The following is a 131,180-nucleotide window of genomic DNA, read 5'->3' on the forward strand; positions in this document are numbered from 1 at the left end:
AGGTTTGCCCTAAATGCAATTTTCTCACGGTACTGGGCAGTAGCCTCTTAAAATTCATTCCCAGTTGCAGCATCTCAGATTCAAAGTCCCACAAGTCAGTGGTGACGTTAAAAAAAATCTTGGCCATTTTGCATTACAACATTGTGTTTTAATGTCCGTTTACACGATGAAGTAATTTGCATTATACCTGCATGTCTTAAATTCAGATACAATAGTTAAGGCAACAAAATGCATCAGAACAAAATGGTTTCATTTCTTTTCTTCAAAGGCTGTTTGTGGTTTTCAAGAGAACAAACACCAAACTATTTTGCCATGCTCCAAGAAAAAAAACAAAAACAAAAACCACCCAGGCATGATGCTTTTTCCCCAGTTTAAGCAGGGCTGATATTCAGTACTTTCTCTTCACAGGGTCAATAACCATCACTGATGAGATGGAGTTCTGTGGCATATCTCCTTGCCCACTCCAAAGCCCAGTACCCACAGCACCCCCTCCACCTCTCCCAGCTGGGTACAGACCCTCCCTTGGTGGGCATGGGTCCAGCCTGGTGGCAGAGCTGCTGGCTCAACATCCCCCTGCCTCACCCCACTCCAGCTGCAGCTGTGGGAGGAAGCAGCTACAGAGTGGAAGAAGCAGAAGTACCTCCCCGTGCCGCTCCTCCCCTCTGTTGTGGAGCCCACGGCTCTCCCAGGCACAGCATGCACCAGGCTGCAAGTGTTGCTGTCTCGAAAGATTTTCACTAGTCTTTACGTGCCAAACCCACATGCTGCCTTGCTGCGGACCATGGCATCTACCCTGGAGAAGTTCATTCATTCTCTGGATCCCAGAGCCCTTCCCAGGGTGCTCCAAATCCAGTCAGGCATCTATTTCCAAGGTGAGCATTGAGTGCTTTTTGGCAGGGCTTTGCAAGTCTGTCTTTGACATTGGGTCCCCCTTGGGTCAGAGGTGGCGGGGAGGCAGAGGGAGGATGCTGACAGAGTTGTCTCCCAGCAGTTTCCCACCAGCTGTAATTTTCCCTTTGAAGAATCAGGGTAATGATCAATGGCTTTGGAGATGTCTTTGGTATGGGGTGCATCTGGTCTTCTCACAGTCAGTGAGGAAGGACCTGTAGTCCTCATCGTATCCTGGAAAGAGTACTGGAATGAGTCATGAATTTGCTTTGCACTCACACAGAGCCATCAATCCAGCAACTGCAAATCGCCTCACAGAGGTTAATTGATTAAATCTAGCTCTGCTCTTCTGGGGTTGGCACAGAGGGGTGCTCTCTGTCTCAGAAGTAAAGAACAAGAGCATCTGGAAAGTGACTGTGAGGGGCCGTAAGGTTTTTCTGAAGTTCTGCCCTACATCTGGGGGCGCTTCAGGTGTGTAACAATGCAAAGGGATGGGTATGAGCCAGACAGGAGCATCACAGGGCAATATTTTCCTGGGTTTTCTTGCAGCAGACCTTTTTATGGTGTTTTTATTGCTGGGCTCTGCTTGTGCACAAAGCACAGAACACTTGCACTTGAGGGAAAAATTCTGCGCTTGGTCAAGGCATGGACTTTAATGACAGCGAAAACACCATGTCAGGCCCATGTGTTAGTCTAGGAAAAGAAAGTAACCTCCCTGTAACTGCAAGGGAAAATGAAGTCATGCTAGGTAAAACAGAAGGGGCTTTATGAAATGAGCTGAAGCCTGCTTCACAACAGCTATCTTTATGATAATCTAAAATTCCCCATGCTGTTCCATAGTAGGAGGAGAGAGGAGGTGGCTGCCGTTAGCTGTGGCCATGGAAAGTCTGAGCTGCGATCTCGGCTCTGTGGCCAGAGAGGGCGATTCTTCCCTCCACAGGAACAGCCTCTTGGAGTGGAAAGAAAATGGAAAAGGGCATACTTAAGCTGTGACGGTGGCGTACTGTCCATGTTCTCCTTATTGCCCATTCTAGCTGCCCTGGGAACTGCCCAGGACACATGAATAGTACTGATACACAAAAAGGCATTCTGGGAAACAAACTTGGCCAAAATTACCAGGAACTTTAAAAAATATGCTTTTTCTGACCTTTGACAAGTGGCCTGTTCAAGTTTTATATTTTAAAATATCCTAAGAGCTTGAACTGAATTCTTGCTAAGGAGGCTACTACCTAAGTGAAGAGTGGATTTCAAACTAAAAACAGGAAGATCACCTCCTTAAGTTGAAGTATCCACCATATTTGCCTCTTTCTACACACCTAGGAAGCAGAGGTAATATAAACACAAGTTGTATGTATATTTACATGTAGGTACATGTACACATATGTATGTATATGTGTACACAAAATACCATGAGTTATATATGTGTATACAAAATGCTGTGATAAAATTATGATAACCCAGCTGTCAGCAGGTTTCTGAGTTCCTACAGTCTGCATCCTGCTCCTAGTGGATGTACTCATACTTGTACATCTTTGGAGCCAGGATATTTCAGCTTGTGCTTCCATTTACTGTGTAAACCCCTCCACATGAGGAGAAAAAAAACATTGGTGACTTAACCCACAGAGCATTCAGCAGCAGTGTCCTCGCATGTGAGAGAAAAAAGCTATTAGCTGACGACTGTCTATAATAAAAGAGCCTGCACAGCCTTGGGAGGGGTGGTATGTGCTATAGAGACCCAGGAATGTTTGCACTAAAAGCGAGAGCCCCTGTACTGCTCTGATGCTTCTTCAGTCTTCAGCAGCACCACCTCTTCCTGTCGTCTGCTCCCGGTAGCTTCCTCTCAGCCGCACTCATACGTGGTTCCAACAGCAGCCTATATGCAGCACTAACATACACGCAGGTGTTGCTTGCTTATACAATGAGCAAGGCTGATACAGACATGCCACTTGGCTCCTTCTCCTCACAGCTGGTGCCACCCCCAGACTACTTGCAGGTACCTAGAAACACTGATGTCAACTAGCAGGCTTGCATTCATTCCTCTGTCTTCTTCCTTGCTTCAGAGGAAGGTAGAGACACTTGAGACACTGATCGTGAGAGGTTTGCAGGATCTAGGGCTACAAAAGGTCTTTTTGGGCCAGACTCTCCCCTCCTCTCCATCCCTCCCTCCCTCCCTGGGCTCTCTGTCTGTGTCAGATCTCTCCTGAACATTTTACTCCCCTCCATACCTGGCAGCAGGGGCGAACACACTGTTCTGTGATTGCATTATGATTTATGTTGCATTTTCTGAAGTGAGAGTAGTGCTTCAGAGAAAGTCTGAAGTAACTCCTGTTATATTGCTAAACAGGAGAGTGGACCACTTTGTGCACTTTGACTTTCCATTAGGACAACCATTCTCTAGTCTTTCCTCAGAGAGATCCCCTCACCCCCTCAACAGCCCTTTTGATTTCTCTTACCCCATGCAGTACACCAGCAATCACATTGTGGGTAATGGCAGGTCTATTGACAGGGAACATGGGTTTATTGCTATGGTTGCAGGGACCAAATCAGAGCATTCATGCACTGATTATATAGTAGTCCCCAACCAGCTACAAAGTCAGCCTGGTCAGCTGAGTCCTTCTTGGATTAGCAGTTTTATGAAGTTGGATTCCATAGGAATCTTTAACCATTCTCAGGACAATATGTAGATAGAGAGGGAGAAGATCTGTTTATAAAGCTTTACATGGAATTGTTTGGTCAGTCACAAGGGACGATTCATTTTCTGGTGTAAGAATTTAAAATAGCAAGATTTTGTACTTACGTACATTCTATGTATATTCCCCTCTCCACAATTCCAGAAAAAGTGCAAGGTTTCTTAGTGTCATCTTAACCAGGTACATAGAATGGCTACTGGAGTAAATGACAAGCTACCGAATCCATTACAGCCGTCACATCAAAGCTGCAGCAGCCAACCAATGAAGGCGATAGCTATTTAGGTGGTAAGGAGACAATGGAGCTTAATTAATTCACCGGTTTTCTGTGGTGCACTGTGTGCTGTCAAGATGAAACTCTTCATTTACTCTACCTGGAAGCAACATTTTGCATATATTGCACTCAGGTCTAGATGATTTTGCAAGTAAATATGTGACTTGCGAATTAACCTCACTGCTCTTGACAGAGTTTCAGTACCTCTGAAAGCATAGGAAAGCATGTTGCTATAAGTCTTTGTAAGGATGAATGTATTTTTTCCATGTGGTAAGGTATTTTTATTTGAAGCTGCAAAGAGTGGGAATTTCCTTGCCCTTGGGCAAGGTAAAAGCTCTGAAAGATGCCATTCTGCCTTCATCACCAGGCAACACCAAATGCAATCTAGGTCTCTGTTTTCAGACCCAAGCCTGCCTGCTGCAGTTCCTGGTGGAGACCAAGTTGAAAACATATGCTGCACGCACCCGTTCCACCATTAGTCTCTCTACTGGCCTATAAAAAATTATGTTCCTGCTGCTATTAATGGAGTTGTGAGATATCTATCTCCCCAAACTGCAACTGCACAGGACTTTATAGGCCCTGTTTGAACTTCTGCTGTTGGTAGTGAATACTATGTATGAGCCAGACACCTTTCTGAGGACGCTTTGTTCCTGTTCACCTCTCTGTTCCCGGCTTGAAGCAGAGGGAAGGGTTTCCCTGGGATGATATCGGTGTTCTGCATGCTACGCTTGGACTTTGGGGTTGGTTGAAGCCTTACCCAGTTTGCTTCAGGCAGGATAGCCAAGGTTTGAAGAGCTTGTTCATACTCTTGTGTTCCCAGTCGTCTTCCCCTCCAGCAGTGTGTGGCTGCATAGTCAGAGCCCCAACCTGCAGTCACTGTCTGTGACTGTCCGACACTACGCAGAGTCAGGAACATGGGGTTTTAGCAATAGCCCCGAGTTCTTCTAAAGTGCTTTTCATTAATCACACTCAAAGGAACATAGAGAAGTAGAGAAATTCTTGTTATTCCTGGTTTGAATACAGAAACACAGGTGATAGGAAAGGGTGGTTCTGCAAACCCCAGGGGTGCCTCATAGGGCAGTTGTTTTGGACTCTGCAGCCATAATAGCATTGCTACAGAAATTGGACTGTTGAATCTCTGAAGGGAATAGGAAGGCTGATTATAAAATGAAAGCAAGTTTGCCAGATACAAATATCTTGGTAATCAGGACTGATCAGAAAGGAACTACGGTCCAGACTGAAGTACGTGACAATTTAATGGCTCATTAAAATATGTTGTTAAAAAATTTAACTACTGAAACTCCATTGAAATGGATTTGATTGATTACTTTTCTTTGACCGTTTTAGTAAATATTGATGCTTAGTGAGCTAAGTACTGTATGACTGCTGATTTTTACAGATAGCATGTAAGTACGAGCTTTCATCTTTATGTTGCAAAAATTATGTCTGTTTTAATCCTGATATAATTATTTTATGGGTAATTGAATTTAATATTTTGCAGGCTTAATTTAACTGGTGGCAGGACAGTAAAAAGTGTCAAACTTTAATTGCAAAAAATATAGAACATCTCAAGGCACATATTCTGTTGGTGTTTCCTGTCGCTAGCCATGTTCCCTACCTGCAGCCTTCCCGTTTTTGCTCCTCCTAAATGGAAGTCCCACGTTGCCTTTTTTTAATTCCCCTAAAGCTAAATGCATACAGCAGTGATGGGATTTGGAGCCCAAGGACTGGGACTTGCCAGATTACAGGGAGAGTTTGTAGCTCCTTTCTGCAGTTCAGCTGGGCGAAAGCAGCATGTGTGTTGTGTGAATCGTAGCACCAGGGTATCTCCTCTTTATGACAGACCTATGAAACTCGTCAGAAAAGTTTATGCTGTGCGCTCTTTCTCTGGGGAGAAGGGATCTGTAAGGCAGCAGCATCCACCTCAGCAGGTTGGGAGTACAGTGAAGCAGCACACTCTAAGTGCTTCACTCTGCTCCCTCTCCTGGGGCTCTGGAAAGTGCGAGGTCTCTCCATGCAAGGAGAAAATGGTGGGAAGAGGCAACAGTGGGGTCACACATACCAATCTGGTTAATGCCCTTCCAGACTTAAGGGAGTTAAAGATACCTAGTATTGCCAGGTGGGGATGCACTCTCTGGGTGGCTGTTCGGTGCTCTCTGACAGATGCCTGAGGGGTGATGGCAAACAAAGCCCTTTGGGATTTGGTCCTTCTTTGGTGAATGTGAATAGCTCCATTGCAAAGCTCTCTTTGGTGAACCATAAAGAACATGAACATGCTTAGGCTCACGTTCCTCTTGGCTCTCCTTTGCTGACTGCATAGCCGTGCCTGCTTGCCGTCTCTGCAGTTTCAATTTCACCCTTTCTGCTTCTGTTACTGGGAAACAGCATCTTTCCAACCTGAGCTTCTGTGAGCCTTTCAGGGGAGCGATGGGTTCGGCAGGCCAGCAGCAGAGCACTGGAACCGCTTGCAAAAAGTCCTGTTAACCCTGTAACTGCAGCTAAGCAGACTGAGTCGAAGAGGAATCCTTGTATATCAAGTCTCAGACGCCCCAAGTCCTAGTTTAGACAAGATATTGCTCTCAACACTAATTTTTGGGAAATGATCATGTAGGATGAAATTATTTTTTACTGGTTTAAGCCAACCAAGAGGGAACAAATCCTGCTCCCTTATCAGTGTGAAAAGCCAATGGGTTGATGAAAGCTAGGATATGTGGTCTGTAATATGTATGAATTAAACAAGCAAGCTGTCTCTTCAGGATTAATAAAGGCACTTTTTCTTATAAAAAGCAACATGACAATTTAAACAGAGGCTAAAGCATGGAGAGCTTTGAACAGCTTTGATGAAGACAATTAGGGTTGTATTTTTTAGAGATGAAAGATCAATAAAAATGACTTGTGCATTTATTGGTTGGAGTCTCATTTGAGTGCATGCCAAAGGGGGCATTGCACATGAAATTGGTGAAATTTGTAGTACAATGTTTGCGTTTGCTAGCTTGTCTTATTTTTTACAGACGTAGAAGCCAAAGTCTGTAAAATGCAGAAGTTTTTCCCCTTGAACACAGCTGTTTCCATTCCTTTTGATTGCACAGTTAAGAGCCTTAGGTAGAGCAGAGGTAACAGATAGTTTGGATTCTCTTTTGTTGTCATTAATCAGAGCATGTTAGTAAACTTTCTCTATTAATATGTACCACTGAAACTCTCCTGTATTCATTCAGGCTGCTTCAAAAACCTGTTTTATTCTGAAGAAGAAGGAAAGTGCCCTTCAGTGAATGCAATATGAGAACAAAACCTGACTTTTATGGGTCAGATATTGCTCATTTTATTCATGCCGCGGCCCTCAATGGGATGACTCATCCAAACACAGTGAGAAAAATCTGACCCTGGGTAGCTGGCGCTGAGGGCGAAGCTGTTTCAAGAATCTCCTTGTGGGGATTTTCTTTCAGTGACATTCAGCTCCAAGCCTCTCTGTGGATGGCATAGGAGGTGGGCAGAATACCCAAACTGCCTGGCTTGTCTTGATGCAGGGGTCAACCCACTGCCTTGGCTTGCTGAAGCTGCCCTCAGCATGCTGGTTTCCTGAAAGGGCTCCCTGGCTGTTGTTGCATTTGGGCCTTCAGGCATGTGAGGAGGAGGTCTGTAGCAGGAGGAGCCCTGTTTCCCTACACATGAACCTCCTATCTTATAAAAATACCAAGACAATTTTCACAAACTCAGGCTCCAGGGAGATAAGGGGATAACTATAGCAAATGAGAGGGGACGAAGGAGCCTGGGATAAACTTCTCATGATACACAAGCCCATGCCTGTGCTCTGTTGCTGAGTTACAGGGCTTTTGTCAAGTATTTTTTCTTCCAGAAACTGGTGATCTAAGCATGAGGAAACATGGCATTGGTCCAGGTTCACTGGTTCTGGTTAGCTTCGCTGGACACAGAGTAATGGCACAGGGGGCAGCTTGCTGTGATCTCAGTAGGAGAAGATGTTTAAACATGCTTCCAGTTCTGGGCTTTACCTGTGAAGTGCTCAACACTCTAGCCTGATCCTGCAAGTTAATTTAAGCAGCCTTCTTAAACCCAGCCCAACAAAGCACAGATTTGCTGTTAAATATACACTTCAATAAACATACCTTAAGTGAAAGTAATTAACACTGCAAAGAAAATTAATAAAACCAAATAAATCACAACAGCTAAAACAGTGACTAATGCTGTTCAAAAGCAGCTTTTGGTGTTCTCTTCATTGCTGCAGTAATTTCATCTCATGTGGGTAAACCTAAACAAAAGGTTAAAGATGTTGCATTTGGAGCTATGGTTTCACTTGCTCTTTCCATTATAGTGGGTGCTGCACACACAAAACTCTGCTGCCACATGCAGACCGCGAGCCCTCCGGATAGATGAGAATCAGAAGAAAGTATTAAAAAAAAAAGCCATAAACCTATCAGGAAAGAAATAAATCAGAAACTGCAGAAGTAATTTTTTTTAAAATTCCATTATGATTGAAATGGCTTAAAGCACTTGACATTTAAAGTTTGACTTTATATGGCAAAAGATAAATCTTAGAGTGTTTTTTGATAGTTTTGTGCTGGCAAAAATCAGGCTCTCTGCAGCATAATTAGGTACGGTCAAGATAAGATTCTCTTTTTTGCACAGAGCCTTTTGATGGGAGTTTACCTCCGTGGCAAGTCAGCAGGTGAACTCCTTGGAGGCTTTGTGTCCCAGACTGACCAAACCTGAAGATTTTTGTTGCTTAGGGCATGTTAAAGAGAGACTAGCTGTTACAAAGCCCAGTAACTTGCTCTTTCATGTGATAGCGGATCTTCTACACACACTCACGCTGCCTTCATGACCATTGCTACCCCTGGGCCTCTGGAGCACCGTGTGTGCATGAGGGAGCTGGGCTCACCTGCTCTCAGTGGGAAGGAAGGGGTGGATAAAAGCCAAACAGGTGCTTTATACTATCTGCAACTACCCTCACACCCTGGGGTTGGAGAGAGAAGCTGTGGCATTCTTCCTTCTTTGCCTGCCGTAGTGCATATGATTTTTAGCCTCTTTGTATCTTCTCCAAAAGATTTTAGTTTGAGTTTAGTGGCAAAAATCCAGCCTGCTGATTAGCATCTTCAGTGCTCAGGAGGTATTTGACTGAAAAAAAGAAAAAGACACCTAACTTCTCATCATCAGAAATGGGTTCCTTTTCCCTACTGCTTAATCAGAGTATAATATGATTAAAGTTATTAAGCAAAACTCTCCTCCCCGCAACTTTAAAATAGATCTCTCTTCTTGCCAAAGAGCATAAACTCTGAACAATTGGCCAACCCCCAAATAATGCCCATAAAGAAAGATATCTTTTTTATTGACACTAATTATAGATACATTATGCCCTTCATATTACTTCGTGAGCCTGCCGCAGCCTTAATGAACCTGTGATTTCAGCTGAGCTATGTTGTAGGGGAAAGCAGGCTATTGTAATTCTGGCTGAATGGCTGCACCAGGGGGTCATGCCTTTATGTGAAAGTAGAATCATTTCACCCGCCCCTGAAACAGAGTCACTTCTGATGTGGGAAGACAGCACCCTTATGGGCAACCGATGACAACACGATAGTGGAGAAAGGAGCACTGGGAAAAGGACGCTGGGGCAAAGTTCTACTTTCAGGACATGTCGGGAGATCTTTCATCTCCCTGCAAAGCAGCCAGGTTCCCGGTTCTTCGGATCTTCTTTCAAAGACCGCTCAGCCTGCCAGCTGCAATGAATTCAGTGGGTGCTACTGAGAGATGAAAGGGAGAATTTTTTTCCTTCAAGGATTCAAACTCATGGGGCTGGGGAGTCAATGCCTAGTGTTTGGCCTGCAAAGTCATTTGTTTTTGTTAGGAGAAAAGCTTGGTCTTTGTTAAAAAAAAAAAAAAAAAAGGAAAAGAATGGGGGTTATTTGGAAGTGCTTAGCAGCGCCCTGTAGCAGACAGACGGTTAGACTGGGAGTCAGCCAGCCTGGGCTTGAGTTCCAGCCCTGCTGAATGGTCCTCTGTGCCATCTAAGTCAAGCCTTTTGTCTTGTTTGCATTGCTCTCCCTAGCCCTCCTTGCTAAACTGCCTGGGGGAGTGCGACAAAAGAGAGTTCCATAGGAGTGATGTGTTATTGCTGTTCAGTCGTGAACCTGATTTTGAGACGTACTTCCTATCAGCATCAGTGAAGCGTTCACTGCAAGAGCAGTCACTGAATGGGGCTCTAAGCTGCTGGGAAGAAAAAGGCAATATTACTGAGATATTTGCTGTTCTACCTTGTATTATAAAGCATTTCTCTCAGTGGTGCTGTCATATGGCCTGACATGAAGAATGACATTCTTCATCGCAGACATTCACTATATTACATTTTATATTGTGGTTTTTAATACAAAAAGACTCTTCTTGTACCTATAATGAGAAACAAATCAAATAAAGGGCTCATGTTAGGGAGGATGGTGGTGTAGCTGCTTAGCATGTTAGGAAAGATGGAAGAAAACGATACTGAAGAAATTGTTATGGTTGCTTTGATGTGATCACAGCAGTTGCTAATATGGATTGTCAACCTAGAGATGAGCTTATGAAAAGATATAAATGTGTTTTTTATTGAACAAAGTAACAATCCAGAAAAGGTAGATTCAAAGGCAACAAGCTCTTTAATTGCAGCCTTCAGGGGCATTGTTTGATCCCTGTAAATAAGCTGCTTTATTCTGGGTTCTGTTAAAATGTTTTTTGCATTATATTGCATACATCTTTCTCAAATAAAAAAGATTCAGTGCTTAAGGTTACTTGATTTACATTTTCAATGTCTTACGCTTTCTTTGTGGCTTGAGTGGGAAAAGCAGTTACTGTTGTGCAATGACAAATAAATGTACTAAAAGGTCTGTTTTAATTTTAATTTTATTTTTCAATATATTTTGGGGGGGGGTCCACATCACACACTGAAGTAAAATCTTTCAGGGTCACATTATCACACAGTGGGTATTACCACAATGTTTTAAGACTAATTATCGTAGCTTTTAAAGGAAAAAGAATTTTTATTGTCCTTTTTGAAACCCATGCAGTTTCCCTCCCTCCTTTTTACTAGCGCAAATATTTGCTGCAAATGCCTAGATGACAAATCACACAGGTAACATTTTTCTTGTCTGAATGTAATCTTCATTGTACTATTCCAGGCAAACCGCCAAGCAAGGGCTAAAATCAGGGCTAAAGCAATCTAGTTGCAGACAAATATGTAATTACAATCAATACTGTATGTGCAATTGCACCCCCAAAAATGAATCTGTTCTTGTATGGCTGGCAGAGTTTCATTTTTTAATGATTTTTTTATCCTGGTATGGTTAAAAATGAGACTTCTGCAATCACAGTCTCAGTCTGTTAGCCATCCTCCTCCCAGCCTCTCACCCTCATCATCTTTCAACCTCTTGGTCTCTTTCAAATGAATCTGATAAAGGAGAAGGTCATTAAAGACCTGCAAGTTGTTCATGAAAATGGCAATTTAGGTAGGTATCAATATGCATACATATATATACATCTACCTACCTATCTGTCTATCCGCTTATATATGTACGTTTTACTACTCATAAGGTTGAGCTCTGACTTCCTTAGTTGGATAAAAAAATGTGGCGGCATACCTCAGTTACTCAGTGGTTATACGAGCAATTTATCTAACTTCTCTTCCAGGATGAAAGGTACCATCCTATGGCCATGGGTCCTGGGATACTTAGGCACTCTCCACTTCTACGCTGCTAAGAGCTTTTCTCTCTTCTAGAAGACTTAAAGAATCCTTCCTAGCTGCTTAACACCCTTTCCCTTCTTGACAATGTAAAAACTTACATCTTTACTTTCTTCCTCTTTTTTTAAATCAAGAAGTAGTTCACTTTCCTTGGTATTATTACAAAGCATCATCTTCGCCAGAGGATTAGGTACCCATGTAATAGTTTGTTTCACTGATGGTAGGACAACGAGCTCCCCTGATTTTCTTTTTCTAAATTTTAATTAAAACCACTACTTTTTTTTTTTTTTCAAGTTTTAATTTTCATCTCACTTTTTCCTAGAACTGATGCTTTTAGATGAATGATCCATTTGTTTTCCACAACAATGTTATGTTTTGTTCTGATGAAAGACCCTGAGAGTTAAGGTGTTGTGGCAGCCCTGTGTGTCTATTCTGTGTATACTCTTTCGTGGCTTGCAGCCTGGCATCAATAATCCATCTTTTCTGAATGCATTATCTTGGCCCTTGATATTTCAAACAGAGCCTGCAGTTCCATGTAATGTTTTTTGTAGACTCCAGGTTGAACTCAGGTGCTTTCCCTCTTTTATGAGCATGGATTTTCTTTTCTTGTGTATTTTACTCTTTTCTTGTAGTGTTTTGGATTGTCTGCCGTCTCTACAGTGCCAGGACACTCTTTACCCTGTGTAGGTTGTTATCTGCATTTCTCATGTTTTGCAAATTTTGATTGCTTCATCAAAGGCTAATTTTTGTGTCATCCAATCATCTCTTTTTCAGTGTTTGGTGGAGCTAGTTTCTTCTCATGGATATTGGCTCTTCAGCCTTAGACCTGACACCAACCAATCAGTGTTTTCACTTTTTTGCAAGTTCCGTTTATACTTTTTATTTTGTGATGGAGGGAAGGACTTCTGAAACTCTCTGCTGTACAATCTGAAGTTAAGCTATGGTGCCTGAGGATAAGCAAACCTGATAAAAGTAGTAAGTCCTTCAGAACGAGCCATGATCAGAAAGAGGGCTCCCCTCTGACTCCCCTCTATATTTCTTGATGGCACCACTCTGCTGTGGATATAGACTGAAGTAGTGGTTAAATCTTCTTCAGTCACACCATTTTTTTGAGAGGTTCAGCCTCTTAACTGCTCCATCCTTCCCCTTGGGGCTGTTGCTTGGTTCGCTCTAGTCCAGCTACCATGTTATTTGGAAATCAGTCACAGCCAGTAAGGCCACTGAACCGGCATGGCATACGCCCCAAGATCATAATTAGTTGGTGTAGTTACTCTCATATGTTAAATGATTTCTAGGGGTCTATTTTCAAGTGAGGTAATCTGGAGAAGCTGCATCTAAATCTGCACTGAAGAAAAAAGCCTCTAGAAGCCATGAGCTCCCCTTTTGGGTAGGTTTTCACAAATATTTGTTTGTGAGTGAGAATATTGGAATTCTTTGTTCATCTTTCCATGTTTCTATACTGCAAAGCTCATCACACTGGGTCCTCTGGGATTCCCTGTTTCTAATAATATCATGGTTGCTTGTGATCTCTACAGTGTCTCATAGGAGGAGTGAGGTTGTTCAGCACAAAAGGAATATTACCTCTTCACAGCTGCTCAATCTTTCTCTCCCTCTCCCTCTAATATGAAATAGGTATTGCACATACACTTTTCTGACTGTCATAAAATATCCTATGGAGCTCAGCTAAAGCAATGAGAGCTATGATAATTCCTCATGTGTTTATTAGAGCAGCAGCCAGCCTACTGATGGGAGCTCCAGCAATATCCAGTGGAGACATCTGAGTTAGTCAATGTTGAATTGCTCAGGCACTAGAGGGAGAGGAAACAATGAAGCACTATCTTTACAATAAGAAAACTAGATTGTTCTTTTTTAGTTAAAGGGCAGCAGCTCTCTTGGTCTTCCACTTAGTACCAGATTAGTTGAAAGGATGCATAAACAGCATGTTCTTTCACCTGTCTGTGGTTGATGTTTTTGTGGCACTGTAATCCAGAATATCTCTGTGCTAATGATCATCCTGGTGTGTAACAGAAAGGCAGTAGCCTGCTGAGGGAGTTTAGAGCCTAAGCACAATAGTCCCACTGATCCTATGTAGGATTCTCAGCCACCAGGCGATGCTGTCACATCCAGCCTGCCAAAAGCATCTGCCACATGTTTTTTTTATTGTTGGCTGTTTTTTTTTTTTTTGTTTGGGGATTTTTTTTTTAACCTAGATTCTTCTACATAGGGTTAAAAATGTACATCAGTACCTGTCTTCATCAGGGGAGCAGCTGGGGATTTCCTGGTGTCCATCTCAATTGTGAGAGACATACCTTCACGACAGGGTAAACCGAACCAGTTGCTCAGTGTAACTCTCATTCATCCTCCTGTCCTGACACAAACCAGCTGTTCTGTGGCACTCTGCTGAGGCTTTGGGTTTAGGCTAAAACCAGAAACACTTTTGCTTAGGTTGGTCTCCCAGTGACCTTCAGTGAGACCAAGGTGGTAAGCCAGTGCTTGTCACCTGAAAGTGCTGCAGCAGAGTAGATAAATATATCCCAGACTCAGTAAGAGATGTTTATTAGCCCAGATCGTGGCTGGAATTGATCTTGAGTGAGCATTAGGAAAATCACATGGCATGTCTGATATGACACCTGGCCAAAAAAAAAAAAAAATCCAACTTCTTGTTTTCTCCCCACCAACTACAAGGACAGATGTGGGGTAAAAAGAATGTTACTTTCTGTGGCAAGTGAGTTCTGCAGGCAATGGTGATATTTCAGTACGGGCCATCTCAATTATTGAATGCTACTATATAGCCAGAGGTTGGGTTTTTAATATCTCTTATTGCCTGAGACCATTCTGGTTACCTGGGTTAAAAGGAAAAAAAAAATACTTTAAACTGAAAAAAATGTAAGAAAGGGCTAATAGAGGGATTGGGGGAAGTAAAATCTGTCTTCTCAGAGGAGATAAAGAGAATTTGTTTCTTCTAGATTTTTGTCAAAAATGTGACCGTAGAAGGGCAAGATTAATTGTAAACCCTTTGGGAAGGAAAAAATGGAAATGAGAAACAAAGTATTTTAAATAGTAGAGCAATGTTAGTAGCAGAGCAAATGAATACCCTCACCAATGCATTGGGAGTGGAAATGAGAATAAGTTTTTTCACTACAAGGGAAGTGAAATACTGAGATGGGATTCCAGGAAGGGTACTTCCACATCACAACAGAGCTTGGTAAGTCCTTGGAAGGAACTGCACAGCGTCGGAAGAATGGAAGCTAGCACTAAAGTCAACATTTATGATGTTCTGTTCTCAATGTAATTCTGTCTACAAATGGAACTGAGAGTTAAATCAGCATGTTTTTGCTGCATTGCCTTTATATATAGTTAATTAATCCCACACCTCAAATCTGCTTCTAATCTCCTTAGGCGACCAGGAAGAATTTTCCTTCTTCTGCATAACTTGGCTTCTGTTTTGACTTTGCTTTATTCTTCCCCACTGCCCCTACTTCTGAAACAGCCGAGATTAACCACAGCAAGAATGGAGGAGGGAGGATGTTTTTGGCAGGGCAAGCTGCAGTTCCAGGTTTTTCTGAGGAAGCTCTGAAATGCTTGGTTGGATTGCCTTGTTCCTACACTCAAACTTCTGAACATCACAGACAAAAAAGGAATGTTTTCCTGCCAGGTCAGAATCAGTAGGCTCGTTTCAGCATGGGGCAGGGATTACCACTGTTAATTTGCCAGTTTTCCAATTCCCTGTACATTCTTCAGGTTTTCTGTTACTACAGAAACCTCAAATGCTGGCTGCACTTTGATGTCTCCTGGCCTCTCCCTGGGCATCTTCTAGGGTCTATGGTTTTTTGCCTTCTGCTGTAGTCTGCTGTTTCCTATGGGGTATGCTGTGCCCTGTGCTGTGCAGAGGCACCTTTCCTGCCTGAGCTCCACTGCCTGCTGGTTTCGGGAGGCAGCTCCTGATGACCCAGGTGATCCTACACTCTGCCTTGTTCCATTTTGGTCTGATAACTTTTACATACAGGTTCTTTGGACCTTGTTCTCCTTACATGCATCTAAGACCAGTGTACATATAAAGCCGATCTAGAGATCACTGAAGTCACAAGATGGATTTTCTTGTGGCACTAGGGAAGAAAATTAAAATTAGGTTAGTTATTGCAGGATCAGTATTATTTCATGTAACTATAAGTGTTTTTTCTTTCATTCAAAGAGGTAAAGACACTTGACAAAGTGAGGAAAATGCTGAATAATGCTTTTCTTTCCTTTTGTATTTCTTTTCAGGCTCCATCTATGAAATGTTTGGAAATGAATGCTGCCTGTCAACAGGAGAAGTCATTAAAATCATTGGATTCAAAATTAATAAGCTCATAGCAAGTATCTGTGAGAATAATGAAGTCAGCCGGTTTTCAGCCAAAGTGGAATTACCACTAAACTTTCCTGGTATGGTATTTCATGAATACATGTTTTTGAGGAATTATAACCCTGAATAGTCACCTTTGTTCATTTTATTGATTTGCTGTTGCAATTGATATTTGTTTGAGTTTACAACTCAACTGTCAAGACTACAGTTTTGTCAGATGGCACAAGACACTATCAAGTAATTTTTAAATTTCAACTCACAATTCTTTTTCAAGCTTATATAGAAATTGTTAATGTTATAATGCTTGGTAGTAATGTTTTCTATACTTGAGGTCACTCAGGGTAAGAATTATTACAAAAATCTTCTTTTTAGTTACTTATGGCTTTGCCAAACTTTGTCTAAGCTGAAATCTTCCTTGCTGTGCGTGCAGACGATAATTTATTTACAATTACTATATTTTTATTTTATTATTTTGGATGTAAACTATTTTGAATACTTTGTTATGTTTTTTGTTTTATTTTAATGATTTATTTTAATCCCAATGGCCAAAGTGGCTGCTCCATGCCTGGAAATAGGATTAGAGAAAAATTGATGTGTTTTTCTGCTTAAGAACCCTTCAACTGTTCTATAGAGAAGTCCCAAAATATCCATATTTTGAAGGATGGACTTGAAATTTGGCATGTGGTACTGACTTTTTATTTGAAACATATCTTCCTCTGTTCATGTGGCCTTGTTAGGGGGAGCTGGCCAAGTACTGCACTCAAGGTACCTGGTTCATCACATGTCATATTTATTCATTTTTCAATTCTGCTCTCATCTCAGTTCCTCTACTGTGTTAAATAGGGAAGTGATATGGAGTGCAGAGAGAGAGGTGCTGGACTGTGAGTATCCATGTGTGGGAAGTGGAGGAGGCAAACTAGGTTAGGAAACCGACAGAAAAAGACTGGACCTCGGAGCAAGGCAGAAGGAGGAAGACTTGATATGCAAAGGTCAGGGGACTGGAGACAGCAGTGGAGGTGATTACCAGCACCAGCGGAGGACTGCACCCACACAGAAATACATATATAGAGCATTTCCTCCACTGGGAGTCTTGCAGGCAGTAGAGGTAATGGGAGCCCCTTGGGGAGAGGAGATGAGCAGACTGGAAAACAGCATGAGGAGGCCAGTGGAATGTGGGAGGGAGCCTGTGTAGGTCTGGGTGAGAAGCTACAGGACACCTGCAGGAAGGAAACACTGGGACAGAGCACACACAAGGACACAGCAGCCCTTGAAAGCCTGAGATCACATCCAGGATTTACTTTGGCCAGCAGTCTAGTTAATGCACTGAATGAGACTACAGTTTTGTAAGAAGAAAAAAAAGTGCAAGCATTTAACACTGTACTGGACTGCAAGCACATGGCAAGGTAAATTGATGCTGCATGGGGAAACATATTATGGGTGTTTTCTAGTGTTTGAGTGCTTGATTTAGTAATCTTATTGATGTTCTTCTAATGTATTGCTGAGCATGTGAGAATGTGTCCATATGTTGTCCATATATATTGTTTAGGTTATGCCAGTGCCCAAACTGGTATGTGCTTTTCTGCAGAGGGAGACAAGACACACTTTTTGAAGCAAGTAAAATATAAGATCACATGGGAATAAAGTGTTTCATCTGAATTCCACAGGAGAATATCTTCTGCCATGCCTTCATTTTCCATCTCCAAACTACAGAGTTCTCTCTGAAATAGTCCTATATATCGTTTTATTTTCCCCAATAGAACATCAATTTACTTTCATGCTTTTCTTACTCAGTGAATCAGAACCATTGGTATGACCACTTATTAAAAGACTTTTTTGGAATGTCATTTTCAAGCACTGGTAGGGCCCAAATGTTGTGATTAAAGACATTCTAATTATCTGTGCCTATCTAGAGATATTGAAATGCTGCTGTACTGCGAACTCTCAAGATACTTGGTATTTTTCTTGAACTCCAAGCTTCTTTGCTATTATTAAAGTTTATTCTATCTCTAAAATATATATACATACAGGAAGTCATATTCTAAATCTTGATTGGCAGATGGGTTTGAACATTTGAATCCTAAAATATCCAACACAACTGAGTGATAAATGTAATCCTACATTTATTAATATTGAATCTCCTGATTTTTAGAACAGAATGACTTGTGATTTCAAATGCTTGAACCTGGCAAATCTGGATTTGTTTGCATTCAGGTGACCAATTTTACAACTTGGCATTTGGATGTTATTGCCCTATTGAGGCCATTTTCAAATTTGGTCTAATCACTACAATTTGCATGCATTCTTATGAACTCTTCCAACCAGTGTTCTAGAAAACTGGATTATTTCACTAGAAAAATAAACTCAGAGTTCATTTTTCTTAAATTTGTCATTATTATCCTCCACATGGCAGGTATTACTGAACAGCAGCACTGAAGAGGGGCATAATGACACTCTCATTAACCCAACAGGGAGCATTGCTCTCTTGTTTCTCTGTGTATATGTACCCTTATACTTTCATGAACTTTTAGTAAGATGTAAATTTGTCATTTGTCTAATTTAGTTGTTAGCTGAAGAATGATTCATCTTTACAAAGTCAAGATGTCTCAGTCTCTGATTTTTTTCTTGACCTTTTTTCTTTTCACTTTATTACATACACTTGCTACGCTCCAGATGAAACATCATATTAAAGCACTGCTGGCTTGCCCCTGTTTCCAGAACAAAGCATAAAACCGAATTGCAGATGATCTTTTTCACGCTGCCATTGACTTCCTTTGGTAAAAATATCCGCAGGTCTCTAGGAGCCTGGCACTGTATTTACATTGTACCTACAGTGCTCTTTTGCCAGTCCTGATGCAAAGAAGTCTTTTGCTTTGATGTTATTTTCACATCCTCTGTTGTGAGTTATTTGCATGCGAAGGGCTCATGTATCCTTTCACCATGTGCATGCTGGCATAAATAAGCAACATTTCTATTTATGTTACTCTGGGGATAGCATCTCTGTGAGTGAAGAATTGGGCTCATCATTGGCTTTAAACGAGCCTTACTCTTTGTCTTTCTGAACTTATTTGCAGTCTACAGAATTCCTTTTTTCTGCTCTGGCAAATCAGGTCCTTGATAAAGGCCTAATCTGCCCTTTGCATTAGAGAAAACGCTGCAACCACAAGTTCACTATCTGTGCTATTTCATTTTATCCTCATTCTAATTTGTTCTTTGTCATGCCTCAGAGGGCCAGGCTATTCTTTCTATGCTCATACACTGGGTAAAAAAATAAGTCTGCTGTTACTCCAGACACTTCAATGGATACATCTAACAGCGTTTTGAACTACAGGTTTCACTACTAACAAATTAGCAGAGACGGGTAATTTGCACAACACCTGAACTGTATGCCAGCACAAACAATGTCATTTTGTTCTGTTATATTCCTTCTTCTGCAAAAATATTGCTGGGCTGTCCCTGTTCTCAGGATGTCCCTGACAGCTGCTGCTGCTCATTCCTACGTGGTCTTACAGACAAATAGCCGAGCACGACTGTCTCTTTGAGCTCTCAGCCTCTGTGAGACACAAGACAGACTTGTCTGTGGCCACACAGCACATGCACGGAAGAACAGGGGTTAGGCACTAGAAGGCTCATCTCCATAGGAGATGGTGGAGAGGTAGGAGAGATGGCCTTTGGGGCAGGTTGGGGAGAGGAGGACGCTGGAGCAGAGGGTGCAGAGGAAGTAGCAGAGTAGGTGGTGGAGGTGAGGGAAAAAAGGAATAACCATCGAGTCAGCTCCGGAGAAGCTGGGAGCTGAGCTCTTCCCAGTCTTCTGCATTACCTCTGGGAACAGAAACTGCTAGTCTGGGACAGAAAGTCTTTCTGATATTATTTTCCTTGAAGGCTACTTTCTGCTCTAATAGGTGAGCCTAACTACTGGTTTTCTCAGTTTTCTGTGAGGAAAAAGAGAGAATAAAAAGGATATTCCTTTCCTTCAGGACTCTAATTAAGTCCAAAAATGGGAAGTCTATAAAGCTACAGGGAGGTACACCTTATTACCCTCTGACCAGTAAAAGAATGTTGCATATAAAAAGGTGGTAAAAGCATCCTCGGTCAAAACATGCTTTCCCATGGGACTACGTGGGCGATCCCTGCATTATATTTTCTATCCCATTCCAGTTAAAATAATTTTTTCACATTACCAAACCCTCTTTCTCTACCAATTGCACCTCAATGCCTAAAACTTTTCTTGAAAATGATGGGCTGATTAGATTTGGGACTTATTAATGATCATATCATGGCTAGGCAGGCACCTCACCTAGCAGAATGCTACTAGGTGCAGAGAACTCATGGAGTGTGACAATGGTTATACATTCCTGTAGTTATTGTGTATATGCAGTTGTTCTTGCCTCTATCTGTAATTTCCCCAGAACTATTGGGAATCAGTGCACTTTGCTTGTAGACCAGATTGCATTTAGAAAGTAGATCTGTAGGAGCAATAACACCAGCCCTGGATAAACCAGCTGGACTTTTTTTCCAGGTTTGCTATTTCCATCTGTCTTTCTCCCTAATATTCCACCAAGCTCTCTTAGGAAAGTTGAAGTGAATTTGATTCAGTCATTTTATCATTTATGAAAAAGTACAAATATTTATGTTTGACCTCAAAATGTCCAAACTTTAGCATCTCAGACTTACCGTATGTCTCCTACTCTGGAGATTCCCTTGCTATATTAGGTATGGAAAACATTTGGATTCATAATTATTTTAATAAGGTTCTGAATGGTTCCAGATAATGTTCTTTGGGTTTGGTTGTTTTTTTGGTTTGGTTTTTTTTTAAATATATATATTGTAGCAAGGAGAACATTTACTAAATGATACCATGGCAGATTATAGCAGTTAGATAGGAACCACAGTGGTTTTCACCCATCATACCAAAATAACTTTTTATGTATTCACCTCTTTTCTCTAGAGAGAGAAACATATGGAACTTTACATACTCATAAGCATAAACAGGTGGCTATTAGGTGCCTCTACGTCATGGGTCTCATCAATACAGCAGCTAAGTATGCAAGGCCACATGGCTCTTTAGTTGCCTATGCAAGCATTCCATTACCAAAATTAAGAAAACCAGCAGAACGGAAGGTGAAGATTTTTCTGCTTCCAACTCTGACAAAGTCAGTCTGCCTGGGCCCGAGGGGATAATCAGTTGTCTAGTTTTGTATGAGATCTGGTAATTATGCTTCCATATGAAACCTGCTTTCCAGCCCAGGATGCTCGTCAGTTTGTTGCTGAAATAGCTGGCTTCCAAATAGCTCTGTAGTCCCAGCAAAATTAGTAGAGCCGGAGTCTGCTGTCAAACTCATAGAGAAGAAGAATGTTTCTCACACCTGTACATTGCCAAATATTTTCAACTGGGAATGTTTTTTTAACATAGTTTATGGAGGCTTCTTAATGCAAATCTGGAGGTTTTCTAGGGGCAATGCGCATGCTCTTGTATCACAGATGGGTAAACATAGTTATTGCCTTTGGGATATATCACATGTACTTTGAATACAGTTTTTAATGAAAGAGTATTCCTATTTGCTTTCTCCCAGCACTGCCAGGAGATGATGCCCATCTTGTGTTTGCAAAGCACAACACTGGAACACTGGAGGATGCTGTCTTTTCCACAATTTCAGTTTATCATTGGTGCCTTGTCACTGCGATATTTTCTAAATGCTGATGAGTTTGTCTTGATCTGCACTAACAGCTCCCGTAGTGATCAGGGCTGGGTAGCTAATTTGCTTGTTAATAATTGTGTTAAAATTGGCTGTGAGAAACATTAAAAATACTAGCGTGAAAGAAAATTGTATTGAAGTTGTACTTTGTACTTGTGCAGCTACTTTCATGGATGTGGCACCCTTGCAGCCTGGAAAAATGCCTGAAGGATTTTCCATAGTGCTGCAATGAGACATATATGTAGAGGATGTATCTGTACAAGGGTGCTAATTTCACACAGGAAAAACTAACTGTCATGCAGACAACTCTGAAGGCACAGAATTGCAGAAAGCAGTTACATAGGAACAACCAGTGACTATCTCTGTAGTAGATCAAATAGGCTATTACCGTTTAGGCTGTTGACAAGCCCTTAGAACTGTTAGTCACTACAGATCCTGGTGGTTTCATGGGATACCTAGAACCAAACATGTCCAAACATTTATCTGGTGATAAATTCAGTTAAAAGCTACTCAACATACAGAAGCTTAATAACATTTCCTTTAACAAGAAGGGTACTAAAGCTATGAAGTGAAAGTAGCATATTTTGTTATAGTGAAACAAGAATCACAGCAATTATATGTGTGTGGGGGGGGAAGGCTATTGAGGTGGAGGGAATGGTTTTATATATCCTTTTTAAAGAACACAATCTTAACAAGCCCCTGCTTCCATGCAGGGCCCTCAGTTGTGTTGATTGTGGGTCAGCGTGTGAAACTTGGTAAGGGAAAAAGTGTGGGAGAAAATACCCAATTTGGAGGTTATTTTTAACTGAAACAACCCCCCAGTCTAATTTGTTAAACAATCCCACTGTCAGAGGAGGTCTAGGGAAGGGGGTGAGTGTCTTCCCAACTTCCAGCAGAACTGTGTTCTGGCAACATTCCACCTTGCTGAGACCTAGGTATTTTCTGGAGCATCCTGCCCTTTTCTCACACTCTGGCTCCCATGAGAAGGGAGCCATAGCCAGTGTGGACCCACTTCCCACTCTAGACAAATGGGGGCAGCTGGATGGGACATTTGAACCTTTGTAGACATGGCAGAAACCACTCATAAGATGTGGAGCTGCATGAAAGAGTGTCTAGTAGTGCCAAGCAGCAACCCTTGGGTTTCCACCCCATGCTCCATAACCATCAAGGTGGGAGTATTCCTTTACCACAAAGTGCGGTCCAGAAGTGGCAAAAGTGTGGAACAGTGGGGGCCATAGGGTTTCTGATATCTGGCTTTGGAGGAAGGAAAGAGAAAAGGCACCGCATCTCTCAGGAAGCTTGGCTGCTTTGTCACTGTAGCTGTAGCTACCAGTTAATTTGTGTGAGTCCCCTGGCTTGCAGACTTGGCCTAGGAATAACCTCTGTGTTCAGTTATATTCACTTGGAAGATAGTCAATGCCTGTCCCAGGAAGCTGCAATGTAATTCCACGAGGCAGCATTCACACTGCTGAGCCTGGGGAAGAAGACAGCTGAATCACACAGTTCAGCTAAACCCTACAGTTCAGTCCTCTCAACCATCGCCTTCATCTTCCTCTATAAAAACACTCACACAAATATACAAATGTACATATTTTTCTTGCAAAGTTGACTCTTAATGAGACATCTCCAAGGGGCATGATTAACATGAAATAATAATGTCCCATGGGGATAGGGAAGCTCAGATGCAGACTCTGCCTTGCAGTACTTCAGCATTTTGATTGCCTTGTGATGGCCACAGTGCTACAACAGCCAAACTTTGAATTACTCCATATGGTGGTCTGGGCTATCAGATATGCCAGAATCGATTTCCATTGCTCATTCCTATCCGTAGGCACTTTTTCATTTGTGATTCGTCTTTCAACATACTTGGTCTAGGAATCCCCAGTCTGTGTGTGGAAGAACACATAGCACAATGTCTAGCCAGAAACTTTATCCTGAATTTCACTGATCACCTTAGTGTTGCTCTTCTTCAAACCATGTCTGCACTTTTTTCTTAAAGATTAGTTTCATGAGACGACAGATAGGAATTTAAGATAATTTTTCTTTTTTCTATGGCAAAGAAAATAACTTTTTTCTCTTTTTACCATGGATGTAAAAATGGTGGATGTCAGAATTTACCTGCAGAGTAGAAAGGGTTAATTCCAGCCACCTATTATTTGTATCATGTAGTTGACATTATCGTTATAAAGCCATATTTCTAGCAACCAAACTATCAGCTATGAGTGGTTTGATGTGCTTTGCTCCCCATTTTTATTGCATGCACAGTCTAAAATTTGGCATGTCTCCTTTATATATTTCCCTTTTTATAATGCAAGTTTTCTGTTCTTAGGTCTTTATAAGGTTGTGGCAGACAAAACTCCATATGCCAGCGTTGAAGAAATTACAAGAAAAGTCTCTATTGGGCCAACAAGATTTGGCCATCCATGTTTCTACAGCCCTGAGGATATAAAATTGGCAAACCTCACTATCAAACATGGTGAGCAGATCACTTTCAACTCAGTGGAAGAGGTCAATGGAAAGATGGCTGTGAACTGTGGCATGGTCAGAAATAACCAGTATCATTCCTTTACTTTGCCCCTTTCACAAGAAGGAAAATTTTATGAGTGTGAAGATGACCAGATATATACCCTAAAAGAGATTGCAGAATGGAAAATCCCTAAGTGCAGAAACCGGATTGTCAAACTTTCCAATACTTTACATATGTGGGACTGCTCTAATCCACTTCCTGAGAATTTTGATGGCTGCTTGGTTCTCACGCCTGTCTACGAAGTGCAGGCAGTAATGAAATGTAAGTAGGAATAAAAGTCAATGTTCTGTTCATCTCAGAATAGCAAAGTACCCTTAGATAGACAAAATTTGCTTAAAATAGGCAGGAAGGATTCAGTTTGGTCAAGAATTCCTGACCCATATTTGCCACTGATGCTTGTTTCAAGCTGAAGACAGATAAAAATAATATTGCCTTTTTTATTCCTTTATCAGCTGTTAACTCAGATAGTTACCTTGCATTTCTTCCTGTTGCCATTTTATGATCACTACAGTTAAATCATTGTTGCAAAGAAAACTTATTGCATAGTGAAAATGTGGAGCTTAAGAATTCTCTTCAATTCTCAGATTCTCTTTCTTTGTGTCAGACTTCGGCCATGGAGAAGCCACTTGATCAGTTAGGGCTATGGCTAGGAGGTAGAAAAGAATATAAACATACATGTTGTAACACTATCAACTACTGTTTATTTTTCAGAATGAGGTTGCTGCAGAAAGAAAAACCATATTATTTTACTGTACTGCAGAAACAAATATCAATGTACTATAAACAGAAAAGACTCACAGACAACTTCTGAAACCCCTAGGTTTGAGGAAAAAGGAAGATATTAGAAAATCAATATCTTTAAAAGCCGTAATTTGTGTTATGAGTTTTTATTTTTAAAAAATATATTTTGTCCATGGCACATTATTACTGTTTTTGTTGTTCCACCAAAACATTGAAACTGCTAGGTTCTGTTCTTACCAATGTCTATATCTATGCTTTACTTTAAACCTGTTAGTGCAATTAGTCATGGGAATAAAATTAGAAGGTGTGCAAGGGTATAAGCACACAGTGAAATTCTCCTGAGTTATGGTGACTTGAATAGCCGAGCTGCAGTAATGACCCGTGTGTGTGTGCATAGCGTGCCCTCTCTGAACTGAGTTACCTACCTAAGCAAAAAAAAGCAGCTTAAGCTAAAATGTTTAACCTTGCTTGAGAGCAGCCCAGGCAGTAGATGGAAACTCACTGCAATTTTACTTGTTGATGCACCCATCCTGTTAAAATTTGCAGGACAGGAGCTTAGATTTTGGGAAGGTTTTGCTGCCTGTTGCATTTACTAGAAGCAGTCCAGTGAGCTCCATAGAAAAGAAATCCTAACAGAAATATGTCCTTCATGAGGATATTAAGCAGGAAATCTTTTCACAGTTGAAATTTCTCTGATGAATGGTGTAAGTAAATGGATAAAAGAGAAAGAGATAAAAGTGGGCAGGGACAGTTCCAACAATGTACTATAGTTGTTAAATATTTATCATGACATATTTAACTGTGCTTGCCCTGTGATTTAAGGTGTGAGTTTGGAAAGTATGTCTTCATGAGATAAAATACTTCATTTTCTACAACTCTAGCTATATTCAGGAATCTAGCTCATCTCCTGAAGCTGTATTCACTTAGGTGTATCCCTATACCCACTCAGATATCTGCGCAGAATCAATAAGAATTTAATATTTCTAAAAAGCTTTCAGAAGATTCAGAAATGTGTGGTATTCACTTGTCTTCCAATCAGATATTCCAGTGAGAGTTGTATTTGTTGATTTTATTTCATGCCCCTTTTATGCTTCATAGTGTGCTCAATATTAAATTTATCCTAAATAACTATTTAATACAAACTTGAAAAGTAGGCTTCATGGTACATGGTTACTTTCTTGTAGACCATGCAAAATGGATTTTCACAATTTTTAGAAGAACTATAAGATTCTAGACACAAGATAAAGTATGAGAAATGCTATCCACAGCTCAGTAAAGAGGATTCCTGATAAGCGGGAGGGCAGATTACATTTTCACAGGCTGGGGGCAGGAATCCTCTATACTTCTCATTCTTAATAATGAACAAATTATGTGTGGAACCGCCCTAAATGATCATAGAAAACTTCCAATTTCACTAGTCATTCCTCCTTCATTGACTTTCCCTTGTGGTGCTTAGTATGTTTGTCACTTGAAGGCATCAATATGACAAAAGGAGAGATGGAATAAACAGATCCTGAATCACTGTCATAAAACTCTGTCATATAAAATACATCTGATACAGACTTCTAAGTATAAAATATTGGTATGTCCTGCTACAAGGAAGTGTGAATCTAGGATGTACTATCCTTGTGTGCAGGTTTATGCAAAATAAGTCTTTCTGAAGACAATCATTAAATATTATTTGCTTGTTAAATTTTACTGCCCTGGTCAGTGATCTGTGGTGTCACTGATCTGTAGCCAAATTCTTAAACAAGCCTTAATTGCATAGTCAGCTTTGTGCTTGGATGTTTTGCATCCAAAATTTTGCAAGTTCAGTTGTGATAAAAAAATTGTTTTTCCCTGTCAGACTGTTAAATGCAATGGCTCGCTTCTGATAGTGAATAAAACTAGATGCCACAGAAAAAGATGCAAGAGTTCCACAGAGGACCGCTGTAGTAGATACTTCTTCATTCATTAACAATAAACTTAGATACAAAGGTTTTGCCTCTTTTTAAAAGTTATATTATTTTCTAATCATTATAGATTATTTCATTGTTTTTATAAATATCAAAATATCTTCTTTCTCCCAGATTGGCCACAGCAACAACATGTGTTAATGGGTTCAAATGTTATTTATTCATTAAAAATATTCTCCCACCCATTTCTTTGGAAAAAACATAAATTACTATGAAATAAGATAATAGAAATACATCTTGTATTCAAGAAAAAGAGTTTGATAAGATAAATAGCTGATTAAACTTGGAGGTGCTGTGAGAAATGTGGTGAATTGTATTTTTTTTTCCCTTTTATTTTTCTTAAAAATTTTGTTCACTTGGACACCTTATTCTCATCTCCTCTCGTTTCTCTCTTACTTTGTGAGGTCACCTGCATATCTGATAGTCACATATCTCAAATTAAAACAGACTTTGACTGGCCCTATTAACTGTGCATGTTAACATATGGAGGTGCACACCTCAGGGAAGGTACTTTTAGTATCTCGTCAACAGGACACTTGTATTTTATTCCAATGTCAGTTTGAAAATTAAACCCGATGTACTTCTTTTTCTTTTCAGTTCGAAAGGACATAGTTCATATTCTCTCAGATCTAGATGTCGAGGTCAAGGATATAACAGACTGTTATGATATTAGCTCTTTCCTTCAGCCACTGTCCTTGGAAGATGTATTTGAGAGAACAAGCAAGGAATTTCCTATGGTTGCCGAGATAATAGAAGGGCCTTCAGGAAGCCAAAAACCGTATAACTTATTGCATACAGGGAAAGAGATCATCATCTACAAAAAGTACCAGGCAACAAGGGTCCTAGCCTCTGAGATTAGAAGTGATTCACCCAAAAGACATTTTTTAATCCCTATGAGCTACAAAGGAAAGTTCAAGAGAAGACCTCGGGAGTTTCCAACTGCCTATGACTTAGACATAGCAAGAAGTGAAAAAGAACAGCTTCATGTTGTAGCAACTAAAGCCTTTGATTCCCCTCATAAAGAGCTTTTTTCTGTTTCAGTTGGAGACCAGTTTCTAGTTCAGCAATGCCAGACTAGTGAAGTTCTGTATGAGGGAAGAAAGAAAGTCATTGATGTTTTATCTTGTGAACAAATACTAAGTGATACATATAAGAAAGTGCTCCTCCCTATGTACATGGAAGGTGGCTTTGTGGAAGTGATTCATGACAAGAAACAATACCAGCTTTCTGAGATTTGCAAAAAATTTCGTTTGCCTTTTAATGTCAAAGTGTCTGTGAGGGACCTTTCCATTGAGGAAGATGTCTTGGCTGCTGTGCCTGGTCTGCAGTTTGAAGAAGAAATCACAGACTCTTATTTGTTGATCAGCAGCACCAGCAGTCCAGTGGAGAGCTGGGAGATTCCTGTATACCGCTTAAACATGTCAGTCCATTTGCTCAGCAGAGATGTCCAAACAGTTGTACCTCCTGTGACTAAGACAACAGTGGAAGAGATCAGTGAAGAGCAATACTATATGGTGCGAAGATATGAAAACCAAACCCTTCATCCACCACCCAGGCCTCCCAAAAAGCCAACAACACTGGCACCAAAAGCTGGTTTTGCACTGCCTAAGCAAGGTGTGTCTGAGGTACGACAGGCTCCAAAGGTAAGGTATCGCACCTTGTCTTTGAATCTCTTACAATCATAGGTCATGTTCTGTCAGTTTACAGTCTCCGTTTCACTAGTGTATCCTTTTGGCATGTACGCAGATGGCTCTCAGTTCCCTGTAATAGGCAAATTAGCCATTATAGACAACAATAGCTAAAATCTCCAGTGTGTGTTAATTGTGCCATGAAAAACAACAGACCCATGCCGACTCACAGCAGAAAGCTTGGCCATATAATTTTGCATGGATAATCCTTTACTGCACAAATGCAAGAGTGAATGGAAAGATTTGCAGTGGCTGTATTTAAATCTTTATTAAGGGGAAGCATATGTTTTCATGCTGTAAACATAATTTTGCTCAGCTGGAAATGGCAGAATTAAATTCACAGAAAGTCAAGTTCTATAGATATTTTTTGACTGCGTGGTTTTGCACTTACCCAAGTGGCAAATAGATTTGGAATAAAAAGGGCAGCCGTTTTATAATAGCTCTTGATGTTACGAAAGAAGTGCCCCTTCTAGAACAATTTTCTTTGTAGTTAACCTAAGGCAATCCATTTGTTCATTAATTTTTGTGTTGGGTCTGGCTGGGTTGGAGTTGATTTTCTTCACGGCAGCCTGTAAGATACTGTGTTCTGGCTTTGTGACTAAAACAGTGTCGGCAACACACCAGTGTTTCGGCTATTGCTGAGCAGTGCACCCACAGTGTCAAGGCCTTCTCTTCCCACCCCGCCCCCCCCAAGCATGTAGTCTGGGGTGGACGAGGAGCTGGGAGGGGACACAGCTGGGACAGCTGACCCCAACTGACCAAAGAGATGTTCTGTGACATATAATGCCATGCTCAGAAATAAAAACTGAGGGGGTGGTTGGTCTGGGAAGGTAGCCATAGCTCGGAGACAGATTGGACATCAGTCGGCTTGTGGGAGGTGATGAGTGACCGCCTTTGCATTGCTGAGGTTTTTTTCCTCTTTTCTTCACGTATTAAACTGTCTTTATCTCAACCCATGAGTTTTCTTGATTTTGTTCTTACTATTCTCTTTCCTGATGAGGTCATCATCCTGATGTCAGGGGGGAGTGAGTGAGCAGATGTGTGGGTGCTTAGCTGCTAACTGGGGTCAACCCACCACAATTTTCTTGCATATACTGAAAGAATCAAAGAAAGGCACCTTGATGGACTTTAATGAGAAGGACTGTCAGGAGGTATTTAACTTAGGTTGCTCTCATGTACAAATACAAATTTCACACAGGTGAATGAGGAAAAAACATGGAAAATACTTTCAGGAATTTAAATGCAATGTAAATCATGGAATTATATTTTGAGAGGTTCAGGGAAAGTTATTTTTTGTGTTGCTATCAAATTAAGGTCAGTAGTAGCCACCCTGGAAGGGGAACCGTTGTGAGTACCTCTTCTTGCCTGCTGGAGGTGGTCCTCCTCTCGGTGACAATTCCAAGACCACACGCAGGTCCACAGCTCCACACAGGTCCTGGGAGATCATTACAACAGGCCATAGGAGAAGTGAATGGGTAAGGTGGGTCCCTCAGATAAGGGTAACGAAGGAAAAATCTGCATCATTTTCTTCTGGCTTTACTTGTACTATGGAAACTTCTTTTCTGCTAGCTTGTACAGTGACTGTTGCAGCAGCTTAAATAAGCCATCCTGTTAGGCTCAGGAGGATACATGAGAAACTGGTCCCTGGAGCTAACAGGCAAGCCATCAGCCTGGTACTGGCCTGGGGTACAGAACTGGGGAAGAATTCCCTAAAGCTGTGTTTCTGGTAGACCTGTACCCTTGTCAGGAGGACTTAGACCTCCTGCAGTTACTGATGGCTGTGTGTGGAGAGCAACAGGTAGATGCTGACTCTAGACTAGACTCGTGCAGAAGATAATATGATCTTGAAGTGAGGCGAGAGCAATTAGTACAGGAGAGGGATAAGCTGAGGTTCCTTTGCACATGCATGAATAAGAGCGACCTTAGACTGCAGCTGTCCAGACAAAGAAATGCATTTAAGCAGACTGTTCCAGAGGACATTTTTTGTCACGTGCTTGTCATAAATAAATAATAAACTGCAGTCAGAGTACTTAGAGTTGTGCAGATTTGTAAATCTCCTTCCCTGGAAGGCGAAACAAGTAGATATCCCTTATTCATAAGATTAAACATCCTGAGCTGTAACATAATAGGTTTAAAGTCACACAGAATACATTCTCTCTTCTATTCCAAGCACTATGAATCCTCTGAGAGGACGTGGGTCATAGCAGATAGGTCTTCCTTGGCCTCTCTGCCAGCGATGGCGAGAGGGGAGACTATATTTTCTTCTACATGTATCAGGGATTTAAAAAGTTGGAGATTGTGCCAAACTGATAAATGGCCTTCTTTGCATATTTTGTGACTATGCATAGACTTATTTGCATAAGTAACAGACGAACGTCCTAATGAGCCAAACTTAAGCCTGACAAGGTGGCAGTCTGGAATAAGCTTTATTGCTGCATGAATTGCCATGCTCCTGCTGCAGGCAGCTCCCTGCCTGGTGCTTAGGGAACTCTGGCTGCTTGCTGGAGGGTGGTGAATGGCTTCCTTGCCCACCAGTTGGGAAGCTCTGCTTGGCTTGGTGCTCCAGGATTAAATGCTGCTGCTGCATGAGTCCACAGAGGACTAAGATCCGGCTGTTTTATGCCAATAGCTGAGGATGCTCTGCGAGGGTGGGTCACCTCTAGCTACGGCTTGTGCTTTGATCGCCTCTCAGCTCACAGCAAGGCTGTGAGGGCACAGAGGCTCCAGCTGTCTCTGCCTGCTGTTCCCTGACCTTGGTAAGGGAACACTAGGGCCAGAAGCAGGACTATACAGTGTACGTTTCACTATACTTTTGGTCATGTTAGCCACTGAATTGTATGCCATTAGCAGCCAGTATGGACTGGAACCTCAGATGAGTGCAAGAACGTCTTCTGCTTGTGTGCAAGGTGCAATGCTGCAGAGACATAGATGTTTGCCCAGTTCAGCAAAGTCCAGAGACAACAGATGAATTCTCAAACATAATATAGCTGCATTAACCAAGCAGTCTGCCCAGTCTCTTCACAAGGCTAATTAAGTTGGCTTGGCTCCTGCTGACACAGTTTTCAATTCCAGAGCCTGGGGATCTCTCCTCTCCCCTGCACAGTACAGTGCAGACTTTCCCTTCTCCTCTCATCTGATAATTTTGTTTGGGTAAGAAACATCCAGACCACATATGTTTGCAATTTTGTATTATTTGTTAATTGAATAAACAAAGACAAACCCCAAGAAAATGCATGCAAACTGAACAAATGAGACAAAACAACATGTATCAAAGGATGAAAATAATCTGATATTTCAGATATCAGATACCTATCTGATATCAATATCAAATAGCAGATATCTATGTAATAGCCAGTATCACCTCTACCCACAAACACCCCCAACTGACGAGAGTGATGACAAAACAATGATTGTACCCTTGGTCTAATGATAAAATGTAGGATACAAGCAGTCATTCACAAGAAATCCCAATTTTTCTCACTGGAATCATTGGAATAAAGTCCTTGGGGAGGTCTAACTGCCATGTTGAATTAAATAGTTTAAATAATTCAGTTTCTGATTTGTGAGCTTAGCTAGAAAATGAGAATGACCTAATAAAACCCTAGAAGTTAATGCTACTGATTTGAGAACAGAATGCCTTACTCTCTTGCCAAGTTGTTCCTGGAGAGAAGTTCCTGAGGGAGAAACAAGTCAGGACCTTACTTCCTTGAAATCAAAATTCATTTTAAAAGAACAAGTAAAATATGCCTGTTCTTTCCACAGGTAGAACCACCATGGTGGATATAACAAACCGAGTTTTCACTTAGTAACTCCAGAGTAAGGTTTCAGGTGGGACCCTGAAAAAAAAGGCTTGACCATTCTTTCCTAAAATTTCCTTAGGCTTTTTACCTGCTACCTACTGTTTCTTCCCTTTCAAGGGTGTTCAAGCATCAAAAGTCTTCTAGCTTTCTTTTTGTCTATCTGTTCAAGCAGTACATATTTAAGAAGGTGTTAATATATGTCCCTCAATGGCTTTGTTTTAAATTGAAACAATCAAAGACCCCACGTGAAACATTGCTAAGTGCATCTTAATACTGGGGGAACCGTAATCAAGGCATGGAAGGCCACAGTTTAGTTCCCATACTCCCAATACCCTGAGGGCACCCAGTGCTTAAGGAATTAAAAAAGGCACTATTTGGCTCCTGATAAACAGTAAGAGAGGTTAGTTCCATCCAATGCTATTTTCAGTGGTCTGCTTAGGCATGTGTCTAGCCTGAGCAACAGTAGAATCAGTAAAATACACACCAGCTTTAAATTAGGATTTCTCCTAAATACCTTTATGAATGTGGAACTGGAAAAGTCAGTTACAGTCAGTCATCTGTTCACCTCTGGCAAGAAAGCTCAGAGAATTCCAGCCGGGGAAACTGGAATTTAATAAAATAGTAAGTATCAGGGCATGACAGTTAATCATCATTGCATGCTAAGGTCCATTATCCTTCAAAAAGTCATTACAGTGTTACGATATGAGGAACTTTCTTGCTTTCTTGCCTTTTATTTCAAAATTAAAATGAAAGAAAAATTATCGCTTCCATCTGGCTTTGCAGTTCTATGAACTGAACTATCGAAATCTGCCATTAACATGTTTATCGCATCTGTCTTCACAGCAAAATGAAGACTTATCTGGAATTAAATTGATAAGACATAAGCTAAATTTTTCAGCAAATGAGTTTTCCTGCAGCGCCTCCTTTCCTTCCTCCTAACTATTTCTTTTCTGCTTCCAGAGCATTTTTCATGTGTTAAGGGCCTTTATAGAGTAGATTTAACACAAATATTTCTGCTGAGTAGCAAGAAACTAACCTTCCTAAATAAATACATATTAGAAAATGCATTCAGGACATCCAGTAAGGAATGGGTAGGAACAGGCCTCTGGAATTAATAATCTTTTGGCACTGGAAGTGAAGGAGGAAAATGTGGTTCATTAGCAGATGCAAAAACGTGCATATGCAAATGTAAGGAAGATGATTTCTCTCTGACAGGTGCAGCATTGTGGCTGCTGAGGCTGCAACCGTGCTTCCCCTTCCTCTTTTTCTCTGTCCCCACTGAAGAGGGGGTTTCTCTCTCCCTGGAGTCTCTGCTTCCACTCTTTCTCTCCCCCTCCTCCTCCACATCCCATGTACTCTTTCTCCCTGTCACTTGCCAATAGCTTTGTAAGTCCCTAAAAAATAGCATGGGAAGGCTGGAAGCCATTTCCTGCTAATACCCATCCTGTACCACATGTGCCAGCTTTCACCCAGACCCACAGGTCTCAGGTCCCCCAGCGCTGCACTTGTCATGTGCCCTTCAGCACCCCCAACTTGTATGACCTTGGTTCGGCAGTCCTCTCTACAGTTTTCAGACAGGCTTGTCTTTTCTTCTTCCTTGTTTCTTCCCAACACATCTGCCCTGCTTGCTTTTCTGTCATGCAGTAAGCTGAAACCAAGGCCACTGCCATCATCAGGTAGGAGCTGCGGGGACATCCCAAGTTACACATGGATTTTCATGTCCTTTCCCAGCATCACCTGTTCCATACCTCAGCCGAGCATCAATCTTCAGTTAGGTTTTTAGGAGCAAAACTGGAGCAGGATGTAGGTACTGATAATTGCCAAGCCATTTAATTCTCTTTTAGATTGGACAGTCTGAGCTGAAGGACTTTGTATTGGTGCTCTGTTGCAGAGATCCTTATAGCCATGTCCATACCTGGGGGCCTGTGACCATTTTCAGGGAACCCTATATGCATCCTGATAACATGCTGGGCTGAAGCCTGCATGTGTGCCATCCCACCTCATGTCTTGGGTTTTCTTCAAAATAAATCATGCAATACTGGCTGTAGAAGCAGTCTAATCCGGATGATGGGGGACCAGGACTGCCAGGTACACTATGGACTCGGTACGAACCAACAGGAAGCAGTTAGAGCAGCAGCAAACCCTAAAACCCCAGCTGAAAAAAGACTGGAATTTCCCTGCTATTCTTGTTATGGAGAGCTGGCAGTAAGACCTCTTTCTCTTTTAAACAATACTAAAAGCTTAAAATTTCCACAGAGAAACATCAAGTCTGAAGTAGGTACTTACTCTGGATTGACGTTACTCTCAAAACCAAAATACAATGAGGAAGACAGCAATGCGCCTGCCGGAAGGATAGGCAGTAGATAATTGCCTGAAAAATTAGCAGGGCAATCTGAGGTGTAAGTCTCATTGCAGAAAGCCATTACTGCTACAGGAAATGTTGATGGAGTACATGAAATTAAGGAAGGTACAGATGAACATTTGGATATGCTGACTGATGAAAATGCCAACTGGTTAAAAGCGAATTGTGTGATTTAGAGCTAAAAATTAATTACTTGGAGAACCAAGAGAAAAGAAATATCAAAATAAAAAGGATGCCCAGAAGAAATAAAAAATTGGAGCACATGAAAATATGGAACCCTTAGTAAGGGGAAAAATCCTGCACAGAGTGCCTGAGCCAACAGACATTGATGTCAGTAAGTGGAGAGTTGGCTGGAACATTTTTTTCTCTCTTGCAGAAAGTACATAACAAAACACATAACAAATCACATAATTATGTCTAATTATGAAGTAGAACAAAAAAGTAAAAAACAGATTCAAAATTCTAGGAAGTACTGCAGCAGAATAACTCTCAAAAAATATAATTTGAGGGGGCAGCTGGGGTTCGAGGCAGCCTGGCTTCCCACAACACTGTTCTCCAAGCTGCACTCTATCATTTGGCCTTCTTGCAGCAAGAAGGTTGTGAATAGTTGGTTGTTGAAGTGCTACCTACTATGGCCTGTATTTTGGTCTGTTCAGAAGTCACCAAAGAATTTTCCAGTCTAAACTGGCCACAGATAATCTACATCACAATGAATTTCCACAATAACTGTACTCCTGCGATGCGCGCCTGCAGGACTGTCAGTGACCTGCCTGGAGCTCCTGAGGCTCCTGCAGAGCCAGCTGCCGGAACACCAGGCAGCTGCCAGGCTCTCCGACTCCATCCCTGCTTAAAGATCTTCAGGGACTTTTGTGGTCTCTGAAGGCCAACTGGCATGAGGTGGCTGATGTCGCCGCTAGTAACTCTTTCAGTCTTCAGATCTGTGGGGCTGATTGCAAACTGCATACTGGGAGTGGGCCTTGGGGTGCTCTAACCCCCAGATCACACCCAGGAACTGTTTGGGAAAGCACTAGTTGGCACAGGTTGAAAATAGGATATTTACAGGCCCTGTTTAATCAACTAGTGTTGATGTAGCCTCTGCTAAGAAAAAAGGAAAGAAGGATGCTCATCAGAATCGCCAAAATATTCTATGTGGTCAATGTAATAGAAAGCACTGACATTTCCCATTTATATTATGTCTTCCTTCATGAAATTCAAGCTTTTGCAGTACTGTCAGAGCTGGGCATCCCAGATCTTAAAGCATCCCAGAAGGTTGGTATTATGCTTTGAAATATATTGCCCCATGAAATGAAATGAGAAAGTTGCTGTCAGTGTGACAGCAGGGCCAAATCCCAAAGGACCTGTAGGCACATATCACATTTTCCAGAGAGTCCTCGCAGTGAGGAATTGAGTGATTACCAGAAAACCGTGCTGTGGAGCGACTCATCAAATTCATTAAAATCTGTGAAGACAGTCCAAGTCCTGGGCTTTCCTTCTCTGCTTTTTGAATGCATTAGTCCATAGACATGACGTAAAAAGCATGGTGATAACAAAAGGAATAGTGAGGTTTTCCAATTATTATATGAGGGAGTTTTTAAAGGCTGAAGAACAATGTATTTAATGTCTACATGGAGAAAATGAGTTTCTCTTCTTTATGGATAGAGGTGTACCATTTACACTGAACTTTGTCAAGGTATTTAACAGCATTACTTTCTTGTTCTACCTTAGGCCGTGAAAAAATTTTACTGGTAAATATTTTAAATTGCAATATGTCACGATGCTGTGGCTCAGATTTTCCTCCCATGGGTTTCTTTTTCTCTTTTCTCATCTTAATAGAAAGTAACAAGGGGTTTGAGGAGGCACAGGGCATTCTATTCTGTTGTGATTTCCGTGGTGCCACTGAAAAATCAGAGCAAAGATCTCAGGCTTGCAAAGACTGTAGGCAGTGGTCTACCAGAACTAGTGTGACGGAGTCTTTACAGAGTATCACTTGATAGGATTCACTGGAGAAAAAAGCCAAAAGAAAGAAGCCTCTTTGCTAGTTTGTGGCATGCCAAGCACCACCCTGATGGACAACACTGTGCCTAAAGACTGCTTAGACTTTGCAGTAAATTGGACTCTAGATTAGCTAGAGTTGAAAACTGACTAACGAAACGGGATAAATATATCCCCAAAGCATCAATTTATTTTTTTTTAGCTTTAAATTTAAGAGTCTTTGAAAAAGTAAATAATATTTTTTTGTGTGAAATGAAGAAACTGTATGTGGAAGCTACTTTTACCAATCCATCTGTTTTACATAAGTGGAATATGCATGTTCTGCAGTATTAATGAGGAAAAGAGCGGCTGAGTTTGCTTGCAAATTGCTCTCATTTGAAGGGAGATGTGCCAAGCAATTGAAAAACAGCTTTACAAGAAAATTCTGGCTGTGCGAGGAGTGGGGTTTGCAGGAGCTCAGTAGGTCTGCTTTACATTCTCTCTCCTGTCACATGTTGCTTCGGTGACACCAGACAAATCACATAAATATGATTGCCTCAAGAAACATGAAGAAACTTCTGTGTGTGAAGAGGGAGTGTGGATTTACAGCTCATTAATTACTTTATATGGATGCTTAAATCTCAGGTAAATGCAAGATACATTGCCTCGCTTTCAGTAAGGGTCAGAGCTACCTCACATTTACTCTGGAGCAATAACCACACAGACAGTTGCCATGGAGTAGTTAATGAGCTGTAAATCCACGCTCATTTACTTGGTGGCAACTTGTTCATGTAGCTGTCTCATCTGTCTATGAAATGGGACACAATGCTTCATTTCCCCATCTTGGATATTTATAGGGACAAGCATCATTTTAGCATGTATGCAGCATTTTGTGCATTGGCTACCACAATAGGAACAACAGTAACTACATAAAAATAATAACAACAGTGAAATTCCTGGACACTAGTAAATTTTAACCTTGCTTAAAAAGTTTCAACTGAATGTTAATTTGTAGAAGAGATGCAAAAACAGGTGACTTTTGTCTAGGACTGCTGGTTTCTGAAGTGTGGATACTTGAAAGAGGAAGAAACAAGAAAGAAGAGAGGTGTGAACTTGTCCCATTTAACATTGCAAGGTGTTAACCTTGAGGCTCACTAATACCTTTGTAAGCTTGGTCTTTTTTTAACCAATTCATAGTTTATTCTTGTAGTAGACAATGCCCTTTGTGCTTGCTTTCTGCATCTGCTGTGGTATAGCCAGTGTCTTAAGCCTTGTCTTCACCTTGTGGCTTACAGGAGGTAACAGTTAGTTTCAAGACATGAAAGGTTACGGATGGAAACTCAGACGCTTCTCAGAATGCCTCCATAAATTTCCCCAGTTTGTGGGACTTTGACAGATGATAACATTAAACCAAAAGCTGCATGTTAAAGGTTAGTTCGTGCAAGCACGCAAGGTGTCAGCAAGGGGAAAAATGAGAAAAGAAACTGCTACAGTACAGGTTATGTGTATTTTGCTATTGATAGGTCATATTTGGATAAAAAGTAGTGGGATGTAACTGATGATGTATAAATGAATGCTGGACTGAAAGGCCATTTTTTGAAGTCAGCCCTAGCACACAACTTTTACAGCCAAATCATTTATACTACTTGCAGTGATGGAGCAGCACCACCATTTGGATGGAAGTGCGGATTAAAGAGGTAGGCTAGGAAAGCAAAACTGAGAACTAGTGAAACAGCAAAATGGAATATCCAGTTATCTTCTATCAAACTGTGAAACAGCAAAGGAAAGCAGACTTTATGTAGGATGGAAGGAATTGTGTTTTTGTTTTAAAAAGGCTTTCCTGATGGGGAGGATTTTTCTTTCTAAATATGTTCTTTCCCCCCTTGTGAATATCCTAATTCATAGCTATCCTGCCCTCATTGTCTCTTGCATAAAAATGAAAAGCAGTGTACTGTAAAAAAAAAAAAATCTGCTCTGCTTGAACCACACGCAATGATTTTAAAATGCGTATATACGTGGTGGTTAACATGAAATATCTGCTCCTTACCTGCTGCTTTGCACTTCACTGAACAGAGACAGACTGTCGAGGTCTTGGTTTGCCTCTTACTTTTACTCCATACCATCAACATCTGACGATCTGGACACCCAGGCTACAAACCTCCTACACTACTGATATCCCTCTCTTTTCTCATGGTTCAAGCAATAAGAATGTGGATGCAAAAATTTAGAAGCTAGGAGGAAAACAGAAACTAAGTCCTTAAACAGAAGGCTTAGATTTTGCATAAGGCTTTTAGTTAGTTTGCACCTTCAGAAAACACAGAGATAAAACCCTCTCATGAAATATTGAAACCACTTCTGCCCCATATAAACACCTGAATGTGAGAGATCTCCCTCTACCCTCCAAAATGGAAAGTAAACCATCTTATGAATGTTATGAGTTATTGAATAATAATATGCCAGTGGTCTGATGCTGCTATTGTTGAACCTAAATGAAAAACCTTATTAATCATGGATTTGACAGCTCATTCAGTTATAATAATGTTTCCTGTCAATCCAAGCTCTCATTATAATTGGATCTTACTTAGAAAGGAAGATGCTCCATTGCCTGCTCAGATGAAGGAAAATACAGGTTTGAAAATTAAAATATCAGTCTGAATTCTGTTTCCAGGGAGCCTGCTTATGCGCGTACAAGTTGGATAACACTTTAATCCTTGCTGTGTGTCACATTTGGACGTTGCTATAATAAGATTCTCTCACTGACTAGACACCAGCTCTGGAGTCATGACAGTGAAAGTGAAAGCAGGAAGAGCAAATGAAACTTCTTCTCAGGGATGCTGGTATATCATCACTACGACCTAGTTGCAAAGAATTAACCGAAACAGGTGGCTTGTCTACATAAAGAATTGCGCTAGGCTGTGAATTTACAGTTAATTTGGTTTTTCCGCTTGGCCTCTTTTGTGGTCACTCAGTATGCAGAAAGTATTAGATGTTTCACGTGGCATCGAGAGAGGATTAAGTTGCTTCAAACCAAGGCAATTTAGTGTGCTGTAGGAGTGTTTACAAAGTTAGTGGCAAGGAACCGTAAAATTCATACCCTAACTTGCTGTGCACTATCTTTATAAACAAGGCCAGAGACAAGACAAGCTGAGAAGGTTATAAAGGCAGACCAATATTCAGGCTGAGACTGAAAGCACTTGGAAAAGCATCTCAAATAAATGTCATTTAGAAGAAACTCAGTGGGCAAAATCTGTAAATTGCATATTCGAGGCTCCAATTCCACGGGTGTAACAGAGGGAGATGGTGCATTTCCATGCAGGCCACAGTTTGTTAAGCACACAGAAGTCACAGGGTAAGTACAACTTAGACTCAACTTAAAAAATAAAGGTTTTAGAGAAAGCACTTTCCTAGGGCAGCTGAAATTATAATTCCCAGAAAGTGTTCTTGTTCACTGATAAACCAATGTGGTTACAATAAATGGGAACTTAAAGTAGCATCCTAATGAGTAGTATAATGCCAGCAAACATAGAGACAGCATATTGTATTCACTGCCTTGCAGGACAAGTAGCAAAAAAACTGGTAACATCAGGCCTATTTACAAATCAGAAAATGGTTGTGAACTAGGAAAGAAACTTGTCATTTATAGATATGAATAGTAAACGTTCCCTACATGAAATCACAGGGGGACCTGAAAAGGTGATTTTTGATGCAACTTGTTTTAAGGAAAACAGAAGTTGGAAAAAATCACCAATCTGCATTGGCAAAAAATAGAGGCAAAGTAGCAACTGGAAAGCTGTTGCAGATGGCGTAAAGAATATGGCACGTCCTTTTGCAGCTCTCATTTTGGGCATACATGTGCCTTATTGATTAACTGAAGAGCAAGCAAATTTTTGACAACTTAAAGCAGCCCCCCAGTCCTCCTTCAAAGCACATGGTTTAGGATTACCAGCGTGCTGGGGAATCAGAACTATTTGAGTATTTGTAGTAATCACAGAATCATAGAATCATTAAGGTTGGAAAAGGCCTCTAGGATCATCAAGTCCAACCATCAACCCAACACTACCATATCTCCTAAACCATGCCCTGAAGTGCCATGCCTAATGGAAGTGAATGCTTTCTTATTTTGTCCCAAGGGTTTTTTATTAATGAGATGTAGGTGTGTAGTGGGGCTAGAAGGCAAGTAGTTCTAACTGCAACAAAGCCAGTCTTCCTCAATACATTTGTTGAGAAAGGTCTTCCTCAGAAACCAAATGATAAGAAGAATCATAGAACCATAGACTGTCCAGAGTTGGAAGGGACCCTCAAGGATCATTGAGTCCAACTCCTGTCCCTGCGTAGGACAACCCCAAAATTCACACCATGTGTCTGATGGTGTTCAAACGCTTCCTGAATATCGTCAGTCTTGGTGCCATGACTGCCCCCCTGGGGAGCCTGTTCCAGTGCTCCACCACACCCTGGGTGAAGAACCTTTTCCTAATATCCAACGTAAACCTCCCCTGGCAAGAAGTAGTATTCTGATGCAGAATTATAATGACTTAGTGATAAACTAAACATTCAATAGTGCTGTTAATCTCTAGTAGGCTTTGCATGTGAAAAAGAAGCAATACAATTAATTTAATTATTTAATTATCTTTTTTCATCCAAAACCTAGCCAAAACTTAGGAACACCTAGTATTTTGTGAATTAATATGCCATTCTTGGAGCTTCATGTGCAGCGATAGTTAAGATATCTATTTTTCAGAGTACACATGAACTGTATCTAGTAAGGCTCGCGTAAGTTTAATTTAATGGAATTCTTTACATGAGCATAAGGGATTACTGTTTGTGTGCTTGTCCTACAGCAGATATACACCCTGGGAAGAAGAGAGTAAGCAATCTTTTCTCCCTCAGTGGCTCAACCAGATGAGGCACAGAAGGGAGAATAGGCTGTAACCCATACCAGAATTTAGTAGCTGTACTAAGACAATATGCTTTCTTCTATTATTTGTATTCAATCATTGCAGCTCAGCACTATCTTTTACTTTGCTTTGTGCCAAGCAGAGACAACTTAGTCTTCACTGAGATTGCAATGCCTGAGAGAAATAAGGACAAGGCTAAGAGTGAAAGTGCTGCAAATGTGAACAGGAATAGAATTCCAAAAGAAAGTGGAAAGCGCTTGTTTTGTTTTTGTTGTTGTGTGTTTATTTTTGAAGTTTTATGCATGAGTATCTGCCGGATTTCTCATCTCTGAATGAATAAATAAAAGTCAAGATTTGTAGCAGGTGACGAGTTGATATCAAAGGGGATTTCTTGTATCATTAAAGTGCAAACATCATCCATTTATAGACCAGAAGTCGTCATATGCCTCCACAACCACTCACATAGTGTAAACTTGTGGAGGTTATGAAATGGTTCGTGAAGTGCCTATTAGCATAAAAAACCCATAAAATTGCCCATGGAACTATGTAACTCATATAGTGGAATAATATTTCAAACAATACTTTTCACAGTGTAGAACTTGATCAGCAGCTGTTGAATGCATAAGATTAATATTTATGTTCATGAAATATTTGTGAAAAGGTCAAGTAGGAGACATTTTAATCCATGTTTTCAATTTGTGGCTATATGTTTAGAGTAATAAATCATAGCAGCTTTCAGAAATAACAGCAGCAACAATAATATATTTCTATGGCCTATACATTAAACTAACTTGTTTTTCCTAAGCACCTAAACGTATTTTCTTTATTTTTCGGTTGTGATCTCTTACATAATTACAAAAAGATATTTGATACCTAATGGCATAAAACATTATGCTAACAATTTCAATTTCCAGCTTATTTCAAAAGACGCATTGCCAAGCACTGCCATCATATTTTTCATAACTTTTCAAATGTACAAATGTAATTTGTATTTACAATTTTCAAATGTCAATGCAACTTTTCACCCTGATTGCAGGTACAGCACAGTTATAATAACATGACGGTCTGTGACACCAGTCTGTTGTTTTAAAAAATCCTTTACAAATGTTTTACGTGCTTACACATTGTATACACCCTTAACCAAAATGGCGTGCTTCGGTTTTTTCTCAACACGTAGTGTCGTTCAGAGGTAACCACAAAGAAACCTCTGTTCTGATATGAAAATGCCTGTCAGAGTGTTTGGTTTTTCTAGCTGATGATGTTCATTAGGCAGTGCTAAATTGTTTCCTTTCCGAAACCTATACTACGAGCTCTCTTTCAACTGCTCTACTGTTTGTCTAGGTGGTCAGCTGTGACTATATTTTGACAGCTATGTTCTGTCTTAGTCTGTCTGTGCTATGATAGGTAGACCTCAGTAGACATGTATAGGCTTGCTTTAAGGAAATACAGCTCCATTTGCTTTAATGGAATTGAAACTTCTTCCAAGAAGTAGAAATTTGGAACATTTGTTTTGCGAGAGGAAGATGGCACGTGTGTTTCTTCAGAACTGGGACAGCATGCTGTAGTGACTGATGGGCTGGTACAGCCCAGCTCCAGAGAAAGGCACCTTTGCTTAGGTAGCCACGTACGTGCAATGTCTCTAAGCTCCCGCTGTGGCCTGTACTGTCAGTGGTGCCTAGACAGCCAAGTAGACACTTTGTGGTTAGCTGAATCACTTTTTAACTGTATTGATGAGGTTTCCTGACTGTAGTCAGAGCAAGGAATTGTGAAGCATGTAGATAGCTACATGTAGTTATATACAGTTTTGTCCCTTGATTTGGAGCTGAACTCCACTGATGGCATAGTAAATAATCCAAACTGAATAACAGGTGTCTCTTTTTCATGATAGAGCTGTGATTATTGCAATTGCATAGGGAAAGGGTCACCACATTATGGCTGCTGGTATGCATGAGGCCCATCAGCTGATCAAGTGAAGCCCTGATGCTGTAGCCATGTTGACTTAAACTTTGCAGGGTTGTGCAGGTACACGGTCTGAGGGATGAGGTGCAATCCTGGTTCAGAAGGAAGTTCTTCAGCAGGGAACGATAAGGCTTAGGTGTCATCCAGGAACCTACAACACACCCATCTGCAGAGGAAAAATCACATTCTCAGGGGCCTGTTTTCATCCCCGGCCTATGAGCTGCTCTAGTGTCTCTCCTTTTTGGATCTCCCAAGGTATGTGGCATGTGTCTCAGTCTCTCAGCCTTGTTCAGGAGTCTCATGGGGTCTGGAAGTTTTGCTATATACATATCGAGGATGAAGTTCATTCCTGCACTGAAACAGGTATAAACGTAATTTAATTTACAAGTAGATCCTCAAAATAAACATTTGAGGATCCATGCTTTCCTGTTGTGCACATTTCATTCCTACTGAACTGAGGTGTTCAATGAAAATGTAGAAGCAAACATTTAACAGAATTGCTTAGTAGGGCTGGAAAAATTTTTTGTTTCTCATATTTGTTTTCCTTAAATAAGACTCAGTATTGTCATGCCAGTTCTTTCTGGACAAAGAGATAAAGTAAGAATTCAAATGTAAGCTAGTCTTTCTGTTTCCACAGCTCTTGCAATGCTGGTAATTGAAGGACACACTGGATTGTAGGATGTCTTACAGATCCTTGTTTTCGTGCACCACTTTGCTTTTGCAACATTTTTTATAACAGGAACTAGGGACACAGATGAGGAGATCCATGCATGTTTCAAAGGTATAAGAAACACTGACCACTCAGAAGTAACAGCTATGGATTTTTTTCTGCAAACTTTTATTTAAAACAGGTTGCATTTGCTTAGTGGTCAAATCTTTGTTTGAAGTCTTGAAATTCTTGAAAAGTGTCCTTTGCCTCTGCAAACATATTTACACAAAATAAGTCAGAAAAGATGAAAAGTGTTTATTTTGACAGTCTAAGCTTATAGCATGCCTCATGCTTTTCTTACAAGATGAATAGTGGGGATTTCCGAAGACTGCATCCTCACTGCTGGTGAAGATGTAAAGTACCAGCTTGAATTAGAAAAAAACAAATTCAGCAAGTTTTTAATACCTTTGTTGTGATGAAGAAAACATTAATTACGTTAATTTACATTTTAAAAATCCATTAACATTGGATGAAATGTGTATGGTTTGTAGTCCTGCCATAAATTTTGATTCCTATATCCTGAAACATTGCATGTGTCTGTTCAGCTTCCATTTCAGGTATAAGAGAGTATTCATGCATTGTGGCTTTCCATTCCTCATTGGTACATACTCTGTAACTATTTGCTAAAATTCTGCCCCACATATACAGGGTTGTATAGTTGAATAGGTCTTCTCCCTCTCCCTCTCCTTCCACACTGGATATTGCTAAATGTAGCATGACAGAAGTACAAAATTTTTGAGCTTTCCTTTTCTTTTTTAATATTATCAATCCATTTCATTCATGCTTATTACACAAGCACCTCACTGTATGTCACTTATGTTCTAAATAATTTTCTATGACAGATAAAAGAAATCATCCACAGAATAATTTTGTACTGAAATTCTTTTTTTCTTCAGTATTTAATAAATGTGTCCTCAGCTACAAATTGTACAGGGCCCATATTTTCATTAATAGGTGCGATAAAGAAAATTTTTTTCTCTTCTGTGTTACTTTCTGATTTTTCTTTCACTAACATTTCTTTTTCATCTGGAAGATGTATATGAATAGATTGTGTTTATAGAGAATTATGATTTACAAAACACCACACCATATTGGGAACCCTTGCCTAATGCCTAGTAAGTTAGATTTTTCTATTAATTTACCTGGAATGATCACAGCTTACAGACTGAAGAAACCTTGGGCAAGACTTTTTTATTTCCAATCTGAGAGGTTTATCTACTGATATACAACCACTAACAGCATTTTTGTCCACCTATCATTGCATTACATCTAAAAGCTTTTTCAGTTAAGGAAAGATGCCATCTCTACTGTTTCAAACAACACTTTCGTGGAGAAAGAAACCAAACTCAGAAAAATCACGCTTTGTCACGTTGGAACTTGATTCACTTCTGCTTGTCTTAAAAATAAATGTAATATTCATCTGTAAAAAAGTTTTTTAGCCACTTAGCCTGTGCTCTACACTTTACAATAAATGGGGTGATATAAAATCCACATTTAATAAATTGATCAGTCTGGGAAAACATCACCGTCATTCAATTAACAGAACATGACTGATGAGTCAAAAGTTCCTAGAGAAGAGTACTTGGTAGAAGTTCAGAGGATGAAGTACTTGTTAATGCCTCTGTTCAGAACACTACCTAGGCTCGTACTACTGCAAATTTTTTATCTTTAAATAATTAAATGTATATTTTTAACATCACATCTTACTTTTTTTATTTGCTTTTTGTGGGCCCATTTGGATATATTCTTTGTGAAGAGAGAAAGCATCAGCAGTATTTTGAAATAAATGGAATTAGTGGTGAGAAAACAGGGGCATAGTTGTTGGATTCCCAAAATTCCCAAGGAACATTTCACAACTGAACTGTCTTGATGCACACCAGCAGGTAAAAGTACCATTACCTAGTATCACCTGAGAAGGAAAAAAAAAAAACCCAAACCAGCAATATTGTATCACCTTTGAAGGACCATCGATGTATCACTGAAATATGAATAGCTCAGTTATAGGCCCTCTCTTTGAAGGGATCATAACTGGTTGCAATAAAGTACAAATGCTTTGGCTCCGAGGCAGTGCTGAATGCAGCCATGTCATTGCATCCAGTGATCTTGATGGATAATATCTCAAATTCTCTTCTAAGAGTTTAGAGGCATGATTCCTTCTGGGTGTAATTTCTACCACTTTAATTTTCTTTTTTTTTTTTTTTTGAGGGAAGCCTTTAAATTCCATTACAGCAGAAAATAATTTTTTACCACTCCTTTGTGACTGATACATATTCAGGCAGAGGATTACATCCCATGTGTGGATACTAACAGCACATACCAGTGGCGTGAAGACCATGCTCATGCCTACTCTACTGCTTGTTACTTCTCTTTAGAAAGGCTTAGGTTCTCTACCAAGGGACCTGAAAGCTCAGAGAATACACTGGCTCTGGCAGTAATTAATAGCCAAGGATTTTTTAGGGATTTCTTTTGCTTTAAATATGAGCATAACTAATTTTTATGACCATTTTCCCTGCTGGCATTTGTGGCCTTTAAAGCCAAAATTGCAGGAGTTCTACATAAGCAGCCTAGAAGCCTTGGTTATAGACTTCCTTTGTTCTGCATGGCTCATGCCTGTGTTTTCTCTTCTTGAGAGGTGAAAGGCCCATTCCTATTGCTTTATGAATCTATATATAGATTCTCCAGACCTACAAATTTTGTACAGTCATTGAGGCACTTGAGATGCCCAGAGGATTAATAATTTAAATAAAAACAATCAGGACTGAGTTGGTGTTTTACAATCAAAAAGCATCTTTTCCCCGTACCATTTACCCTTCTGGTGCATATAAAATTCCTCTAGCATTAGTGGAGCTATGCTAATTTATACCCACAGAGGACTTGGTCTCAAAAGTCTAATTTAGATGACAACACTGAAGTGCAAGGACTTGCCACTTTTATTTGTATGTAAAGTACCAGGCAGTCAAGTAGTGGCGTGTCATTAAATTATTTCTAGAAAATAAATTGCCATTCGGAAGGCTTGCTCTTGGGTGAAATTATATCTTTTTGTATGACTTAAGACAGATGCAATGAGTTAATTTGAACAGCTCCTCTTCACTTCCCTAATTTTGTTCTCTCTCTTATCTCCTGTCTCTTCTCTGCTAAGCATGCTTTCTTCACTACATCTCACTGAAATAAATACATCCTTGGATGGTAGCTCATGTACTTCATTGCAATGTTACCCCTGTTCTGAAGGGCCTTGGTAGAAAAATGAAGTAGTAGGACATAAAAGTGGTCGATGTCAGCTATAGCTCCTGGGGCAGCTAAAAGTTGGATGATAAGGAGACTGTTTTAAGCCATCAAATCTCCCTCTTTCTCAGCTGTAAGATTTTTGTTGCACAGCACAGAATTTCACCCTAGGGTTTTTGACTGAATAGTGATGGATTCGACAATAGTCTCACCTGCACACCGGACTTGTAACCATTAAGAGGGCACTTCATTTCAGAGGAACCATGTAATTAAAACAGCTGATGTGCTTCTACTTTTCAGGTCTCATGTTAGTAATTTTGTAAAGGCTGTGTTCTGTTTTCGGCAGTCAGTTTTCTCCTCATCATTAATTGCTGGAGTATTTGCCTTAGTGGTACCTGAGGCATGCTTCCGTGTAGCCTTAGTCCAGCTCTGATGCTGCCATTCTTGTACATTAGCTTTTCCTTCTGACAAAATTAATTTGGAGCCAGCAGGACAGCCATGTACATATGTAAATGCTGCCAAACATGAGAGAGGGCTGTCTTGTTTGCAAACAGTGAAGAAGAAGTGATCCTTGCTGAAAGAGTTTGCCATCTGGAAAAAAAAAAAAACCTGCGCAAAAAAAACTGTATCAAGGTTAAGGTTGGCATTATAGTTGATGTAACAGAAATGGAAACTTTATGTGGCCTGCAAACACATTTTGGGCAGTGGGGGAAGCCATGAACCAATCCTATTGCTTACTATTATTTGATGCTGTGCCTGGCATTTAATGTCGATATTCATCAATGCTTACCTGCCTTCAGCCCAGTGGAATACAATGTACTGCCTTCTGCTTTCTATTTTGTGTAAGTCAGGTCCCCATGGTGCCTTAGATAACACCATGAGCCAGTTGGTAATTATTGTCGTGGTGACCAGAATACAGGGTGAATCCTCACAAAAGGCAACTCTGTCTTGAGGAATCAGTTTTTATGGCTTCTCAGAGGTTTTAATATATTGGGGTTCAGATAAACACACTTTTGCCAGGATGCTGTTTTTTGATGATAGACAAGTCAGTTGCTGGAGACAGGATTCTTTCAATAGTATGTACAGAGATTAAAACAGTTTTCCTTATTGACAGACTGTATTTGAATTAACTCATCTTTGTCCCCTTAACCATAATATAGTAGAAGTTTTCTGACTTCAGGCCTCTGCTTCATTTAGGTGGTTTCCAGCATTCTGTATTCAAAATATGTCTATTTTATAAATATAGAAATATTTTTGTGTGCATGCATCTGCTTTGTCAAGACAAAGGAACTAATGCAAGCTTGGTTTGTTTTTTTCACACTTTTCATGTTAATATTGGCTATACCAGAGGACTGTACAAGGACAATATGAAAAGAGATGAGAACAAAAGACTACTGCTAGCTGTAAGGATCCTGGGGAGGTATTTCATACTATTGCAGCTGACTGTAGCTTCAGTTTCTTGGCAGTTGGAGGGATTCTCACACCTGGGGACTTGCCTTGGCCAGTCACTGGAAAATAAGAGTGGGATATTTGGATGAAACGGAATTCCACCAGGAAATGGTGTGGTGGCAAAGATCCCTTGTATGGATATTTGCAGTCATTTTATCACCTACAGGCCCATGTGGAGGAAGTGTCTTGGGGTCTCTGAGCCCTGCAGAAACATGTAGTCAGCGGCAGTCCCAGCAGACATCCTTATGCTCTAAATAGACGGAGAACGCATGGCAGAGGGAACAGGCAGCAGATTACTTGCCTGCAGTTACTCAGCAGGTTAGTGGCTAGGTTTCTTGGCTAGCAGACCTGTTTTGCCCTGAACTGAGATCCCAGATACAAAGTCTGTCAAACCATCAGCCTACAAATGGCGTTCACAACAACCATGGTGTTTTTTAAGTCAACAGTTTGTTGTTCAGGTTGAATTAACGCTGTCCTTAGAAGGATGCACGTCACAAGGGTTTAATGTGTCCTTATGCATCTACATCAAAGCTTAGCGAGAAGGTCTGCATTAGAATAGCCTTGTGAAATAATATTAGGCATTATTTTTGCAAAACGATACTGAGTAGTTGGAGAACATCACCAGACAGCTCTTTCCTGAAGGGGCTGGAAGCCCTTCTTCTTCCTTTCTTTATCGTGGAAAGATAAAATATAGACAGGTAACAAGAAATACTGGAACAAGTGACTACTGTACTCAGTTCTTCTCTGGTATAAAGTCCTCAAGAGACCCTTTTGTGACAATGTGTGTTACAACTGTTTCCCTGTCCCAGAACATTAAAATCCACAATCACCATGAGAAAGCTGAAGTCAGAGGACTACCTGAAGTGCAGGATTTTGGTCAGGAATGAAATAATTATTTTTGAAAGGGTAATTTTAAAAGAAAATATTTGAGATGGACGAAAAAGGTTATTTTAACAAAGGGTAAAGTTTAGTCTCCTGTACTACTGCTTTAAATATTTAAATGACTTTGCAGCCATTGATGATGAGCAGCAGTGACACAGTGTGTGACTCCATTCCTGCCTCTATGCTTTAGCTGTTAAAATCTGATCAGTTGTTGAGGAACAGTATTGGGCTTGACCAGCTTCTTGAATTTTCGCCTCTGTAATGTTACCATGCTCAGTAACACCTGACTGTGCTAGAAATCCACCATGGACCTTTGGGTTTACTTTGTCTTTCACTTAGGGCTGTGACCTAATAACTACCAAGCAAAAGCAGAAAGATACTAGTTGATTTTATTATATGCCTAAGCGATACATTTCTAACAAGTAATAAATAACTAAATAAACCTTTTTGTCTAGAAGAAGAAAAGGATCACTGATCCTGATGTATTTACTTGAACCTGGGTTGATTTCCCTACTTTTATCACTAGCAAGACAAAAGTAGCCATCGGGAGCAAGACATGTGCAAGGCTTTGGAAGAACACAGAGTATACTAATGAAATGTACCCAGCAGAGAGCCTATTACGGTATCTGTCCTCTCTCCTGTGCCAGTGCAGAGCTAAAAGTGATTGATAATAACCTTGCAGTTACTGTACAATTTGCCTACAGTTTTATAGTTTCAGTCATGGCATTGATCTACACTTAAATGAGATAATTCCTGTGTGCTATCTTGCCAATCTGCCAGGAGCAATGTACCTATTGTACCTGTAAAGTAACAAAAATGAATACCTGCTTGAATCCAGGGCTTAATATAGAAGTTTTAGATAGCTACATTATGAAATTGCTATAAAGAATATTCTTAAGTTTGTAAGAGGAATGTGATGAGGACTATTTAAACCTAGAAATTTCTATCAGTAACACTGCTTTTATCAGCAGAGTATTTTATAGCCTCTGCTTTCTTCCTCTCACTAAATGAATGTTGCAAACCATTTTTTTTGGGGGGGGGGCGGAAGGAAACTTTATAACTGCATTCTTACTAATATTAAGTTCTAAGACATTAGAAAAAATTTATAGAAAACATTTATGCAACATTTACTAAATTAATCTGCAAAACTGGTAGACCAGTAAAAATATTGAAATAAACTGGTTCAAAATACAAGATCTTTTCTTTCTGCTTTTATTTTTCATCTCAAACATACATATGATGGATCAAATTCAAGGTCCTAGAAATTTTACTGGAAAATTCCAGTGAAATCTTACTTTGGACTGGAAAACAGGCAGTTCAGTGAAGACTTTCTGAAGCTTTCAAAGATATGTGTAAATCTTTCACCCAGTTTCCTTCCAAATGTCTTCTTTCACCTTACTCCCCAACTTAAAATGAAACTTTTGGGTCACAAAACCACACAGACCACCTCCTGCAAAGTTTTGCTAAAACTAGAGCATGGTGAAACTCACTGGCTTCAAAGAGCTCTACACTGCAAGTGTGGCTTCTTACTCCTCCCTGGGTCTAGCTCTTGCTTGCATTGAGGCCTCTTTTTGCTATGCCAGTGTAAAATGGGGCCTCAAAAGGGAGCCAGTTACTGTCACAGAGGGGTATGTTTCCCTGTTGCTAACGTGTTGGTTACAGAGGTGGCTAAATGGGTTAGGAGGAGTCAGAAGTTGCTGACCTGATAAATTGTCACTCAGAAGGAGGCATCGGGGGTATCCTCAGGTTGCCTATGACACAGCTTTTTAATTCACAGCATTTTGTTTCCATTTTTTCTGTCAAGAATGCAGAAACTGGGACTGTATGACTTAGGAAATGAGTAGTGCTGCAGGGAAAGCTTCTGCTGGCAAGCGGGTTTGTGTCATCCACAAACTGTTGCTGCCTCACAGATGCTCTCTGATGATCCATGTGAAGTTAATGAGAGGTTTTAGTCCAACTCCAGGTAGATTAGAAAATTTTCTCCCAAGAGCCATTGTCACACGCAGTGTTGCCTGCTGTTGATCTTATTAGTTATCCGAGAAGCTGAAATAAGTGTTGGTGGATGAGGCTAACCTGAGATCTGCATTATTCATATAAGCTTTCAAATGTCACCAGGCACCCAGAAAACATAGGTGGATTTGTTAGTTTTGAAGATTTCTGCACCTTAGTAAATAAAAGACTATTAAACCACAGAATTAATGATAACAAGATCTACATTCTTCTTTTATTCTTGTTAGCCTTCTCATAAATCCACAAAGAAGCAAATAAATAAATCATCCAAGTTATTTTCTCTATTTATTATCTGAATTTTGGTAGCACCTACAATATGTTAAACACTGACCTAACCTGTGGAAAAACATAGTTCCTTCCCTGAACACTTTTCAGTTTAAGACATGCAGGATTTGTGTATCTGATAGATTATTTGGCTACATTCTATCATTTCCTTAGTGCCAAAAATATGCTTTGCTGTAGAAAACATTGAGTCCAAGGTCCTGATCTGCCAACTGTTAGGCTTGTACAATACCACGGTGAGATTTTCCATTTGCCAAATGGGATTGTTCACCATAGTAAACTTAAGTATGTGTGAACGTGTTGGCAGGGTCAAAGCCTCTAAGGCTTTGCTCCTGTAAACACTTACACATGTGCATAGCTGTACTCACATGAGGATGCACACCGATTTTAATAGACTCATTTACGCCAGCTGATTAGATATTTTTCTTGCATTAATCTGTTTCTCACTGAGTCAAGAAGACAACAATAGCCAAAAACAGCCAAATGCTTCTCAGAATTTGTGTTGCTTTCATTAAGCTCTCAGCGAGCTGTTTTTCAAGCAGTTTGAAACAAGCACCAGCCACCTCATCTTTCTGCGACTTGGCCAGCGTCATGTCAGGTTTGCCATTTTGTTTCAGCTCAGACAACTTTGCTTCTGCCACATGCCTCTTTGCATGATCTAGAGCAGTCCTGATCTGCTCAGGGTAGCTGGCCGAAGGCACGGCTAGGAGACAGTCTAGTGTTGATGGCGCTGGAATATTTTTGCATCTGCTCAATGCTGTGCCCCTCTACAGCACTCTACTTCTACAGTCTGCATTTTTGGTGAAAGACACAGAAGAGAACAGCTCTGGAGAGAGAAATGTCTTCTCACAGCTGGCTGTCATGAGTCTTTCTTCCCCAGGATCCCTGTTTCTTGCTGGCTGTGCTGGGCAGTTTCCTGAGGCAGCAATGACTAACTCCTGTCACTTCAGCCAAGAGCTCAGGCCCCTCCTCTCCTGCCTGTCACCATTTTGCAAACCAGACGAAGGAAATTAGGGGAGATTGGAGATCGGCAGTCATTTCAGCTGAGAAAAAAAGAGAGGCCAGCTTGTGACACTGCTTGCAAGCTCCTCTGCAACATGAGGCATGAAAGCTCCACTAGTAATCTGATGTGTTATTTATCTGAGCAATTATTTATTTGCTCAAAGAATCTTTTATCTGTTGTATATCTGTGGTCATTGTGGCAAAGCCCTCTACAGAAGTATGTGTTTGCCCTGATAGCTCAAATGTTAACAGCTGTGTTGGTGCCTAGATGTGGGACACAGCAGGACTAACCATGACAACAGCTGTTTAATGCATTGGCCAGCTGCAACAGTGCTAATAAACGCCTCAATGTGGACGTCTTCTTGGGTTTTGTAAATGTAGTATAGGAATTACTTACTTCATTATTTTGGTTAGGAAATGCAGATACTTATCATTTAGAGCATCTTCTGCACAAATGAATGTGAACTGGGGAGAAACAGCATCCACTTTCAGGGCTGCCTAATCATTAGTGTCATCTGCAGAATGGCGGAACTAACAACTGAGGTTTTATTGGGGTAACATTTGTTTTTAAGACAAATGCATACTTATTATGGCTGAAATTCCATGCTCTCCTTCTGAGCTACCACACTCAATGAACAGATGTGAGAAAAAACCTCCAGTGAGATTAACGACATTCCAATTCTATTTTTAACCCAAGCAAGTCAACCATTTTTATAGCTTAAATATCATTCTATAATGAAGAAATTGTCCCATATCAGAAAGACACAAGCAGTGAAAGGAGACCTATTTGTCAAACATGCTCTCTGACTGAGAACAAAATCTGCCTCAAAGGACTAAAAATTATCTAAATATTTCAATACCTTAAAAGATTTTATCACAGACCGTTCTGTGTCCAACAAAATAAACCACAGGTGTTGGCTCCTGTAAAAGCATGATTCCCTTAATTATACTTGCAAACAATCAATATTTACTTAATTTGCTTATTTTACTTACTGTTCACATCCAACGTACCATAAGTGTGGTAAGAACATTGTCACTGGTAGGTGGACTGCAAAGAAACTGTCCACTCAGCAGGTGACTGGGAACATAGCTGTGCATGTAACACAGACAGTGGCAACCAGTCTGCTGAAATCTGTCTGATTTGAACACAGTTTTGTCAGCTTCATCATCAGTGCCAGGGGAGCTTACCAGGAGACAAGATGGATCGTGATTATGCCATGCACTGAGAACTTAAGCAAGAGATTGCCCTATGGACTGAGAATGAAAGAGTTATTTTGGTCCTTCCTGTAAGCTTGAAGACTGATATTTCCCAAGGGTCCTGTGAGAACATTAACAAAATCATCAAATACAGACCTTACATTCACTAAGTGATTCACCCAGGCCTTTCGTCTCAACTGGAAGTACTTGCCTGCCCTGTATGATACAGCCAAAAGATCAGAACAATGAAGAAAAATTGCTTATACCTTAAAGTTTGTCTTAACTTCCCTAGTGGTCTGTGGGAGCCAATCTGTTTCAACTGACTGGTCAGGGGTACCCTCTCATGTCTCACCACTGGGCATGCTATCTTGAGCCAGGCAGTCTTGAAAAATCAAGTGATGCAGGCTGAAGACTGGCTATCGCTCAAAACTTCTCAGAGGGTTTGTTACCTGCTTGCCAAGGATTGTGCCGTTACTAATCCCCTCCAAACTCCTGCAGAGGGAGTTTGAACTGAGGTTCAGCAGTAGCAGTAGCCATGAAGGCCCAAGGTGGCACTGCCCAACCTTCGTGATCAGAAGCTCCCACACCCAGGTTCCGATAGCTCCCCTAAGAGCTTAAACCATAGGTCCCTGATCCTCTCCAGGAACAGTAATACAATGGCTTGGAGTAACAGGTTAAAAAATCACAAAACACCACACCACTTTAGCCAGTCCGCCTGAGGTGCTGGCCTGTGTCATCACAGACCTGCCAAAGAGACCTTGTTCACTCTGAGTTTCCATGTTGGCAGTCCCTCGCAGCGAGCACAGCCTTCACTTTTCACCATGAGCTGGGGGAGGGAGTGTGGTGTATCTGACAAGACTCCATGTTATTTCCTTGTTAGGCATGCTGTTTACTGATCATACAAGACAAATATGTAGCATTTGCAAGGGGTGGAGGGGGGAGGAGGAGGTGGTGGTGAACAGTTTGGAGGTCCATTTTTCACTCCCTTTGAACTGCTCATTTCCAAACATGGAATTGAGTGTGTGCGTTTGATTTACACCAGAGCATTCACATTCACAAAAATAATATGTGATTTATTTCCTGGTTGAGGTAACTTTGAAGAATTGTGTAAAAGAAAAAACTTCTTTTTCCTAACTGACTTCCTCTTTCTTCTCTCCCACATACAATTTTTCTATTGTTTTATGTGTTTTGTAGTTATGAAACAATTTTAGATTTAGATTGTGCTTAATCCTTTCCCGTCTGTTTTAGCTCCAGTTTCAGTGTGAAAGCCAGTATAATTTTAAGAGGCAATACTGGGAGGATTTTAGTTTACCTGTATTTTACTTTAGCTATAACTTAAGCCATACTTCTGCAGTACAGATGGTGGGTACGCTTTTATGCTCATCTTTTTAATAGTACCCTAAATAAACAGAATATGAGTAACTACTGCCTCCAGTATAGTTCCTTTAGGAGTAACAGAAATGAGTGTCAAGGATACCATCATAGTCACTGCAAGGGAAGAAAACACATAATTGCCACATAACCACCAGGAAGAAGATATAGGAGTCAAAGCACAGTGGTGCTGTGTTGGAAGAAGCCTTTGGTATGGCACATCCATCTGTGTCCTATGAACTAATCTATTATACACTAATATGAACATGTAGGTTACAGGCCTTGACTTCCACAATGCAATGTAAATGACTGAATATGAACCTCATTCTGTTATTCATCATTTCTTAGTGTATGAGTGAAGTACCACAATCACTGGTTTCCATGATGCTCACTAGGATGACTTTCCAGTTGTTTTTCTGCAAGTCAGTTTTTAACACCGATCCAAGGAATAACTGGAGGGGATTTGTACAGATCCTCTCTTCTCACCTGTCTCTTTTTGAGTGGGCTGAAAAGGCCTTATAAATTCCACACAGGCATAGTTCTGGAGACCTCTGGAGTGCCAAGTCTGTCCTACAAACCCAATACCCTGGAGAGAACCTAGAAATGGAATGGATATAACAAAAGTGCTGGAAAACAAATATGAACAGATGAAGACATTTAATTCTCATCCTCACTGCTTGGTATTGAGGCAGCTCAGGTTTTGAATCTACAGCCTGGCTCTGAAGTGGACTGGTGACCAGGGCCTGCCCTTTGCCATGGAGATAACCTGAGGAGAGCTCTCAGACCTCCCATAGCTCCAGCCAGCTCCAGTGCCAAGGAGGGAGGGTGGTTTAGGGAGGGGATCGGGAGGCACAAGTGTGCCCATTGGATTTCATAGTTTAATTTTGATACTGGGGAGCAAATGCCCTTGCAAGCCTTCCCTCCCCTTATTTTTTGTTCCCCACACAGAACTGAGGAAATTAGAAATCTAAAATGCCAACAGATGGAAAAGTCCCCTTTTAATAGTTTTGATAAGTACTTGTAATTAGAAGTTAATCTTTTCTGGGGGGTAGGCACTTCCCAATCTTCCAGAAGTTCCAGGATGCGAACATCCTTTCTGATGAAGAAGAATCCAGCTCCTCCCCAGGACATTTTTCAGTATTGACAACAAACCAAACCCCGCTGTGACTTGGCCAGGTTTGCTAACCACCTGTGTGCATTTTAGCACAGCTGCAAGTTAATTCTTTGTCAGAGCTTCGAAATTATGTCAGAGAATAAAGAACAAAAAGGGAAGAGGAAAATGGGGCAGAATAGTTTCTGCAAAAACAGATCAGCTTATAATGGGCAAGCTGAAAAATTTATATCCTCATACTGCTGTGTACATTTTTATGTGTACGTGTATGAGAAGGCAAAATTCTTGAAGGGATCCAGACATTGCAGAAATATCTGTTAGAATAGGAATGCATTTTACTAATAAAATAACCCATTTTTCCTTTCGCTCCTGCTGTTACATTCCCCACTGTGGCCTGGAAACCAGATGATTTTGAAAAACAGGAAGCCTGATGCTGAGTTCAGCCATGACTGAGCAAATCCAGAATAATGCTTCCTAACTGCAGAGAGTGACTTCAGGTTTACACCTGGTTTCTGAGATCTGAATCCAGTCTGAAGTGTCTAATTCCTACCAACACCGTGTCCTGCTGCTTTCCTGAGGCTGCTGTCTGCCACGCACAGCCTTTTCTGTCATGCAGTAAGAGGAAGCACAGTGTGAGCTCTGCAGCTGGACTTGCAGACTCATGCTAGGAAGAGTAAGAACAGCAGTAAGAACTTGAAAACAATTTATTTGAAAAATTTTGCCCTCACCCCCATCCCTCCTCCTCCCCACTCTCTGCAGGGCCACAATTAAAGGAAATGTGGCAGGATACATTCAGACCAAGGGGAGCCAGAACAAGGCTGGAAGTGGATCAGGAGTTCAAGGGGAGACTGGACAAATATTTGGAAGAGAGACTGTTCGGGGGTTACTAATAGACAAACCACATCAGACACAGGAAATTCCCTGAGCTGAAAATAGTAAGAGGCTGAGAGTGTATTTGAAGGTAGCATATTGCCTTGCTCTGTCCTTACTCTTCCATGGTGTCTGCTTAGGGCAACGGCAAAGAAACTGAGGGAGCTGCATTTTGCCCTGAATCAGTGTGGCTGTTATTTCATTTTTTAGGGGGAGAGAAGATCTGAGGACTGAGGGAGAGACAGCTGGGGGAATGGCGCAGCGAGGGGTGCCTCATTTGAGATTCTGTGTCAGGAGTTACAGGAAATTTCGTTCTTCTTTTCATTTGGTTTCAGTTCAAATTTTCCCCACGCTAAACTGAACTTATGTTCGTGTCGGCTTCAGCATTCAGATTTCATTCTGCTGAGTAGATTCCATCTGCAGTTTGGCAAACCTGCAGATAATTAGCTCTCCCTTGTAATTAAATTTCCAGTTAATGTCCCATTAAGATAAATGAGAAGAATTCGCATCTTCTGCTTAAGTGGTGATTTCACAAAATACAACATTTCATAGTCTTTGAACAAACAAGCACTTCCATTTGCTGAGGTGGGATATATTTGTAATACAGAAGCAGATTTTAATAATTTATACCTTTAGAACACTTTATTTTCTCCCAAGAACTCAGTGCTTAGTAGGTGAGTAGCTCAGGAGAAGAGCAAAGCCTGCCTTGGGGTTAAGGCATCAAACAACAGGGTCCTCTTGTCGCTTCAGTTCACGGTTGCCTTCTCACGCTGTGAGTGCCATGGAAACCAGCATTTTCACAGGTGGCTACTAACTGCGTTTCATTGCCCAGTCTGAGACAGCCGAGGCCTAATTTCTGTAGCTGAGTGCTCACAAGCGTGGCTGCAATCGCTGGGCAGGGTGGACAGGCAACACTGCTGGCAGCGAAGGCAGGGTGAAGAGTCAGGGTGCATGGAAAGGTGACAGCTGCGGGGGACCTTGCTGGTTCCTACCCACTTTTTGAAGCTATGTGGAAAAAAGCACGTTTCAGTTTGCCAGCATGTAAAATGCAGAAAATAATACTTACCTTTCACTGCACAGTGTGTTGAATAAAGAAAGTGCTGTTTAAAACTAAGTACTCAGAAAAAAACAGGCCTTAAGATAAAGACATACCTGTGAAAATAGATGTAAAGTTAACATCATATACATTACAGAAAAGGTGAAAAACCTGTTCTCTGATCTGAGGCTCTGGGGAACAAGCACTCCCCCCTTTACGCATTTAGCAGGGAGAGGAGAGGGAAGAGATGGAGCTGAGAGGGCATTACGCACTTCTGTATTTTGCACGTGAACTATTGCTAAAAAAAGATTTTAAAATACCCTTTTTGATTTGTAACACTAATAGCTGAAGGTGTAAGACTGGTGATTTTGTGCTGGCTAATCCAGCATTGTTTTGTCCCAGGCCACTGAAGGGTGCCCAGCATCATTTTCTGTTCTTTTTTGCTTATATACACAGAACAGGAGAAAAATGTCTGGGAAAAGAGGCTGACAGCTCTAGTTACCCATTGACATAAAAGACGCTTTGGTAGCAAAGCTTCATTTTAAGTCTCTTGAGACGTACTCTGTACTGTTCTGGGACACATTTTGGAAAAGAAAAAGATCTCATTCAACAATAAATGATTAAATGAGTACCGAGAGCAGTGAATGAGTACATGAAAGTCATAGAATTAAGAACAAAACGCTTGGGGTTCTGAATTTCTGGAGTAAGCAAAGAATTTTAATTGAATGTAATAACAGTACACTCTTACATGGTTTTTATTAATTACATAATGCAATTTATTTTGTCTCAATTAGCTGTAGAATATTTACCTGAACTGTGGGAACTGTCAGTGAAGAGTGGCAGTATTTAATCACCTCTGTAAAGTGCTCATGAAATTTCTTTGTAAAGCACATACAGCAGCCCTTCTTTAAAGGTCATCCTGTTGGCAGGATCCCTTTTTCCCCCTCGTTTGCTACTCCCCCCAAATTAGTAAACGTCAGCATGTTTAATTATCAGATTTTAACATTTCACCACATATCACTGCCCCAAGAAATCATCAAATCTGATCAAGAATATTTTCTTTCTGTCTAGTCCCAGGCACAACTGGGGAATTTCTTGGGCTTGTGGTTTCAAATGGGGTGAAAGGGGTGGACCAGAAGGAGAAATCTTTGTCAGATGAGAGTTTGCATGCTAAGTTTTTAATCTGTTGTTTTACTGTCGAATGGCAAGCCCTCGCAACCAAGTTTTCTGTGGGAAGGCTGGGCGGAGCCGGGGGGATAAGGCAGGGGACACAGCCATCTAGCGGTGCCTTCCGCCGCCACCGGCCCCCCGCTCACCGGAACCACCCCAGCCCCGACCCCCGAAAACACAACAGCTCCCTCCTGGCAGAACTGTCTCTTCCTTCGCCGTTTATTCTTTTTTTTTTTTTTTTTTTTTTTTAGCCAGTATGTCATGGGAATATCTGTACAAGCTCACCGGTAAACTGCGTGTCGGGCAAAACTCGGAACGGTCCGCGAGCCGTGGATTTCTCTAAGACCATTCGATTTGATACGTTGTTTGTTGTTATTTTTGTAGAAAGGGATATAGCTAGAACATGATTTTTTGCTCTGTTTTGATTTTAAATTCAAATATTCAAGCTCTGAAAAAAGATTAACTAATTCTGTCACTACTGCTAGGAAACCAACACTCTTCAAATACATTGTTTAAACCCTAAGAATGAGCCTACAGTGGCATCTGCCTACAGTCTGTCATGACTTTATTACATAACTCCCCCCCTTTTTAATCCTTGGGAAAACCCAGGCTACTAAGAATGAAAGTCAAATTAATTGTGATATTGTAGGCATGTACAGAAAGTACCTTGTGAGGGAGAAACCTGTTAAGAGCTTGAACCCTGATCAAAAAAACTTAATTTGATCAGCTGTTTCATGTCCCTTTTAGGCAGAGAACTCACAAACTAATGTAATTTTGTTCCTGTCTTTGAAATGATATAACCTTGACCTCTTCTTTGGCAAAAATAGTTCATCTTTAGTTTATAGTACCTTATGAGTTCTGCAGGCAAATAATAATTCTCCAAAGTGCTCCCGTCCTGTATGTTAATGAGGCTAAATGAGGATCCTCTTTATTGCCCACGGCCTTTCTGAAGCATCTTCTAACTAGCTCTTCTCCTTTTCCACACTCCAATGGACTGTGGAAAATTAAGGCTTGATATCATGTACTGGAATCAGTGCAATGGGGAAGACTGTTAAAATTCTTTACTACAAAATCATAGACCCTTGTCAGTACCCTGAACTATGGGTACACTGTGCCCTTGCAAAAATTATCTTGATGTGCAACGTAAGTTGGCTTGCCAATAGATCATTGCAAGAAGGCTACCTTGGGATACAAATGAGTAATAATCTAAAGGTAATTGTTTCCTTTCAAGTGGAATAAATCAGGCCTAACTGTCTGCCATAATAATGCAAATTTCCTGAGAGGTGTCAGCAGTTTCCGTGTGTGTATTCACATTATTTGAATTTGTGTTTCCCACCCGTTAGGTGGTAGTACGCATTCCTACCTCTAGTCATATGGTGGGTGAAATTTTATTTTGACTAACATTGGTGTAAACCTGACCGATGTAGATACTCCAGAATGTAGTTACTCCAGCTTACACACTTGCAAACTGGAAAATAATTCAGATCTGTGTTTCAGGATGGTCTAAGGCTCTGACTGTGATAGCACTTACCCTGGTTCTGTATTGATACAATATGGGAATCAAAACCTCTGATTCTTCTCTGATTCAGTGCAGTTCCAAACTGTCCTTGCAGAAAGTCACGCAGGTATAATGAAGGTTGGAGCAAAAAAATACAGGTATGTTGCCATTCTGTAGGTTGCTCTGAAACTCATGAAGCCTTATCTATAAATCAGCAACTATGAATACCCTGTCTCTCTTAGACTGATATGTGTCTCTCTACCCCTCTGTCATAATTTCCTTAAAATATTCTCCAAAATATCAAAAGCTAAAGCTTCGTTCATCCTGGTTTGGGCTTCCCCATGAACACAGTGCAGTGTGACTCTCTTACAGAATCTTCATTTGTAGCTTGCGGGGATAAATCGTCTTTTTTGTCTGGAAACAGTGAAATGTGTTTGGACTGCAATATCATTCATCACACTTTCATTCTATATATATATAGCTTTTTTTCTGGTGAAAAGGTACATGCAGCAATTAAGTATTTTATAGATAAATATACCGGTGCAGTATATGCCAAAGAAAAGATATATATCTTAGAGCTTTGGCTTGAGTTTTTGAAGGCAGCAAAGAGTGCCACTCCAAGCTGTCTTTAAAGATTGCAGTAAAAGGTTTATGATCTGTATCTACTAGCATGGGTGACTCGTAATAAATGTACTCCAAAGGTGTAGTGCCATGTCCAGCACTGATTGCTCCATCAAATGAGTTCTCCTCTTCACTAGAGTCATTTGTAATCATATAACAGCTTGACTTTCTGTCTGGAAAAGCATAGTTTTGTCAGATTGGTTTATGCCACTACATCTCTCACAGCACTTTCAGTGACTATGACACCTGTTGGTTTCATATTTACTCCCACATTTTTCTGTACTTCAAACAAATGTTGTTTATCCTTCTTTACTCTGAATGTTCTAGATGCTGTTGAGGCTTTCTTTCCTTTTAAAAAGAAAAAAGAAGAAAAGCAACCAAAACAATAATGTGTATTATGAACACATGTATTATTTTCTTTTCCTGTAAACAGATTTAACAGCCTTTTTGTGAGAACTCCTGTGCTATTTTCTTGGCTTACTGAGTAGTTATGACCAAATACTGCTGTCTGAAGTATGTGTGGTATAAGGACGGCCTTTGGGCTTGAATCTTGAAAAGAAGCAGGAATTTCAGGAGCTGGCGCATTATGGATTACAGTTTGGCTCCTGCAAGAGGAGAGATTAAATAGACTAGAAACTCTTCAGCCTGAAGAATAGGTGACTCAGGAAAGAAGAGTAAAAATCTGAATGCAGGGAGAAAATGCATAGAGAGGGATTTCAGCAGCAACATGAAATTATGAGATACGACAGTAAAAAGAAAACCAACCCAAAGTAAATTTTACGCAATGAAGAAGTAAACTCTGGAACTCATTGCCACATGATGTCGATATCAGAAATGTAAATAAGTTTTAAAGGAATTAGACACAGCTATGAAAGAAATATTCATGGGGAGATGGCTGTTAATAGCCCAAATTTTTTAAGTCAGTGGGTAATGCACCTGTGAGAGGGGGATGCTAGCATATGGTGAAATTGCAGGGAAAATTGTTGGGTTTTGAACATGTTTTGTGCGACTGGGGTGTAGATGGGCAGAGTGTTACTATTTGTGCAGTGCCGTTTGTAAGAATAAGAACTGCTGTCAGATTTCACTGCTGCTGGCATGGGCAAGGAGAGGGAAGACTTACTTGTCAAAGTGAGCTCACGCACACCAATGCAGTGCTTTAAGCTCGTCAGGTAATCAAGGGAAATTAAATCAAACCGTTCACTCTGAAACTCTGTTTGCTGCTGCAGTGTTTTCAGTTCGTGCATCTTAGATAAACTCTGCACTCACTTACAACTTCTGCAGAATGAGGAAACTTCTGTTCTTACTAAAGCGATGCAGCTCCAGCCCTTTAGTTCTCACCTTAGCTCTCACACTTTTTTGTATCCTGTTTGATGTAACACCTCCTATTTCCTGAAAGGGACCGCACAGTCTTAACACTACCTTCCCTTTATGGCTTTGTGCTTTGTCTTCTGAGTTATTTCTGGACAATGAGCAAACCCAGAGCTGTAATAGGCAATGCCTAGCGATTGAGGTAAAATTCTTAGTTCACACACCTGTAGCTGTTAGTTCGATTTTCCAAATGCTGAGATTCAGGGTTTCCTCACAAGTAGGCTATTATAACAAATGACTGTGATTCAGATCATGAGGTTTTAACTGAATTAGGGTTTCTTCTGGCAGTAACAGTACTGAAAACTATGGCTGATATCCAGACTTCTTTAAATTAGTGGAACAATGACTCCATGTAGACGGAAACCCTGTGCTGTTGAACCTGCCTAGTATTTGAGAGACAACCATAAGACTTCACTCTTGTATAGTTTAAAAAAACATCTTATCTTTGTTGGTCTCTAATGTAACTGTTATCTATAGTGCTGTTAAGAATGTTAAAGCTATACCAGATTTCAGCATATAGTGAAGTGGCAGTCCAGTCTGTGTAATCCTGTTTGTTTTTAAATGTTTGTGTTCTGCATATTTTAATTTGTTTGCAGGGGGCCCCAGGTAACAGTTGTATCACAGAGTGTGGTTTTGGTGGTGACTCATAAGATTAGCACAAACTTCAGTTACATTCTTCTTAATGATCTTTCTGCTTTGATAACAAGGTTTGTTTTTAGTTACTTAAGGCAACGCAAAATGAATAATCTGAACATATTAATTCCTGATATTGATTGCTAGGATCATTAAATTAATTAAGGAACTCACTAGAAAATAAGAGAATCAATTTTTAAATTTTTTTTAATAATATCTACTATTTAAATTAAGATTCCCTAGTTACTTGAAAGCTGACTTTTTATAGTGAAAATTTTCTGTGTGCTAAGTATGCCAAATAACTTGAACAAAGGAAGAATCTGCCTATGAATAATAATGTTTCCCTGCCCTTCCCAAGATCTTTCATTTGTGATTAACAGGTATGACTGATACTGAGGATAGGACAAGTTTAGTGACAGCTTTGAAAAATTGTTATCTAAGTGAGCAGAAGATGGACATTGCTCAATAACTACCTGCAAAGTGTGCGTTCATATTGCTGGGCCAGACTGGGAATGTATACTGGTGCATATAGGCATGTTTAGGTGCAGATGATCAAGAAAAGAACTGCAGGTCAAAGAAAGGCCATGCACTGTTGATAAAAGAAAGACAAAGGTCCTGTAACCTCAGTGATGCTATTCCACAATACAGCAGCCAAGCATCGTCCTAGTTTGACTGGTGTCTTTTCCATTGGGCTATTTTAATTCTCTGCTGTGAAGAACTTCTTCTGACATTTCTGTCCGCTTTGCAAAATATTTCTCAGCTGTATTTCTTTTTGTACAAATCCCAGAGGTTTTTGTGTATTATGTCACTGCTTAAAGCTTTGCTTGACCTCAGAGGCACTTTTGTAATCGAGGAGGGCACTAGCCAGCATTGTACTGCCCGTACTGCACAAACTTGCATTGAATACCGTAACTCAGTCAACCCCTGCAGATTGAGCTTGCAGTGTTTATTTAAAAAAATGGAGAAAACTGCTGTAGATTCCTCTAACTGAAAAATGAGGGTTTTCCACTTATATCATACTGTGACCCACCCACTGAGGAAAATCATCCGTACATTTTACAGATTTCATCCTTTTCTGTTCTTCTTAATAGACTCTCTCAAATTTTCTGTTTCAATTACCAGTTACTTTCTTGTTGCTAGCTGATATCTTTTTTCAAAAGGGGCAGATTGTCATAAAATGTAGGCTTGTGTTGTGTTTTCACAAACTGTGGTTTGATTCTGAAAAGATCAGGCACTGTTACTGGGTAGCTACTGTCAGTTTTACCAACACAACCTTCTCTCTCTGAATAGGATGGGCTTTTTCATTGCTGAGGAAAATGTACATTTGATTCTGAATGGAAAATCTATACTAATTATATTTTAAAATATATAGTCTCTGGTGTAATGACTGCATTTGGACTGTACATACATTGAAGCTACTGTATAGGTTCACTGAAGATATACTTCTTGACACTTTTAATTGACTCTTACTTACACACATGAAAAATATGTATTTGACTGAAAGTATTTGTGACATAAATACCTCAGAATTAAAAAGAAACCAAACAAACAACAACCAGAATTATTGAAATGTATAGATCAAGCCTGAATTTCAAGGGGTGCAAGTATTGCAGCAGTATAACTTACTTTCTGCAATGTAATAACACTATAATTAATTACTCCATAATTGCCTGTTTCTATCATCTAACTATACTCACTATGGTATGAATGTTACTGGATAAATGTAATTGAAATGTCAGACCTTATATGAATTTGTGATGTAATATGTAACAGGACTCATTAAATGAACGATCGATACAATAAAAACAGTTAATCAGAAAGAAACCTGTATCAACCAAAAGGGATACATAAATCTCCCTCCTAGTGTTTGCATGATTCCTTACATCCAAAACAAAAAACAAGAAATGAAAGATGGGGGATATGCTTTAAAGGCAATTTCTTCACCTAGAGTGCCTTCTGGTCATGTTATTTTGTGATGCTCATGCCTCAAAAGCAGGCATTATGGTAAACATTATTGATGACTTAATTTGACAAACAGAAGGTTTGTGGTTAAAATTCACAGAATTAACCCAAAGAATGTTACTTTTACTTGTCACATCTGTGAAAGCATCCAGTTTGGTGTAATAATTTACATGTAAAGTCAATGTGCTCTTCTATGTAATTTCAGAATTTCTGTGTAGACACCACCAAGAAATTGTGCTCAAATCAAGCTGCCGATGTTTCAGAATTACAAGTTAGTTGTCAAAATCATTTGGTGCATCGTGAGAATAAGAAGGACATGACTGGGAAAGCTACATTAGTGGAAACCAGTGTGATTAAAGGTCAGTTAAGCTTTATGGTTTGAGTTATTAATATAACAAAGCTTAACCCCAGCCCCGATAAATAATTTACATACGGGATTATCTTGTGTGATTTCACTTGGAATCTGCAGCTAAGTAAAAGAGATGAAAAGTGAACATTTCTGTTCTTCCTCCATATATGCCGTAAGGCAAATTCATGCAAGCTCTCAACAGCAGCATGGTATTAAACTCTGTTTGACTCTGCAGCATGAATATTCAGTAGTTTTTAGGAACAGACATGTGGAAAAGATGTGCTTTCCTTTTGCTTTAGGATCATGCTTATGCATCATATGTTATAAAAAACACTGATTCTAACAAGTATTAAAGACGAGCAAGCAATTTACATTAAATATATGAAGAAGTCTTCAACTCACATTTTTAAAGAAATAAATAATAACAAGGAAATTGCTTGACCAATAATTGTTTTTAAAGTCACCATTTGCTTGGATTTCCCAGGCATTTTGGATAGCTGGTTAGTTTTTCTACTTATCTGTCAAGTTTTTCCTTTCTCAGAAAGGAAACCTATTGAAGTTGGGAAGCTAGATGATAAGAGGACAAATCCAAGAGACTTTGCAGTTAATATAAAAAACTCAATTGATTTCATTAATCTCTCAGTCACAGGTTATATCTGAAATATGAACACATCACAGTAATTACAACACTGGAATATTTGGAGGACTAAAGCACATATACTCATCCTCACAGCATTTGTTAACACATAATTGATATCAATTTAAGAACTTCCCATAAAGTTTCTCTTTACTGTCTTGTCATTCATTGTGTGAGACTCCTAAAAAGGACTGCCTATTTGAAACTATGCATATTGAAACTTCCAAATGCAACATAAACAGTTGCTATAGTGAAGAATTGCTGTGGTGTGTTGAATATTCACTAACCTTTATTGCTGGGGGAGTTGATTGTTTGGGGACTGGTTTTTGAAAGATATTTTGGTATCTGGCTGCTTTGAAAGATAATCCCAAATTTGTTATTTTGTGGCTTTGAAAAATCTCCCTGCAGGCTCCGTTTTGTCACCACTTAATGATTTCATTAGATTTTATAGGGGTAAATGGTGAAGCTTCCATATTGGCAGCTACAATAGATGGTACCCTCTGTTTAAACCCCAGAAAAAGATGAACATCAAGATGGATTAATGTTGTACTCTTTTGTGCCATTGGAACTACTTGCAAATCACTGGGGCTTGACTTTGAAAACCATTCTCCATGCTACAGGGATCAGTTGGATCTCTTGTATGGCTTAGCCTCTGGCGGGTGAGGCAGGCATGGGCAGCCAGGGAGACACACTTGAAGAAAACATGACCAAAGAATCCTTACTGAAGTAAGCCAAGCTTAAAGTTTATGCTGAGGCCTGGCTTATTCACAAGCACAGAAGTCAGTGCTCATGTAGGTGCTTTACTTGATGGGTTTTGTCTCCTCACAAACAGGGAAAGCCACACAGGCTAAAGTCACATAATGGTTTTACAGTCAAGATTTTTCAAAGATTTTTCTCAATGCAGCTACTCAGATTGTGCAGTGAGAAGCAGTGTCGTACAGCCACCTCCTGTGCCTCTTAGAGAAACCCTGCAGTAGTCTCTAAACTAAGGTCCCTTGGCTGAGAAAAGAAGTTTGGAGTCACTGTAACTAAGGCTTCAGCTCAATAACAGGACTGGGAGGTGGTCAAGTATTTCCATTCTTTGTATTGGAACCATCTTCCTATTGTGAGAGTATTTGTTACTGCTTGTGTTTCTTTTGCCACTGGGTACCACTGAGAAGAGTCTGGCTCCATCACCTTCACATCTTCCCATCAGGCATTTATACCCATGATACGATCCTCCCTGAGCCTTCTCTTCACTATGCTGAACAGTCCCAGCCCTCTCAGCCTCCCCTTCTATTTCAGATGCTCCAGTCCCTTAATCATCTTCATGGCCCCTTGCTGGACTCAATCCAGAATGTCCATGTCCCTGTTGTACTGGGGAGACCAGGCCTGGACCCAGAACGCCAGGTGTGCCCTCACCAGTGTTGAGCACAGGGCTAAGGATCTCTGCTGGCACTGCCTTTCTTAATGCAGCCCAGGAGGTTGTTGGACTTCTTTCGCACAAGTGCACATTGCTGACTCATGGTCAGCTTGTCTACCAGGACCTCCAAACTTTTATCTGTAAAGCTGCTTTCCAGCCCCATCCTGTACTGGTGCATGGAGCTATTCTTCCCCAGGTATAGGACCTTGCCTTTTCCTTCACTGAACTTCATGAGATTCCACTCTGTCCAGTCCTCCAGCCTGTCCAGGTCCCTCTGAATAGCAGCACAACCATCTCAGCCCTCCTCCCAGTTTTGTATCATCTGCAGATTTATTGAGGGTTCATTGTCCCATCGTCCAGCTCATTAATGAATGACACCATCTGTAGCAGACACCCACAACAATATTGCCCATGTTGGTTTGTCTGCTAATTCTGACCTAGAAGCTCTCAGCAGGCTCTTCACCTGTTCCTAGGCAGAGGGCTGCCTCTGTTAGCCAAGCAAAGTTTCTGCCTTCTTCATGTTACTCAGTCTTGTTGGCTCATGCAGTTTGTGGTTTTGGATACTAGAAAACAGACTTGGGCCTTTTGCAAATGTTCTTGAATTGGACCTTCTACTGAACATGTTTCAGCTCTGCAGTGAAACAAGGCAATGTTGCGGTCTGTCTCATCTGCCCTGACTGAAGTCTGCCTGCCTTCTCTCTATTCGTTCTGGGCCAGTAGCATTCATCTTTTTTCCATCCCATTAAGCCTTAGTTAGATGTCCTTGATAAACTTTTTTCAGAATCTCCAAGAGCACTTGATTTTCTATTTACTGTTTTTCACATTCTAGCACAAGTCTATTTTTCTTAGCCAATTCTTAATTTGTTTTCAATTCTGAAATACTGTAATTGAGGAAAAAAGGTTTTTTCCAGGGACTTTTTCAATTTTTAAAATATCTTCTCTTAGCTGTTCGTGCTCTATTTCCTTTGGCCTTCATTCCAACAAAATCCCAACCTTTGTTGTGGTATCCCTTCTGTGAAAGCAGAATTTTCTTATCTGCTGATGATGACCCACACATGAATCGTAACAGTAGATTACTGATTGATTTCTTCCTGCTTCCAGTACATGTATTTCTTTAAAACTTGAGGTATCAGTCAGGTTCATTTTTTCCTACCTAATTCCCTGAGTTTATGGCTAGAGACCTGTGCTTTGCAAGTAGCCCTAGTGTACAGCCAAGAGTATTAGAGAAAAAATTGTGTTAGGGCTGCTGAAGGCTTGCTTGCCTCTGGTCCCGCAAAGATTTACAGCACTAGCTCTTCCCAGCTGGCCCAGTTTTTAGCAGTGTTTCTGATTTCAAAGCTCAATGATCATATATCTCCTGTCTCATTCCTCATGGAAGCTGCATTTAGTTAATTTTAAGTTCACCCTATATACTGTATTAGCTTAGATTACTCACAGAAGGTCAGATAAAGAATAGCCTTTGTTAACGAGGGTTTTCAAACAAACTCTTAGTACCTCTGTTTAGTACACACACACAAAATCAAGTGGTAGTATCATATTGTTTCTTCTTTTGCAAGGCCAGGAAATTGCTTCTTGTTTAATTACCTTGGAGTATATCCCTGTACAAACTTTGTCTAAATTTGAGTATAGTGTGAGTTTGAGCTAAGCAGATTTAACCTAGATTAAAAAGCAGCGATGGATTTTACACTAATATACCCAAATCAAAGCTAAAGGTTTTTCTGAAAGATGTGTGTTAGTATAGCCCAGAATGATTGGGCTTAATTCAAAGATAACTGCAGAATTATGCAGGAGATTGGATTAGATGATATAGCAGTTCTTCCTGGCCAGCCAAGGGATCCCCATGAGTCCACTGTTGCGTGCAGCAACCTTGCCTGTTCCAGAGAGTATACTCTGCTCTGCTAATTCACAAGATAATGGATTAGAAAACATGTCAAGACTAATAACAAAGACACACTCCTGTGGGTTTTGAGTGGGAGGAAATGCACCATTTACTGACTAATCTTTAAACTTCTACTGGTGAATGTTAAGCCACCCACCAAAGCACCAACCTGTTTCAAATTCCTAATAAGGATGTTGAATCTGTGCTCTCAAAAAACCAGTTACAGAGACAATTACTATTTCTTACCAAAGGCCAGATACTTCCGAAAAGAAAAGCAACATGTTTTTCTTTCAGTTTTAAGGCCTCTATTGTCTTTCCTTGCAGAGTTCATGTTAATAAAGACATGATTTTTTATCTTTGTTTGTAAGGGATTGAACATTTTTCCTCTTGCAATTAAACCTGAACTGACCACTAAAGATACTGTCTTATTTTCTTATATTTGACTGAGTTTGGATTCGTTAGAAATAGTAGCAATATCTGCATGATAATAACTGCATCAGAATTATCAGAATGCAGATAATTTCTGCATCGGAAATCTGCTGATTCAGTTTTTCTTTAACCTTGAATTCTATTCTAAATGGAGTTTCTAAAACATTACCTAATCTTCTTGCTCATGGCTTAGGTTTCTGGAATTGTTACCATCTGCAATTTAAAAAAAAATTGTTTATGTTGATTTTGTTTGTTGATGTCAGGACATTTTAGGGAAGATATTTGTGTACTTTGATTTTAGGCACTTGATTTAGGAGGCCAGTAGGCTGGAGAAAAAAGAAAAGGAAGGGGACTTCTGATTGCAGTTTGGGAGGCACATGTAACATCTACTAAATTTGGCAATGAAGATAGTTTAAGAAATTTTTGCCCCTGTGCTGTGGCTTTCTGTCCCATCACTTAGGACAATACATTTGGCTATGGGGCTGTGCTCTAAACCAAATATTAAAATGAATTTTACATAATACCCTAAAAAAAAACTTAAAGCAAAATACAGAATTCTGAATTATTTTGAAAAAAAGCTCTTCTTTCTTCCATGAAGTCACAGGTATTTTATACTAGCATTCTGAATTAGGCGGATAGGGATAAGCAATATGAATTAGGAATCCTTTGCTGTAGGTATGCATGACAATTCTTTCCAGCTTCCACACTTTAGCTCAGTCTTTGATTAGGGCAAAACTGTTATTAGATCCTTTGGCTCCTATGGTCCTGTAACTATCTTTAAAAAAAATAATTGGACTCTTTTTCCTGGTTTTTGGGCTGTGAACATAAGACTTATTCTTGGCTGACACATCTTCTGAGATGAGTTTAAAGAAAAGGTAAGAAAATTACTTAAGGAGATCATGTCATTTCACAGGCTGGCGAGTACACTTTAGTAAATTATATTTAAACATTTTCAATCACCTATCTTCTTAACTGAACTCTAACTTGTTGTACAATAGGGGAAAGAAAGCATAGGCTCTGAATCCTTACATATTTCCCTCATTTATTAGATATGACTGATTTTAATTGCAGTAATGCACAGAGGTGCCAGCCAGGAGTTTGTAGAAGTGGCTGCAAGGAGGAGGTATCCCAGTGTTACGTGTCACATAACTAAAGGGGACTTCATATGAATCGCCTCTCCTGCTCTCTGGCAGTGCTGTCTGGCTCTGCTCCATTAGCCCTGTGCAAGGCAACACCTGGGAGCTTAGGGGGGGTCATGACAGTGCCCGGAGCCCTTCACCTTACCCTCTTGCAGGAAGGTATGGTGGGGCCTGAAATATGTGATTGTTTAAAACTTGTGGGAACCGTTTCTTATCTGAAGAGTTGTTGATATACCGAGGACTTGTTTTACAAAAAGAGGCAGTAGTGCAACAGTGGAAATTAGTGTCTCTAAGAATTCAATAAAACCAGAAAGGTAGAACTACCAGAAAAGAAGTGACAAAGAAGAAAATTAAAAAATAGAAGGACAGTGAAAGAGGTCAACAGATGTTGCTGTCAGCAAATTTAATATTTTTTAAGAGAATAAATTTAAGATTAAACTTTTCCAAACAATGGGTTAGTAGATTCCAGAGGGAAATAAACATTACCCATACATTAATTGCAACCCCACAGTGCATATGAAATATTTTGATTGTGGCACTTAACAGTTTTTAAAGATACGCTACATCATCACGTGAAGCAATGGTTGATGGATACCAGCTCAAGGAACAGTCCATTAGTTTTATGTGTTCTGATTCTGCTATCACTCAATAGCTTTCAGTAGCACTCCCTAAGGAATTAGTTCTCATTAGCACTGAGGAACATCAGAACCAGGCCTACAGCAAAAAAAATGATTTGGTTTATGGAAGTGCCTTCAGTTCCATGTATCTTCACATAAGTGATGTGCAGAAATAAGGATGTAGTTCTACCATGTTTAGTTCACAATATTATTGCACATAATAATTCACAACTATTGTTTTCAAGTTAGGCATAAATAAACACTAAATGTTGTTATGTTGTTGAAAGTTAATTTATGCAGCATAAATCCTAAACTGAGATATTTACCACAGCTGTAAAACTGTGTTATGGTCACAGCCAGGGGTGTTTAGGTATGCAGCCTTGTATGTACATGAGTTGGGGTTTCTAGCACTGGTTTCATTCAAGCAAGGGTCCTGATGGTTTGGGTTACTTCTGTTGCCTACATTTTGAAGAATGTCAGAATGGAGAGATATGACAATTGTTTGTCACCTTGAAATTTGTGAAAAAACAGCAAGTATATTCCAAGGGAAAAAAAAAACCCAAATCCTACCCACTCAAGGATAAAAATGAGATAAATGGAAATTTTTAGTCTGCAGAGCACTACCCTTCCACTATAAAGGCAAACGTAATTATACAAATTGTTCCAGGAAGAGCAGAATTAATGAAATTTGGTTTAATAAGTATTCAGCTCTGTTGTCCCCTACTGCCCCCCCCCCCCCCCCCTTCCCTGATAATAACCAAAACTCTCCTTATAGCACTCATATCAAATGAAAAAGAGCAGGTCTGGAGCTATGAGTGTGTTGAGTGGCCAACCAATATGCACACACTGATTTATCCTGCTGTCTGCTGCCAAATGGAGTGTATAACAGCTGTGTTCTGCATGCATTTCTTTCAATAGAGGAACTAATTCAACCCTCGCTTTTGTAACTATGTTGAGACTTCTGCCCCCATTTCAAATCTGACTGAAATTGGCAAAAAAACTTTTTAAAGTACTGAAGTGATTGACAGATGGGTGGATAGACAGCACGATGACATAAGGCTCGTTTTCTTAGCAGGCTGAAATGGCATATCTGATTCAGTAATCCAGTGTTGAGGCTAATAGAATTTTTTTTTTTCAAACAGGGTATCAAATTGCATTGATTTCACTGTTCAGAATTCCCTTGAGATCGTTCAGCTCATCCCATTCATTGCTTAATGCTTTATTGAAGTGTAAATATATACATTTCAGAAGTCATCCTATACAGGTTTGGGACTGGGGACAGCTGTGATTTAGTCTGGCCTGATGACATTAATTTCCTTTCTCCTTGAGCTGTCTTGCTTAGAAGCGTATCATTTTGTTTGTGTGTGGTTGGGAAAGGAGAAAGTCTAGCTATGACATCCATGAGCAACCTGTACTTTATATCCGTATTAGCAAGTCTAAGCGCACAAAAATATTTCCCTTGCTGAATCACAGGGATAAGCTTATTCTTTCAGTGCCTGTTTTATTCATTAGTTAACTTTTACTGATATCAAACACAGCCAACTTGCAAATCAACTACAAACCTGGAAATGTTTATTAACAAGATAGTGGCCACATGTGTGAGTGAGATCTTAATTAAATTTCTCATCATAGGTCTGGGGTTTTGTTTGTTTGTTTTTCCTTTTGATCCCTAGATCTGGAAATACTTTGCTAATTTACTCATTCCTAAAAAGAAGCAGAGGGACTTGTGAGTAAATTGGTCTGTGATAAACTCTGTGCTGGTGTGACCAGACAGCTGTTTCATTAGCTTAATGGTTATATCTGGCCTTAAAAGAATCTGTAAAGGAGAGGATCAAAACCAGGGGAGATGCCTCAGCTGTGGGGAGTCTCAGAAGCAACACAAGTGGAGTTTGGAGACCACTGAGAGAATGTTTTCTTGGTGAAGGGGAGGGAACACAGTGGTTGCAATTATAAACTCAGGAGGATTCTTGTTTGAGAAACTCAGTCCTTTAAAGAAGGTTCTGTTTGGCAAGCATGGCCTTTCCAGGAGGTTTGACAATCATGGCCAGGCTGTGAGGCCTTGTGTACATTTGCAGGTTGTTGCAGGTTATGTCATAGCAAATTAGCCAAACAAAAACAGCTGTATCAAAAACAGTGTTTCACAGTTTTGCCATTTCAGGTGAAATTTTTGCTTTAGAAGCACAGTATCCTCTCAGCCCTGTTAAATGTTAGGCTTCCTGGTAGACCCCAAGGGTGAGCTGCTCATGGCAGGGGAGCTTCTGTACTGCTCCCCTGGCTGGTCCTTCTGCTCCCTGACTCTTCCCCATCACATCCTGGGCCAAGGGATGTGGTGGCTCAGGGAAGGGGGTAGCAGTCACTCAGTGACTGATCCTTGGGGGATCCTGGTCCATGTGACCGGTGGTCCCATGCATCCTATGGAGCTGCTTTTATCCCCAGGGAAGCAGGGCAGGGGAGGAGACCCTGAGGTCTTCTGGCAGCACCCTGTAGGTCCCTGGTGTGAGCTGTAATGTGAAGCTGTTGCTGTGCCAAGATTCAGAGCAGAGCCTGCCCCAGCACTGGAGCTGCAAAGAGGCCTCCCATGAGGGTCTCTGCCCTTGTGGAAAAAGGCCATTGTGTTTTGGAGGGCTTGTCCTCAATATTGTCCCAGGCTGGTCTAGGTGAGCATAAAGGAATGAACTTCAGAATGTTCCATTTTAATCTCAAGCCACTTTCAAGCCTGCATCTTTGTTATAGCACCTTCTAAATAAGAAGAAACTGGGGGGCTTGGCTCTAGGAAATCCCAAAGTAGAACCACAATTTCCTAGCTGCAGAGGCTCATCTCTTCAAGCAATGAAATGCAAGAGCATAGGAGCACAACAGCAATAGGGATGGTATGTGCTGCACGTGGCAAGTGGACTGCTCTCCTCTTGATACAGTCAGATAATTTTATCTGCTTGCTTTTATGCTGTCAGTGATCACACTTTTTAACCATCTTAATAATGTTTAGAGTTATCTGTGGACAGCTAGCAGGGGGTAGATAACAAATGACCCTATTTGCCCACAAACTTCAAGGTACAAGTACTATGCAAAAAGCAAAATAGGAATTCTTAAGAGTGAAGACTCTCTTATTAAATGCTCATTTGGGTTTCATTCTTGATCTGCCACAGATACTGTTCAGGAACTTGAGCAAGTCATTTAAGATCTCTGTGAAAATGACAAATGTGAGGAGAACATTGCTTTCTTTGTTTTTTGCTTTTGTGGTTGTCTGTATGAATTGTACGTTTTTTCATGGTACAGGGCAGTCTTCTATTTCCTTACAGTTATTATTTGCTAATTGCTCAGGTCTAACAAATAAGGCACTTGGAAAGCGTGAGGCAGAAAAGGAGGAAGAGCACAACTACGACTATGTGGATGAAAACATAATTGAAAACATAAAAAAAGTATTTCAAGACACCACCATTAGAAATAAGCATGCACTCTCTGAAGGAAGAAGGTGAGTGTGACCGATGGTCACTTACAGATGCAAGCAAGCGTAGGCAGAGTGAATTTTTCAGACTGGCTGGTAACCCTCACTTCCCAAAATGAGGGAGGGTTTCCCGTGGAATCTGCCACCGTTGTCCCCAGTGTCCTGTGAATAACATAAGAAGGGCACCTCTGAGCTGCTGCCTGTGACACCTTGTCACTCTCAGCAATGTCACCTTTGTCAAAGCAATACTTTTGTCGTCCTGGTGATAGAAGTGCCCAGGCAAGACTGAATTTATGGATAGAGACAAAACCTTAATTAGACCAACAGTTATCCTTACATGGAGACACCCAGAGAAGGGCTTTGTTCTGGAAACCTGTCTAATTTTTCTGATTTGACTCATTTTTCTGTAAAAAATTATAGTACTCTAAATGCAATCCTTTTCCTCTTTTTAAAAGTGGAGACCTTGTTGTGCGTGGCTAAAGTTTGCCTCTTGAAAAGTTTTCAGGAATTACCTGTTTTTGCTAAATCCTCAAGGTTCTGCTCTGCCAGCCTACAGAGACTTAAAGTGCTAGTGAAGAGGGCCTTTGCTTCTGAAAAGCTCCAAGCATCATTTCCAGCTAAACACAAATTAAACTTTTTTTCTAGGTCTGAGTGAAACTGTGCAGTCCCAGCTGTTTCACTCACAGGGGAACCTTCTATGAATTTCACTTGATTTGGCTGAATTGCTTCTCTTGTTAAGAGAAAGCCCTGAAAACCCAGAAAAAGTTGAAATGTTGGTTTCAGAGATTTAAAAAATTATTTCATTATGAAGTGGTATTTTATTTCAAAATGTAGTTTTTATTTATTTTAAAATGGCATTCAACATTTCTATTCTATTTAAGTAGCGTATTGAGCCTGAAATAAGCTTATATTTTTTTCTGAAATGCTCAGACCCCTCAGAAACATGACATCCAGGGCAGTGTGCAGCTATCTCTTCCCCTGCTCACAGCCACAGAAACTCCAAAGCTACAGGAAAGACTGAAAATGAAACAAAGTAGGACATTTCACGTAATGCACTACTTCCTCAGTCCACTGAGGATGGGGACTTGCTCTATCACGTAAAGAAGTCAAAAAAGAGAGAATGAAACTCTCTTTTGACTAAAATAGTCCTTTTGACTATAGGCATTAAGGGAAAAAGCACAGTTTCAAGAAGCAATGCCAGCCTTAGAGGGTCAGCCTTTAAATATACTACTTACTGTCATGGCATCAGCTCCTTTAAGTCTTTATCCACCTGCCCTTTAAAATTCCTGTCAATAGAGGCAAGGTTTCACTCTATTAGTTGTCTTCTTTGAGAGGTCTCGCAAAACATGGAAGAAAGTACCTTTGCCGCCTTGAGGGAGATCACTGTCTGTCTTGGATTATGCAGCATAAATTATCATCCTCAGTGGATGACAAAAGTATCCACCCTCTGAAATCATTAGCTAGCCAAGGAGCACGTAGCTCCTGCAGCCTGCTGGTCTCTCCCTAGCCGTCAGATATCCTTCATTATGCCTTTTATCTAGCACTTAAAATTTCTATCAAGATTCTGCACTTGCACTTCTAAGCATTTTGAGAAATATGGATTTGATGTGGACATACAAAATTAACCTTTAATGTGGGGAAAACCCCTATAAAATACCTAGCCAGGTAAAATGACGGATGGAGCTTAAAAAAATCAGCTTTTAAGCATGTATGCTACACAGCTGGTTGAAGGGGCTATTAAAAATAACCGAATTGGCTGTTTTAGTCTTACTTATAGGCAGATAATGCACAAAAACAAGTTGTCTCATTTGGCATCTGTACCAAATGCCTAACATCTGATCATGTTAGTTCTACTTCAAGAATTCATCAGCCATTTCCCACCCTCCTTTCCTCAGGACATTTATGCTATTAATGAATAACCACTTTCAATTATACAGTCATTAAGGGGGTAAAATTGTTTTAATGAAATACAGAAGAAAACCTCAACAGTCAGGTGTATTTTGAGAAAATCAGTAATTATTATTTGCAGTGTTTCATCAGTGCCCCCCCCAAAATCTTTCCACAGTCAGGGCCAAAGCATGCCAGGATGATACCATTAATAGCTAGTCCTCACCCTAAGTAGGAGAGAGAAAGAACAGAGATTTGCCTCAGGCCATTGCTATGTTAATTTTGATAGAATAAGTGTGCCCAGAGGGTCAATGATGTTAACATGACCTCATGACTCCAGAACAATAAGCAATTAAACAAGGGACTTGACTACAGATGCCTGAGCTTGCTATAGTAACCACCACTAGCATATTTTAACCTTTCATTAAAGATTCAAGAGCAAGTAGGAAAAAAAATCCTGAAAGCATTTAAAATGTGCGGCTTTCTTTTTATCAGAACAAGTTTCTTTCCTTTTACTGCCATGAGTTGTTTTTTGCGGGACTTTTTTTTTTTTTATGAAGAAAGCCCTCAGTGTGACAGTCTTTTAGAAGGCACTAAAGATGTCAATAGTAGTTTTTCTTGGGTGTGAGAAAAATGGGAAGAGAGAAGGTTCATTGCAATGAACTGGAATAGCTCTGCTGCTGCTATAATATCTCGTCCCATGTGCCTGCAAACAAAAATGAGATGGAGACATGCAAGAGCAGCAACAGCAACAAACAGCAGCAGCAAAACCAGAGAAGGCAGCCTCTGTCTCCAGTGCTGACAGCTGCTTGTAAGCTCATGGCTGGAAAAGGACAGAAACAACACGGTCCAGCCACCTGAAGAGCTGAAAATGAGTACTGGTGTTAGGCTGTTTCAGGACACTGCTTGCTGGACTTGAACTTCACACAAGTGCTGGAAAAGGGGTGGTCTCAGCTGACTAAGACTGGGTGCTTATTAAATAGGAGCCAAAAAAGGAGAAGTAGAAAAGAGAGAGAAATGCAATAGGGAATGAAAAAATGCACAGCTATGTTTTCCTCTTGTCGTGAACTCAACAGCTGAGGCAGTTTTGTTTGACCAAAGTACTTTTCTGTATTTTCAATTTGTACTGATTTTTTTTAAAAGTAATTGCATGAATCAGACTGAGGTAGAGCTGGTTTTTGTTTTTTTTTTTTAACCTTGGATGTGCAGGGATGTAGATTTCCGCATAAAAGAAGGCTACAGAGAGTGCTATAAATGAAAACTAACCTTTCTGACCCCACCGCATATTTATGAATCCTTTTGTTTTCCTATGATATTTCTCCAGAGCTTTCACACCACTGACGCTCTAAGCTAGCTGTTTCTTTCATAGGTCCCCTTGCCTTTCGCTGGAAGGCTGAGCCAAACTTCGCAGCCTTGGGGATATTGAAGTGAGGAACCCAAATCCGTGACTGAAGTTCTATGTTCTCAGAACTTTTGAAAGTCCTTTACCTCTTAAGTAGTTTTCAATGCAGATTTGGGGGCATCACCTACTTTGCTAGTTTTCATTGTTAGGTAATTTTTCTGCTGCCTGGTATTTTCACTTTTCCCTGATGTGCAAACCGAAGCTTTTTTCCCAAGGTGCAATCAACGGTCATTACAAAAGGAAGGAAGAGTCAAGAGGGAGCAAATAAATAGTGTGCTGCTCCAATAACTGCAATTCAGTTCTTAGCTTTGACACAGGCAGGACTTCAAGCAGTCTGTGTCAAAGCAGTTGTAGGTTCAGAGACCTTAAGGGCAGGGAAGACTCCCAGGCTACCATGATTATGTAGATGTTCTTGCTACATGCAAGATGTTCTTGCCGTTCCCCTAGAGGGCAGATTAAAACATGCATTTTTGTAGTGCCACAGAGCTGGGATCAGAGCCCACTGGTGAAGTCTTAGCACACTGGCGTATTGCTATCAAATATTAATTAAGTTATTAATTAATTTTCCTCCAGGCCTGCATTTCTGTTACCCCAGCCCCAGGGCATACCAGTTGGAAGCTTCTCTCCAAAATGGGGGTATCTCTTCTCCCATGTCTGCCAGACCAGCAACATGACATAGGCATTATGGGCATAGTCACGCTGGAAAAACACTGGGAAAACTTCCTGCTGGAGTCACAGTTTACACTGACTAAATGAGCTGTTTCGCCCGGTATGGGTCAAACGTTTCCCTAAACTACATAAGCTATACTAGTAAAAGAAAAATTTACTGGTATGAGTTTCGCACGCTTAGACAAAGTTGCTGGTATAGCTGTGAGCGAGTCATATACTAGCTTTATTTTTGCTGTAGTCTTGGGATCGCTGGTATAATTGTACTGACAAATCATTTTACAGCATAGACGAGCCCTAACCTCCAGCCATTAATTTTATTCAAGAGCTGATTTACCTGCACTCCCTGTGTAATTTTTAAATCCAAATGTAAAGGTTTCTTGTTTCACCCTATCATTTTGTTTTGTTTGTTTTCAGAGACAACTGAAGCAAAATAATTCTGAAATTAACTGGAAACAAATAGGAAGCTGCGTCCTTCACACATTAAGATCGACTGCAACTGTAAGAAAAAGCTGCTCGTGAAAGCGTCCTTGTCTCATGAACAGCATATGAGGTTGTAATTTAACTATAATAATCCCCTGAGAAACTAAACTGCTTACTTGTCCGAAATAAGAAGTCAAACCAGCTAATGCCTCATGACCCTCTGAAGGGACAAAATTCTTCTGTACATATTTATTCATGAATTCAGATAATGACGCCAAGTCCAATCCTTCATTCTTATTGCACCTGAAACACCAGTTGATTTTCTGAACCACTGTAGGGCATATGCAAAAGGAATATCCCTTACTGAAACAGCTGCATGGTTGGTTCCTTTGGGTTTTGGAGCGGGGAAGGGTTGTCTCAGGTGAACGTCCATTTCTTCAGCCAGTCACATATGCTTCAGGTTAAGGCTCAAAACTGCAAATGGACAGATTCTGCCACTCTTTCTGACAATGAGCGATATTTTATTGCACAAGTAGTACTGTTGCACCACAAGTAATTCACCTGGGAATGAAATGCCACTCCTCCTTAGATGAAAGTGCTACTCAGAAGGACTGGGGGTGCCTTAGTTAGACAGTGTTGCCATCTCCATAACCCCTTGCACAGCTTAAGTTATCTAGAATCACACTAGAGCTGTGGATTTTGCTATTTTGTTCATCAATTTGCTAAAAACACAGCCAGGAAGGAAGGACAGAAGCTGGACCTGAAAGGGTAGCGTTTGTGCCAGTCCTCCCAACGGAGAAAAATGCACACACCACCCTCTTCAAGAGGTCTGGGAAAAGCAGTGTTGAAGAGCTTCTCCTGCACCTTGTGGTACCTCGTATTCCCACACAAGTGTCTGGGGGAAGAGGCAGCCCCGGGTGCCTCTCTGCTTCACATGTGAATAGTCAACACTGCCACACGGGAGAGAGGGCACTGGAAGAACAGCACAATCTCTTTTCCTTTTTTAAACAAAGTAAGTGTTTGCTTTGAAGGATTTCCTTTTACTTTGTTCTTCTGAAAATGAAAAATAAGAACCAAATGGTTACATGGTATCTGAAAGGATACAAGACCTCCTTGGCCCAGAAGGAGGGACCTCCGTTTGTGCCCTGCCCCTACCCCGTGTGTGTGGAGCAGTGGCAGGGAGAGCCTCGGCTTACAGAGATGAGCATCTCAGTGGGCTTGGTAGTGAGCATGTAATCAGTGCTGATATTAGAGCTGCTGTATTCCTGCTGGGATCGCTGTGTCCAGTCACACAAGCTGCACAGGTAGAGTGTGCTTGATGCCTTTGGGTGGCACCAGACCTAGTCCTCTTGTTCTGGCAGAGTGAGCCTGATACCCGTCATTTATGACATATATGAATAAGAACTGGGCAGCGTCTGCATACCAAGTGCTGTGTATCTAGAAGTGTTAGATCTAGGGCAAGTGCATATCCCTCAGGCAGTGCTTTGACTCTCAGGAAAAAAATTGTTGTCAACTGATGTGTAAGCACCCAGCTGATGTGCCAAGAGTTTCCAGACCCAACCGCAGCTTGATCAGAGTGGCATATCCAGAAATCCCAGGCAGCAGGGTGGAGAAAAGGAATGTGTTTAGAAAGCCTAGACATACCATATTTTTAGTCCTCCTGAGGAGTTAAAAAGCAAATGCTCGCAAAAATGCCTTAATATACTTTAAAGAAAAAGTCTTTTCAAGCAGACAGCATAGTATCTTCAGACCTGCCTATTAAAATTCTACTGAATGACTAATTTCACTAATGCAAATTAATTTAGAATTTCTCAATATTGTCTCACATTAATTTATTCAAGATAAACGTTCATCCTCATTAAAATCAGTTACAATTTAAGTATTATGAATATCGCCCAGAGTGCTTTGATTCCATGCATATGTAGCGTACAGCTTTTTGCATATGGCTAGTTAATATGGAGGCTTGCAGGTGTGTACAAAACTTGTAACTGGCTCACACATCACTTGTGGTGATTCGAAATATGTTTTTAAGCATTTTTCACAAAAATCTGTATTTCTCTTTGTAGCAGCTCAAAACAGCCCAGTTTGTTATGCCAGCAAATGCTGTCTGGTATTAGAATAAAAGGAATTTGTTGTGTTATTTTACTGACTTTTTTTTCTACTGAATATAATGTTGTCTTCTGCTGGATGATTGAAAGATATGGTATGTTACTAACACAATTTTCCTTCACTGAAGTACCAGAAACCTGACTTCTGCAGCTAGAAAGGAGGGGAGGAAAGTCAACGGCCTCCTGGGCTGCCTTAGAGCAGTGCCAGCAGGTCGAGGAAGGTGACCCTTCCCCTCTGTTCAGCACTGGCAAGGCCACATCTGTACTACTGTGTCCAGTTCTGGGCTCCCCAGTGCAAGAAGGACATGGACATACTGGAGTGAGCACAACAAAGGGCTGTGAAGATGACTGAGGACTTGGAGCGTCTGACATGGAAGGAGAGGCTGAGAAGGCCTAGAAGAAACAAGGCTCTCATTCACTCATTAGTTGTCCTAGTGGTAGGATGGGTGTGAACAGGGTGGGATGCAGTAACTCTCCCAACAAACCTAAGCTTCTTTCATACATTCTATAAAAGTATTTGGGAACTAGTTTGTGAACAAAACCAAGACTTATCAGGCCTTCTTGCAACTTCTTCCCTTTAAAAATGCTTCCAAAGAAGCAATTTTTCTTCTTTGCATAGATTCTGTCACATAAGGATTCTGGTTCCGCCACCCTTGTCAACGATCCTGTCTTGTGTATTCAACCTCATTGAGTTCAATGAGTTTTAGTCACCTGAGTAAAGGTGGCAGATTTTAAGAACCATGTAAATATATTAGTAGCAGAGATCTCTCCAGTATCTTTTCCTCAGGCACATGAGCTAACATCGTATCCTATCACAGAAATGAGAACTAGCCTGGCTGCTGAGTTTACATGACACAGAGGGACAGTGTCATTTGTATTCAGTTCTCGGCATGGAATAGAAGCCATGGTGCTGTGCTGCGAGGAAAGGACATCCAGTCTTGCTGGGGAAAGCAGAGGGGAGGGAGGAGGCATGAAGTAAGATCTTACTAAAAGGTTCGTGTTTAATGTCTAAGACTTAATAAGTGTTGTTATTCCCTTATGCTGTGCAGATGACCACAGTGATTTTGTACTGTTTGCTAATATATGCTTGACAAAGCTATAATGTCACTATGATCCTTGAGGGACCTGGTTATCGTTCCCAGACATTACTGCTTAAGATGACTGCATTCGAGAGGGGAAAGCCATTTTCAGCTGAATGCAGACCACAACCACTATGCCTGAAGAGAATACAAGTGTATTTAAATAGTAAGATATTTGCTTTGCAAAAGATTGGCATAAGCTTTTGCACAGACCTGTTAGCTTAAAGGCTTATCTCTTTTAATACTAAGAAGTATTTCCAGTGTGTTCTCACTGAAGGCCTGCTCAGGAGCAGCTGCTTTCACAGCACTCCATGTGTGCATAAGCCCTTAGTGAGATGGCATTTTCTGTCTGGATGATCAACATGCACATTTTTTATATACCCAGCCTTTGTGCCTGGGAAGATAAGAAGAACCTTCTCCCTGCGTTCTTCTTTAAATGCCAAAAGCTCTTTTCTTTAAATGCAACATGTCTGACAAACACTTATCTACCACACTCTTCCCAATAAGGTGCCGCTGTTTATTCTTGTTATCTCTTCACTTAACTTGTTTGATACTTTTCTTACCTCTCCTAAGACTGCCCAAGTGTCTTCCTAATATTTTTCACTTTGATATGCCTGCACCATGTAACTGTCAACTCGACACCATATTAAAACTGATAGTCTCTGAACAGAGTTTTCTTGCTTATACTTCATGTATTAGTGGCAAGTTGTTGCTGTTTTTTTAACTTTTCTTCCCTCCTTTTTTTAATGCCCCTGTGTGCTGGGAGCATTCTTGTGCTTTGCAATAATACATCTCTTTGATGAGCTTCCTGTCTCTTCTCTTGGGTTTTTGTACTTTCTAGGATAGCCTTTTACAACTCTTCCTCTGGGACTGATAAACCATCCAGGTCTGATCTAAATGTCAACCCCTGCCAGGCTGACCGGGAGGAGGAATTACCCTGCCTTTGCCTTGCTGCTGCTGCTCTTGTCCCTGGCTGCTGCTGCCAGCCACCCCCAGAGACTGGGTACCAGGACGGATAGCTCAGTCTGGCCGTTTTTATGTTCTTACGTAACTTTAAATTCCTCATGTGTGTTAAGGTTTGGGATTAAGTGGAAATGGCTACATGATATCTCGAGGGCCTGATCCCAGCAGGATTTAAGAAATGCCTGTACATACAAGTATCTTATTCCCATGCTCTCTGTGACATTGTCCCTGAGGCTCTGGGTGCAGCAGTGCCGGCAGCAGGCAGCTCAGGCCAGCCTCGGAAAGTGGCAGGGCTTTCTTAGCTCTGCCTAGGCCGGCCTCAGAAGTTATCGTCTTTCTTTCTTGCAAATATACCAGCTCCTTTGTAATGCCCCTGGTCCTCATGGCACAGAAGGGGCTGAGAGGGGCTCAGGGGGTTGCCCCATGGGCTACTGCAGCTACGTTGTCAACAAAAAGATGCTTTTCCTTTTTCCACCTTATTCCAGCTGCCTGTTCTCCTTAAGTTCTGTGATCAGATCTGTTAGTATTTTGGGGCCTAACATGACACAAAAGGAGAGTTAGAAACAGCCTTTCTTTCTAAAATTATGCTTTTCTGCAGTCTGCAAGGCTGGTTTATACTGCCACTATGTGTCCTGCCATACCTGCCACTGCCCTTTTCTTCAAACATATGCACAAACAGTTCATGCAGCTCTTTCCACAGCTACAAATGGTTTGCAGAGGAAGTGAGAGATGTTAAGGATTTTATTTGTTGCATTTTCTGTCTTGGAGAGTTAGGCATTAATCAGTTAAAAAACATTTAAAAATTATTATGTTTTTTCTAGATAAACATGTTACCTAAGTAGTAATTTTTTAAAGTAGGTATAAATGCCTTGTTATAAATCTTTCTGTGATTCTGCCTCTATTCCTCACCCTCCTGACCATTTTGAGTAACTGTCTGTGCTTTCCAGCTGGAGCAGCCCTTTCTAGCTGGTACAGTCTGGCAGGCACGCAACCCAGGGTTCCCTTGGGCTCTTCTAGAGATCCTTAGTAGACCCTGCCTGGGACAGCACTGCACTTCACGCCACACAACTTATTCTTAAAGCACCTCATGGCCCATTTTGTCTCATCGGTAGCACAGATTAGATCCAAAATGAGTTTAGGTCCAGACCTAGAAGCATATTCAAATTCTAAACCATATTGAAAATATCTTATTGGGTGTTAGGATCCCCAGTGCCTCTGTGGAGATGGGCTGTAAGCACTTCAAACTTAAATAGAACAGAGCCCAGCAAATGCTCTCGTGTCTCAGCATCACTGCAAAAATGAAATGGCGGTGTGAGAGGTGGTATCAAGCCGTGATTCTTCTTTGAAAATTAAACTGAAGGGAATACCAGACCTTTTCCAGGTGCCAGTTCTTTGCACTTTGTATATGAAGGCTCAACATGAGATCTGAAACGGTCAACGTGCTCCTCCTGGAATCACCAAGGTTAGGGTGAGGAAAATGTCATAAAAACAGTATATCATCTTGAATCTCACCTCCTTTGGTAGTGGGAACTGGAGGTCCACAGCTCACAGCACCATGCTGAGGGCAGCAGGCAACATGCCCTCGGCTGAAAAAGTAACTGAGCAGTTTGGTTTTGGGAAACACAAGTTTTTTTTAATGTTATGCACCAACAGTTAAAGTACTTATATGAGGTTCAGTTTTGTTTTCTATCTGGGAGAGTCCAAATCTACATCTTCTGCTTCCCAGCAAAACCTCTTAGCTGCAGGTTAAAGGCTGCCCTGGGCAAGAACATCTTTTCTCTCCCTCCATACCTAGCAGGTGTAGAGGAGAGTGCTTTTTTCCCACCAGAAAAAAAGCACTTAATTATGCATTAGAGCATAATTATGCGTAGAGAACATAGGCTGTAAAGGAGAAGACCCCAAATAATTCTGCGCAGATTAGGGATCACAGAGCGTAAAGTAGACTCAGGAGAGGAAGGCAGTGGTTTCCCATCAGCCCTGCAGAGCTGTGGGAGAGCCGCAGGGTTCAGCACTATTGCCCAAGCTTTGAGGATGGTCAGGCTCTTCCCTGGTGGATTTTTATTCTCCTAAATTCTTTGTTTATCATGTACCCATTTCTAACCTTCCCGTCCTGAATGTCATTTGTTTCAATCCCCTTAGGCTCATTATTTGCAAGTGTGTACAGAAGTTTAACTTCTGGCTTTCTGGAGCTGCAGCCAGTTATATTTATGCTTTCTTCTGACCGCACCTCTGTGAAACAGAAACTGGACCTGCTTAATGCCAAGCAGTCCTCAGCAAAGAGAACATACATGTAAAAGGCATGAAAACAGGGCTGCAAACCCCAGGCTAATGCTGAGTAAGAAAACCATCTCTGCTTTGCAAATCCTCCTTGCTGGGCAAACCCCTGCTTTGGTAGTTGTCAGCTATTGCTAGCACTAACTAGCAATCAGACTCCTCAAGTGCTGTCCCATCCTTCTCCAGAGACATCCCACCATACCTGTACTGCCTTCTCTTGACACTTTCCTCTCTGCTTATTTTCTGACACCTGCATGTTTCTTTACTAGGATGCATCTATTCTGTTTCAAAATACCTGGCTCTGCTCTACTTGTGAGAGTCCATCATCCTGTGTTTTGTCTAAACTCTTACGTGTGCTTCAACCTCCAAATTTCAATTGCTGGCCTGTTTCTAAAGCCTTTACTTGACTAGTTGGCATGCTGGATTAGGAAAAAGTGCCTGAAAGACATATATGTGCAATGAAATACATAAATGTGCAGTGCTTTGTTAAGAAAGATGGTTCTTCAAAATACCAAAGTGTTTCCTAATGTTATCATAAATTCAGGCAAGGAGATATTTGCTTTATAAAAATGTGTTTTACAAATATCCCCTCCAGTGCAGCAGTTTGCAGTTTGTAAGTTTGTTTTCCCTATTTGTATTAATGGCTCTTTTTGTTTTCTCAAAGCGCAACTTAGGTTAAATCTAAGTTAATCACAGAAAAGGTCAAATTTTTTTTCCCCGAAACTTTTCTGGAGCACTATTACCTTAATATTTTAACAGCTGGCAGCTGTGGTAATTACTTTTAGATTATACCTAAAGTCTCTTGGAATCTAATTACTCTGATCTATGAACCAGGTAATTAAGGTAAAAGCTCCCACATTTTCTTAGACCTCATTAATGTATTTCCTCTGAAAATTGTCAGCTAATGATGGTACATTAAAAGTTTATCCATAAAACGACAATGAATAATTAAAACCTTTGTCCTGGGACATTAAAGGACAGAAGAGTGTTTAACTGCTCAATGTCTTGATAATTATTTCTTAATTTGCAGTGCAAATATCGTGCAAGTTTGGGGAGAAAGGACCAATCAAACTGGGAAAATAGCGCGGAAAGACACAAATAATTTTCCATTCCTTTATTTACTTGGTATCTGGCTAATTCAGGAGGTGTGGGGACCTCTGAGGAGCTGATGTTTCTCCCACTTCCTGGAGCTGGACTAGCAGTACAAAGATACACCGAGGGCTTGTGCCCGGCGGGCGCACAGTGGCTGGCCATTTTGTACAGAAAGTGCTGCCGGGTGCAGCATCGCCTTCTAGGCTTCCTACGGCTCCCTGGCATGGTTGCTGCGGGTGTAGGGACACCCTGCAGCAGCCGTGGCCACAGTCTCGGGGGCCGCTCCCCCACGTGGGGCAGCCCCCCAGCATGGCCGCACTCCCTAGCACTGCACTCCTGCCTCAGTGGGAGCGTGGGCTGTTCAGGGCAGCCTCGGTAGGTGCTTGGCAGAGGGTCCCTGCTGGAAGGGCCCTTGTTCAGTTGCTACCGAGGCTGCGAGAGCTCCTTTCAGTCACTCTGGTGCTGGGGGAAAAGCTTGAAATCCAAATCTCACCCCTAACATCTGTGGAAAACCTTTGACTCTTGCATGTGTGTCAGAAAGGCTACTGTTACAATGGCTACAAATGAAATGTGGTATGTGAGTGCATCAGAGACTGTGTGCCCCGGCAGAAAAGCATGTGGCACGTGCATCTCTCCTTCTGAGTGAGGGGTATGGGACAGAGTTACCCACTAAGACACTAGGTACAACCGAAACTGTGTGGCAGACCTAAAATGGTGGCAAAGAAAAGCTGCTTTCCCTTATTTTGACTGGTGTAAGGCTTGTGTTATTCCTAACTACGCTGTAGTGCAAGCTATAATCTGATAGGATGCAGCAGGCACTGGCTGTATTGCCATCCTCTGCTCTCCACCATGGAAAGGGATCTCCAGCCATGCCTACTCTCTGGGGGGAAGTTTTCATAAAGATGGAAGACCCAAATCAGCAGATTTCCTAAGAAACTTCATCCCTTGGCTGCCTGTGGGTGCCTTGTCCCACTTCTCCACAACCTCTGATGCCAAGTTGTTGTAATTTAATCTTAATATGTGTTATCACCCAAAAGACCAGGATCAGCACTTGCCTCTGAGTGTGCCAGGCACTGGGAGGCCACACAGTATGAACACACCTCTTCCTCAGTAACCTCAGTAACCAAATATAATGTATGACATGCTGCAATAAGAAGGGTTAGACACGGGGCAATAGAAAAACAACCTGTGGCTATACAGGCTATGTATGTAATAATAAAATTTGATAGATTGATCAATGTTTTCTTGAGGTAAATGAAATGAATGAAATATCAGACTTCTCTGGTGGTCATGCAAGATCTTCTTCAGAATAAGCTGATTTACTTCAGGACTTCTCAGGACTGGCTCAACAGTACCACATAAGGCACTTACTTGTTATAAAGCCACATACTAAAGGGATCTGTCTGTACTGAAGTATTTAATCTGATAAGCCTGAAAGCTTCAAATTTGATTGCAGCTGGTCTGCAAAATTACAACTTTGGTGGGAAACAGTCAAGACGTTGGTTTTGGATCAGAACTTCAAAGTTTCGGATGATCATCTCCTTGACCATCAAGGACCCAAGTAATTACATATCTGGTGGGATCCCTGTATACAGGAAAATATATCAGTCTGAAACAGAATTAATTTTCCTTTATTTAATTTTGTCTCCAATAATCATACATTATTTATAAAGTCCAGAAAATTAATAAAGTAAGATTTTCTGTGAGGCATTTTATTTATAAGGAAATGAGTTAAACAAATGAGCTAATTAGGAAAATTAAGGATAAACATATTGATTCAATATGAGAGAGATGCACACATGGCTAGTCAGGAAATCCTGCTGTAAGAAATAACCAAGGCCAGATTACCAGATACATATCTGTGAAAAGATTAAATCAATCAATGTTGGAACTGCTTTTTCTCAAGAAACTGGGCTCTGTCAAATCCACTCCTTTCAAATCATTATATATTCCCACTGGGTCAAACTTCTGGCTCGAAACCAAGTCTTCAATGAGTTTTCGGCCGATCTTTCTTCCTGCTTCAGTAGACATAGCCTTTTGCCAGAGCTTCAGCAGCAATCCTCCTTGGAATGAAACACAACATGACGTTGTCAAATTAACATGGAGCATGTGCAGCTCACGGCACACAAGGGATGAAGTGCATGTCTGGCAACAAACACCCACGACTCTCCTGTGGACAGTGAAATGCAGACAAAGCTGGAGCGTGCCGGGTAATAATTGCCTACAACTATGAAGGGAGACACAAGCCATTCATTCAGCTCAGGCTCCTTTGTATTGATAGACAACTGGGCTTGTTCCCTGGTCACCAGTGTTGCAAGTCAAAATGATTGAAGATGCATGTTAAGGTCTTGTTCTGCAATTGCACATAGCTTCACGGCTTATGAAGCAGTGGCCCGGTAGTTATGATCATGCACGTCTTTGTTTTCACTCTAAATCAACCAAAAATTTGCACTTCTGCCAGCTAAAGCCTCATGTTAAAGAAGCAAATGATCCTATTACTTTCATCCAGGCAATGAGAAGTGAATCCCTAGGAAGTGTGTGTGACCAGTCCAGCGTTAGCACCAGTTTGCCAGATAGTCAATGCCTGCACCCCACTCCTCTCAGTGCTAATCTTTATGGTGGATAAAGGGTTCAAAGAGGAAACCTGAGGGTAAAAAAAAAAAGTCTACTAGAAAAACAAGAGGAGTTTATTCTCCCGCAAAACATGCTATTGTATAAAACTGGCAATGGTGAAGATGTGAATTTGTACAGTATTATACAAGGGAGGTGAGGAGTTAAGAAAAAGCAGCAAATGGTCCTCTTGCCTAGGACTACAAAAACAGTAGGTCACAGTTTGTCATATGACTTTTGTAGCAATAAGATCTAGTGTTCCAGGTCCCTGCTGAGGCTGTGGATCCAGACGCAAGAAAAATTTAGTTTAAAGCCCCTTTTCTGATCTACAAAGTAGTTACCAGGATGAGTTAGCTGGCATTTAACTCTCAGCTGACTGCAAAGCCCATCCCTTCAAAGCAGAGTCAGGGAAATTTGCTCGCAAAGCAAGGGATTTCAGTCACAGACTTCATTATGGCTGCACCTGCATGAGACTTCTTCATCCCTCTCTTTCCTTCCCTGTACCGTGTTCAGCATCCACGCCTCTTTTCCTCCCTCACTCCAGTGCTGCCCTCATCTGCTCTGCTGCCCTGGTGCTCTGCTCTCTCCTTGCTGCCCTCTGGTTGTGTTTTCCTTTGCTGTGCCCCCTTCCACTCCTGGAGGTAGTGGAGAAATCCTGGACTGTGTCATAGACCACCAGGCATGGGATAGAGTTGCTAGGATCTCTATTCAGACTATGAGGCACCCCTTGCGCTGTGGGAAGGAAGTACTCTGTGATGTGAGGATGCTCTTTTGTAACACTGAATAGCTCCATTAAACAGCCTTTTTCAGTTATAGATACAGCTAGTGAGAGAACTTTCACTGAAATTCATAGACAGAAGATCACAAAACAAATGCTGTAGCTCTGGATAACAGTTTTTCAGAGCATTTTTGTGCTGTATTTTCATTTAAAGATTCAAAATAACTTTCCTTCACAAAGGGCACAAAAAAAAAAAATTCCAACGCAGCAATACCTACGAATGAACTGACAGAAGAATGTAATTCTGTCTCTCACCGCTGGATGGTGATGTACAACTTATTTTAGTGAACGGGATGAAGCCAGCATTGTCTAAGGATACCGTTTTGCCGGGACAGTTTATATTCTCTGTTAAACCAAAGAATGAGACAAACGAAAAAACAAAGCCAGAACACTTGTGGATGCACAAACTGTTGTTCATGATCATTTGCCTATTTTTTTGTAACGACCTCAACTAATGTAATAACTTCATTTACCACTTTAAAGGTTTCAGATTTAACTGGTGAAACAGAAACTAGTGTCTGTGTTTTTAAAGTACCTGTGAAAAATGGAGAAAAAAAAAAGTAGGATCATCTGCTCCAACAATGCATTTTTCTCGTGTGAAATCCTCACTGAGTATCAGTATCCCATTGCTGCATTTGCTCTCTGGTGTGTTATTTACTTACGGTAGTATTTTTAGCTGTGCTGTTTTATTGTTAGTCTCTAGGAAATGTTTGTACTATTGTATATAAAAAAAATATCAGTGTTTCTGTGGATAAATGTGTAGAAACAGAGAACAAGGTACTAAATATGTATGGATTACAGGCATTTGTAGGTCAGGCTCATACCTGTTAATTGATTTGCTTTGTGAAGAGCTCTCAGTGAAAGCAGGACTCTATTTTGCTGTGGACTGAAGTCACTAATGGATGGGAGGACATCCCCTTCAACAAGCATCCTCTGGGGCAGGAAAGCCTGGAAGTTGTTTGTGGTCTGAAAATCTGTAGAGAAGTGTGTGGCTGCAATGAAATCTACAGCATTAGCCCAGTCTTCACCAAAATTTGCTTCTGGATCAGAGAGATATTTTAAGCTGAAAGAGATTGAAATAAAAATGTAACAGATAATTGAAATCCAGGGTAGAACACATTAGTCTGTCATTTATCCCAAAGATGTTTTGTTCAGTATAAAATCCTGAGTGGTCTCAGTGTCAGAGTGACTTAAAGCTCCCTTCAGCACTTTACATGTAATTTCTCCTGGCATCACTGCTTCTGGCCAGACGACACAGCACCTGACCTGGGCCCTGACTCCCAGAGAGGAATCAGCCTCTCATGTTAAGCCCACAGCCTTCCCACCCATTGCAACCTGGGCAGCCATCTCTCACTGGCCATCCCATGCTCCAAGAGAGCAGCAGAAGAGCAGGGCCTAAAGAGTAGAGGCCTAAAGTAGGAAAGCTCACACAGACTTTGCTCAGATACTATCCGTCCAAAAAGGGGTGCAGGTGGGAAGATCCCCCGTGGCCACACCTCTCATCCCCATACCTGTCCTGGAACTTGGGCAGCGCGTAAGCAATGGAGGCAACATGTGCCCTCCACATGAGACGGAGGGCATCATCCAATTTGAAGGAGGAGAAGGTTGCAGGGGTCACAGCTTTGTGTTCTGAAGACAACAGATACTACAGCAACAGGGAGGAAAAAAGGCAGAGAAATGGGGTGGTGGTTTAAACCTGATGAATTTTTCAGACTTACGCACATACCTTACAAAATAGAACGTTGGCAAGGTAAGGGAAATTGCTTTTGAGTTGTAAGAATGCGCTGCTTTGTAAGTAAATATAATGCCTGACATAGGGAGAAAAAGATGATCAATACTGATTTATAAAGTGAATATGTATCCCCACTGAAGTTAACTGCAGTTGCCATTCTTTGACTTCAACAGAGAGAGGGTTTTACCCACATGGCCTAGGTATTCTGTCACAATAATGCAGTGGACTTTTGTATCTGAGTGCCGTGGAAGCTTCTGTGCTGAAATACTGGTTTCTTGAAAACCTGTTTATACTCTTTTGGCCACAAATTTCTGGAGATTTTCAGAAAATAATAAAATTATTCTTAATGATTATCATTATGACTATTTGCGGAGTAGATCTTTTACAATGACTTCTGAAACATACTGCTTAGGAAAAATAATTGTAAGAAATCCAGTCTAGTCTTGCTCCTAAAATGTCTACCTTCACTCACTGTTGCCAAGAGGGACATATGGTTTACACTTTTTGATCATTATCAGTTATTTGACTACCAACAAAAATGTTGAATATAGAAGTCTATCTATAGAAATAGTTATTGAATCCGTAAAAGTAAGAAATATTGTCACCTTTGGGATTACAAAACAGCTGAGTGAGGAGGAAAGAGAATATCTACTTGCATAAATAAGTGCCCTTCCGAAGGAAGTTTCAGCATTTGCAGTTTTTTAGATGTTCAAGGGAATAAATGAACCATATAAACCCAACACAAGGTCTTTCTCAAAGGTAATGTTCTACCTTGCATGCTTATTTTCCATTGCTAACATAAGCAGTATAGCAAGAATACAAATATAACTGTTAACAAAACAGCCACTTGGGACAGACTCCAAAATACACAATTACCTTAAAGGAAGGAAAAAAATCCATAACCTGTAGAAATCCTGGCGGTCTTATCTCTGACTCACTTTATGTCATGCTTCTCATTTTTTCTGCTTGTTACTTTTATATCAGGCTGTTATTGAAAGCAAACCAAGCTCTCTGAATCTTACAAATAACAGTAGTAATAGTTTTTAAAAGTAGAATTCTGGTATCACTTCCTACAAAATATGAAAATAAATGTAAAATTATTTACTTCAAAATAGGCCTTCCACTCATCCATGAGCTTGGGAACATGAGACCGGCAGTCAGCAACACTGTAACAGAAATCAGCTCTTTGCTCCTCTGGAGGCAGTATTTCTATCTCGTATGGCAGCTGCCCAAAGAGGCCAGCCTCCACTGCCCCCAGGAAGGGTATGACAGCCAGGTAGTAGTTCATACCTGTAACAATAATTAAGAAGGTGGAGGAGTTAACCACAAGCAAATGAAAAATTCCTGCATAGAAAACTGAAAACTCTCCAAAATGCAACCATATCAAATTGCCGCTGAAACAACTGTGTTCAGCAGTGGGACATACGTACTGAAATGCACTAATGATGACATCTGTATTGATTTAGATAAGATTTTTAACTGTCATTTATATATTGTCCTTTAATAGCCTTGCATGATCTGACAGTGTGCTATACTTTGCAAGAAAGGACAAAGAACTGAAAAAAGTTAGATCTTTACAGGTTGTCACAGACAGGACATCAAAACTTTCTCACATATTAGTTGCAAACTAAGCACAGAATGACTAAGGGGTACTCCATTAATATTATTTTAATTTTAAAAACCCTCTTTTATGCATCCTAGGTATATAAGAAGGGAAAAGGCAAATACCAGTGATATTTTACTGGAAAATACTGATTTTGCTTTTAAAAAAGATTTCACTCACTGAAAACTCCTTGGAAATTACCTCAGTTTCTTTTAGATTGTTCAGGTTTATTTTAGGATGATGGCTTCCTTTGGCCTGATCCATGAGTTAGAGCAGTCAGACCCAGCATGTAAGAAATGCAGGTCTGGTTCTCACCTGTGCCAGACCACATCTCCAGTGAGAGTGCCCATAGGGCTTTTTGATATTCCTCATTTGAATGGATTTTAAATTCTCCTCTTAATTGGGTCCCCTTTGTAGAAATAAAGTTTAATAACTTTCAGTAAAGAAAAGCCTGCAGAAGAGCTTTTCTCCCTCCTGGGTGGGTATGCCTGAGCCATTGCACAGAGAAGACATTTGCTCATGCTTGGTCTCAGGGCCACAGGCTGCCTGGGTATTTCATACACAGTCCCTGCAGCAAGGACCAAGATCATCAAAATCTGCCCTCCTACCATGTATCCCTGTCCTACTCATTGGAAACCATTGTTCCACCTCCCGTTTGTGGGCCTGGCTGGGAATTCAGCAGGAAATGCACAGCCAGTTAGAAGAGCAAAGGAAAAGTCCCAAGCAACAAGAGACAGTGTTGTTCTGGGAGTCCTTGTTAAGCTAGGCCTTGCTTCTTGTTCACTATTTTCATGAGAAGTGTTGAAACCTGGATTTCACATCAGAAAGTACTTATATTCTTTTAAATGGGCTTGCATATATTACATACTTTTACCTGCTTGGGGGACTCAGAGGGCAGAAAACAATGCAGGGAAGGACTATATTCTATATTATTCTAGGCAAAAAGGATTGAATTTCTTAAGCAGGGAGTGTCTCATACATCTTGGGGTGTATTAAACGTGCATTTCTGGTTTATGCTCATTCCTGGCTTCATATGACTACTCATGCCAGAGAGGGCTGCCCTGAAGGCCAGCCAGAACCACTTACATCCTCAGATGTAAGACGTAAGAGACATTTCTGTGCAGTCTGAAAGACTTTTTGCACGTTCCTGCTGCAAAAGGGTAAAGCAAGGCTGAGTTATACATTTTCTGGAGGCAACAAAATTGGTATCATGCAAATGTGCCGTGTTTAGAAGCGAAGAGCAGGAATGAGAACGCTGAGAAAGTAAAAGTGGTGGTTTCTGTTCTAGGAGGGTTCCCTGCTTGCACAGGGCTATCCAATTACCCTTCTTACTTGTCACTGCATGGGACACCTTCCCGCAGAGCACCTAGTGCTAGTCACCCACAGAGAGAGGAAGCAACTTAGTGGTTGGAGTGAGTATCACAGTGAGCTTTGGTTTCACTCTAAATTTACATTTTAAATTTACTCTATGCTTACGCCTTTGATCACTTGAAGATATACACATTTAATTGCGGACTTACAGCCAGAAGCTTCATTCTGAGGGCCTCTGTGGCAGGGAAGGGACAGAGGTACTCACTGCAGCCTGCCAGGAGGTCTGGTGGAAAGGGGATTGTGACAGGACAGCAGGGAAGCTGAGGGAGTGAGGGACAGAAGTGACGGAGGGAAAATGTGCTAGAGGAAAAGGAACCTATCTGTCAGTTCTGTTTCTGAAAAAAATAGAAGATAAGCTTTGCAAAAGAGTCAGAGTTCCAGTTTCAGAAAAAATAATAGGAGTCTAAAAATATTGACTTTGACACAGATCAGATGAAAAGTAAATTCTAGCTTTTTTAAAAAATCATTATTTTGTTCAGCTTTTGAATAACAGAAACAAAAGCATCCTTTGGGGTATTTTATTGGACTGGTTGGAGTATGTTACTCCGTTTGCATGGAGGCAAATTAATTAGATGTTTTTCATCAAATCAGAATCAAATGAGAAAATGTAACTTATGTTTTTTCATGAGCTCAGAAAAAAATTGCCTTGTAAGATGAACTCTGTGGAAATCTAGGTATGCATTGTTGTTTGAGGCATCTATTTCCATATAGACACTGACTATAAAACTACCAGAGGGAAATAGGCTACACACGTTCTTGCACTTGAGACAGTGAGCACTGTAGTACTGGTGCTTTCTCTACTGGTGCTACATGTGTTATTCATTGGGCTGCCCTGTGCAACAATAAATGGATACCCTTGAGTTACATGTGGCCTTCCAGATCACTCCCTTCCCTCTTCTGCAAAGCTCTTAGCTGGAAGTGGGTACAACTGTTTCTTCCTTTCTGTGTAAAAACCTGGTTATAGTATCCTATCTCCCACACTTATTTCTCCCATGATCCCAGCAGTGGACCTACCCTTATGTCCCACAGGAGGGGAAGGTGCTCTGCCACATCTACCAGGAGTGAGGCCAACAGCACGTATGGCTGAGTTAGCTCGCAGATGGTCCTTCAGCAGAGTTTGTCACTTTGCCTTTGCCTTTTCCCCGCACTGCCTAGTGCAAAGGTGGTTCTAAATTTGATACCGTCATCACTGAGGTGACGCTGCTTCCTGCAATGCATATTTGCTTATGTGGATAGACCCATTCTCCTCTTACACCTTTGATATACATTTTTACAAATGACAATCTTGTGTTTCTCAGGCTAAGAGAAACCACACATTAGCTTGATCCTTTCAGTTCAATGGGACAACATATGAATGGCCTGCATTATCAAAAGCATCCAGGAATTTTGGATGTTTCCATTTTTTGGCGAAGACTGAATTATCTGGGTGTGTATTTTTAGAGATATTAAGGAAAATACTGAAAATGTCAGTTGCATTGTCAGATCTTTTAACTTCTCTCTGTCTTCAGTTTGTTGCTACTTATTGCAATAATGAAAAAAAAAAACCCAGAATTTCAGCCTGCTAGAACTCCAAGGCCAATATTAAAAAGAACAGAAATTGTCTGAGAGCTCATGTATGCCAGGTCAAAGTAAGAACTGAGTTTCAGCTGTGTACTTAAAAGCCTGCTGGATAAATGTTGTCAGTGCAATCGAAGTAATGAAGTTACTTGGATGTCGTGGGTACAGTGTCTCTATTTCATTCTACTGACCACAGTGAAGTTGTAGAGGTGCAACTGAAGGCAGAAAAGTCCTGTCAGATTTGAATTAGTGAGGGTGATGCAAGAACCACAAAGATCCCTGCTTGACATTCTCACACTAAATTTTAGTTTGAAGTACTACCTTCTAAACTGAACAAATCTGCTCTGGAGTAATTGAAAACTTAATTTCTGCAAGTGTCTGCTAATATAGATACCCATTGTGGTGTTTCTCACGTGTTTGTACATGCATTTTGGCAGTGTAAACAGTTTTAAGGCTGCAAATATTTTTTTCCTTCCTCAAACAAGTCGTCAAAGTCAATTAACTTTCATTTACTCACTCTCACTTAGGTGTCTTGCTGCAAGTTTTTGATGGAGAATTACATAGCACTGGAATTACTTTGTAATACAGAAGTCTAAGGGGAAGAAAGATTCTAAACCGTCTTCAAGGACACTAATCATATTTCAGAGAAGAACGGTGTAATAGTGTATACTTACAGGACCACCAGCTTCTTACAGATATGCACAGGAGATCTCCATCTTTGTAGCCACAGGAAGATGCACTGGAAGGATCTGCTAATCTGCCTGAATCAAATTAAATAAAACACCAAATACTTCTCAGTCTTTTTCACACAAGAAATCCCACTGAGATGAAAAAAAAAAAAGGATTAAAGCATGCAGGATTTTGCTCAGAGAAGCAGAACAATTACTGTTATTTTGCTTCATAAACTACTCTTCTTTGAGTAGTGGAATTTCTTGGTCAATACTTCATGCAGTACATAGTAATTTGATTGGGTTTTACAGTTCAATTTATTCCTCACTGTAAATGTATTCTGAGAATTTATGGAATGGTCTGAAAGTAGGACAGTACAGTGATATTTTTATGGAGATATAAATATACATGCACATACGGACATAAACACATGCATAGCTGATGCATCATTTTCGGTAGATGCTGGGCTGCTGGAGTAGGAGAGCTGCTTAACAAGCAGAATAGCACAAATTAAATGTGGTAGTAATCGTCTCACCTAATTGGGTCGTGTGATACAGAATCCCTTCCTGTTTAATGATGCATACAAACATGGCCTTACTGTGAAGCTAAGCACGCAAACGTTGTTGTATCTGATTAGCATGGTTTTCAAGCATCTGTGCTATAGCAAACATGCAAGACATTTCACAATTTTTTGTGACAGCACGTAAAGCATATTTTACTTTAAGCACGTTGAGGTGGAGAAATAGCCTAATTCCTGGAAGCATAATGTACATGTATATTATGTGGTAATTAGTCATGCAGTGAGTCAGGAAGTCTGCTTTAAGTGTATGATGTGAAATTACCATGGTCAGGTCCAATGACTTGAGCTATTCCAGAAGCTCCCAAACTCTGCCCTGCAGAGCACTTACTCTCTGACGAGTCAGCTGAATGCCAACACTGTAATTTCTGACAGATTAGAACTACATCTCATTACATTCTTTAAAAACCAAACCAAATTTTCTGATCCTTTTCACTTGAGAAGAAGAGATGATCGTGAACCATGTGCATACAGATTATCCTAATTACCCTCTCTAGCTGACTGGACATAGCTTTGGGGCATGCTGGTTGCTCAAACCTGTATCTTTCAGTAGCACAGCACTGAGAGCACAAACCTGTAGTGGTGAGGAATGTAGTTCAACAGGATTTTTTTTTAAATGAAAAATTATATTTTTTAATATTTACAGAAAGATCTTTTTTCAAGATTCTACTTTGTCACAGGATATGGGAAATAGGCAACAGTAGTTCTCTGGTGTGCAAAGGGGATGAATGGGAAGAGAAAGAAGACAGTGTGTTGCAGAATTGCATGTGAGATTTACCAAAGACTGTTAGCCTAGGTGTTTTGGGAAAATGAAGAGTGCTAGGCAGTATTCGTGATAATTATAAGATATGTATAGATTACTTGGAGCTGGAAGCACTAACCCTACTCCAGGTTTGTCTTCTCTGCTTCCTCCTATTCCCTGTGCTTTACATAGTTGTTATTTCAGTCTTCACGTCTACCCCAGCTATCTCAGGCTTTCTCTGTACTGACAGTGCCTCCCAGCTGTATGTCATTAGCAACTATGTGCAACCTCATCAGCAAGATTTCTCTGCTATATCTTGTGGCAAGGTTGTTAATGAAAAGGCTAAATGCAGTTGTCTCAAGAGCAATAATTGAAGAACTCCGAGCATATCCTCCATTTAGCTGTAAATTTCCCTTAACACTTGTCTCTAAACTTTGCTTTAGGTGTTCCCTTACCAGATTTGTAATTCCCCTTTCCACTCTTATTTTGTAAAGTGTCATTAAAAACTTTTATTCTTTGCTTTGATTATACAAAGAAAGGAAATGTGTTTCTGGACTTCAGTAAAACATCAGTCATACCATAAAAGAAAATATCCAGTTAGTCTGACACAATCTACCTTCTAGTCACGTAAGCTGCGCTCTATCCCTTTTTCTATTTAGCTCCATGTCTTTAAATATTATTTCCTTTATACTTATTCTAATATCTCATCCATTGCTGATGTAAGAGAAATAGATATTTTTGTGTTCTTATCCCATTTTTCCTTCTTCTTAAACATATGTACAACCTTTCCTACCCTTTGGACGTACAATACCACCTGAATCTTTCTTATAGTTCTTGCTCCTGGATTTATATTTCTATATGTAAGTTGTTCCAAGTGACTCTCTTCCAAGAGACTATCCAGTTTTCTCTGTCTGTGTGTAGCTCTAACTCCCAAGTGACAATTCCTATTTCCACAATCTCATTCCTAAAAGCTGTGCTGTCTCAACATCGTTTCAACTGCAAATTTAGGCAAATTACTGATTTCATTTTATGTCCATGAGTAGATTATTGCAGATCTTTATACCACTTTTATTATACAGTAGCTTTACTTGCTCTGTATCGTTTATATAGGACTATATCTATAAAAATAATTTCTCAAGCAACATAACTTTCATGACCAGACAAGACTGTTCATGCAAAAATTTTTGTAGCATTTTAAAGGATCTGCTGTCCTGCACCATGGATTCAAACCCTGCTTTTCCTTGCCCAAGCTTATTATGTTGATATACAAATGCTTCAGTCATTCCTCTCTAGCCTAGCTGAACTGCCTATCTGCATTAGGCTTAGCCAGTTGCTAACCTCACTACTGTATGCACCAAAAATATGTCTTTCTTTCCCCCTTATCTGCTTATCCTTCAACTTATCACATTTTTTACTGTTAAATACTTTCCAGCTATGTGACATTTCTCCTTCTACTATCTTTTCAACCTTCTGATCATGTAATTTCAAAAGTGTATCTCCTTGCCTAAGGACCAATCCTATGACTCTTTGGCAGGTGATAGTAGAATCAGAATAGTCTGGGTTGGAAGGGACATTTAGAGGTCACCTAGTCCAACCCCCCTGCAGTGAGCAGGGACATCTTCAACTAGATCAAGGTGGTCAGAGCCCCGTCCAACCTGACCTTGAATGTTTCCAGGGATGGGGCAGCCACCACCTCTCTGGGCAACCTGTGCCAGTGTTTCACCATCCTCATTGCAAAAAATGTCTTCCTTATATCTAGTTTACATCTACCTTCTCTCAATTTAAAACCACTATCCCTTGCCCTGTTGCAGCAGCCCTGCTAAATGGTAAGTTCCCATCTTATAAGCCCCCTTTAAGTACTGAAAGGCTGCAATAAGGTCCCCGTGGAGCCTTTTCTCCACTTTGAACAACCCCAACTCTCTCAGCCTTCTTCATAGGAGAGGTGTTCCCTCACTTGGATCATTTTTGTGGCCTCCTCTGGACCCGCTCCAACAGGTCCATGTTTTTCCTGTGCTGGGGGCTCCAGAGCTGGATGCAGCACTCCAGGTGGGGTCCCACCAGAGCAGAGCAGAGGGGCAGAATCACCTCCCTTGACCTGCCGGCCACGCTGCTTTTGATGCAGCTCAGGATACAGTTGGCCTTCTGGGCTGCGAGCGCACATTGCCTGTTTAGGTCCAGCTTTTCATCCACCGATAGTCCCAAGTCCTTCTCTGCAGGGCTGCTCTCAATCCCTTCATCACCCAGCCTGTATTGATACCAGGGGTGATACAACAGGTCTGTGCAACTGGCTGCAAATCATCCTCCCTCCCACCATGTCCCTCATCTCTACTTGGGAACTGACACTGCAGCCAGGCACATCTTCACTTTGTGGATGAGGCCACCCTACGTAACTAGATCATTTCCGGCAGGTCACCACTCAAGCATAGCTTCTGCATCCAGTCATCATTGCCTCTGCCACACATTGGGTCAACTCTCTGGCTGCACCAGCCATCCTCTTCATCTTCTCTTTCTTTTCCTATACATAAAGAAGGGAAAGAGGAAAAAGCGTGCCTGAAATCCAGGCACATCCTCCTTGCTGCTGCCTGTTTGCCAGCTACTTGCCTGCTTGGATTTTGCTTAGTCTACCTCCTTTTCCTCCTTTTCCTCCTTTTGACTTAGCAGTTAATTTTCCATGAGGTGTGACTAAACACTGGCAGCCTTCCTTCACGGCCAGCTGCAGTGCCTCTACTTCTTCCAAACGTACAGCTTCAGCCAAACCACCACCTCACAAAACTACAGGTCGCAGCCAATAAAGAAAACAACAAGCAGACAGATGCGTTTCCTTACGCCTGGTTACCACCATGCATAAGTTCCTGAAGACATCACTGACTATTATTCCTTTCTTCCCACCACTCCTGGTTGGTAGAACAAGGCAAGTCAACTCTAGCTTTGAATGGAAACCTTCACTGCAAGCTGCATGTGAAGCAGCGTGTGGGAGAACACGTTCTCTGATAAAGCCCTCGATAAGATAGTGCAGCCTTAGCCTCAAAGGACCTTTAACATGTGTTTCTGTGTCTGCTTCCCTGGCGTGGCTAACAGCAAACAAGAATGACTGTCCCATATAGCAACCAGCTTCTGGGGGATGAACCATTAGAATTTGGACATAATTTAAAAAACAAACCAAAGCCAAAACAAACAACAACAACAACAAAACCCACCAACAAACAGAACAAACTTTAATTTTTGTAAAAAACATATTTAGAAAATAGTAAGTCTACTCCTAAACTCATAAAAAATGGCAAATGGAAACAAATTCTCAGAGGGAGAAGTGGGCTTTTGACTATCTGTATTAGAAATGAAACTCAAACCACTGATGAAAGATCATAACATTAACAATCACAAAAGCCTATCAGTTAGTAATTTAAGAACAGCACTGCAGAGTGTAGGACCTAAAATCTACCTACTGTAAATTGGAGCAACTGGGACTATCTTTTCAAAGATTTTCAGCTAACCAAAATATTGCCTATCTAAACCACAGATCTTCCAGGTTCTGACCAGTCATGTGTTTAGCAATACCTTTTCCTATTAGGAAACTTAACAGCTATTGCTCAACAAGGCAAGGGTGTTCCCTTCATTCAGGATTTCTCTTTCAAATCTGCAGCTTAGCTCAGTATGTCAGAATTTGCACCATCTGAGGCTATACTGGCTGTGTGCAGCAGAAACCTTGGAAAGGATGACCCAAAGTGGGTCTGGTAAACACTTAGCTGTCCCAGCAGCTTAAGGACATAACTCATACCTGTACGAAATTGCCACCCATGCTGCAGCGGTAATCCCCATAGAATATTGCCAAAATTTTGGGATCCAAAGGCAGTAAAATATTTGGCTGAAGAGTTTAGCAAGTTCTTATACACTCCCAGTCGTTCCTGATAGTTCCAAGCGTTGATGACAATTTTGTTGTCCTTTACTACGAAATCCAGCAGGTTTTCAGGGGCAAGGTTCCACAGAGGGGGATAGACATCTTCTCCAGTGGCATCTTTTTCACTCCATGCTGTGGCAGTCGCTTGACTCAGGGTAACAGCCACGATAAGAAGAGCATGTATGCCAAAGTAGGGCTGCATTCTGAAGGTTTGTGACCCAGGTGTTTGTGGCTGCAGGGCTTTTATCATGAAAGGTGAGGGCTGGGCAAAAAAGGGTGACTCAGATGCAGAGGTGTCCGTCTCCCTTCCCTCTTTCCAGTGACCCTGACGTGGAGCTGCCAGATTGGCAAGCTGTGAGTAATGCTCTGTCCTCCCCATAGGATCTGGGGACCAGCAGCAGATGTTTAAGAGGGACCAGTCTGACCAGAAAATGTCTAAATCTGTGCTGCTCATGAAATATCCCCACCCTCCCAGAAGGCTGAGGTGCTACAGTACTGATTGTGCAGTCACATTATCAACCTTTTTGTCCCTGTGTTTCTTACTAGCTGTCACCTTCCCGTTCCCTGCTTAATTCCTTCAGGTAAAGAAGGAACAGCAATGCCACAGAACTCACCCTGAAGAAGACACAGGCAGGGTTGGGTTTGGGCTGAGGTGCTTTGAGGGGCACTCCAGGTGATGACCAAGGAGCAGCAGTGACATACGGCAGGTGCTGCCATTGGCACCTTAATCTTTTGGCTTTAGGACAACTGCCTGCAGCCTTCAGATCCTAAAAGCATTGGAAGCAGTCAAATCAGCCTGGCTGCAGGCCATGCAGCACCTGGCTAACTGTATTTTTAGTGCTTTTTGTCTTGTGTGGAAATGGCCATTATAAAGACCTAAAGTCTTCTACTAAACCTCCATGATCTTGTAGACTCCAAAGGGAATACAAAGGCCACCCCTTCACTGATAAAACCGGTGTCTGATTTACTCCAACAAAAATGAAACTGTCCAGCTACCTTCACCTCACCTACTTCTAGGACTTTATAATCTTCAGCTGCTTTTTCTCAAATAAGCAATGGTTACAAAAGAGCACTCAGCAAACACACACATCATTTCTAATCTCTGTAGTCTTTCTTTTGCATGAGAAAAATTGCAAATGCCCATTTTCTTTTAAGTAATTCTGTGAGTTTTTGTTGGGTTTTTTGTGCTTAAAGTACCTTAAACCCTGGATGAGAGCAAGTCAAAATTGGCTGGAAACTTTTGACAGTAAATTTAAAAGAAATTTATCAGTTCAATTCAAATTTTTCAATCCTCTCTATTCATTAAGGAAACGTTCTAGTAAATAGCATAATTTTTCAATGATCATTTTTTATTTTTGGCTTCACTACTGAGAAAGAAACCCAAAGGCTTTTGGAAAACAATTAGTGTTCAACAGAGATTAACACAGATCTGAGAACTCTTTTGCTAATCATGCTGCCTCACAGAGGTTTCAAATAACCAAGTTGTTCTTGCATTAAGTTTCTACGGATGGGATTTATCTAACCTCACTGTGGACATTTAAACATTAACCTAGCTATATAGATTCCCTCGATAGCCAAAGCAGAGAATCTGGCACGTCTAGAATGTAACTCGTTTCAAATACACCACTGAGACATGTATTGTTCTTGAGTGACTGTAGAGGGAGTTGAAATTACAAGTTTAGCTTTAGACATAGAAAAATACTTTTAGATTAAATAAAATCAATATTGGTTTTACCTACTTCTACATAATAAATTCAGAAATGTTTTCAAAGGCACTTGTTTTTTCTTGAAAGAAGACATTCTCTAAAATAATCCTGAGGTTAAATGTCAGGCACTGTGTTGTTTTTATATATACACATATATTAGGCTCTAACTGAGGTAATGGGCAGCGAGTTTCACCTGAAAAGGAAGGATCTGAACGGCATTAGCTAGGGGACAAGATATATGGAGGAAACCTGTAATGCTATGAAATAAAAGGCACAAAGGTTATAATCACACTAGGGTAGAAACTTTAGTTGGGAACATGAACAGTGAGTAATGGTGGGGGTTATTCCTACCATCACTGAAAGAAGAGTCCAGTTTGGGAGTCTAAACTCTATCTGCCTTTCTGTAGTCAAGGAGGAGAGCTTGGATTCTCCTAGTGAGAGGTACCAGTCATTGTATTACATGAGTGATTTCACTTTGGGTGCCTAAGGTAGAGAGATGTGAATAAACATCTTCATTTTCACAGAGATACCATATATTTACATCTTGATGGCAGATTACATGTAGTAAATTGACTGGATGTTTGCGTGGAACTTTATCATGCATGAAAAACTGTTCTCCTGCTCTGCCATCTAGAAAGGCAGACCCTATTAACACGAGTCTGGGCAGGCATACAAATATGAATTACTAGTCCAGTTGCAAAACCATACTTTCTCAAAAGACTTACAATAAAGCATTAAGATAAATTAATGACATAATGCTTGCCTTATATAAATTTTTCAGCTATTTGTTAAAAAAATGTTTGTGCTGTATACTAAATGGTAAATAACATAAACCAAGAATATGCCTACTAGAAAGACACTGCTGAATTCCTTCACTTTTTGAAGTTTGAGACTCTCTTTTGCCTTATTATGGTAACAAAAGGACTTCAACAACCCAGTTAATCTTTAAAGAGTAAAAAATAATTTTTTTAATTAATATAATAAAAATATCCTTCCTGAAAAATATTATAATTAATTTCATAGCTCTTACACCATTTTCCCACTTACATGTGTGGGCAAACAAGTTACTGAAGTTTTTGTAAGACTTTAAGGACTACAGCTTTCCTTGAAGAAATCTCTGTGTTGGCATTTCCAGCTTGGAATCCAGCCCTGTTGGTTTGCTGCTCTGAGCAGGGTGAGGAGAGGATTCATGTGATGTCAGCTGGGCTTGAGTGGTGTAGGTGTTGGGTCTTGAGTCATAGCATGCTGCCATGGTTTAACCGCAGTGGGCAACTAAGCACCACACAGCCGCTCTCTCACCCTCCCCTCCTCAGGTGGGATGGGGAGAGAATCAGAAGGGCAAAAGTAAGAAAACTCATGGGTTGACATAAGAATAGTTTAATAATTTTAAAATAAAATAAAAAATAATAAAGGTAATAAATTGTAGTTGAAAGGAAAACAACAACAAAAGAGAGAGCAGAACAAAACCCAGGAAAAACAAGTGATACAACCCTCAGCCCATCCCCAAGCAGCAAATGCTGCTCCCCATGCCAATTCCCCCAGCTTTATATGCTGAGCATGAAGTCACATGGTGTGGGATGTCCCTTTGGTCAGTGGGGGTCAGCTGTCCTAGTTGTGTCCCCTCCCAGCGTCTTGTGCACCCCCAGCCTGCTCGCTGGTGGGGTGGGGTGGGCTGAGAGGCAGAGGAGGCCTTGACTAGTGTAAGCACTGCTCAGCAACAACCGAAACATCAGTTTGTTATCAATGTTTTTCTCATACTAAATCCAAATCACAGCACTATGCCAGCTACTAGGAGGGAAATCAACTCTCTCTCAGCCAAAACCAGGACAGTATCCACCCCTTATTCTATACCATCTATGTAATGCACAGGTCCTACACTTTCCAATACATTCCAATTAATCACCACCACTTTCCCTGTCTTTTGATATATATACACACAGATATAATTCCATTAGTCTATGGGACATCCCTTTACAATGTGCCTTGAGCTCATTTAGTCCATAACTTTGGGCTCCATCTGTCAGGACGGGAGAGATGGTGTGTGGTGTTGGATTGTTGCATGCTGAAGCCAGTTCTGGTTCCATCACCACTGCACTTTGCTTGGTTTAATTGAAGTTTTTTCTTCATTAATCTGCGTGGTTCTTACTGTAGTATCATTGATATGGCATATAGCAACTAAAAAAGTGATGACATACAGTATTATATAGCAATTAACATACCATTCAGTTCATTGGCTATTTTCACCCAAAATCAAATCCCCTTGAGGTACACATCGGACTTCCACATCCTTTCGCAATACCCAGCAAGTGCACCCAGGTCCCCAAGCAAAAGCAATCCCATGAACAGGTTTCCCTTTGCCCGAGGCAGGAGTAACCAAGACTGTCTTCAACAGCATATTTTTATGTGCACTACGGGGACCTTATCCCTTTGAACAGTATGTAGGATTTCTGACTGAGCAGGGCCAGCTTGATTGGCAGATGCCCTAGTGTTGACTAACTAGGTGGCTTTTGCTAAATGTGTATCCCAGTGTTTAAATGTTCCACTGCCCCATTGCTCTCAGTGTAGTCTTTAACAGTCCGTTGTGTCGTTCAATTTTCCCAGAGGCTGGTGTGTGATAGGGGATGTGATACACCCACTCAATGCCACGCTCTTTAGCCCAGGTGCCTATGAGGTTGCTTCGGAAATGAGTCCCGTTGTCTGACTCAGTCCTTTCTGGGGTGCTGTGTTGCTTTTCAAGGCCCAGGATAGTGTTCCAGGCCATGGCATGGGGCACAGGATAGGTTTCTAGCCATTCTGTGGTTGCTTCTACCATTGTAAGCGCATGGTGCTTGCCTTGGCAGGTTTGTGGGAGTGTGATATAATCAATCTGCCAGACCTCCCTGTATTTATATTTCAGCCATTGTTCTCCACACGGAAGAGGCTTTAACTGCTTGGTTTGCTTGATTGCAGCGCATATTTCATATTCATAGATAACCTATGCAATAATGACCATGGTCAAGTCCAGCCCTTGATCTCAAGACCACCTGTATGTTGTATCTCTTCCTTGATGGCCTGGGGTGTCATGGGCCCACTGAGCTAGATATAATTCACCCTTATGTTGCCAGTCCAGATCTACCTGAGCCACTTCAATCATAGCAGCTTGATCCACCTGCTGGTTGTTTCGATGTTCTTCAGTGGCCCGACCCTTGGGTACATGAGCATCTATGTGACATACTTTTACAACCAGTTTCTCCAGCTGGGCAGCAATATCTTGCCACAATGCAGAAGCCTGGATGGGTTCACCTCTGTGCTGCTAGTTGCTCTGCTTCCATTGCTGTAACCACCCCCACAGGGCATTTGCCACCATCCATTTAGTTAGTACAGAGATAGAGGACTGGCCACTTTTCTTGATCAGCAATATCTAAACCTAGCTGGATGGCTTTCACCTCTGCAAACTGACTCAATTCACCTCCTTCAGCAGTTTTTGCAACTTGTTGTTTAGGACTCCATACAGTGGCCCTCCACCTCTGGTGCTTTCCCACAAGATGACAGGACCCACCTGTGAACAGGGCACATTGCTTCTCATTTTCTGGCTGTTTATTATACAGTGGGGCCTCTTCAGCAAGTGTCACCTCCTCCTCCTCTGGCGATATTCCTAAACCTTTGCCTTCTGGCCAGTCTATGATCTCTTCCAAGATTCCTGGGTGACTGGGGTTTCCTGTTTGAGCCCATTGGGTGATCAGTGTGACCCATTTACTCCACATAGCATCAGTTGCATGGTGTGTAGAGGTGACCCTCCCATTGAACATCCAGCCCAGCACCGGCACTCGGGGTGCCAGGAGTAGCTATGCTTCAGTACCAACCACTTCTGAAGCAGTTCAAACATGCTGCCAATATCTCTTTTTCAGTTGGAGTGTTGTGGGCCTTGGACCCTCTGTATCCCTGACTCCAAAACCATAGGGGTCGACCTTGGGTCTCCCCTGGTGCTTTCTGCCAGAGGCTCTAGGTAGGGCCATTCTTCCTGGCTGTAGTGTAGAGCACAGTTTTTACATCTTGGCCTGCCCAGACTGGCCCAAGGGCTACTGCCTGAACTATCTCCTGTTTAATTTGTTCAAAGGCTTGTTGTTCCTCAGGGCCCCATTTGAACCTCTTCTTCTGGGTCACTTGATAGAGGGGGCTTACAAACAGATGGTAATACGGAATGTGCATTCTCCAAAAACCCACAGTGCCTAAGAAAACTTATGTTTCCTTTTGCTAGTTGGTGGAGTCATAGCTATCATTTTGTTGATCACAACCATTAGGATATGATGACGTCCGTCTTGCCATTTTATTCCTAAAAACTGGGTCTCCTGTGCAGGTCCCTTGACCTTACTTTGTTTTATGGCAAAACTGGCCTTCAGAAGGATTTGGACTATTTTCTTCATTTTCTCAAAAATGTCTTCTGCTGTATTTCCCCGCATGATGATGTCGTCAATGTATTGTAGGTGTTCTGGAGCTTCTCCCTGTTCCAGTGTATTATGGATCAGTCCATGACAAATGGTAGGACTGTGTTTCCACCCCTGGGGCAGTCGACTCCAGGTGTACTGGACACCCCTCCAAGGGAAAGCAAACTGTGGCCTGCATTCTGCTGCCAGAGGGATTGAGAAAAAAGCATTCGCGATATCAATTGTGGCATACCACTTGGCTGCCTTCGACTCCAATTCATACTGAACTTCTAGCATGTCAAGCACGGCAGCACTCAGCAGCAGCATGACTTCATTCCAGCTGTGAGAATCTACTCTTAGTCTCCACTCTCCAGTAGACTTTCGCACTGGCCATATGGAACTGTTAAAAGGTGAGCAAGTCTTGCTGATCACTCTTTGGCTTTCCAGTAGATAAATCAGCCCATGGATGGGAATCAGGGAGTCTCGGTTGCTGCAATAATGCTGCTGGTGCACTGTTGTGGTGGTGTTTGGCACCCATTGTTCCTCAACCCTCAGCAGTCCCACAACAGAAGGGTTCTCCAAGTGACCAGGTAATGTAGCCAGCTGTTTAATTTCCTCTGGCACCAAGGCAGCTATACCAAAAGCCCACCTGTACCCTTTTGGGTTCTTGAAGTACCCTTTCTGAGGTAGTCTATGCCAAGGACGCACAGAGCCACTGGGCCAGTCACAATGGAGCATTTTTGCCACTCATTCCTGGTTAAGGTCACTTTGCCCTCCAATACAGTTAGCTCTTGGCATCCCCCTGTCACTCCAGCAGTACAGATGGGTCCTGCCCCTATATAGTTTGATGGCATTAGGGTGCACTGTGCACCGGTGTCCACTAGAGCCTTATACTCCTGTGGGCCTGATGTCCCAGGCCATTGGATCCACACAGTCCCATAAACCTGGTTGTCCCCTTCCTCCACCTGGCTGGTCCTGGTGGTAGTCCTGGTTAGTCCTGGTCATAGTATTTGTTACTCCCTTCTTGTAAATGTGAATCAGAAGTCTTTTCATTAAGATCAGGAATAAGATCAGCCCTTCTATTCTGTCTGGGGAGTTGCCTACTGGAGCCTGGAACAGCATTTTTCCTGGAAGAACCACCTTTTGTGATTGTTTTTCCTTGCAACTCATGTACTCATGCCTCTAGGGTCGAGATAGATTTTCCATCCCACTTCCTCATGTCCTCTCCATGGTCACACAGGTAAAACCACAGTGTGGCCCATGATGTGTACTCTGTATATCCCCTCTGCTGAGCAGAGGAATGTTTATTTCTAATGGCTGAAATAGTGGTCCATACAGGTGGGGAGTAAGACCTATCCTCTTTGAGTTGCTGGACCTTCCCAGGACAGTTTCTCCACAGCCAAGACAAGGAAAGAAATGTCACTTTCTTCATATTGCCAGAGTTGGCCAGCCAATTCATCCAGCATTTGTCCCTCTCCGTCTTTCCAAGTCATTACTGTGAATGAGTTGGCATACGATGATGGTGTGCTCTGTATAAACTTCTGCCACATGAGTCACGTGCACTTGACTTCATCTTTATCTTTGGATAACTGCTTGTGGTCCAGATCATCATAAATCACCTCCAGCACGATAATTCCCTCAGGTTCTGGATACCTCTCTCTGTAGTGGTCCACTTGCCTGGGTGACATATAACATCTTCCTTGAAGGGATACCTTTCCTTCACACCTGACAGGAGTTGCTTCCAGAGGCTGAAGACTTGTTTCCCTTTTCCAATCACTTTGTCAATGCCCCCTTCCCTAGAAGGGGATCCCAGTTGTCTGGTTTCTCTGCCTTCTAATTCCAGGCTACTGGCCCCATTATCACAACATCAGAGCAGCCAGGTGACAATGTGCTCACCTGGATGACAGGTGAAATCTTTTTGCATGTCTCACAGGTCACTCAGGGATAGAGATCAGGTGGTTACCATCTTGTTTATGAGGTCTTCCTCTCCGTCCGAGGAAGAGGAAGAACCTTCCTGCTGAGTTTTTCCTCAGGGGGAAATGGGGAATTCTTCTTACTTCTCCTGTTCTCATGATGGCCTTGCTTTAGAGTAGTTTGCCTCCTTGCTGACAGGGCAGTATGCTTCTTCTTCTTGCTCCCTCTTCATCCCTTACTAAAGGAGCTGACTTTTCCTTCCAAGACTTCTTGTGTATGGAGGCGACTCACACTGGGACAGGTTGGCTGCCTGGTTCAGCTGTGGTGCCTGTCACTGGCATTTGAGTAACCGTGGTGCCTCTTGCAGGGGTTGGAGTAGCCACAACACCTGTCTGTTTGTTTTCCCTCTCTTATCCCTGAGGGTGCTGTACAATACCTAGCAGTATTTGGTAGGTACTAGCCAGGGCCCAACACAGTGCAAGAAGTTGTGCCTCTTTGGAATAACCATGGCTTTTTTTTTTTTTAAGCATTCTATCATTTCATCAGGATCCTGTAGTTGTTCATGAGTAAAGATCCTGATCGTTGGAGGTTAGGAAGTCCTCTAAGTACCTGCCCATGTTCTCCCACATGCCATGCCACCAATGACCATCCAGCCTTGGGGCAGATCTCTGTGTAAGTTTTTAAAATAGTTGTTTAATCCTAAACAAGACCTGAAACATATTCAGGAGATATAGCAATAGGAACATGCTGGTTTGAACATCCCAAGGATATTAAAAAATCTCGAGAGCTGGTGTACCTAGCCTGAAGGAAAAAGGGAAGATGAAAGAATGGAGGAAAACATCCCCCCTGCCCCGTCTTCCCCAGAGATTGGTTCTCCGAGAAAAGGTTGAGTGTCATTGTTAATAATTTCCGGGAGATGGCGCCCGAGGTGCGGAGATGAGGGCAATACCAACTAAATACCAAATGAGGTTTTTGACTAGTAATATTATCGTATCATAAGTCAGTGTTACACAGTACAGTAAAATGATAAACCTGATCCATCTCCCACAGGTGATAAACAGCACCACAGGGAATATATACAGCAAGTGAGGGAGTACATATTACAACCACACAAACAAGTAAAACAGCATTGTGACAAGTGACTATTAAACTAATACAATGAATGCTTACAACAAATTTCTTTTAACATGTTCTGGTCAGATCTGTCATTACCTCAACCCTTTGTGCCTCAGGTTGACAGCAATAAGGACTACTGTGGTTTAACCGCAGTGGGCAACTAAGCACCACACAGCCGCTTTCTCACCCTCCCCTCCTCAGGTGGGATGGGGAGAGAATCAGAAGGGCAAAAGTAAGAAAACTCATGGGTTGACATAAGAATAGTTTAATAATTTTAAAATAAAATAAAAAATAATAAAGGTAATAAATTGTAGTTGAAAGGAAAACAACAACAAAAGAGAGAGCAGAACAAAACCCAGGAAAAACAAGTGATACAACCCTCAGCCCATCCCCAAGCAGCAAATGCTGCTCCCCATGCCAATTCCCCCAGCTTTATATGCTGAGCATGAAGTCACATGGTGTGGGATGTCCCTTTGGTCAGTGGGGGTCAGCCGTCCTGGTTGTGTCCCCTCCCAGTGTCTTGTGCACCCCCAGCCTGCTCGCTGGTGGGGTGGGGTGGGGTGAGGTGAGAGGCAGAGGAGGCCTTGACTAGTGTAAGCACTGCTCAGCAACAACCAAAACATCAGTTTGTTGTCAATGTTTTTCTCATACTAAATCCAAATCACAGCACTATGCCAGCTACTAGGAGGGAAATTTAACTCTATCTCAGCCAAAACCAGGACACATCCCTTCAGGGATGTCAGCATTTTAAATAAGTGGAGGATTAAGGAAGACTATTAGTAATGTCAGCATCACTATTTTATTCACCACCCTTTTAATAGGTACTTTGCTGGTTACTCAGTACAGCTGTGCTCTTAAAGACATTGTAACAGAAGCAAGTCCTGGAGAAGACTGTAGGAGTGTCATAGGTGGTAAATTCAGGTCTGATATGTAATTGTTGTCAATTGCTGTCGTTTTCAGTGGGCTGCAGAGTTTGCTTCAAGATAACTGCAGAAATCTGGTAAATATTAATTACATTAGTTGAGGTGACTATAAGAAGAAATGGCAGCCCATGTTTAAGTCTCCAAATTGCAAAAAAATAAAGTTCCTTAGTTTTGATGGCATGCACTGAGGGAGAAACTGGCAAGCCAGTGAGGAGGAGGCATCAGTACCCTCACTGGAATGAACTCGGAACTGATGTAGAGCTTTGCAGGTGAGAAAACTTTCAGGTAACCTGGGGATGTCACTATCCTTCAGTCACATAAAACAGCACTGAAAGGAAGGGTACACTAACTTTTTTTTAGGGCAAATGTCTTACAGGGAAGAAGAATGAGTTTTCATTTAGATGGGATATTGGCCTGGATGAGCCTCCCCATCATCTGGCACCCTTTTTTCATGCCCTGACACTTCTACCACTGACTGAGTGCTGCTTGACTGCAAGCCGTTCCATGGAAAACAAGACCACACTGTAGCTATTCTTCATGTATTTCACTGGATAAACTTGTAGCAGTAAATATATTTAGGTTGCTTACCAATCTCTGTTGCTATTGTCTGCAGCTACTGCTTTGAGCAGACTTACTGTTCCTTTTTGTCACAGGCCTTTGATATTTGGCAGGGAGGATCCCTCTGTCTCCAGTGTTCTCCAGCAAAACCCCGTGACAAGGCTATAAAAGGGATTTTTAATTGCTGCTTCTCTTCTTTTAGGTGTGGTTGTAAGTAAAGGTCATAAGCCAAAACCCAGTGCCACATGAGTGGATTCTTATTGCTAATGCAGCAACACGTGTTGTAGTAAAAGCATCAGGCATCTGAGGGGAAGTTATATTTTGTGTGTGTGGTGGAGCTAGCAGGAGGTGTTGTGTCCTCATACCCTGGCTCCTCCATACCTCCTTGGATCTAAAATTTCTCCTTTGTTGGAAAACATTATTCTCATGTTATCTATTAATCCTGTTCTCACCTCTGCAAAAGCTTTCCCATGTTATCTGCTGATCTTGCCTCACCAGAAAGAGTAACTTGTGTGGCAGATCTTGACAATTCAGGCTGTAAATTGCACTAATAAATCCTGTTGATGAAGGATGGTCATAATAAAATATTGACTTTTTTTTTTATCAGACACAATCTACTGAATTGGGCATACACAGCAGAAAAAAAAAAAATACACTGAACATTAAGAATGTTCCAAATCAAATCCAATTCCTCCTATTTTCAGAAATGCCAGATTCATAGCTGTGGTGGGATATTTACTGTATGCAGTTTTTCTTTCCCATGTGAAGCAGTCATTTTTCCAGGAGGCTGGCTGGGTGAATGACTGGCTGGATAAATGGCTACAGAGACAAGTGTAAATCCAAAGTTTCCAGAGTTCCAGTTCCTAATAGTAAAAGAAGATGAGCTACCAGCAAGGTAAAAATATTGATTTAGGAGCAAGCCGGCACACAAGATGCATAATAGGTACCTGATGCTGTCCCAGATGTACTATTTCCGGTCAGAATGCCCCAGAGGAGGAGTACCATCAATTCTCAAATTTCCTGAGCAAGCTTGCTTGTAGGACCACTGTTAAGGTATATATATATAAAGCCAAAAAAAAATAAACCCTCCTCCATCGGACCTGAAACAGGAAAATTTGAATTAACCTATATTTTTCAGTTTCATAATGATACTATGGAGGTGTGTTTACCTCATGGTTAGTTCAGAGGGTACCATAAACTTCATGTCTCTTTCTTATCTTCAGCGCAGAAGGTGAAGGTTGAACTGATCATGGAGTTAAATATCTGTAGCACTTAGCACCTTCAGATATATGGTCTTCATCATCACTGCTTCAACAACATTTATCGTAAAAGACATCAGCTTTATTTTCATAACATGATGGAATTAATTTTTCTGAGTCAGACCACACAAAACCCCCACTCATTGAAACACATATTTAAAATTTGGTGAAACCAAAATAGATAGATTTATTCCCAAGAGCATCAGAGTTGTCTAATTTAGGAAGATGATGGTAAATTTTTAATACAATGTCTATTTTGTCTCAGACATAGTTACTCAAATACAACCCTAAGTCTGCTTATATATTCAAGGAAATCTTTTGGCTGTTGGTATATCCGTAGGGAAAGAGCAAACTGCAGAAAAAAAGTACCAGAATCACATTGTGAATTGGCTTTTTTTCAATCTTTCATTAATTATGCATCCATTTATAAGACAAATTAACTGAATCTTCATTTATATTTTTAGCATGGCATTTTAATTAGACAAAAATGAGAATAAGTGGGGATAACTAATTAGAAAAATCAGCATAATGGCAAAGATTCATTAAAAGAAAGGCACAAACATCCAAAGCAGTAAATCTGTAGCTAGATGCTAGCGCCCAGATTAACTGATGTGAAGTATGTAAAATGACAGCATCAATTAGAAACTTGGACCAAAACAGATTTTTTGCCATTTGGAGGGAGTAAACAATTAATCCAGAAATTTAAACCAGGAGATATTTTTGCCTCCTGAAACTCAGGGACTGCAGGGAAAATTTTCAGAGGACTGCGATCCATCTTCTCCCAGCTGCAGCCATTTTCCTTAGACGGAAAAAAGACTGAAAAAAGGGAGGGGGAGGGGAGAAGCTTCCTTGCAAGAAAGGAAAGGAGAGCTAGCAAAAATGTTTCTCAGATAGATACATTAGTCTTTATTGTGTAAGAAGGAAAAATAAATTTTGGTACAAGACAACTCAAAAGAAATGTAGTAAAATAAAAGACTGGAGGTATAAATCATCCTTACATTTATTGCCTAATTTTGCTTCTGTCATGGGAAAGAATAACGCTCTTGTTGTTTCTAATTGATATTCTGTGTTGGTATACAACACGGTGATTTAGTTCTGCTGTTTCACTCGCAATGACAGAGGAAATAAGGGTGATTTTCAAGAAAAACAGATTTCAGTCTTGTTTAGAGAAGTGTGAATATTCAATAGAAACAAATTCCAAACCTATCTGATTAAATTAAGATGTACATTTAACATATACTTCCTACACAAGATCAGTCATTTCTGAAATATAATCACATAGGAAAAGTATGTAAGGAGCAAACATATGAATGGACAGATACTAAAAGAGGGAAGTGACTGAGTATTGACAGATAGCTGCACAACAAAGCTAGCATTATTTTGAAAGGAGACCTAATGGTACTATATGGAGAGATGTCACATCAGCAACTTAAGATAGGACAGAAAACACGGTTTTTAAAAACAGAATAATTTTCTGGAAAACATGATAAATATTTCCATTGTCCATTTTTTCATGCTTTTGTTTCACTTCTCTTTTATTTCTTTTTAGCTCACACCCCAAGCTCCAATACCTGAATGCTCCCAAGGACCCTACTTCTGAGATTTCTCTCATGACGTGATTTCACACACACTAATATCAATTCCATAATACAAGTGTCCAATGCATAAATATTTGTGTGAAATACATTTCCTGTAGCTGACAGCTATCTGCTGATATTACACAGCAAACATAAACATGACTAAATGCCACAATGGCCCCCAAGCTTGGGACCATAATGAAAACCCTGCGGTGCACAACAGGGCAACTGCTGTGGAGCAGGGCTTTCTAGTCCATTGTCCCATGTTGCTAAATAAAAAGGCTTTGGGTTAGCAAAGGGATGCAAGAGAAACAGCTGTTTTGTTTTAAATGGGCTTGAAAGGAATTAATTTTAGTCCTCAGGAATTCCTATCAAATGAGAACCTCTGAGAACTCACTGATATCACTGGAAAACATGTCCAGCTTCCCAAATATTCCTGGCCTACTCCAAAGAGCCGTTTCTTCAAATCAGTGTGCCTTACTCAGCTAAAGTCATATTTAATTGTCATATTTTATTCTCATCAGGAAGATAAGAATAGTCTTTGCTGGAAAAAAAATGTATGCCTCCCTCAGCCTCCCCTACAGCTCTCTGTCCTGCTGCCACCTTGATTTCCCATATAACCTGCCTTCATCCTCTCCCTGCCTGCACCATCACTTGGGTCATGCTCTGTAGTCTTTACGGGGAGACACAACATGGTGCTTACTCAGAGTGGATGGCAGACCATGGGAAACTGTCCAGCAGAAGAGGCTGGGGAGCTATGATCTGAATTTTTTCCACCGTTTGGGTGGTGAAGGGAACTGTTATTCTTCCTAGCAATAAATGTTGCCTTTCATGGAGAGTTTTGAGACCTGTAGAGATGACTAGGTGTGTCATTGACACAGGTATAAGAAAGCCTTACACTACAGGCTAAATTTAAGTGGAAGGCCAGGGGTAATTTTTTTGCCTTAGCATTGACCTCACTACAAGCTAAGTTATACATCCTAACATAGTACACAGTTAAGCACAACCAATCTTAAAATCCTGAAACCTTGAAATCTTAAGCTTTCAAGAAAGAGGCAGAAGACAAAATCCTCCATAACAGTGAACATGAACAGCCAAGCTTCTGTGACTTCTTCCTGGATTTCTGTTGCATTTTCTTCTAATTAATCTAATTTTAAAAGCTCAGCCTTGGAGCCAAAAGATTTGGATTCCTGTTCCAATTCTCTGCCTTTGAACAAGTAATTAAAAAGTAAAGTGTTATGGTTTATTTTGTCAAATCTGAATGAGTCCATCAGAATGGAAGATAGGCTCTGATCCTGGGCTTTTACCACCCTTATACTAAAAACCCCCACGAAAATTCTTTGGCTTAACCTAATCTTCAAAGAAACCTTGCAGTAAGATATTTGATATTCTTGTTCCACAACTGTGAATGCTAACAGTGTGGGCATAACACAACGTCTAATCCAATGATCTTTTTTTTTTTTTCTTAAGGCTAACTGCTGGAAATAAGGAATTTACCTCACATTTTCCTTTGGAGTCAGCACTGGTGCCAGGTAATCCAAGTGAGTAACGATGGTGAAACTGCAGGCTCTTGTAAATTTGTACAGGACCACTAGATGATGCTATATAACCTTTCAATCTCTCTTACTTTCACATGCAACTGGGAAAAAAAAATCAAAAGACTGGACTAGAACTTGGTTTTAATACACTGGCAAATATGTAGGTAAGCCAAATCGTAGCACTTAAGTAAAAAAATCCAAATTCCTCTCCCAGTCAGCGATTGTTGATGGATTTAATGAGACATGTCTGATCTGAGGTACATCTGATTTTAGGACTCCTTATGCTAGATCAAAAATACTGTGGCAATGTGCTACAGAATGATTTTAAACAAACCTTTGACAGCAAAGGTACTTTTAAAAATTGGTTAAAAAATAACTTTGCCCAGCAGTTTTTATGCTGGATCAGGTATTACCTCTTTTCCTGCAGTCGAGATAATGCCTTAAGCCAGCCAAAACATCACTTGCCCAGCTTGAACTAAATCAGCTTGGTTTTGATCCAGATGAAACTTGTGCTACCAGGTAATGTGGTAGTGCACAGAAAAAGGCTGTGGCTCAGGAGAAAAGCTTTGGGGTCATTCTGACTCCTCCTATTTTTCCTATACAAAATAGCTCCTCTGTTCTTTATGACCCTTGTACACGTGATGTCTTTTATATATTTCACATCTTTGTGTCACTGTTCAAACACTAACCAAACAGTGAATCTGAGTCTCAGGACAGATATAGCTATAGATGCAGACAAGTCCCTGTCCACGTACTCACAAGTTTTCCATCATTTTCGGAAATACTGAAGGGGAGAATCCCAAATTTTGGTGTCTGGGAAGCAGACCAGCAGTTTCCTTTGACTCAAGGCGGTATAAATCTATGTGGTTTCCAGAACTCCCTGGTCAGGGGACACTCACTGCCTATGCACTACTGTGCTAACCAGGCAGTTATGGAAATAACAGTGCCATCATAGATATGCCCATTTCACATCACTGCATCAGGTCACCATTATGTGAATGGCCTGAATCAGACGAATTGGAAGGGTAATTGATGAGGGCACATGGGTTTGAGTTATGCTTTAAACTTGCTTGAAGAATTAGTTTAATATTTTGCCAAAGCTTTGGCAGTGATTACAAGATGTAGCTTTAAAAGGTTCTTCAACCAAAAGCTGCAAAACACTTCCAAAAGTTGAGTTGCCTGGCTAAATCACATTGCTTTTCTTCTTTTTGGTCTCTTTTTTTTTTTTTTTTTTTGGTGTTGCAGTGGTGAAAAGCAGTCTCGTACTCTGTAATGTCTTCTGGACTTTACAAGTCACTACTCAAAGACAAGCTCTATCCACTAGATGGACACACAATAAATTCCTAATTTTCAGGAACATGACTGAGCCAAGTTGTATACGTCACTGATTAAGTAGTAGAGGTCTTAGTGGATAAAATAACCTGTTCCTTCATACATAAATATATTTAGTCGATCTTCTCATTTACTTAACGTTGAAATGTACTAATGCAGTTGGATTACATTTGTTTTGCTCGGGGTAATTTATCCAATACATGGTCTCAAGTGACAACAAACAACATGTCAAGGTTAGTGGCATCCCTACACCCTGCCTGTCACATGGCATTCCTAGAATGACCTGCTCTGTCCCCCTGCTCCTGCTCCCCTTCCTCAAAGGAGAGCAGGGGGGAGTCTGCAGCCCCTGCTGTCCCTGTTCAGCGTTACCCTTACATGACAGAGGCGAGAGACATCTCTCTAGTGTCTCCTGCTTCCCATGCAGTTTCTTCCCCAGCCTGGAACACAGGGAGGTTCAGGAAGAATTCAGATCCTAAATTTCCCCCAAGAAGTGAGGACACACACATGGAACATTGAAGAGCCATGCATGCTGGGCTTTGCCTTGCCCCTGCAAGGCTTGCATTTCTTCCCCTGGCTCTGGCAGGCTCTGGCTCACCATCGCTGCTCCGACCTTGCTTCGTAAGGTTTGCCCAAGATATGTGGGGGAATTGGGTGACTACGCTTAGTTCTTGACTTGGCAAAGTAAAGAGGGATGGTGCTAAATAACAGCCATGTGTCCTCCATTCCTAGATAACAACATCATCTGACAGATGTCTTGAGTCTTCTGTTTCTGTATCAAAAAAAAAAAAACGAACCACCCATGTAGTAATACTATTAATTACAGCACAATGTTAATAAAAACATTCATTAACACCACTGATATTTTACAGTGAAATGACAGAAGGTGTTTCCACTGCCTAGTCATTAAGACATTGAAATATCTATCTGCATTCTTCTCTTGCTTTATATGTGGGAAAACCATTGTGCCTGTCTTTTGCATATGATAAAAGTCTTATGGCATTTCACTAATTTGAGACCTAATAATCATAGTGTTCACTTAATTCTGACCTAAAATCAAGAAACAAAATCAGCAAGTATTTGTAGTGTCGAAGAACACATATATATTATTGAACACTCTCTATAATGAATACAGGGTAGAAAAAGGTATAGTAATTCCACTTGTACGCAACTTACCCATCTCTTCTAAGATGTCATTTCTGTCCCTATTCATATCCTGTTCTTCTTCCAGTTCCTTTTAATTTACAGTCTATATTGAAGAATAGAAGACATGAAAATACATATGAAAAACATCAGACACAGGGCTGGGTTTAGTAACCCTCCACTGTTGGATTCTCAGTGTCATAGTTGCTCATATGACAGAATCCAATTCCAGTTCCCATTGTGGGACACTGCCTGGCCCTTGCCTGCAGGGCCTGAGAAGTGTCGTGCTCCTGCCTGTGAAGGTGTGTGTGTCTTTGTGTCTTCAGTGTCCCAACAGGCATGGAGCAAGCTGCGGCAAGATTACTCAACAGAGCACAGAAAAAAGGGGGTTAAAATTACCCAGCAGGCTTTTGTGAAAATGAATGGGTTTCAGGGAAATCGAGTGGACTCAGCAAACCATCACTGACAAATCCTGTCCAAGGCAACCACCACTGTAGCAAAGACGTACATTCTCAGATAAGACACAGCAGAGCAGCTGTGAAGGCTGTTGCTACTGTTGCAGAAGAGAAGAAAGAGAGATCTGTAGTGGTAAAAGTTTAGCATACTTGAATTTTAGCATTACCAGAACTGGAGCACAGGGTTTTATAATGCTCTGCTTGAGCCTGAGAGCTACTCTGGCCTGCCAAGTGAGTATGATCAGAAGTATGGCAATAAAAGTGCAAACGGTGAACAGAAGCTGCTACCTCTTTCTTACAAACTAGAGAAGTTCTGACTTACACCACTTTCATTCTCAGTAAGACTTTTCTATCTGTTGTATGTTAAGCTCATGTCCTCATCAAGAATATTTTAATATACAACTGAAATTTTGTACTTACTCCCCATATGCACTTTCAGGTTCCTGTGATAAGAAAGAAGTCTTCCCTGCACTCGGGCCCACTGTTTTCTGTTTCATCAGTATTACTTCGACAGCAGCATACATCACACACGTATATTAGAGTTCCCTCTCTATGTCTCCAAGTGCTTTATGGAGATATCAACATCCTCTTTCGGGCATGTGGGGAAATTATTTGATTTTTCTGGTATGCTGAGAAGGATGATAGCAGGAATGTTCCTTTGTCTGGGAAGTCATAAAATGGACTGCTTCACAGCTCCTCAATTTCTCATCTTTGCAGGACCACAACATTTTTTGGGGGGAACAAGTCTCTGTTGCATTATATAGACAGTACCCAATGTGCAATCCAATCTAACTTCTTTATTATAGTTGTGAAATCCTCACATACGGCCTAGAAAATGGGGCTGATACTTCAGCACTCAGACTCACAATGGATTACAAAACATCCTGCGACGAGAGAGAACACCACCGCAGCAGGTGCTGAAGAAGCCACTTATTCTTACTGAAAGAGGGATATTCTGGGCTCAAAAAAATTTTTACATGTGTCTTTTGGTGGGGTTTAATGGTAGCGAAGCCCTCAGCACTGGAGTTTTCAGTATTTCAATCTATTAAAAGTATGGTAAACAAAAAGAAAGCTGGAAGTGTGCTTCGACTCATGTAGGCATTTTAAAAATAATTAATGATTAATGGAAAGTGCATGCAAATGAAAAGTGGGTAAAAATGCCTTTTTTTCTCCCTCAAAAAACTGAACTTAATCCTCTCTGAGAGAAAGGACTTAACTTCCCTGAGTTAATGTGTTTTTCATAGCTTTTTCCAGAATTAGATCAGAAGGGTAGTAGGGGAAGAGATGGCAGTGAATGTTATCATGACTTTAGGAGACCGTGACACTTAAAGTCATGTGGTTCATGGCCAGCATCAGACAGGAGATCAGAGCGCACTGCTCTGCTCCGGGCCTCACCCTCGGCAGTCCCAGCTGAGCACAGAGACCCTTCGTTTCCAGTAACCGCAGTACTTCCTTTTGAAAGAAAAGCTCCACTGTAAAATGGGGAACATCTATTTTACTGCATTAGATAAATTATATTTTTCTTATATTTTTTCTGTCATATAAAAATTTGTTACATCCAAAGACAGCGAAGACAACTGCTGTTTTAATGAAGTCCATTCCTGAAATTTCTTTGTAGTACAATTCATTATCACTATTCAGAGAATTTCTCAAGTTATATGAAGTATTTCAAGTGAACAGAACATTGGGTTTTTTTCTAACCATGGCAGAATTAATCAGTGATTTGAAAAGATGTATTTGCTGTATAGCAGTTTATTTAGCAAAGCTTCCAAATTAAATCTGTCAGTACTCAAATCACTGTGAATAATCCTGTGCCAGCTTAGAGGATACACCGAGTGAAATGGCCAAGGAGCTCTGCTGTTCAGGGCTGGCCATTTTAATGACAATGTGAGATTTGCTACTGATCTCATTGGGGCCAAAATTTAGTACTAGGAGATGTTAAGGGATATCCCTGTAATATGAGGGTTTTTTGCTTCCTGCACATGCCTATTCCACAATTACAGGACAACGTGGAGCATGGGAAAAGAAGGTGAGTTTGGAAAGAGCGGATCACAGCTCTTTTGAGCAAGTATGGGTTTAGAGCAGGGTGGTTTTATATGCCTTCCTTGGACTTTCTGCCTCAGTAATAATGAAACCTGTGGGGCATCATGTCCTGTATATGTATTTCACTAAAAACTGATTAGTCAGACCAAACAGAAGCACTGGGATTTATTTGCTGACATGGGGACAGATAGCAAGTTAACCCCGCAGCTCAGACTCAGAGGAAAGGGACAGAGAAAGGTTCTCTCAGCAGCACACTTTCCAACCCTAAGTCATTACCTTAAGCTTAAGGCTACCCTTTAATCATGGTCTCTAGCGTTTCAGATCAATAAAGGATTATCTCAGATGTGTCCTGTAATGTTCTTATTCTCTGTGGGCAGCAGCATCAGCTGTCGAGGGTTCATGTTTTACTACGTCAATCTGAACTGGAGACTCACGGCCAGATTCTGATCTCACCTGCCCTGCCCTTACTCCACCGAGCCTGATTGTTATTTCACTTGTAATAGAATTACACCAGAATATATGTGCTGTACTGAATAAACTACTCCACTGGGACTCCAAACAAGATCAGGCTATCAGCACCTTGTCTCTGCTGTGCTTCTGCGAGATGCAATGCGTGCAGGAGGGAGTTAGGGCGGAGGAGCCCAGCATCCCCCTGGAGCTTGCCCTGCAGGAACAAGAATTCTGCTGTTTCCATTCTCCAGTCTTCTGAGACTACCATACAGGCTACAAAGGTAACGCACCAACTCTGATTTCCCAGGCACCTCCTTGGAAATGCTCCTTCCTCACACCCACCTCCTCTTCCACCCCCTGCCAGCGCGATGGCATTGAAGACGGGCTGCTTGATGGGGTGACATGCAGGTGAAGTCACCATAGAAACGGGGGCTCTGGCCTTGTTTGTACACCGAGCTGCTCCCCGGCAGCCCGGAGAGAGCACAGAATCTGTTGTAAGTATAATCACAGCTGACCGACACTGCATGTTGTTCAAAACCGTGTAAGGCAATATCAGCGTACACAAGGAAGGCTATTTAGGACAAATAATTTTCTCAGTTGCTCTTATATGTGGTCCCTGAATCAAAAGCCATGCAACGAACCTGTTATATGCACTGCTTGATACACCTACAGAGCTTTTTCCATGTACATGTACCAGGCAGAAAACATTGATATCCTGATTTTACTATTTTGATGTGTGCCAGAAGTCCTCCGATTCCTCCAAAAGCACTAGGGCATTATGTAAGAAGCTTGAATATGATCCAAGACGTAGATAACAGCATAATAGGCATGATAGAAAGCCCAACAAATTGGTAAACAAAGGATCTGATTCACTATTGATTTATGAATTTTCAGCTTGCATAAGTACAGTGATTTTCCCTAGCCTTTCCAAGTGTAAATTAACAAATAAAATGGCAACTCATCCTATTCATATGAATGAAAAAAACCCTATTTTAAAAATCACTTATGTTGAGTTCTCACAGGTGTTTAGGAGAATAAAGAACAGAGATTAATTTGCCAACATTTTCAAAAGTCCTAGTCTTACCTTTGAAAATGGCATTAACTCAGAAATTACTTAGATATGTACAAAAATCCACTGATCCTGAGATACAAGTTACAGTGGATAATTACAAGAGAGACTAAAAACAAAAAGACAGATTATCAGTAAGAAGACAACAATGAGGCAGAGAGTAATTCAGGAAGCACAACAGGTGGAAAGGCAACCAATTGTCTAACAGCAGCTCTTGGAAAATCTGTGTTGAATTTTGCATCTGGAAGCTTATGCGTATGGTAATGTGATGCCACCTGGAAGTCAGAGTCGCAAGATACAGTTCCAGCCTAAACAATTATACACATCCATAAGTCATCAAAACAAGCATCCCAAATTAACAATGAGGAAATAAAGACTAAACTAACATTAAATGAGCAATAAATAAAAAAAAAATAAACACTCTCAAGCCTCTCAACTAACAAAACGCTGACTGTTTCATCACCTGTTTCCTCACCTCAGCTGCTGTGTTTTCAATGTAAGGGCCTACGTCTCCTAGCAATCAGAGGAATTGGGCACTTCAGTGCCTTTAAAGTTGTGCAGCTTCATTTTACACTTGCCTGACTGATGCAATGGCTTTTTATTTTAAATAATGTCTTATGTTCCAGATTTTTTTTTAAATCATTCTAGTAACAGAAGGTATAGCAAGTCCAGGAGAGATGAGATATTGGTACAGGTCATTTTTTTTATTAGAAATGGTTGACCGGCACTGGCCTGTTCCAGGGCATGCTCAGTTTTGTCATTATTTCTGAACAATAGCTACAATTGTTTGCTGTGGGAATAAAAAGCAGCAGTATAAAACTTCCTGAAGCCTTCAGAAAGGCTGAATGTAATGTCTGACAGCAAAAACAGAACCTAACCTTTATTCTATAAGGATTGAGTTCTATTAAGCAACAGACCTAATTTCATCTAGTTTTATTCTCCATTGACAGAACCAAAGATTCCTCTAATTTTCATTACTCTCTCTTTTTTTTTTTTTTTTTTTTTTGTGCCTTGTCACCCCCTGTGAGGTTAAGGAACCAGCCAGGTGTTGGAATGCAAGGGTTAAACCAAGACAGGTATGACACGGTGCACGACATACAGACTTCCTGAACTGCAACATAGGAGATTCCTTGCAAATATGAAGGCTGAAGCTGTTTCCTGTACAGGAAAGTGTACAGTTTTCCACTTTTACAGTGGAAAACAGCGCGACCTAATTCTATTGGGATGAATTGTCAGGGAGGGTGCAGATGGTATTGCTGTCCCTTTGGTGCAGCATCCTGTCCCCTTGTTGGGGGTCTGTGGGTATGAGGACACAGAAGAACAGAAGGTGCAGCCTCAACATACCGCGCTATAGCTGTCTCTGGCTGAGGAGCAGCCGCTAAAGAGGAGGAGAAAAAACGAGAGAGACATGACAACCAGGACCACCGTGACTTTACATAAAGATTTGGTCAAACACGAATGCCAAAATATGCTTGTATTAACGAACTATTTGGTGCCATTAGAATGTTTCTATTTGATAAGCTGCAGGAACCTAAAATGTTATGTGTTTCTTAGCTTCGCTTTTCACCCAAGTGTTATTCGTCTTTAACATAAAGCTTTCTTCTTTTTAAATATCATGATTTGGTGCTACACAGTACATCTGGAAAGCTTGTCCCTTTCCAAGTAAATAAGAAAGGAGAACAGTTATAAAGTATACATTGTTTATTCTCAGATTACTGCTTGGTATGATAGACGTCAGGGCCATTTAGTCAACATATTAGAAATTGGTGAGTTAAAGTCTCAAACTTCCAATTTTCCATGGACAGAGAAAAAGGGCTCTAGTCTGGTGCATAATTAGTCGTGTCCAGCTCATCTGCTTGGGTAGGGAGATAAGCCGCAGCCTGTGCCAGCTGGGGCAGCGCCAGCAGCATGAACTAGCACAGCACGCTCCAGCAGCTCCTCCTTCTGCCCCAGCATAACCCAACACATTCCCAAGAGGGGAGAGCAGGTGAGTAAGCAAAGCGGTAGAAGTACAGCAAGTGCGTGCCACCCAGGCATCCTCCTGGAAAAGCATCTTCCCCAGCCTGCTTCTGAAATCTGTTATTAAAGTATTCTCTACTGAAGGCTAGGAGGTCATGCTTGGGTCATACTTTTAGGGTGTTATATAAAGGGATTTTCATCCTAATTTAGGAAAAGAAACCTATATGGCTTGAACCAAAACATTGCTTGGAGGAGAAATTCTACTTCTTTCTCTTCCTCTCCTCCTCTTTCAGTCTAGTGTCCTTTCATCTCTTGCACAACTACATACAACTAAATGCAGTCGTAGGCTGAATAAAAAAATATGTCTCAACATGAGCAAGCAATAATGGGGACTAGAAAACAAGGTATTAACAGTTCTAATTTGAGTCAAATTACTTTTAGCTATTGCAGGCAAAAAAGTAATGAAAAAGTCCTTGGTATGCTCTACCGGGGTGCATCAGGTTACCAACACTCTGCATCACAAGAAATCTAACAAGGAAGAATAAAAAAGAAGTGAAGAAAATAAAATAAGGTGGGAAAGAGAGAGAGGCAAAACTAGAGGGTGATACTAACAAGATAAGAATTTTCATATGGAGCCAGAGCAAGGGTCTTCTATTTTACTGATAGGTATCTGACTGTGGTCAGTAGTGGATGCTAGAAGAGGACACAAAAACACGTCCTGATATCTCTCCCAGACACTTTCCCAGATGAAAAAAATTGTCAGTGGGGAGTTTTTTTGAGCTACCTGTTTTGCCTTTTTTGTCCCCAAATGATTTTTCTTCCATTACTTTGTTCAATCACTTTTTAAACCCATGTAAATGCCTATATTCACAACACCCTGCGGCAGGGAGTTGAATGGCTTAACCACAAGGGCTGTTTTCTGTTTTGTTGGGTTTTTTTTATTCCATCACCTGCTTGTTTCTTTCATTCACATTTGCATCTTTGCACTACTTGTGTGGGAAGAGCCAGAGAGTAACAGCGAACCTTTTACCATTGTTTACCTTCCTTACTAAAGGTCGTAGGGACCTGCATCATGTTCCTCCTCACACACCCCCTTTCCAGCCTGAAGACTCCTACCATAGCTAGTCATTCCTTGAGCAAAGCCACTTTGGACCTTGGCTACCCGTCTCTGTACCTCACCCCCTTCCACCATGCCTGGTTTGAATGGGGGACCAGAACTGCTCTTGGTAATCAAAATCTGCCTTTATCATCGAATTATAGTGGGGCAATAATGTTTTCTGTTTGTTCTGTACTTCCCCCTAAAAAATTTCTAATATTTGATTTCCATTGTTTTGCCTACCTCTGACACGTGAGCCAAGGTATTTATACTGTTCAGCACCATGTCAGTGCTTCATTCCTGATTGGTAATAGTCAGCTGAGAGGCTCGTTTCCCATGTGAAGTTAAGATCTTCCTTTCTGTGTATTATTTCCATCCACAGGATTTTGGAGACTCTACAAGAAAATCTGATCATAAATGGAACTTTTACTGTATTAACTTTTCTGTATGGGTCTTTTCATACTGGACTTATTCTAGGGTAGATATAATTATTTTATCTATTATGTCATGACATGCTGGTGATGTAAAATGCCTACAGAGATCTAGCAGCAAATTTCCTAATGGCAATACAGCTTTTATTAGCAAAGGAGTGCTTTAGCTTGCGTAGATTATACCTATTCCCCCCAGAAGAGTAAATTATATGAGTAGAAGCATTTTTGTGCCCATCTCAATTTTTATAACTGTGTCAGCACTGAAGTTTTAGCCAGAATAGAAATTTTGGAAGTAAAGTCAGCAATTCCAAATCACACTGGGAGATGGGTAAATTTTTCTACCATAAGGTTGGTCTCTAGTCTTAGACTTATGGCCTGACACTACAGATGAAGATAATCTGATGACCTGGTTTTCATTTGGACAATACTATGACAAAATAAGGATCTGTATCTTCCTAAAAGCACATTAAAACTTGTTGTAGGTGGTATGACATGTCATCGCATGCCATTTTTGCCTTACTGTGGAAAGTCCATCCAGGGATCTCATCCATGGAGGGAGCAGAAAGGGTGCTAATTGCTGTCCAGTGCTTAAAGGTAGGGACTGCTGTATTTGTCCTTCTGGAGGATATTGTGCAGACAAAATGTTATGTTATCATGATGAACTCATCACTGCTATTCTGTATATTCACTGAGACAAGGAGCTTAGGTGTTCTAGAAGAATCTATCCACCACTTTCAAAGGAAAATTTCTCAGCCCCAACTCCAGAGATATTTTGTATTTTCATCCCTCATGTTTCAGCAAATTATTCTGTTTAGTTGGTACGACTGCAGTCAATGTTTATGAGTTTCAAAGGCCTAACAAAGCATTAAATAGTATGTATTTTTAAAGTAGCTTTTAATTCCCTGTTTTTTTTCTTATTCAGCATAAATGTTTAATTTCCTATTTTCTGATTGTCCTCAACTTATCACATCTACGTACATCCAGTTCACGCAGTCCCTGGGCTCAAGGCTGGAGGACGAGCATCTGCACAGGGGAGAGTACCTTTCCACATCCCAGGATATGCTGTTTTAGATGTGTTGGATCCTGCTCATCATACCAGGAGAGGTAGAGAGGACTGGGGCAGGAGCAGCTGGTCTCCCCTGAGCCTGCCCTCCCCCAAGGGCTGCACAAGGACCTCACAGGTATGTGTACATATATGTACATACAATATATAATACCATGCATATATATGCCTATTTTATATGTGTTCTCATGTGTGTATGTACATGCATTTACATATGTATGCATGTACGGTATATTTGTGTAGATATATATTTTGTATATAGATGTATGTATAGATGTATGCATGTATGTATATGCTGGTATACCTATGGGCACAAAATCCTCAGTTAATTATCCCTCAGGAGGAATTTCCAGCCTGGAAAAACAGTCTTCCCCTGGCTGGAGCGAAGTGCTGTGCCAGGATGGGCGCCCCCCCATGCCTCTCCCCCCCTGCCAAGGAAGCACTTTTGGGGATAGAGACAGAGCCCAGGACCTCACCTCACCTGCCAGCTGCTGCAGGAGGAATGAGGAGGACCCCAACTTGAGCACTGCTTTCCCCCAGCCTGTTCTTGCTGGGTGTTCACACAGACACAGGTGGGTCCAGGACACTCCCACGCACAGCCATCAGATGGAAATACTCTCTCCTCAGAGGGCAGGGGAAGAGAAGGGAAAGGAAAGCCTTTTCTGATTTTCTTTGTCTCTATTTGGGAAAGACTTCAAGCACAAAGGCTTAAGAGCCTTCTAAGGTGTTTCAGAGCAAAGATAAATTCACCTCGTGATAAAATAAACAGGTGAAACAGATGACCATCGCTGGGGTTTGCCCACAATAGGACTAAACGGCCACTGGCACGTTGGTCCCCTTATTCATGCGAACAAATAACACCAGGGGATGATCTCCAGTAGAGCAGAGCGGGTTGCCTTTGTTTCTACCCTTGCCGGTGGTAGTGGGCTGCTGTCAGTGGGATGCAGCGAGGGCCCGTCGCGCTCCCAGCGTGGGTGAAGGTGGCGAACAAAGGAAAATCCTGTCATCGTCCCGCTGCTGGTGCAGAAGGCGCCCGGCATCCCTGCCTGGTCAGAGCAGGCTCCCCTGAAGAGAACACTAAATAATTGATGAGAATCGATTGCCGGGATGCGATGGAAGGGGAACCGGGCGCATCCCTTGCACGCAGCCTCCTCCTTCCCCCATTGGCGCTGTAATCCTGTTCCACCATGTGCAGAGAGATAAGGGGACGCAACTCAGCCTTCAGGCCTGGGCGGGGTTCTTGCCGTTTAATCTTTTCTTTTCTCTTCCCTCCGCTGCTTTCCTCCCTCCCCTCCCCCCCCCCCCCCCCCCTTTCCGTCTCCCAGGCCCAGTGAGGTCAGCTCATGAATATTGCTTCATTTTCCTGAGAGGCTCTGGCAGCGCCGGGTACCTCGTGTGCGGGTGCCCGTCTCCCTGTGCATGCATTTCGCCAGCCCGGCAGCAGACAAAGTGGTGGTGAGTATTGCGGCCGCTTTAGATCCAAGCCTTTTTGTTTTTCTCTAAAAGGGAACGTTATTCGGGATTCGGATGCAACAAACCCGCCAGGGATGAAAGGAGGACCTGCGAAAATCCTCCCGCGCCTTTAAAACCCGGACAAAAGGCAGAAGCGGTCCCAAACCTCAAGGCGCGGTTGCGAACTGGGATCTGGGAAGGGGAGAGACGGGCGCCCGGCCGGGGGGGCGGGGGGCCGGAGCCGGGGGGAGCCCTGCCTGAAGGCCCGGGCAGGGCAGGGCGGGGGGGATCCCCACGCCGGCGGGTGGAGCCACCGGACTTTTCCCCTTTTGTTATTGCCGTTTGTTTACGCGTTTTTGGTTGGTTTTTTTGGGGGTCATGTTTTTTTTGTTTGTTTGTTTTGGATTTTTCCGCCCGGGCACCCCCTTCCCGGCAGGAAAACCTGCGGAGGCGCCGCGTCCCGGCGCCACGTGGGT

The 131,180-nt window shown here is 41.1% G+C and overlaps 2 protein-coding genes across 2 annotated transcripts; one reads left to right on the forward strand and one right to left on the reverse strand.

Annotated features, from left to right (window-relative positions):
- Window positions 1–781: 781 nt before the first annotated feature.
- On the forward strand, window positions 782–75,823 carry THEMIS (thymocyte selection associated). The gene is made up of 6 exons (XM_064448624.1): window positions 782–872; window positions 15,833–15,991; window positions 23,934–24,392; window positions 27,425–28,470; window positions 66,101–66,254; window positions 75,669–75,823. The coding sequence occupies exons 1-6, from the start codon at window positions 782–784 to the stop codon at window positions 75,821–75,823; spliced, it is 2,064 nt and encodes a 687-aa protein (XP_064304694.1).
- A 13,516-nt stretch (window positions 75,824–89,339) lies between these two features.
- Window positions 89,340–103,457, reverse strand: C3H6orf58 (chromosome 3 C6orf58 homolog). Its single transcript, XM_064448625.1, is given in 7 exon segments — window positions 89,340–89,610; window positions 89,613–89,749; window positions 91,899–92,137; window positions 92,586–92,719; window positions 93,912–94,096; window positions 98,012–98,098; window positions 103,101–103,457. Coding segments are annotated over 7 exon segments (1,149 nt in total). The 5' UTR covers window positions 103,423–103,457; the 3' UTR covers window positions 89,340–89,565.
- Between the last annotated feature and the right edge of the window lie 27,723 nt (window positions 103,458–131,180).

The sequence above is a fragment of the Phalacrocorax carbo genome, chromosome 3 (assembly GCF_963921805.1).
Source record: "Phalacrocorax carbo chromosome 3, bPhaCar2.1, whole genome shotgun sequence".
NCBI classification, from domain to species: domain Eukaryota; kingdom Metazoa; phylum Chordata; class Aves; order Suliformes; family Phalacrocoracidae; genus Phalacrocorax; species Phalacrocorax carbo.

Bases quoted from the DNA above. Each gene is read 5' to 3' on its own strand.
- THEMIS (XM_064448624.1), top strand. From the start codon at position 782: ATGGCATCTACCCTGGAGAAGTTCATTCATTCTCTGGATCCCAGAGCC. The intron at 15,992-23,933 runs GTATGGTATTTC...TTCTGTTCTTAG, and splicing joins ATTACCACTAAACTTTCCTG to GTCTTTATAAGGTTGTGGCA. The intron at 28,471-66,100 runs GTAAGGTATCGC...ATGTAATTTCAG, and splicing joins AGGTACGACAGGCTCCAAAG to AATTTCTGTGTAGACACCAC.